The sequence below is a fragment of the Gymnodraco acuticeps genome, unplaced genomic scaffold (assembly GCF_902827175.1).
Source record: "Gymnodraco acuticeps unplaced genomic scaffold, fGymAcu1.1, whole genome shotgun sequence".
Lineage (NCBI taxonomy): Eukaryota > Metazoa > Chordata > Actinopteri > Perciformes > Bathydraconidae > Gymnodraco > Gymnodraco acuticeps.
The window spans coordinates 220,484-364,662 of NW_022991400.1; the positions used below are offsets into that span (position 1 = coordinate 220,484).

General features: G+C 42.2%; 1 protein-coding gene and 1 pseudogene across 1 annotated transcript; one reads left to right on the plus strand and one right to left on the minus strand.

Moving 5' to 3' along the window:
* The first annotated feature begins 5,274 nt into the window (after positions 1-5,274).
* On the plus strand, positions 5,275-109,586 carry tnfrsf21 (tumor necrosis factor receptor superfamily, member 21). Its single transcript, XM_034195681.1, has 6 exons — positions 5,275-5,643; positions 23,104-23,791; positions 31,758-32,315; positions 51,284-51,549; positions 84,791-85,091; positions 108,077-109,586. Exons 1-6 carry the CDS (start codon positions 5,617-5,619, stop codon positions 108,304-108,306), a joined length of 2,070 nt encoding a protein of 689 aa, XP_034051572.1. The 5' UTR covers positions 5,275-5,616; the 3' UTR covers positions 108,307-109,586.
* On the minus strand, positions 10,044-14,558 carry LOC117532370 (annotated as a pseudogene).
* Positions 109,587-144,179: the final 34,593 nt, after the last annotated feature.

Consider the following 144,179-nt stretch of genomic DNA (forward strand, 5'->3'; position numbering starts at 1 on the left):
CCACGCAAAGCCAGCTCAAACGTTCCACAAAACTTCACACAATCGATTATTTTTGCATAGAATATGCCTGTTTTAGTCCACCTCCTCTGTGTTTCTTCACCGCAATCCTGTGGCCCTCGTCCAGCTGCTTAGCAATGTTCACTCTGCCGAGCGTGGCTAGCTTCATAGCATTGTCCATGTGTGCCCTGGTGTTCTCATGCTTCCTCACTTTCTCAGACAGGTGCTTCATATCCCTCACTCCAGTTGTTGTCCATGCTGCATCTGTCCCCGTTGTTTTAAAAACCAAGCAAGGAAAGCAAAATAAGGAGCCAGGCCTTTCTGGTGTACCAGCTACGAGAGAAGCCTCGCATATACGGCTTCCCTTTCTCACTATCCTGCTGTTTGATGACAATATCAGGTTGATCTGGGCCCAGCTCTTTCACCTGAAGTTTGTCCGCCAAACTTCTTCTCTCAAACGGCTCTTGAATGAGAGATTTTACCGAGTTAGGGTTGAGTCTTGGGGCAGTGTTCACGCTCGTCATTTTATTTGTTGTTAAAATGGCGCCTGCAGAGACTGTTCCTGGTTTTATCAGTTGCTTAGTTGGGGCGATACAAGAATCGCCCCTCCGGAAGAAGTTTTGAGGACGCTTCGGAAAATGAAGAGTGGAACAGGCGAGCAAGTGTGCAGGTGTGCGTCATATGAGAGGCCCCGCCTTACATTTTCCGCCACAGATTTGGGGAAATTGGTCCGTGCGCAAAGCATTGTGGGGATTTTAAGACCGCGGAGTCTACACCTGTGCAGCCTCCACATTTCTCGCTACGAAGTACGCCGGGCTCTGTAGAATTCCAAGTATGCTGGACATTGGAACAGTCCTTCGGTGGCACTCAATGATGTATGCTTGAAATAGTGGCTCTGGAGCAGCTTTGCTCGACATTGAGAAACACCCAGTGTATAGGAAAAGCATTTCCTTGTGTGTGTGGTTTAGGGTGGGCGGCGCCCTATTGCCCTCTATTGGCCAGCCGCCACTGGCTAATATTATGTTTTGTGTACGTGAATTTAAGGAGAAATTACACGTGGTGTTGTACACGTCTTTAACCCTCACTTATTGACGCTGCAATACTATTATTAGGGAATGTTTAAATGACCAAGAGATATTAGAATATTGTAAAACTAACATCAGAAAACAACAGGACGTGCCTTGGAACGGCCCCCGTCAACGTTAAGCCAATAGGAGAAGACTACAGTTGATGACATGAGAAGCCAGCTGGAAGCCGGTCTCTTCCCCAGCTGCACCATCAAGGATAGCCAACGGAAGGTCCATCCATCGGGGAGAGCCACCATCTTTGCAATTTCACTGTATCATCGTATCATTGTTTAATTAAACGCTGTTAACTTGTAAATACGCTTCCTGGACTCTTTTCAGCTAATCCTGAGCTCAGAGCTAAAATACCCTACAAAATATAGCCTATCTACCAATTGGATCAAATATAAAATTCAGCCGAATTAGTATTGATACTGCAAGAAGAGAAAATATATTGAAGATGTTGTTTAATTGCTGATATATTTATGATCCACGTCATGTATTCAGTTTCGGTGGCAGTTCTTCCAGATTGTCTAGAAGTCTTCTCATCAGGGCTCTATAAATAAAGAGCTACGGCAGATGTGTAATATTTAATGCAGTCGAAACGTGTATTACAATACCGTTATGTGATGACTTTCAAAGAGAAAAGCAAGCACACGCAGAATAAAGTAATTTTTTTTTTTAATGTTTTCGGATTTCATATCGCATATATCCTAGACCCTCCAGAAAAACGCGGGCTAAAATCCTTAATTATGCGATCAAACATGCAGGGTTTTATGTGATTTTATGCGGTGAAATTGCGGTAAATTGCGAAATATACAGAAAGTTGCAAAATATGCGGAACAAATTTAATATTGGGCTGTCTTATTTATTTATTCTCTCTCACACACAACCTGCCACTAACGTTAAACCCCTTTACTATTCAATTAAACACATTCAATGTTTATTTATTGTAAAAGCAATTGGGCTATTTTAATCTCTCACACACACACACACACACACACACACACACCACACACACACACACACACACACACACACACACACACACACACACACACACACACACACACACACACACACACACACACACACACACACACACACACACACACTTCTCCGCCTCATTCTGTTTTAATTTACTTGTTCGTTATCTGACCAGCTTCGATCTTGTAGGCTTCTCACCTCGTTTCTTGTAGCCCTCGAAAGGGTTTTGGAGGTTGATGCCTCGGTGAACGTGAGTTGTTTGGCTTTCTTGTCCGCAGCAGCAGAAAGCATTTTTGAATCTTTGAATGAATCAAAGTGGGTCGTCACCGTCGATGTTCTCTTATGCTCCAACACACAGTTACACGGGGTGCAGAATAGTTGCCCCCCACTTTCATGCAAGACATCGGGGTACTGCTTTGCCCGGTCTTTAGCAGAAATGTTCGTCGGTAAATGAGATGGATTCGATTTTTTCATCTTGGTGAAGAGAAACTCTCGTGTGAGCTCCACACGTTCACTCTACGCTGTTGTTTACTTTCTTTGATGCGCGAGCTGATGACGTCGCGCATCGTCAAAACGAGTTAACTTTTTTTCCCCTCAACTTTGTGTGGAAAAATGCGGGGATTATGCGGCCTTTTGATAAATATGCGGCTTTTTAAAAATCTGCGCCATTTTGCTGATTATGCGGTAAATTCTGCGATCGCAGAATCGCGTTTTTCTGGAGGGTCTAACCCAACGTGCATTGCGGCTAAAACATCCAATCACCGAGCTTCAACCATAGCTGAGGATTATGGGTAATCAACTCAGTGGGTGTATCACAATGACGCTCAACATTTCATATACGTCTGTTTCCGGTATTGTTTATGACGGATGTATTTTGTTATACACACATTCCTTCACATTTAAATTTAAATTTACATTAAAGTATTTTGTGAGGCCTAATTGATTTTTAAATATATCTAGGGTTCTAGTTGAAGAGTTTGTAAATTAACATGAACCCAAGCTGTTGCCTGGCAACGCAAATCTGTTGATAATTATGATAAGGCTTATTACTTATTGGCTTATTATTACTGTTTAGATATTTTAAACCCCAAACCGATGGAAAAACCCAACAGCAACATAAGACGGTCATAACATGACCCGGCGCTCTAGTTAATAGACAACATAATTTCATACATAATATTATTAATGACTTTATTTTGAAATTTCGTTTTCAGTGTCCTGATACGCTCCGAATAAGCCCGACATTATAGAATTAAGCAAATAAATAAAACAAGGATAATTGTGTGTTATTGTTGAGTAAATAACAGTGTGTTATTTAGAAAAGAGTAACAAATTAGAAGGAAAAAAAATACAGATTTCAGTATTCTGAGCCCCATTTATTTTCCTCACGGACGGCAAAAGTACGAAATTTGTTGTATGAACCAGACAGCTTCCGGTCTTCCAATATGTCATCATTGCACCACTCTATTGGCTGTGTTTTACCTACTTATAGTGTTTTGCTCTCTTTTTCCTGTTTCCCCAACAATATCCAGTTTTTACATGTGTTCCAAAAACTACAACTTCCCCCAATAACTGAGGAAACGTGCGGCCCTGCAGTTTTTTGGCCCAGTGAACGTCAGCTCTGCAGCATGAGTGAGCAGCAGTGTTCGTCAGGTCATATATATATCTCCAATGCTCCAATGACCGTAACTCACACTTTCTCGTGGATTGTCCCTTCCTATGATGTCATCTGCCTGAGTCACTGACCCACTTATACACACTTTTCCCTCATCAGCAAAAACAAAGTAGCACATTTCCCTTTATCTCTCCCCGCTCTGTGTCCACTCTCTTCCCCACCACGTGCAGGACAGATGGTGCTCCACTCTTTTATCGGCTGTGGCTATTTGCAGTAACATCGTCTGAGGCTATGAGAACGCCAGCTTGTGCGTGTGCAGACTGTTTACTAACGGCCGAGCTGACGCGTTGTGTCTGGATATGTGGACAGCAGGGCGGGAATTGGAAGGATGACAGGATGACTGTGTTGTGTAGCTGGCTCAGGACGCATGTTTGATCCACTGACACATGGGAGAGGTCACCCAGTTCATACTTGATATCAGGTAGATAGAAAAGTCCAGAAAAGTCTAGTTCGAAGTCTTAATATTTACATGCAAAATATGGACCATTTAACTGTTCGGTAAAACTGAAATGTTTGGTCAGAAAACTGTTCCAGCGAATTTATATGAAAAGGGATAGTAGTATTACAAAAACACACTGAAGAGCCAGGCCATTTGTAAACCTGAACTGTAGACCAAAGGATCACACACTTATTATCTTAATCATGACTTTGAAGTTTCTAACAACATAAGTCCACAAAGAATTGCCTAATGCTGTTGTCTGGGGAAGCTGAATGAAAGTGATCCCTAATGGAACAGCTTAGAAAGCAGGCTGATGACTCGAGTCGTCACATTCTGACTCCTGACTTGTCAAAAAACAGCAGCTTGGTCTATGGTGTCATGTCTGATTTTCCTCTAAGGCTATGGTTCCTCTGTTCCATTTTCAGTTATTTCTTTTTTTTTTTTTTGGGGACTAAGGTTGATATACAAATGTGCTTCAAGTAAATGTTCTGCATTCAAAATCTTACTTAAGTAAAGTATGAAAGTATTGGCATGAAATATACTAAAAGTACCAACATCAAAAGTGTTCTTTTTGCATATTGGTCCATTATAAATTCAGTAAATTAATATTTCACATCCTAAATTACTGCATTATGCTTTTTGATGCAGCATAACTGTGATCATCAGTTGGTAATTACTTAGCTTACTGCTATTTTAACGTGTAATTACATCATTATTGAAATTATAGTTTATTTATAACAATCATTTTACCAAAATGTAGTGGAGTAGAAAGAAGAAGAAGCATTATACAATTAAAATACTCAGGTAAAGTACAATTACTTCCAAATTGTAGTCTGTAACGTAATTGTACTTTAATACATTCCACCAGTGAGTGTAAGAGGTTCGGGTCTGGAGGGTGTACGGCTCGGTTTGGACCACTGTCTAACGGTACAACAAGGGTAGTTCTGTCTCTCGAACCGGGCTCACCTGCATGAGAAACCCCCCATCCCCCGCCGCTCCCTCCCTGTACTGGCTTCAAACACACGTGCAACCTTTCTAAAGAGCTGCGATTGGCTGCGACGCCTCTCTAAATCCCGCCCCTGCCTGCCTACGTCAGCGCGGCAGTGAGAGGCGCTCTGCAGCGGTGAAGCAGAGCCGCACTGCACACTGAACCGGCCTTGACGGGGCGAGGCGGCGATCACACTGTGGCCCTCATCCATCATCGCTATGGGAATTACCACAGCGTTCTTCCTGAACCAAGCCCTGATCCCGTACTACCTGAAACCGGTCCACCTGGAGACCCGGACTATAAAACACTGCAGTTGAGAGCAGCACAGAGCCCGGCTCAGTCTCTCCTCCGGTCCACTGAGGGAGGGGATCATGATGATGACAAATATCTAGAGATGAGCAGTGGTTTCTCTCAGCAGACAACTTGACATAGGAAGTTTGCTCATCTGTATTTTGTATATCACACGATGTCTGCCCTGTGTGTGTCCGCAGTGGTGAGTAGCATTCCGTTTCACTCACTGCTTGTTTTTATTCTTTATTCTAAGGACTCCTCCAGCAGGTTCTCCATTTAAAGGGACAGTACCTGTTTTTTCCGTCCCACTCAGAACTTTAAGTCAAGTTATTTCCAACTTTGACTGTCAATTCATATTTTTCTATTTGTGTTAAATACCCCAGCAGTGTGTCACTCATTCCCACAGTGGAATGATGGAGAACGAAAAGGCACTCAGCAGTCTATTGTTTCCCCTGTAACACCCTGTGTCGCACAAACAACTGGGACACAGTGTCAGTCAATTGACTTTAATTCGGAAACGTAACAAAGACATGCTTTGATTTCATGTCAACAACAAAGGAAATCAAGTGATTACAATTACATGGGATGATTGGGACATTTAAATTAAATTGTCATTAAAAAAACCGTCATGATGCAGACAGGATTCCCCTTGTTCACATGGTGGAGGTGTCCCTTGGTTATGCCAGTGATGTGCTGAATGTAGTTGGATCGGCAGCTGCTGTTTGTGCAAGGGCTCCTCATCCTCAGTGAGTCAGATGAAGCACCAGCACAAAGACTTTGCCTTTGTCTCCACTCAGAGCTGTTATGATCATTACATTCAGGGGTGCATTTGGAGGATGTTGCTAGGATGGTGGAACAGATTTGATATTATTACTAGATGTTCAAGGGAAGAAATGTGAATTCAGTTTAAAGCAGCAACAAAGCTTACGTCTGCCAAGGTTTAGCTTTTTTGGCAATTAATTTGACATTTAATCAATCTAATGACTTGGGCTAAATGTATAGTTTGTTAAGAGCTTTGTGTTCTCTTTTACCAACTTAAGGACGTTTTAAAAAGCCTAAAAGAAAATACAAAATAAGAAAATTAGAGTAAGCTAATGTACACTGTGTGAACATGTCTGCTTATGCAAACATCCATTGTATTACAAACAAAACAGATTTTTGGACTTTATTCAAAATGGAGAGTTCTTCTTTTGTTGTTGTTTTTTTGTTGAGATTTTAAGAAATGGTTACAGAGCATATTTAAATAAATGAATTACAGTTTAAACTAAATACATACAACAACAATCCAGTTCCTGATAAAATATATTAAAACGTTTGAACAATTAGAGGTATTCTACTAACAGAGTCGCTCAGGTGTTGCCTGTGTTGTTGCATTAAGCTATGGCTATGCACTGGTTTGTATCTTTATGTATGGTTTTCTTTTGTTTTTATACTTTCTCTCTCTGACAACGCTACATTTCCATATGTATCATGTGTCGTTATTATAAAGAATGTTAATATGGGCTATATATCAGGAGGCCAATGTTTGTTACTGACAGAACCCTGGCCAATGAAGATTTGTTTTAAAGCTAACTAGTGTATTTGTGGTAGGACAAGAAAACAGATGGTGATGCGTTATTAAGATGCGGACACAACATCAGAAGCACTTGGAATGGATGGAACTGGATTAAAATAGAAAAAGTGCTCTTCAAGCACTGCATCATGAAGAACCTCATAACGTTACTGGCATTAATTGGTTCTTATATACCTCACATATACATTTGAATTGAAGTTAAACCACCTGTATTGCCACTGAACACTGATTCTAAATGAGTTGCATTATTGTTTCCAATCATGCTAACTATTCAAGAGTGACTTTTGTTTACAGGTTATAGATTGGTGCAGGAATGAGTTCTAAAACCCGGAAATGAGTTAGCATTTTACCACTTCTTGTTCTCTAGTCTCAAATGCAACGTGTTTTGGTTAGATGCCATGTGTTTAACACAAACTGAAGAGATATTCACGTTTTATTCTGGAATACGTCACTAAACAGCCCACACATGAATGTCCTAAACTTATATGTGTCACAAAAACACTGGTTGACTAAAAAACATTACTAAACCTCTTCACGTCAAACATTAGCTGGCGTTAGCTTAGCGGTGGTAAAACGCAGACCGGGATGTCATTTGTTTATAGCCTAACGTTAACATTTAGATTCTGTTAATTGGAATTGTGCTTAAACAATCACAATACTGGACAAATGATCAGCTCAGTTGTTGCAGTGCTCCCTGCTTCAGTCATCTGCAGTAAACTGAAATATCAACACAAAAATAATCATCGCCGGCTTTTGTCAGTGATAAATTCAGCTCGACTGAATCCAAACAGAGCCTCTTTCTCTGGGCCGGAATGAGCGTGACTGTAGAGCTGGTGGACACGGGGACACACAGCAACAGGTGCCGCTGTGGGGGGGAACATGTGTGTGATCGTGCCTGTTGGTTGGGGAGGGCAGTGAGTAATATTGAATGAATGAGTGCGGTAGCTCGTGTGTGTGTGTCTGTGTGTGTTCATGGTGGGCCTTACTTAAATTGGTTAGTAATTACAGCTTAATGTCTTATGCCACACACAAACACAAACATACCACCCACACCCACATATTTGTTCACACGCATATTATTCTGTAACAATTGTGGTCCAACACACACCACACACACACACACACACACACACACACACACACACACACACACACACACACACACACACACACACACGCGCACACACACACACACACACATACACACACACACACACACACACAAAGCTCAGTCTCTAGGGGGCTTAGCTTGACCGCTTCAAATTCCAGAATGGACAAAGTAAGGACAGTGGACTGGTACTTTTAGAGGTGCCAGCTTGCCTTCTGGGAACTGCTGAGGCGCTCTTGAGCAAGACACTACACAGCCTGCCAGTCGCTTTATAATAGCTACCCACTCCCTTCTAAGTACTAGGAGGGGTGAAATGCAGAGTATACATTTCACTGTGTATGGTGTTGTGTACATGTACTGTGATCAAAGAGGAATTCATTAAAAAACCCTCCATTTAATATATTCTGCACAGCTTATTTGTTTTCTGCATTGACCCAGTTAATAAAGTAATTCCTGAAAACGTGCACACATTTCTTAAAGATGACAATGTTGAGCATGCTGAAACTCCACAGAGTTGGTCTACTTCCTGCTCTGTGGTTTAGTTTGTTGCTGCTCAGCGTAAATCCCTGTCACAGTCTGAGTTCAGTGTGTGCTGCAGACAGCTCTTCCTCATTCTTTACAGACCGTAGAAGTCTGAAGAATGAATAGACAGATTCTATAGGGTAAGGGTTATAGTACATTATCCGATTAAACACACTTGGTATCCTCCTTAGAAAGGTTAAATACAACATTCTCGGTGTTGGACAAAATATGTTGTAGGAACATTTGGTTTAATTTTATTAACAGCCCAACCCAAAACACCTGGCTAAATGCAACAAAAAAAAAAAAAATCACCATAGGGACACGTTGTATTTCACTTTCACAAAGAGGGGGAACTTGCAAGACACAGATAAAGAAATTTAAAAAAACGTTTTCAAAATGAAAGTGACAGTAGAGTTTTAGGATTTAAAGTCCTTTATATGGATCACGCTACATTGTATACTACATTGTATACTACATTGTGTTGGTGTCTTTTTGTCGGAGGGGCACAGATTACACATTCTCCACCCCCAGCTTTCTGTTCAATTTAGAGAATTAGAGAGCATTAGAGAAGCTAAAATACTAGAAATAAACAATCCAAAATGTAAACATATCAAATTGAATTAAAATAGCATTAAAAAAGTAGAAAATATACATAGATAGTGTGAACAGCTATCTTACCTGTTAACATATACATGTTAGGCTAACGTTGCCTTGGTTACAGAGCCTGTTGCTGTTGTTTATTGCTTTGAATTCTTTAAAACAAATATTATCTTCTTAAACCTGTATGGTAGTCAGGAGCATCACATCCTAATGTGTATTGATATATTTAGAGGGAGGGGATGAAGGTTTCAAAATTCTGATTAGATTAATTTCTACAATTTCTTTAATTCATGGTGGTTTCAGTAATCCCATGGTAATTGAGGACATAAGTAATCTAAATGACTAATGTCATCTTTATGACTTTCAGAAAGGAGAGGAGACCCACAGGTGCCTATCAATGATTGTCAACTGACAGCACAATGAGTCAAAGCACTAGCAGCAGCAGCATGATGATGATGATGTTAAATGTGTTGTTTTAGGAACATCCATTGTAAATAAATGGAATTCAATAAACATTGAATAGCATATCATGCAGTTTGTCTGTGCCTTTTCCTCCGTGTTGTCCTGGCATATAGTTTCCTCCATGGTTTGCTGTGCTGCCTGGGGATGCTCCAATCGCTCAGAGAAAGGAGTATGAATGTAAGGTTTCCCCACTGACACAGAGAGGAGGAAAAAATGGCTGGCTCAAGTCAGCAGGAGCAATTTAACTATCACAAAAGACAACAACGGCAACAACATAATGTGAGGTAATCATATTTTTCACAAAACGAAGACCACACCATGGGGAAGCTTAATGTCTGTTTAATAAAAAGACTTGAGACTCAAATGCAGGGTGAGGGTCTCATTGCAGGTCTTCAGGCTCCATTGAATCCCCCTGGGGTTCTTGTGCTGAGAGAGGGAGACACAGACAGGAGAAAGGGTTAGATACATCTAGCAACCTATAGGATGGGAAATTGCTGACCTCTTTTAACCTTCGTAATGTCCTCCCGATTACTATGCACCTTGTGCCCTCTGGGGTCAAAAATGACCCCATCTGACTTGTCTGATATTTAACGCATAAAGTATAAAATGTGAATACATTTTGTGTTACACCTTTAGTTCTACTTCAGTACAACCCATTACCACACATGTTTCCCTCAGTTTTGGAATTTAGGGCCGATAGACCCTAATTTATAATAATAATTAATAATAATAATAATTCCTTACATTTATTATAGCGCTTTTTCAATGACTCAAAGCGCTTTTACATATACACACATTACACATATATCATACATGCAATGGTCAGATACTGTGGACAATACCCACAGGAGCAAGTTCAGGTGAAGTGTCTTGCCCAAGGACACACCGGCTTTACAGACGCAGCAGCGGCGGGTTTCACCCCTTGATCTGATGATCATTGCACAGCGCACTGCGCCACACCGTCCATCTTCACGCCTCGAGGTCATCGAGGCGCTTTTACAAGTACACATTGGTATTATACATGTACTGTGGACAATACCCACAGGAGCAAATCCGGGTGAAGTGTCTTGCCCAAGGACACAACGGCCTGACGCAGTGGCGGAAGGAGCGGGTTTCGAACTGGAGTTCCCCAGCACTCCCCCTTGATCTGATGATCGGATGCACAGACCACTGCGCCACCCGTCCTAATTTATATGAAATTATACCATTTTCTGATAAAAAAAAAAAGTTAAACAATGAATTAATTTGACCATATTGTATTGTGACTATTTGTCTTATCTGAGACTGGTATATGTCAAAGTTTAGTAAGGATTCCCTTTTTGAAGAATTTATATTTTTTTAATGACAACACATAATCACACCTTGTGCCCTCTGGGGTCATTTTTGACCCCGTCTTGCTTGACTGTTATTTCAAGCATAAAGTATGAAATGTCAATCAATTTTGTGTTACACCTTTAGTTCTACTTCAGTACAACCCATTACCACACATTTTTCCCTCAGTTTTGGAATTTAGGGCCGATAGATCCTAATTTATATGAAATTTTACCGTTTTCTGAGTTAAAAAATTAATGAAACTATTTGATAATTTGAACATATCGTATTGTGACTATTTGTCTTATCACAGACTGGTATATGTCAAAGTTTAGTAAGGATGCCCTTTTTGAATAATTTATATTTTTTTAATGACAACACATAATCACACCTTGTGCCCTCTGGGGTCATTTTTGACCCAGTCTTGCTCGACTGTTATTTCAAGAATTTAAAGTGGAAACCTCACGCATTTCTGTGTTACACATTTAATGTGCCCTCAGTTGCATGCATGGCAGGTAACAATGGTGTGATCTTTGCAGATGTATGCATTGCATCTTTGGCAAATTTTCTTGGTTTTGACATCAATCTGGCGAGGGCAGAATTTGCACCTGCTCCTTTTGGGTGATGGGTCAGGAGGGGGAGCTTGGCGAGCGGGAGCTAGGCGAGTGGGAGCTTGACGAGCGGTAGCTGGGCGAGTGGGAGCTGGGCGAGCGGGAGCTGGGCGAGTGGGAGCTGGGTGACGGGTAGCTGCTGCAGAGGTAGAGCTGGAGCAGAACTGCTGGACCTCCATAACCAAACTGGCAGCGGCTGGCGTGCGGGGAAGAACCTGTCAAGTCAAGTCAAACTTTATTATAATAAATCACAGTGCAAATACAAAAAGTTCAAATTGTGAGGACACTACAGAAGGAAGAGCAACAGAAATGAAGCTTAATGCTGACCTTGCGTTGCTGGATGTGAGGTATCACAAGTTGTCGTCCAAGCTCCTCCATGAACAGCCTCCTCTTGTTGCACTTCCCCTGATTCCAGGCTGGGTTGATCTCAGACCACAGGACAAAGGAATTGTATGTAGACACGTCGAGAATGTTGTTGAAGACAACTAGGGGCCAACGGGCTGTCATTCTTTTGCACGTGTACACACTGGTAACCTTGAAACAAAATAAACAAACCAAAACATATTCAGGAATGTATGTTTATTTCCTACACACAAATTCAATGCATTATCCTTCCCATACATAATAGTATTAACATTATGAATAATAAATGTGAAATACCTTGTCAAGGTTATCGACACCCCCTTTGTTGTGATTGTAATCTTCGATGATTTGGGGCTTTTTGTCATCCCTGTCGCTCACAGCTGCATCCCGATGCAGAGTGCTCATCAGAAGAACATTTCTCTGTTTCTTGGGGAGATAGGACACCAGAGCATGGGTCTCGGTGAAAGCAAACTTTGATGAGAAACGAGCCCTGTCCGCTTTTGACACCAGTGCAGGGGGAAGCTCAGGTTTATTTCTCCTTACTGTTCCCACCATGAACAGCTTTCTTTTCAGCAGCGCCAGGCCAAGGGCATGTGAAGTAAAGAAGTTGTCACAGGTTATCGTTTTTCCCTGGAGGCCTTCTGTCATATCAAGGACAACTCGCATGCCCTGATTCTTTTCTGACGTCCCACCAGCAGGTTTGCCAGTGTATATCTGCATATTCCATGCGTAGCTTGACCTGGCATCGCATGCTGCCCATATTTTTATCCCATATTTCCCTGGTTTGCTTGGGATATACTGTTTGAATGGACAGCGACCTCTGAATGGGACCAGGCGCTCATCGACAGTCACATTAGTGCCTGGATTGTACATCATTGGCAAGAGAGACACCCACGTGTCCCACACGTCTCGAATTGGAGCAAGTTTGTCTCGTGCCCGGCGATCTTTTCTTGTGTCTTTGTCATCAAATCTTATGACTCTGGAGATTTTATGAAACATTTTAAGTGTCATGGTAGCACGGAAAATTGCCCTACCAGACTCTGCATTCCATAGACTTGCTGTAGCCTCTTTGCTGGATCGGTACACTCCAGCTAGAACCAACAAACCCACGTATGCCTGCAGGTCCATTTTGATCCATCTTTCTCCATTGTTTCCCATAAACACGCTGCCCCTCCTTGTTAGTCATGTTCAGCACTGACTCTTCGATGGCCTTGGGCAGAAACAGATAAAAAGCGGACTTTATGTCCTCGATACGAGACCTTGCATACAGGGTTGGACCCTGGCGGCTTGTCTCTCTCTCTGCTTTCTCTACTGTTACCATGCGACGTCCGTCACAGGGAGGGATGGAAGACCAGATCATTTTTTCATCCATAGATTGGAAATATTCTTCCATCTCAGCTGGGTCCTCTTCCTCAGATTCTTCCTCATCAGTGGATTCTTCCACTTCCTCAAAATAAGTGCGGTCCTCCACTTCTGACACTTCTTCCATTTCTGATTCTACCTCTTCATATTCATTTTCCTCCATTTCAAAACCTTCTTCCATTTCAGAAGCGGGCGATGTGGGGGCTTCTTCAGAGGAAGAATTTGGGCTGTAACTTACATCGATCACCTCTTCATGAGTTTCCTCCTCTTCTGACCCTGAATCCTCCTCATCGGTTGATTTGTCCTCCATAACACGGTTAAACGTACCTTGTGTTTTCACTATCCCTTTGCCATCAATCCAACATCAGCTGAGCTGCAACATAATAGAGAGGTAATAATTAACAGAATCACAAGGACAATATGGCTCTGCTAAAAACACTCACCCATAGGTTACGTTTTTGTTTACTGTTTAGAAGTCTTAAATATCCACTCTAAATCCATATCAATAGCGATGTATCACAAACATAGCTCTCTTCCTTATTATTGTGTAACGTTAACTATATTATACTAGCTTGAACTCCACGATGGATATCCTCATTTCACCACCTCCACCCACTACAATCACACGCCCCAATGTTATATTTAACTAATATGTAACTCCCTCCACCCCGGATAAAAGCACGTTAAGAAGCCCCTTTTCTCTAATTCCACAACGTTGGACGAAATGACATCAAGAGAACGGAATTTACAATTAAGAGGCTGATCATGGTTAACGTGTGTTGCTAACTTTATCCGGTATCCTAGCCTAATCTGTTATCGTTCCCTAAATCTACTAATTTAGAGGGGGATAATCCACTAACATGCTTTAATTCACATGTTAATTTGATTCAGATGTGCTGATAATATCCGCAATATAAGTCTTTAAACGTCTTACCTTTAAAAGTCCATCACAAACGGTCTATTATGCTGCAACTCTACTGCGCTGCTAGCTTTGCCGCTAACTTCCGGGAAGTATTGAGAGGCTCCACGATCCGCCATTGCTGTAAATAAATGTTCAATTGGAGTGAACGGAGATGTCGCAACTCTTCTATTATAGGGCTCTGGGTAGAACTATTCTTTATACATCCATGGGTACAACTTCAGATAAAAATGAACACACAATGAAATATGACCCCCGGTTTGACGATTGACAGGTCACAGAACAATGGGAGCTATCTCCCCTTACCCACAATTTAAAGTAATTCACACAGACTATCTCCTCTTTACTCTTCTCTCTGTGTGGAGCAGCAAGTGAAAAACAAACAAAGGCATATAATATTAATAATATGTTGGGTAGTAATAGATTTATTAATGGTAATAGTATTAAGGTACCGTGATACCCTGCCGTTAAAAACGTTACGATTCCTCCGTTTCATTAGTATCGGTACTTTAAGAATGACGGGGGAAAAGTACTCCGGTGAGAAAGCGCCGTTTTAATAAGAGCCGTGTGTGTTCAGCGCTCTGCTTCCACTCCCTGCACTGCTGCAGCCGTGCCTGCAGTCCCTCCCCTCTCTCGTGCACGCGCTAGCTGCCAGAGCATGTGAGAAAGCGAGAAGCATGGCTGCAAGTGGGAGTGCAACTGCCGCTGCACCTCGGCTTGTTGACAAAAAAGACGCCAGAAGCGAAAAACAAAAAAGTTGTTTATAGATGATGCTTAATTGTATTTAATACAAATTCTAGTCATTTATTTTATTTATTGTTCTCATTGTTTAAAAGTGTGTGTTATGGTTATGGATCTGGTGTGAAATAAAGTACAATAATTACATTTAAGACTGTTTCCCTCTTTTTAAGAAAAGTATCGAAAAAGAGTCGGAATCGCAATTCTTGACTTGGTATCGGTATCGAAACCAAAATGTTGGTATCGTGACAACACTAGTGCAGACATGACCAATCACATGCCAAACATGTGCAGACTGCTCACACACAAGAACATGGAAGTGAAAAGAGGTTCAGGTTGAACTACCTCTCACCTAAAAAAAGATTTACCCTCTCACTTTTGCTTCTGCTCCACTGCCTTCCGGGCCAATTGGGTCCTGGGCGTGTCTCTGATTGGCCGGCTGCTCCTGGGGGTAGAGTTACAGGCTGTTCTGCTCAGACAGTCAGCCAGTGGGCAGGGAGTCACACAGTTGGCTGGTTGAGGTGTTTGTTTCATTTGTGTGTGTGTGTGTTGTATTATGGAATTGTGTGTTTCACAGGAACCTGCTCTGCAGTGCAGTGGTGCCACAATGTTGCCTCTGATGTAAACAAGAGCTGCCTGAGGACTCCACCCTCTGTGTTCTGCTTCACTCTGTCAGTGCGTCACAGAGGCATCAGCTGAGAGGTCCACTAATGGATCAAACCTCAGCATACAGCATAGTCAAAGTCCTTTCAATTGAGTTGCACCAGCTCTTCATTAATAGATCCTAACTCATTTAGAAAAAATGACAATTACCGCTAGTTACAAAATCATACACCATATACTGTTTGAGGGAGCAAAGCAACAATGAAATCACCCATCTATTTGTGGACTACCATTTTGAAGCCACAAGTTTGGCATTTCGTTTTTAGCCATCATTATCTTGGTTTGCTTTATTTATCAGAAGTAACACCAGGTGTTTAGTACAAAACGCTGAATAGGGCACACCAATTTTTTAATTAACTTTAATAAAAAACAATTGGCGAAAACACGGATGATGCAAAAGCCTTGCAACGACCTGGTAGCTACCTGTCAATCACAAGGTAGCCACACCCTAAAGCACACCAGCTTTATTGTGTATTTGACTTAACATGGGACCATTATACACCATGAACATGCTGTAATGAATAAAACGTGGAACTATCAATTAATACACACAGTAATGAATCAAGTTCATTTAGTCAAAGGCCTCTATACAATAACACTTATTTCGCAACCATTTGAGTCACGTCCTTTTTGCTTTAGGCTTTTTGAAAGAAAGAAGGTATAGGGCAAGTTCCAATTGGCTTTGCTGTTCAGACCCCTTGCTCCACACCAAGGACACTTCTGATGAAATGACTCCGATATCAACAGAGTTCCTTTCTCAGACTTTATAAAGCTTCTCCAGAATCACAGAACATCTTTACAGGCTGATAACTATTTGTAAAGTTAGTTGAATAACTGTACATTGAGAACAGGGCAAGAAGATGTTAAGAAAAGTATTGGCCGTGCCTTCCGCAAACATATTGTAGTGTCTACTGGGTGGAAGGTCATCAGCATTGTTAGCAGATACAAGGACATCTGTGAAATCTTCAGTTTGTAGAAATCTTTCTGTGATTCTGGTGAAGCTTTGCAAAGTCTGAGAAAATAACTGGTGATGTCATTAGGGTTACATTTGTTGTGAAGCCAGGGGTCAAAGAGGTGAAGCCAAAAGTCCCTTAAACCTGTTTTCTTTCCAACATCCAGGAAGGGGTTCTATTTCCATAAAAGTCTATGAGAAAATGAACCTACTGCTCACTTGATTTGATACCTCAGTAAACATTGAACGTTCAAATGTTTGGTCTTAATTGGTAGTTTCAAGTCTTCTCCAATCCAGGTTGATGGTCATGGTGTAAACCGTCCTATCACTTGCACTATTTTCTTTATTTGTTCCTTTTATGTCTCAAGTATAATTGGGCCTGGGACTAAAGATTTTCACAGCCAATATTTACTCTGTAGCTGTTATGCGTATGACAATAAATCCTCTGAATTTTGAATATTTTAAAGACTGCAGTGCATAAGGAACTGGACAAACTTATGTGGGAGTAAAAAGGGATAACAAGAGCCCAGATCTCCTCATCTCCCTGTGTCTGGCGTCTGATTGGCTGTCCGGCCTATGCACCAGGTGATGTAGTTTATAGGCAGTGCGGCAAGCTGTAGAGACAAAGTTGGCATAATAAGAGGAAGGCTGGCAGCACTCTGACTGAAATTGATTCATGCTTTGCTGAACTGCAGAGGTGGCTGTGTAGAGAGCCTGTCTGCTATCTGTGTGTGTGCATGTGTGAAGTGTGTGTTAGCAGGGATGTACTGACAAAGTGCCAGCACTGCACTTTGTCTCCTCTTCTGCTTTTTGTGTCTTTGTTGTCATTTTATTTTCTTAGTGCCAGTAAGTTGGGTGACAAAAGAGTGTTTGCTTGTGTCTGATAGTAGGGAGTGGTAGTTATAGAGAGTACAGAAAGACGCACACACTGACCAAATGTAAGCATCTCATTTGCTCATTAGTCATTAGCTTACTGTACTTTCCCTGTCATGTTAAATAGCAGTTATTGCAGTTATTATCCTCATTGGCTGATTTACTTTAAGTGCTCACAGAACCCCTTCATCTGGGTCAGTCAAGAGCATATGACCAGTCTTTCATTGACTTCAATACATTTGATTGTATGATATAGTTGAGAGCATATGCATGTAAAACTCGCTATATTTACTTTACATTAATGCAGAGTGACATAAATCACCATGGTAGTATATAAACACGTTGCAAAGTAAATAGGTGTGACAAGGTACTGCAAATATTTCTCAACTCTATATCAAATGTTTATGGTTAATAATTAACACCTACAGTATGTTTAGTGTTTCATATGTGGTTTCTGTAGCTCACTTGCAAATATTAAAATACATGTCAAGTGGTCGATATCTGCAATAAATTTGGCATTTTGCCATTCAATACAAAATACATTTAAATGTTTTTATGAAGAGATAAAAATGAGATAACGTATTGGGTAAAATGAAATTGGGAACTTACAACCCACTTAAAACCAACTTAACTTTGAAGCAGACTGTAGTGGTTAAACACAAAACTAAATTCTTAGAAAAACAAATTAAACCTGTTATTACGTACGTTTTAGAGGTGCTGATGGGCAAAACTTTTAAACCTTTGACCGTAGCTAGGCTAGCTCTGCTGTGAGTCTGAATGCTACGCTAATTTCCCGCTTCATTTTTAGCAGACAGAATCTTTGCAAAAAAGCAAACACTTGTATTTCCCAAACTTTTACTTTAACTAACTTCAGCCTGATGTTTGGCCTTGCACTTTTTGAGTGTAACGTTTTTCAACATTTTTAACTCAAGACATTTGACGTATCACAGCAAGAAAAGCACAGGTGTAAATACAAATATGTAATGAAAAACTATTTTCATGCTAGCTGTTTCAGTTTCAATGATACCGAAATACAGTACAAAATAAGCAATAGAAAGATATTGCAATTATCTCATTGATAATTGATAACATTTTTTTATCAAGCTCCTTTTCTTGATTCTCAGGAGTTGCCTGGTATTTCTTAATGAGCCTGCTTTCCCCAGACAAAAACAAAATCTGCATCACAGTTTCTGGCATGAAAACTATGAGCATCCTTTACTAAGCCAACACACAGTTCTTGTTTTTTTACGAGCATGCCCTCAGTTATGGTATTGTTCAGGGCATGCAGAAAGAGCCACGGGTGGGCCGTGTCTCGTAACAAACAACATTTTCTCTTCCTGCGTCTTACATTGATGTGAATGAATGCATTGATGTTCTACTGACGGAACAGAGTTATGAGCAGCACGTCGGGAACACGCTCTGATGTTTATGGATGAGGTTCTGGGAATGAAAACACAGAGCAGAATGGGTGGTGCGGTTAAAAGGGCAATGGAGCGCTGAAAGAATGGACTGCTTTATATTAGCACTAATCACAAAATGAGTTTGTCTTCCTTGACATTTTGATTGAGAGACGTTTGTGGGAAATGACTTTTTGTAGGCAAGGCAAGTTTATTTATATAGCACCTTTCAACACAAGGCAATTCAAGGTGCTTTACAAAAATGAAAGACATTCAGACAAAGGCATTTACAAACAGTCATTAAAAAGAAAAGATAAAAGAAACATTCAAATAAAAAAGACATGAATAAAAGGTTACAGTGCAGTTTAAGATATGAATAGTTCACACAGAAGTTCCATTTTACTGATGCCTTTCTTTAAGGTTTCTCCGAACATGAGCTGTGTACGCTTGTATGGCACATACGTCCCGAGCAGCATACACAGAGAAAACCAGCCAGGACAAAGTCCCCAGACACTGATTCCCTGGGGTTACTAGCCCCAAATGTTCATTAACCAAAAACTAAACACAACCGCTCAGTTTCAATTAAAAGCAACGGCAAAAAGAAAAGTCTTCAGCCTGGATTTAAAAGTAGTCAGAGTTGCAGCGGACCTGCAGGTTTCTGGGAGTTTGTTCCAGATATTTGGAGCATAATAACTGAACGCTGCTTCTCCATGTTTAGTTCTGACTCTGGGGACAGAAAGCTGACCAGTCCCTGAAGACCTGAGAGATCTGGATGTTTCATAATTTAGCAGGAGGTCAGAAATGTATTTTGGGCCTAAACCATTCAGTGCTTTATAAACCAGCAGCAATATTTAGAAATCTATTCTTTGACACACAGGAAGCCAGTGTAAAGACTTCAGAACAGGAGTGATGTGATCCACTTTCTTAGTGTTAGTGAGGACTCGAGCAGCAGCGTTCTGAATCAGCTGCAGCTTTCTAATAGATTTTTTAGTGAGACCTGTGAAGACACCATTGCAGTAGTCGAGTCTACTGAAGATAAAAGCATGGGAACGTTTTTCCAAATCCTGCTGTGACATTAGTCTTTTAATCCTAGATATATTCTTTAGGTGATAGTAGGCTGATTTAGTAACTGTTTTAATGTGACTGTTGAAACTCAGGTCAGAGTCCATGACTACACCTAGATTTCTGGCTTTATCTGTTGTTTTGAACATTGCAGACTGAAGCTCAGCGCTAACTTTTATACGTTCTGCCTTGGCTCCAAAAACCATTACCTCAGTTTTGTCTTTGTTTAATTGGAGAAAGTTCTGACACATCCAGTCATTGATTTGTTCAATGCACTTACTCAGTGTTTTCATTGGAGAATAGTCTCCTGGTGAAATGGTTATGTACATTTGTGTGTCATCCGCATAGCTATGGTAACTTATGTTGTTGTTGTTTTTCATTATCTGAGCTAGTGGTAGCATGTGAATGTTAAAGAGGAGAGGCCCCAAGATGGAGCCTTGAGGAACCCCACATGTCATATTTGTCAACTCAGTAGCCCTCATTCCTTCTTGATGTCTTAAAATAAACCCTAATTGATTTTTTTCAAATTTTCTCAACAGTAGATTCAATTTAAGATGTCCAAATACTTTAAACAACATTTATGAATTGTATGGATTAAGTTCATTGGCCTCTAACCTCTTCACTTTTAAGGGAACCTTAAGGCAATGATACTACACTGAAGAACCTGAAACATTGGCCTTAATTAAATGAATTTGGTCAACATATTTCACATAACTATATTAGGTTAGTTGAAAGCAATAATATTAATTTTAAATAAAAAATATTACGTTGAACTTAATATTATTGCTTTCAACTAACCAAATGCAGTTATGTGAAATCTAATATCATTTAAAAAAGAAAAGAAAAATGCTTTGAAAAATATCTTGCACAAGATTACCAACAAATGAGACACAGTAATATCACAATAAGAAAACATAACATGCAAGTTGAATAAAATAGATTTGAATGAGCTTTGAATTATTTTAAAGAAATCCAATATCTTACATAATGAAAAATAGACCAAAATGCATTCAACTTAAAACATTATTGACATTGATTCTTGTTTTTTCCCAATCTTGGAAATAATCCAATCCAACCTCAATCTGCCCCCTCCCCCAAATGCATAGTGCAACATTATAAATCTTCTGACCCCCTATGACCCCACCACTTTTCAACCCAAAGTGACACCCTTGGGTATGACCCTAAACAATGTGTCTGTTCAGTCCTAACAGATGACCAACAGTAATGTAAGACAAGATGGACCTTTGTTTATCCCTGTGGAGAAATTCAGGAGTTAAAGCAGCAACAGAGTGAGAGTGAAGAACAGGACAGTTCAGATTCACACAAGGTAATGTGCGTCATCAGCAGAATTCTCCCCTCACTGCATCACTTCTATCCCACCAGAACTGTTTGTTCTGCATGCACACACAAGGGTTGCTAATCGTTGTCTGAAAACACACTCTCAGCAGGGAAGAACACACTGACACACACACTGTCACTGTGTATCATCCTGTTTGGCTTCTGTGTCAGATCAGAGTCATAATTCTTGCCGGGACTGGGCTGCCAGACAGGGTGCAGAATGTGGGAGACTTAGAAGTGCATTGGTGATTGAGAGGATGGTGCCAAGGTCAAGACATTTTGTCTCTCTCAATTGAGTAGAAAGAGGGTTCAAATATGATGATTGAAAAATACAATACAAGCACAAGTTAAATGCAACATGAGTTGAACTACAATTACAATACATTTATAAATAACTTTCACTAAGACTGTTTAATTTGTCCACAAAGGAAACAAGAGACAATACAACACTGTCAGCCCTCGAGCATTATGTAATGGAGGCTGCCTGATGGTATTCCTCCAACATGACTCAGTCCTTTAGACATGTGTGGGTTATTCCCCTAAACCCAGTGAGCTGTCAGCTTCCCTGCAGAGGTGAGAGTGCATGGCAACTGAACAAAAGCAAAACAAGTAAAGCTAGAGTCATATTGCATGTCTTCAAACCCCCCCCTCCCCTGCACTGCCGGGCACTTCATTTAAGAGGGACAGAATGAGTCAAGGGACTGAGAACATACTATGACGCTGCATTAAATGGGTTTTCAAAGAGATGTTTCCCTACTAATCTCATCAAAGAAACACCATCCATTGGGAAGCTAAATGGTAGCTCCGGAAATTGGACTTTCCTGAGTCCATGTAACCCTAAACACATTCATGCCTGCTGCCTGTGATGTTTCCAACCAAATATTGTAATGATACATCTTTGCATGGCTTACTCACTGTTTGTCAGGAGACTATTTTGGATTGGGCAACAACATGCTTTAGTTGTGTGGGTCTTATTCAATGTGTTCAAACCAATATAAAAAATGCATCTTATTGGAAAAGGAGTCTCAATTATGTTGCAATGAGCGCTTTGGGTTCTTTTGTCCTTTTTCTGAGTCAGTGAGCTGTCCATCTGTCGGTCCATTTATCTGTTAAATCCCTTTAATCCGGAACAAGAAAGATAAACCTGTGATCACTAATAAATATGTGGTTATTCATGGTCTGTGGATGACAATCTTTTTTGGCAAATTAATAACACTAATTTGTGTGTGGGGGGTTTGAAGAAGGAGACAAAGAGAGAACGGAAAGAAACAGAAATTAATTAAGAAGCACTGAATTATTATAAATGTATTATTAGCATCAGTATTTCATTTTAAAATATCACGTTTATTGCCTATGTCGGTTTATTGTAAGAACCCTGTTTAGTGCCACAAGCTTTGCCATCTTTCTTTCAAAATCTTAACATTTACAAAGGAAAACTGACAACCATGTTGTAATGTTCCCATTAGGTATAAACCTTTGTGAGTATGGTTGTATTTTAGCCTTTTGGCATCTTATCACAGCTAAAAGCACTCATATCTTGTGACTTGTACTTGTTTATCGTTCTATATGACTGCTGTAGCCTATCTGTAAATAGGCAACATGTCAAATTTAAAGGTCATGATACGTCAATGTTGTCTTCAGAACTTGTTTTTGCTGTCGCCAGCTGGCCAAATTAACAAGTTATTTCCGAAATGTTACTCTAAGTAGTGTGGGATGTAATAAACATGTGGCTTTAATCTTGTTGCATAAAATACAATTTTATTGATTTCTCCTAAACTTCCCCTCTTTCTTCTCTTCCTTCTCCTTAGCTCTTTTGTTCCGTGGTGGTTGGCATCTCGGCCCGGGTTTTAAACACTACCAGCCCCACCGACCCAGCCCTCCTCTCCCCCCGACAGTATCAGCACACGGACCCCGACTCGGGCACCCAGCTGGACTGTGACAAGTGCCCGGCAGGAACCCACGTGTCGCTCCACTGCTCCCTCACAGCTGTGAGGGAGTGCAGCCGCTGCCCTGAAGGCACCTTCACACGGGGGGAGAATGGGCTGCAGAAATGCCATCCCTGCCGGGGTCCGTGTCCGGGGGGTTTCGTTGAGAAAGCAACCTGCAAGCCCACCCAGGACCGAGTCTGTACATGTCCCACCAACAGCTTCCTGTCTGGGGCTGGGGGCACAGAGTGTAAGCCCCACTCGCTGTGCCCACCAGGGACCAGGGTTAGGAGGCGGGGCAGTGAAACAGACGATGTGGTGTGTAAGCCGTGCACCAAGGGAACTTTCTCAGACTCCAGTTCGCTGAAGTGCCGAACCCACACGATCTGCCATGCTCAGGGGCTGCTCACATCGGGGACTAGAGAGACAGATAATGTATGTCGACCCCTTTCTACCTCTTCAGCCAAGCCTTTCACCACAACCCCGTTACCGGGACCTGCAAAAGCTGTGCTTCTGCAGGAACCTTCATCAACAACGCCTCCATCAGCACTGAGTGGACCTGTACATGAAGGTCAGAGACCCTCCTCATAAGCATTTCCAATTCCTGTATCCGAGTGACTGTGAATATAAGTCCTTTTACTCAACTCAATTAATAGAATTACAGTAAGCAGCATCAAATAGTGGCCTTATGATAAATATGCCTTCTTTAGATATAGGCTAGCCCCTGAAATTCAATGTTGGCTAATAGAAGCTTACTAATATATACACTTTCACCATAGCCTGGTTCTTGGCTGAAGAAATAAACGTATTAACAGTTTAAGCTCAAACTACTTCTTGAAGAAGAACAGCAAATCCATTTAGCGGGTTCTTCTGCATCATATCTAGGTTGCTAGCCCAAGGTTTGGAAAATAGTTGCAACACATAACTCCCTAAAACCACAAACTATCATTTTTTAAATTACTGTTTGGATATAAGGATTGAATGAAGACTTTAACATTTAGGGATATTAAGAAGTCTTATCTTTTTACGGTTATTACCTCTGTGTTTAGTCGTCAATTAAGCTAGGCTAATTGCCTTTCTGCTCCACTCTATATGACATAGATTTATACTTTCTTCCCTTTAAAAACAGTTTGATAAAACATTATTTCACCTCCTATCCTGCAAAATGGTGCCTTAAACTAAAATAGATTGAATGTATAGAGTTAATGAAAATGTCTTTACATTAACTAGAGTAAACTGTTACTTTGTAATGAGACTCCATTGGACTCATATTCTGTGTCTCAATGTGGACACTTCCCTTAGTTCACTGCATATCTTACACTGTGAGCACTTAAAGGTGGGGTAGGTAATTTTGGAGAAACCAGCTCGAGTGCGCTAGAATTTGAAAATACACAACCGGAAAGAATCTGCCACTTCCTTACAGAGCCCCTCCTCCAACACACACGAACGCGCACATGACCAATGAGGGCACGAGATAAGTTTGTGCACAGATGGAAGGCTGACAGGCAGGTAGGCCATCCAGTTATTTTAGCCTGGCCGGCTAAGATGATTGGTCGTGCTTTTTACATCGCCACGGCTTCCACAGATGATATTTTTTTATGGATTTTTTGTGAAAGCACTTAAGATATTCATTGCTATCGGGATGTTAAGAGCATTCCATGGAATATAACAAAAAGTGTATCTCGAGCCGGTTTCTTAAACTTACCCCACCTTTAAACACTGTGTAAAAATCAACCATGTGGTGTTGTTTTAAATTGCAAACTTTTGCCTTGCCCTCGGCTGAAATGACCATTACTGCTGTTATCTAATTAGCTAGCTAATCATTCACTGTCGCAAATCATTACAGATTGCTCAATCAACCCAATTAATTTAACATTAGCTTCTTTTCAACACCAGTGGCTGGTACATTTATTAAAGAGTAAAATAAATACACTGCATACTACCATATTTTGGTATTGGGACAGACGTATTCACTCAAAATAGCACATGTAAGTACAGAAGTACACACATTTAGACACAGTCATTAGTATCTAAATATGTTTTATATAATGTTCTGATGTTTGTGTAGAGAGTATTATCACACAGTATTGCTCAAGTTGCCTGTTGCAGCATCATTTCATCAATAATTATGTTGGAATTCCTAAAGAGGACATTCGTAGGCATGGAAACAAATAGGTGGCATCTCAGGAATGTTAGAGTTGAGGAGGAGTTATTGGTATTTCAGTCTTCCTCAACTGCCATCCTTTCTTCCTGCTCCTTTCCTCCTATTAGAGGGGAGAATGTGAAACATCCTTCTCTTTGTCTTTATATGTTGCTCTCCTCTCCCCTTCTTATTCCTTGTTACTGTTGTTACATCATTCTTGTCTCGATGAGAGGGTCATTACTCAAAATGTACCACCCATAGCCAGTATACCCCGACCCACACAAAGCCCCCCACACCTTTAATATTGTCACTTCTCTTAGTGTTGGAATGTGATCGATGGCCTCTCAGTCTACAGTAGCGATAAATATTTCACTTTGTATAATTCACTCAATGTAAATAAGGGTTGAAGTTACATCACAAATATCCTAATGTTGTGATATTAGGGTCATGCAGAGTGAGATGAGATCGCTGTCTCTTTAAGAGAGAGAGAGAGGGGTGTGGCGCGTGCATGTGTGTGTGTGTGTGTGTGGATGGTAGAGCGAGCGTGTGTATGTTTTCTGGAAGTGAAACGAGGCAGCAGAAAAACAGAGGTCTGTGATGTATTTTGTGAAACAGAAGAACAACTAAATAAATGCAACGGCCTCCCAAGAAGAGCTCGCCTCTCTCCAGTCATTTAAGCTAAAGTGGGTTATTGAACCTGAAGCTTGTTGCTTCTGCCCTGGGAGACGACAGAGAGTCATCCCCCCTGTTTCCTCGACTACGGTCTGGGAGCCGACAGGAAAGTTCAACACTAGCAACCACAGATGTCCAGCAGAAAATGTTCTGTCAATATATATGAACGGGGGTCCAAGAAAAGAGATTATTTTACATGAAAAAACAGCCCCATGTCAGTAAATGAGCTTCATAACAGAAGGTGAGGGAAGAAGTTAGTCGTATTGAAGCTGTAAAGGAGACGGGGTCTCCAGGAAATTGGCTTAGAGATGGCACGGTGTGGATGAGTGTGTCCCAGTAAAAGAACACGGAGAACAGACGTTCCCAGTTTAGTGGTCGTTAATGATACTTGTTCTTGCTGTTAGCCATGTGTGTGTGGTCTGTACTAATAGTACAAACAAGGAATGGCATTAATAATAATCACAATATAAACAATTATATAATCAATACAAATGAATTAAACAATTGAGTGAAATACACAAATACAAAGAAGTTAGCAACTAAGCTACCACTAGCATCCAGCACCGCTAACAAACTAGAGACATTACTCCCTCCTAAAATATATACTAATATCACTATTTACTACATAGGCCTATAAACACTGACAAGTTTACATTGCACAAATAGACACTCACCTTTATACATTTATGCACAACACTTAACAGCATAAAGGCAAAGACAATGTTGAGGAAAAACGGGAGGAAAAGGCACTGTCGTCTCATACACGACGAAACTGAAAGTAAACATCACCGGCATACAGGCACGGCAGCTCCGATGCAACAGCTCAACACACCGGGGGGGTATACTACGAAGCAGACGTCGATGTGTCCCATTATCATTCATATCACATCATATCACATGCATCATAATGTATCATATATTTCCTTATCTGAGTCAGCCGAGCCGTATCTGGCCGTGCAACACTCACAGTGTCACATACTGTATGCAGAAGTATTATTTTAAGCAACACATTAAGTTGACGAAACACTCGAGTCAAATGTAGCCTAATTAAAGTCAGATCGTGTTTTAGACGGGGCAGTGATATCATAAACCTGTTAATGTACGCATTCAAACACTTGTTCTTTTACCAGCTGTATCACCTTGCAGGTGCAGCTATGTGGCTTTTACCCTGGATAAACTGTTTAAGTCATGGATGTTTAAAGTTTAACTTCTTCATAATTTACTAATATTATAGTTGACTTTTCATTCAGGAAGTATGACGCTGCGCTGTCAGTACGCTTCTCCATGTTTGTGATTGGTCGAATGCTCCAGATACCACCCCTTTCATGTGAACGCGCACCTAACTAGATAGGACACGGCTGGCTTGAGCGAACGAGTTGATAGCCAGCGTTGTAGGACAGTTTAGCGAGAGCGGCTTTGTTTTGGATTAAGTCAACCGGATAACTAAAACATATCCAGGATAGGTTGAACTAGATTCGTAGTATAGGCCCCTGGTCGGGACCAGGGGCCTATACTACTGTGAGATACGGCTCGGCTGACTCAGATAAGGAAATATATGATACATTATGAAGTGATATGCCGCGGACTGTAGGCCTACTTAATGTTACTCTGATCCGGTTACTTATGTTGTGGCATATAGGCTATTTAAGTAAGCTTTCTTAACGCTAATGTTATAATAGTCAGATTGCTCTGAAGATGGAGGTGATATTCTATTAATGTTCATGTTCACACAGTCGGTGATTTTTGCCGGCCGTCTTTCCTGCAACGGCAGCTTTTCTGTATTTCCTTTCTCCTGTAATATGACTTGATCGCTTTAAACTCCGCACATTGAGCTCTGATTGGTCAGCAGGCAGTGCTTTCACTGAGTTGAGCTCTTAGCCTGCAACCTAACCTGGTCCCGACCAGGTTAGCCGCTAAGCATAAGTTACCATGGAGATCTAGCCTGCTAAAAAGAGAACCAGCTTCGTAGGACCGGAAAGCCGGAGTTTTCCCTGAATTTAGCCGGCTAAGCGAAAATCCTGCTTCGTAGTATACCCCCCAGGTTAGGTTGCAGGCTAAGAGCTCAACTCAGTGAAAGCACTGCCTGCTGACCAATCAGAGCTCAGTGTGCGGAGTTTAAAGCGATCAAGTCATATTACAGGAGAAAGGAAATACAGAAAAGCTGCCGTTGCAGGAAAGACGGCCGGCAAAAATCACCGACTGTGAACGTGAACATTAATAGAATATCACCTCCCATCTTCAGAGCAATCTGACTATTATAACATTAGAGTTAAGAAAGCTTACTTAAATATCTGCCACAACATAAGTAAGTAACCGGATCAGAGTAACATTAAGTAGGCTACAGTCCGCGGCATATCACTTAATGTATCATATATTTTCTTATCTGAGTCAGCTGAGCCGTATAAGGCCGTGCAACACTCAGTGTCACATACTGTATGCAGAAGTATTATTTTAAGCAACACATTAAGTTGGCGAAACACTCGAGACAAATGTAATTAAAGTCAGATCGTGTCTTAGACGGGGCAGTGATATCATAAACCTGTTAATGTACCTATTCAAACACTTGTTCTTTTACCAGCTGTATTCACCTTGCAGGTGCAGCTATGTGGCTTTTATCCTGGATAAAGTGTTTAAGTCATGGATGTTTAAAGTTTAACTTCTTCATATGTCTAATATTATAGTTGACTTTTCATTCAGGAAGTATGACGCTGCGCTGTCAGTAGGCTTCTCCATGTTTGTGATTGGTCGAATGCTCCAGATACCACCCCTTTCATGTGAACGCGCACCTAACTAGATAGGACACGGCTGGCTTGAGCGATCCACTTGATAACCCGCGTCGTAGTACCGTTTAGCGAGAGCGCGTATGTTTTGGATTAGGCCAACCGGCTAACTCAAACATATCCAGGTTAGGTTGAACCAGCTTCGTAGTACAGGCCCCCGGGAGCACCAAAGGAAAGACACCCACAACATAACATCAACAAACAAACCCACCATATAAATGTGTGGGCTTTCTTTCAGTAGCATTAAAAGAAAAATATTTCATCTTCTAAAAACATTTATACTCTGAAGCTGCCTTCCCATGACATGTGGTGAAATGGCTCTGCGTTGACATTGCTGTTTCACTGGAGAACGTTTGAAATTGTCACTGAGCACAGCGCTCAAAGTTCAAATAATTTAAACGTTTACCTCATTTACCACTAACCTTTCGAAGTGCAAACCAATCAGATATCAGATGTGTGTAGGGACACAAGTTAGCAGGGGAGGTAACCATAGAAACACAACTTAACAACTTGTTTCCGCACAACCACTCGCTGAGCAATGAGCGTAACATGTGAAAGCAGCAGCCTAAATTATAAAAATGCACATTTAAAAGTTTCTACACAGTTGAAAACTTAAATATGAGCGAATAGTCAACATATTAAAAGATAAAGATTTTGGAGTATATACCAGATGATGCACCCTCCAATTGGCCTTAAGACAATAAATAATAATTGTAGGGAACATTTTATTAGTTTGAGTCATAAGTCATTTTAAGACCAGTATATTTTGCATATAAGATTCCACATATCCCCTATACTGTTCTAAAACTCCTACCCTACAGTATTCTGTATTTAAAAATAAAATAATAAAGGTTGACATGTTGAAGAATCAGCCTAACCTTTGGATTGGACCTGCACCTGTGTACCTGTTTTAGAGGGACAATCCTAAAAACATTCAGCAGCCTATCTATGATATAATGTCATGTAACACCCATCCCACTGGCAGCAGCACACAGGCACAGATGGCGGCCACATCGATAATCAATAAAGGTTAATGACGCACTTAGAAAGACTGACCATTACAGTTTGTTACCATGTTTCAAACACTGCCCCTGTGTTTGTCTAACAGAACAGTTGTTACTTTTACATTTCAACAGATTACAGAGGTTTGCTCTGGTGTCAATTGTAAGCCCATCCCAATCCTCTCTTTTTTTGTTGTTACTTTTCAATATGTCCTGCAATTGAATGCTAAATCTCAGAAGATTTGCCAACAGTTAAGCTTTGAAGGGACAGCCTGTGGGGTGAGCAATTTACAGCTCGTCTGCTGAGAGATTAGGAGGTGGAGCACAGCTGGGCCTCTGCGTGGTGGAAGGAATACAGGATTGTGCATAGGGTATTCAACAAGATTTCCCCTCATAACTCTGACGATCAAATAGATGAAACAAACAAAAACATATCTCTTTGTGCCATTTTTTTTGCAATTCACCCTATTGCATCCATTTAGACCCAATAAGCACCACTAGTTGTTTATGCCAAATAACTGACTCATAATATTCACATAACAGATGTTGATATAAACTGTAATTAATTAATTTAGCCAGATTTGGGAAATTATGTTATTATATTTGGAGGGAAACCTATTGATGACAAAGTAAGATGGATGGATTGTACTTTATTTATCCCAAATTAGGAAATTATTTTGATGCAGCAGCAGTCTACAGTATGTACATATCTAAAGTATAAAGGCCATAAACCACTAGAATGCTCAATATAACATGTTCTAGATAATTTAGACCATGCTCCACAATATATTACAGTATAGCAGAACACATACATATGGTACTGTAGTATATCAATTACAGTTATGTAAGTAGCAGTTGTTCATGGTTGTTCATGGTACTGGAGGGGAGAAACCAAACTATGTAGCAGTGAGTTCTCTGCCAGCCAGAGGAATACAGAGTTATGGCTGTTGGCAGGAATGACTTCCTGTATCTGTCCCTGTGACAGCGGAGCTGGAGCAGTCTGTTGGAGAAGGAGCTCCACTGTCTGTCCAGCTGCAGGTGGACAGGTTGGGTGGGGTTATCCATCATGGACAAGTAACTTTTCATTGAGCATGTGGCATCAGGCATCTGTTCTGAAATTATAAATATCAAGTCTTACTTGAATGAGTATGCTCTTTGGCAGTGCTGCCAGCATGCAAGGTAGTGCAAACCTCTGCATGTGGTTCAAAAATATTTAGGATATACTTTTTGTATATACTGCTTGTATAAATAATGATACCACCTTCAGTTGTATTCATGTTTTCCTTAGCCATGATCAAGCAATGTATTCATTCTGTCTTTAAAACAGCTTGAAGCCCTACTTCTTTTATATGTAAGATTCCCTTATATCCTCTTTGACTTTATCTCAAAAAGCACACATTCTTGTTCCCCATCCATTTGTAATAATTGATTCAGGTGTAATTCCAAAATTTAGCTATTTGGGACTTGCCACTAACCCTAACCATATTCATTATAAACATGAAAGTCAAATGTCCTAAACCAAACATAGACCATAATGTGAATTGTGTAATGTTAGATCCAAAAAAGGCTGATTAAAAACATTCCTGGGAAATACTTATTAAGACCTCAAAACTCAAATATCAGTTGCAATATACAGTAGTATGCAGTGGGTGGGTACCCAAGGATGGATGAAGTAATCAATCCAGGAAGCAGATGACTGGGAGCAGAGGGGGAGGTTATTCCTCCTTCTGTGTGTTTGCTACATTGCTTGCATGGATTAAAGTATTTACATTGTCTGGGTTAAGCAAGTTAGTGAATTGAATTTCCTCTTTCATTCCGTGTGTTGTCTCCCATCTCTTACTTCTGTACTATCTTGTCTCGTTGCGCTCTTTGTTGTCCCTCATCTTTCTACTTCTTACTTGTTCTAACTCCATACATCAATCCCTCTGTCTCTTTTCCCAGGCACCTACAGCCAATCAGCAGCCATTCAACTAAGGGGAGTCCCGAGTGGGGAAGACCACCATGCAGAGGGGCCACTCCTCAACCAGCTTAGCGCTTCTACCCCAACAAATCGCCCACGGACTCACGGGCAACTCATGGAACTGGAGCACCAACGAGGGCAACCCAATTCTGACCCTGTGACGGACCCAAACAAGAAAGGGGTTGAGGGTCCGGAAGGTGCTGATGTAATCAGGGTTTGGCCGGGTATCAGCAAGGTAGCAGGACAGGGCGGTGGGAGTGGGGTCCAAAGCTACTACAGGCCAACTCGAAGGGGTTCCCCAAGACCGAGCACCCACGATCACTTCGACATCAACGAGCACCTCCCTTGGATGATAGTGCTGCTGCTCCTGCTGGTGCTGGTGGTGATCGTGATCTGCAGTGTGAAGCGGAGCTCTCGTGTGCTGAAGAAGGGGCCGGTGCAGGACCCCAGCAGCATCATCGAGAAGGCAATCCAGAAGAAACCATCAGCGCCTCAATCGCAGGTCAAAGAGAAGTGGATCTACTACTCCAACGGACAGGGTAAGTCTTTGATTCCAACAAGAGTGGTTCTGATGGAAGATTGTTGGAGGCTACTTTGGAATATAAATAGGAGACAAGTTAAAGAAAAATACAAAATGAAGTGTCTTGGACCTCCACTAGCATCCAGAACAGCTTCAGTGCTTCTTTACAAAGATTCTCGAAGTCTTTATACTTCTGTCTGTTCCTTCAGATTCACCCATGAGAACGTTTTATTTCCTAATAGAGTGACGTGTTAAACCATGCTCATCCACTGTAGATGATTCTACGCTTTCCCATTCACACATACAGTATAAGTATTCTTAGGAGACAGTGGGTAAGATAAAGATAATCCAAAACTTTATTTTATAGATGCTTTAACAACTTTTTTGATATGATAGTTTCTTAAATGTGTAGTGATAAAAGCTACATTTTACATGTCTGAATGACAACCATGGTTATCACACCTCTAGAAACATCTTGACAATCAGAATCAGAAATCATTTTTCCGTCTCATGGGGAGGAAATCTAACAGACAGTGTGGTGAAAGACCAAAAATAAAATATGTTAACTAACATAATGAAAAGAAGAAGCAAAATGTAATGACATGGCCATGCCTTCAATATACATTTGAGTTGCTTGCATTATTTTCTAAATGACATTACATGTTAGACGCTTTTATCCAAAGCGACTTACATACTCAATACTGTGGACAATCCCCACAGGAGCAATTTGGGGTGAGGTGTCTCAGGGACACAACGACATGCTGATTGCAGTGGGGTTTGAACCTGTGACCCCCTGATCCCAACACCAAGGCTCCCTAAATGACTTCAAAACTCCAGTAAAGATTCCAAGTTTGTGACAACGGCAATTTGTGTGTGACGTCCTATACTGCACTACGCCCTCAGAGAAAATGTCTTATCAAAGCTCTGCCATGGTGTTTTTGTAATCTAACGACATGTGTTTCTACATGATATGCAGCCAGCATTGGGGGGTCATGAACTTGCGTACTGGATGTCCCAGTCTGGTGTGATGGCATAAAGTCAGCTCCTGAACCGTGTAGAACCATGTGATGATGTGATCTAATCAATTCTGCCCTGCAGCACATGGTGTGGAGGGCAGTGGTTATACAAGCAAGACCCTGACCCTACCCTCCTGCTGTCACTGTCCACCCCCAACACACACTCAGGTTGCATTCTCCTATTGGTGTCTCCTTCCCGTCTCATCTATCTTGTTTTTCCTTTTTGTTCTCAGGTGCATAGCTTTTGATTTCGTCACTTCTATCCATCTTTCTTTGGCTGATTTTCTGTCAGTTTTTTCATTCTTTCTCTAGCTTTCCTATCTCCTGTGAAGACATCATCCTTTATTTGCCTTTATTTGGCTTTATAGTATCTCCAGTTTCCTCTTCCCCCTTTCCCACATGGTTCCCATGCTTGCATAAAATCCTTTAAAACACCACATTACAATTCAAGTGTTTTTGAAATGTGCTTGGATTTTGAATAAAGTGTGCTTCAAAACTGGGGACATATTTAAAAACATGATACATTGTTTTGTGTTTCTTTAATTTCCCACAGTATGGGTGGAATTGTCAGAAACCATCATTTGGGTCCTTTATAGCCCATTCATATCTAATATTACAAGTTATATATTGAGTACTTGTATATATACAAATATGTAATTTGCTGTAAAAGCTTGAAAATCCTCCTTGAAATGCTTGGAAAGTATTTGAATTTCACTTTTGAAAAGGTGGGGGCACCTTGTTTCTAGTGCTCTCCTCATTTCATTTCCTTAGTCTTGTTTAAATGTGAGATTTCACTGTGTGTGTGTGTGTGTGTGTGTGTGTGTGTGTGTGTGTGTGTGTGTGTGTGTGTGTGTGTGTGTGTGTGTGTGTGTGTGTGTGCTGTGATAAAGCCGAGCCACCCGCCACCCTCTCTCTGCTCCCTCAGTGCCTTACCACAGAGAACTGGAGTAATCTGGTTTCAGCTGCATCAGCATTGTTGTTTGGCTGGCAAGGAACATTAGTGGGTCAATCTGGTCTCTTACAGGAGGGCGACAAAGAGTTGTATAGGCAGAAGGAAATGGGGAGAGTGATGGTGCAGCAGTGGTGTGTGTGTGTGTGTGTGTGTGTGTGTGTGTGTGTGTGTGTGTGTGTGTGTGTGTGTGTGTGTGTCGTGTGTGTGTGTGTCGTGTGTGTGTGTGTGTGTGTGTGTGTGTGTGTGTGTGTGTGTGTGTGTGTGTGTGTGTGTGTGTGTGTGTGTGTGTGTGTGTGTGTGTACATGTAAATGTAAATGTTATATCTGACCGTTGTTGGCTAACCACCCTGGGGTTTCCCTGCCGTTACCTAGCAGCCCTTGTTAGAACAGATAATGTAGATCATGGGTCTTTAACATAAGGTCCTTGCCTTTTGGGGGTCTTCAGAGTTACTGCAGAGGGGCCAGCAAAGTATTGCTTTTTTTGTTAAATATGTTTTAAAATACAATCAATCCAACATATTAGCAATGATAAATCAACTTTTCGTAAAACCAACCCATTTATTTTCCACAGTGATGACAGTCTTACGTTACCCATGAAACCTATGCTAAATCGCCATAACGGCTAACTAATTAGCTATGACATAGTTTTATTATTTAAATAGCTTATTATTGTATGCAATAAGGTATTAATAAATGGAACTAGCCACCCCCACAAAGTTGTCGACCCAGTATCAAGTTTATTTATTTGAGGGTCCACGACGTTCCCTTCTTTAGCAAGGGGTCCTCAGCCTGAAAATGTTGGCGACCACTGCTTTAGTTGCCTGACAGAGTAAGGCATGGATTTAAAAATAGAAAAGTAACTTTCAAGGAACTTATTTGATCATAAAAGATACATCAGAATCAGAACTGGTTTGTTGCTTGGTAAGTTTACACATACAATGATTTTACTTTTTTACTGTTTTATAATGAAAGAATAAACAGTCAGAGAAATTAAAATTGAAAGCTAGAGGATGGTGAATATAATGCAAAGTGCAGGTTAATTCATAGAGCATTTCTAATTGGCTAACTTTACACCTATGGTTTGGTTATGCTTTGGCTACTGAAATGGATTAAAACATATATTGGTCATGATTAAAACAAATCCAACACTGCCTGCTGGTAGGAGATAGAACACAAATAGCAGTTTTGTGCAGACGGTACATATTTCTCTTACAATTTAAGCAATTTGTTGCCCTAATGATGCTTGGGCTTATTACGTATTGGCCATAGTACTACTGCCATTGCTAGAAATGACTTTCACAAAAGATATTTCCTGGAAAATAATTCAAGATATTTGGTCCTTATGGTCACTATTGGTGACCTATCTCTGTGACTATCTGTGGTGAAGCCTTTAATGAATTCAAAGACAGATTAAAACAAGTGTATGTGTGTGTTTTGTGTGCATATGTTTTCTCTAGATTGGATGAGCAATTATGTGCACATATGAATGTATTTACAGTACATGGAGATGTATGTATGCACATCAAACCCAAATAGCCCTTTACACCACTGTTTACCGTCTACAACATAAAACAAAACAGCTTCTTAATCCTTCCAAGGTGCGTGGCTGGCTCCCCTTCAAGGTTGTAATGCCCTTTACTAGAGCAGTTAAAACATTCAGGCAATCAAGGAAACAAATAAGGGAAACGTCAAAGCACAGATCACACACATACAGTACTTGGCATTTGCTCAAAGCCGGTCAGGAAGTAGTGAAAACTGCTACTCCTCCACAGCAGGCCTGCGTGGAGCTTTCCAGGGCCACGGGCCAGATTTTTATTGCACAGGATCTGAATAACCTATTTGTTTATCTGAAACATGGGTGCAGCAGTCAAATTAGGTAAAAGGGAATCACAAACATTTTGTATAGGGTTAGCTTAAGGCTACAGTAAACTGAGCTTGCAGTTATACCATATTGCCCTGAACAGAGGCGCGGGAAGGTATTTTGAGTGGGGGTGCTGAGGTGCTGGACTCCAGTGAACACTATTACGGGCACTATAGAGCACGCACAAAAGCGCGAGCACCAGGGGCGTTCCAGTGTAATGTTCTACTGCAACACTCCCCACACGCAAACACACAGTACACCCGCGACTGTTACAATGAAGGCTCGATAATCAGCTCACGGCATATAGGCAGGGGTAAAGTGCTATTTTTTACGAGTGGGGAGCGGACCTCACCTCCTCTAGGGGGGTCCGGGGGGATGCTCCACCGGCAAGATTTTTTTTTAAATATTGAAGTTAAAAGCATCAATCTGGTGCACTTTGAGAGCAACATTAAGAGATCTATGGATACATCTCTCAACACCCAGATGAAACACAACTGTAATCAGATTTCTTTTTCTTTATGGATATTTTACAAATCACTCCCCTTTCAAACTGTATTCTTGTTTTACTGCCATATAGTATTTCATAACTGTTTTTCCTTTATTCTCTTGTTTTTTTTATAACGATAATGATAATATGAAAGTGTGCCGCGGAAATAATCTTTTGACCTAACCGTTTGAGAACCCACTGAGATAACTTAGACTATCTAAACCCTCAGAGTCCTTTAGCTCACTGAGAGAGAGCTCTCCTCCAGCTTGTTGTGGAACCAACAGCTCCTTATGTCCGTTAGTGCAGATAGCTAACCAGATGCTAACAACACGGTCCCTGCTGCTGGCACCGGTCTCTCTCTCTCTCTCTCTCTCTCTCTCTCTCTCTCTCTCCTTTCTCTCTTCCTCTCTCTTCTCTCTCTTCTCTCCTCTCTCTCTCTCTCTCTCTCTCTCTCTCTCTCTCTCTCTCTCTCTCTCACACACACACACCACACGAGCTTGAATGACACAAGCACACTTTTATTTCCGTGCAACTCTCTGATTGGTCTGGTGTCTTGCCTCTGTTGCATTCACTGAACACGGGAAATTACAGTCCTTCCGTCCTCTCTAGTGTCATGATGAGGTTGACGTAAAGCACGGTTAATGTATTATATTATTGAGGTACAATTGTCCGGGGCTACAGAAAGAACATTCGGGGCAGGCCAAAATATTATTTTACCAACAATGTGGAATGTATTGTCTACATATTACACAGATTATGCACAGCGGGAGCAGCAATAACCGTCAAATAATAATTCAGACAGGGGAGCTGCGCACCCCCTGCCTGCTGCTAGGGGGTGCTGCAGCGCCCTCAGCACCCCCCTTCCCGCGCCCATGCTTGCCTCTGTTGCATTCACTGAACACGGGAAATTACAGTCCTGCCGTCCTCTCTAGTGTCATGATGAGGTTCATGTAAAGCACGGTTAATGTATTATATTATTGAGGTAGAATTGTCCGGGGCTACAGAAAACAACATTCGGGGCAGGCCAAAATAATATTTTACCAACAATGTGGAATTTATTGGCTACATATTACACAGATTATGCACAGCGGGAGCAGCAATAACCGTCAAATAATAATTCAGACAGGGGAGCTGCGCACCCCCTGCCTGCTGCTAGGGGGTGCTGCAGCGCCTCAGCACCCCCCTTCCCGCGCCCACGGCCCTGAATGTTTGCCCTCTATACAAACAAAGGCTTTTTTTTTATCTTCAGTGTATATTATGTGGCTGTTTCCTGATACAATAGACAACCCTGCAATTGTGCCTAGTTGCATTGCCAGGTGTGCAAAGGTGAGAAGGTAGGCATGATATGACCTGTGCACAAGCAATTGTGTTTTCTAATCCCCATTTATTCATTGTGTCTGGACTACAAAAACACACAAAAACTTGCTGAGAGATTGAAGAGGCAACAGAGTTGTGCGATGATGACGTAATTTGTAGGCTGACCCGGAATTTTGTCATCGCAAGGGCTCCCAGGACAAAGAGAGTTGGGATTTTCCCATTGGATTTTGGTAATTTGCAGAAAATAAGCTTTGTTTTAACATGTTTCTCATTTTTTAAGCTTTAATGCGATCGCAAGCTACTGACATATTTTATGTTGAAGAACAAAATGTGAAAATCTGTTTCTTACCTTTGTGTTGAACACAGATATTATATCAGGCCTCCAACTATAAACGAGTTAAAAAACCATTCACTTCATGACGAGGAAAGCGGAAGTAGCTAAATGCTAACTAATTTCTGGGTTTTACTCACTCATTGCTACTCCACTCTTTAAGATGCACCGATTGGAGGTTACCACCACAAGGTTTTCCCACTTCCTCTGAAGTGGCTACTCAGAACAGATTTGCTCACCTGTATTGAAGTCTTTGTGGGCCATGTTGGTGGTTTTACATGTTTCAGTCTCAGGTCAAAACCCATCAGTGAACTTTAAATTGCCAAACATTTTCTGTCAAATATATTTTTGTAGGTTGGCAATACAGGCAAGCAGGAACTGACCCGTAATGGTGTGTTCAGGAGCCATTGGAAATGTGATATTTTAAAATGAACTTCCAATTGGTATTGAATTGACTAAGTAAAGGCTACTAAGTAAAGGTAGACATGGTTCAAATATTTCCAATTTTCAAAAAGCAGCTTGTTGGCAGCTCAATTAAATAATAGATATCAGAATATCAGATCACCTTTGAATTCGGTCTTAATGAAACAAGGTTAGCAAACTGCAATTAAATAAATGATATCCTTTATAAAGTTTTAAAATGTCTCCAAGTCAGTCAGTCTTGAAGTTAGAAAATAAATCCCAAAAAATCAGTATAGTGTAGGCAGCGTACTGAACATTGTAATGGTCCTTTAAGAGAACATCAAATAGAGGCAGATTGCTTGGTGTGCAGGTCACCAGGCATATTATTTACAAAATATATTTCCAAAGTCGGACGCAGATTGTAAAGGAAAACATGAAGGAAAACAACATTCTACCTGCCCACCATCCTCCCTCGTTAAACATCTACACTGTTAATAATGCCAAGTCCCACATCCAAGCCCAGCGGGGAGCCATGTGTTAGAACGGACTGCGCTGTGCAGTACCAGGGTGGGCCGAGGTAGTTCTCACTTGATTGTGAAGAGCAGAGTTTTGGGGGGCTGTTGCCTGTTTGGAAGTATACTGCGCTTGCTGTGCTCCCACACATTTCATCAATTTAATGTTGTGTGTTCAGAATTTGGAATGAACGGCTATGTGATGTGATAAACGGAATGGTGTTTGTTAAGATGCTGATGCACACAGCACCCTGCTTGGTATCATATTGCACATAATAACAGTGTGCTGATGTTGCACCATTTGTTGGAAACATATGTTTCAGATCAGCAGTGTGTCAGACATGTAAGATTATGATATAGTCATCAGCAATTCATGTTTCATCTCTGTTCCCACCATTTTCATTTATTTCTTCACATTTCTATTCATATAATGTATTGGACAGTTATGCTACATCACCCATAATCCACAGCTGTAGCTATAAAGAAAAGATCAACCCAGAGCTGTGAAATCAGATGCCATGCATGATCTCCCATAATGAATTTGCTTCGAATCTGCTGTCACCTGGATACACCGTGGCAAATGTGTTTCTATGCAACAAAAGTCAAGTACGGGAAACAAACCAAAGCTCCACTTGTGTAATGTTGGCGTCCATTGTATCCTAGATCGGCTGTAGCCGTTAAGAAAGAGACTAAGTTTGGGTAATAACCAAAACAAGAGTAGTCAAATGTCTGCTACTTCCTAAAATGGAGCCACTCTAGGTGGTGTCTGCTTTAGGATGCCTTCTGGGCAGCACCTTTCGAAGATTTTTCTTGCACGTCCAACAAGTAAAGCCGAACAACAACATGCTGGATGGATTACATATATAATCTGTCCTGGGAACACATTATTCATAAAGTTATGGAAGCTGTGGCTAGGGTTAGGGTTAGGGTTCTAGGAAGAAGGATGGCTAGGTAACCTAACTTAGCCTTCTGCTAACGAATACTAGACTTCGATAAGCAGAGGTAGGCAGATCAGGTCATTCCTACAGAGATGTGAAGAAACAACAACCACAGGCTATGCTGCATGTCTGGACCTGTCTAAGAACTGGGACCCTGCTCATGGTACAACATTATAGGAAGTTGCCGGGATAAGCAGCCCTCATCCGCAACACACCAGACCCTTCTTTAAACATGAAACCCTTCTTCTTTATGGCATGGCTTTAGGGCTGGTTGGTAAAGTTGGTTGGTCCACTACTCTTTCTCAAACTGAAATATCTTCAAATATCTATTTGACAGATTGGCAAAACGTTTGGTACCTTTTTCACCAGTTCTACTATGGTATTTCAAATTGTTTTTGTCAGGCACTGGTCAGGTGAGTGAACGTTTAGCACTCTTACATCAAAGGACCAGAAACTTTTGATAGTTACTTTGCAACAGAAATAACGAAAAACACTGCTTCCCTCTCTTTAGTTTTACTGGGCTGAAGGACAAGTAATTAGTGAAACAACAGGAGTCATTATCACCTACACTGCCAAATAAGATGAGTCATTCCACCTCTCTAGAAAAGGAGATGACACTTTAGTCTTAATTTCTAAAGCAACACATTTTTGACAAAAACAGTGTCTCATTTGTGCTGTAATATCTTCAATAATGACACGGGTGAAGTGATGCATCATTGGGATAACTTGTTAGCGCTTTTACAGGTGCTCAAAGACGCTTTACATATATAGTGAAGAGAAAATAAAATAAAATAATAAAGGAACAACAAATAAATATATAGTTAAAGTTAAAGTTAAAGTCAAATAATACAAAAACAATCACACATTAAAAGCCAGATTGAAGAGGTGAGTTTTTGTAAGTTTTTTGAAGGTGGTGAGGTCAGTGCAGTCTCTGATGGGTTGTGGGAGTGAGTTCCAGAGGGAGGGGGCAGCGACGGAGAAGGCTCTGTCCCCCCAGGTCTGGTGATTGATGTGGGTGGGGATTGATAGGAGGTTGGCTTCTGATGAACGGAGGCAGCGGGAAGGGGTGTGGTGGTGCAGCAGATCTGTGAGGTAGGGGGGGGGCCTGATTGTTGAGGGCTTTGTGAGTAATCAGGAGGACTTTGAAGTCGATTCTTTGACGGACGGGGAGCCAGTGAAGGTTCTGGAGGACGGGAGTGATGTGGTCTCGGGAGCGGGTGTGGGTGAGGAGGCGGGCAGCAGAGTTCTGGATATGTTGGAGTTTATTGAGGAGGTTGGATGGTATGCCGTAGAGGATGCTATTGCAGTAATCGAGTCGTGAAGTGATGAATGCATGAATCAGGGTTTCAGCAGCAGAGGAGGAGAGTGATGGGCGGAGACGGGCAATGTTTTTGAGGTGGAAAAAGGCGGTCCTGGTGATGTGATTGATGTGGTGGTTGAATTTGAGCTGACTGTCGAAGATGACTCCGAGGTTGCGGATGTGTAGGGGGGGGAGATAGAGTGTGGCTGTCAATGGTGAAGTTGAAATTCTGGATGTCTTTGATACGGGATGGGGGGCCGATGATGATGATGTCTGATTTGGCACTGTTCAGTTGGACATAGTTTGTTTGCATCCATGCTTTTATTTCTGAGAGACAGTTGGTGAGAGTGGAGTGTGTTGTGGGGGTGATGGTTTTTGTTGAGATATAAAGTTGGATGTCATCGGCGTAGCAGTGAAATTGAAGGTTGTGGCGACAAATTATTTTGCCAAGGGGGAGCATGTAGAGGATGAAGAAGAGGGGGCCAAGCACCGAACCCTGGGGGACGCCTTGGGACAGAGGAGCAGTGGAGGAGGTGCAGTTGTTGATGTTGATAAACTGATGTCTGTCGGTGAGGTAGGATTTCAGCCAGGAGAGTGCAGTGTCAGTGATGTTGAGTGATGATTCGAGGAGGGACAGCAGGATGGTGTGGTTGATGGTGTCGAATGCTGCGGTGAGGTCGAGGAGGATGAGGATGTTCAGGTTGCCGGAGTCAGAGGAGAGGAGGAGGTCGTTTGTGATTTTCAGAAGAGCTGTTTCGGTGCTGTGTTTTGATCGGAAACCGGATTGAAATGGCTCAAAGAGATCATTGGAGCTGAGGTGGGATTTAAGTTGTGAGGCAACGACACGTTCAAGTATTTTTGACAGAAAGGGGAGATTTGAGATGGGCCGGAAGCTGGACATGATGTCAGGTGTGAGTCCAGGTCTTTTGAGAATGGGTGTGACAGCAGCCAGTTTGAGAGAGGGGGGAACTGATCCAGATCTGAGGGAGGAGTTAATGATGGTGGCGATGAGTTGGGAGATGGCAGGGAGGCTCTCTTTAACAAATTTGGAGGGCATTGGGTCAAGTGTGTAGGTGGAGTTAATTCCAGTCATGAAGTCGGACAGTTGCATGGGGGTCACAGGGGAGAAGTGGGACAGGGGCTGTGAGGTGAAAGGGGGGGAGCCAGGAGGGGAGGTGCTGATGAGGGTGTCAGATTGCTGTAAATGTTGCTGATTTTGGTTTGGAAAAACGAGAGGAAAGAGTTGCACTGTTCTGTGGTGAAGGACGAGGTGGCGTTGTCACAGGGTTTGAGAAGTTTGCTGATGGTGGAGAACAGACGCTTGGGGTTGCTGGAGCCAGACTGAATGAGTTGTGAGTAGTAATTAGACTGGGCTGCTTTGAGTGCATTACTGTACTGCTGGAGATAGTCTTTGTAGATTTGAAGATGGACTGAGGACTGTTAGTGTGGTTTTCTTGTGTTGGCGTTCAAGTTGACGTTTCCTTGATTTCATTTGGCGGAGTTCGGGGGTATACCAGGGGGCGGAGTGTATGAAAGAGACATTTTTTGTTTTTGTGGGGGCCAGTTCATTGAGACAGAAGGAGAGGGTGCTGTTATAATAGTCCACAAGTTCAGATGGGTTTTCAGAAAGTGGGGGGGGGGGAGACAGACATCTTGCAGGTAATGGAGGCAGTGATTGCTGAAGGTGAGATGGATTTGAGATTTCTGTAGGTTATTGTGCTTATAAAGACAGTTTGACAAAACATGTCAGTTTGGATAAATTCGAGCAACTAGCGGCAAGTAGCTGCTGTTGGACATTTCAGTACACACACTCTAATAATACACTCAATGCAAACACATCTGCAGGCTGACATACTGAGTCATCACTGGACTGATATAGGTAATTTAAGGCTCCGTTTACATGGAGATGAAACGGAGAACGAACCAAATTCGATATCAAAAAAGTATTCCGTCCACACGGTATCGGCTCAAGAAACGTGTCCGTCCACACGAGACTGCTCGACCCGCTGGAGACGCTGTAGTACATATGCCGGGCCTGTAAGTGGCGCTGTACTTCTGCCACAAAACACACCAAAAGCAGGGAAGAAGGCCCCCCGAGCATGGTTGCCATGGTTGCCTGGTTACCCTTCTGTTTATTCTCCGCGGTGGATTTAGCAACATGTAGTTCATGTAGTTCTCCATGTCCACTTGTTGCTGATGGTTGTGGTAGAGGAGCTGTAGATTTTGCACTAACATCTGTAGCACGGTCAGTAGACGTAGCTACTGACCATGCTACAACAGTGAGCAGCAGAGCCGGGGAGAGACTTTTTAAGCCAAGTTAGGACACTTTTAGGTAGTTTTCAAAGGGTCGGTTTAGGATTTGGGCTTCTGTTTTGGGTTATTTAGTTCTAGGGTGAATGGTAAGGTTAGTTAAGCTTGGGTTGAGGGCAGGGCCGTTTCTAGCTTTTTGGGGGCCCTATGCAAGATGCTGTTTGGGGGCCCTAGTTTTCACAGTTTTTTTTAACTACAATGGGGGGGATTCCGAAGCCTTTAAAGGTCCCATGTCATGGCCATTTCCACTGATCATAATTCCATTGTTGAGGTCTACTAGAATAGATTTATATTGTGCAATTTTCCAAAATCACTTTGGTTTCTCATACAGCATCTCTGTAAACTACGTGTATTCACTGAATTTCACTCTCTGCCTTTAACGGCTCGTTGTAGCTCCAATAGCTCCAGCCTCCACCCTCCCTGTGAGCACAGTGTGCTCTGATTGGTTGGGACGTTGTGAATCGAGCTGAGCTCCGAGGAGGTGTGGTTTCCTTGTTTAGCGATACACAGCGAAACACAGCCAAACTCACCCTGAGCACACACAAAGTCACAGCCGAAGTAAAAACAATAAGTGGGGCTTGAAGAAAAAGGTTGATAAACGCTGTGAGAATGGGTCTGCAGAGAGAATTTCGCCGCGATCCCAACTGTCTGTTATCAGCCTGCAGCCAGGGAGGAGAGATCAGCAGAGCTGCATGCACTGAGTGTGTGTGTGAGGAAGTCTGTGGATTGGTCAATTTGGACCAATCAGCAGGGGCTTAACGTAACGGCTCCGCGGACGTAACGTAACGGCTCCACGGATTGGTCCATTTGGTTCCGGGTAACGCATGACATCATGAGTTACCCGGAAGAATCAATGGACAGTGACGTATATCCAACGAGGCGTTTTGGGGAGGTATTTTCTGTGTTAGAGTTTTACTCGCTACAGGGTGTACTTTGAGGGTTTTGACTCTGCAGACCGTTTACATGCATAAAAACCTTCATAACACACAAGGGAACGGGTAATAACCGGAAAAGCATGACATGGGACCTTTAAGATGATCTGTGGAGATGCATCAATCTGTTACACTTTAATAGGAAAACAGGCTAATTTCACGAAAACCAAGCAATTGAAAATGACAACAAATGATATTAAAAAGGTAAACAATAAGGCTCCTCTATGTCAATAAATGCAAGAGATGCAGCATTTTCTCAGCTGTCAGCCCAACGATGATTTGGACTTTATTACCCCAAAAACCCAAGCCACAGCTTTGCTATCATTGCAGTTTAGTCGTGTTTATATCCTACATTGGATTTGTAAGCAAATAATGCTTCACCGAACACTCACAGGAGGGGGCTTGGCTGTCTGCAAATAAAGACGGCTCATTTTAATTCTCCCCAAATATATTGAGGCTGAACCTGAACTTTGAATTCTCTGCTCCCATCATAATCTTGGCGATCTTGTTAAAATTGTGAATAAAAAATTAAAATTAGTATGTAACTGGTTTGCAGTTAATAAATTATCCCTTAATGTGGCCAAAACAAATGACATGTTATTCAATACAAAGTCTGAGAGTAGAAATGACTGCATTATACGGATTTGCAATACAGCGATAGAAAAAGTTGGTGCATGTACATTTTTAGGACTGCTTGTTGAAGAAAAACTCAATCGGAAGCACTATATAAATTATGTACAGACTAAACTGTCAAAAACAATAGGTATTTTGCATCATACTAAGAACATTCTTGAAGAAAATATACTATTTATAACAGTCTATTTCTCCCTTACCTTTAATACTGCTCCGAAATATGGGGAAACACGTACTCAACAAATCTACAAAAAATAATAACGTTGGTAAATATGAACACACAACTCCCATATTTTAAAAAACTCAATCTATTAAAATGTGTTGAGATAGTACAGCTTAAAACAGTACTGATTATGCACAACATTTTCCATAAGAAAACGCCTAATAACATTCAAAAGCAGTTCTAAACCACAGCATGAACATATGAATGTAAAAAAAGTCACTTGAAAATAAGTGTTCACAATGTTTATATGCAATTATGCATATATAATTATTATTATTCATTTGCCAAGTGCATGTGTACCTATGTATATATTTATACATAGTATTTTAATTTCCAAAAAAAGATAGTTGAAACTGCTATTGACATGTGCAGAAAATGACCCTATATCTAGTTTTCGTATATATATATATATATATATATATATATTAGGGCTGTCAGTCGATTAAAATATTTAATCGCGATTAATCGCATGATTGTCCATAGTTAATCGCGATTAATCGCAAATTAATCGCACATTTTTTATCTGTTCCAAATGTACCTTAGAGGGATATTTTTCAAGTTTTTAATAGTCTTATCATCATATGAGTGGACAAATATGCTTTATGCAAATGTTTGTTTCATTTGAACAATGACAAATATTCTCATGAATATACTCAACACAACAACCTCTGAACATTACAAATATCCGCCTCAATTCAACCTGGAACCTCTCTCATACAATGTGTGTGTGTGTGTGTGTGTGTGTGTGTGTGTGTGTGTGTGTGTGTGTCCGTACAATGTCCCACTGTCTGGCTGCCTGCATAAAGTCAAGTGCTCGGCGCAGTTGTCGGCGAAATGCCGCTCCTCTGTTTTCATTGAAACAGCTCCTTATATCCGTTAGCGCAGCTAGCTAGCACCAGATGCTAACAACAACAACAATACACGTAAGGTGTGCGCGTTCTCGCTCGCGCCGCACATACACCTCCCGGTCCTCCCGATGGCCAGTCAGGGCCTGCCGGTGAGCGTGGAAGTGTGGTCTGCCACAAGCGGCAGGAGCGGGGCTGTCAGCATCAGCTTGTAGATGGTATTTTAAACTCGATGCGTTCTGAAACTACGGGGCGGCCGAGGACAAAAAATACACATGCGTTAATCGCGTTAAAATAATTAGTGGCGTTAATTATTTTTTGCGTTAACGCGTTATTAACGCCCTAATATATATGCATTTATTGTTTTCCTGCCCTAACTTTTATTTAATTTTTTCTCCTGTTTTCTTAATTTGTTAATTTGTTTCTATACGTTTTTGACGCAATAATGCCGCTGTATTAGGATGATGCACGGGAGGGCTACTTTCCACAAGCTATGCTTCAGCCCTCCCGCTTCTACTAATTTTGTTCATCTTTGTGTGTATGAATTAAACTTTTTTTGTTTTTCAGATGAATAAAAAAAAAAAAAAAAAAAATTACTTTCAGCTTGGGGGCCCCCTAGTGGCCGCGGGGGCCCTATGACCCCGCATAGTCCGCATATAGGAAGAAACGGCCCTGGGGTTAAAATTAGGTTGGTAAAGGAGAATTTAAAAGGAAGTGTGGCATGTCAGGGTGTCTGTGTAAGCATGTCGGTAGGCTTCACATATCTATTTATACTTGTCTCCCGACTTGTATGTGCTTGCAATTCTCTGTGTGTATGTACAGTATGTATGTTCATGTGAATATATATGTGTCGAATGACTACCACTGGCTTTCATCCATTTATTTTATCTGAATCATCCTGGATTTAAACATTCAGTATGTTTACTACAGACAACATTAATAATGGATATACCTATACTTCTGAAAAGTTATGACATTCATTCGGTGATGATGACTTTGAAGTGTTTGTAGAACATGTAGAACATAAACCTTCAATGTTTAAAATATGGTTTACTGCATTGGTCTTCAACAGGGGATTTGTGAAGTTTACATAATCACAACAATTAAGATTCAGCTAATTAATCCAACAAACAAATGCTAACGGGTAAGGGTTGGAATGCATTGGACAGTATTAAAAGGCACAGTTTTCCCTTTTTAAAGTTATACAAAAAATTGTATGTAGTGTCACATAGAAAGGCTGTTGCAATAAACTGCATTCCACTAGATTGGGTTTTCTTTTTACATCTGGCTTTTTTATTCGGATAGTCTTCCATTCCTCTGCAGAGTTTCAAATTGTAAAAATAGGTGGGGGCCAGATTCACAGTGACATAGCATGGAATATCCGTGCATGAGCATCCTTTATCAAGTATAATAAATACTGTTTAGTCCTTTATTGGGCGGCGGTAACTCAAACTGTGGGGACTTTAAGTCGGTTTAAGTGCTGTTTGGACCGAAAAAAATATGGAGTGTGGACTGGTAGCTGGAGAGGTGTCAGCTCTCACTACCGAGGTGCCGTTGAGCAAGGAACCGAACCTTCAACAAGGGAAGAACTGAATTTTCCCTCGGGGATTTATAAAGGTGATCGTAATCTTATCTCCAAAATGTATAACAAGCCTATAATCATTACAGCAGTTCCACGTGGATACATGGAGACTCGATGTGTGTATCCTGTTAAACCTGTTTACATGCAAGGTTAGGGTTGGGCTCAATAATAGCTCTGCTAATGCATACACATGCATATTGACATTGCCTTTGCTTCACAGAACAGCTGAGGTACTTTATTTTTGCTTGACCAACAGATGAGTCAGCATTTATATTTCCAGCCAAGTTATTGTCAAGTCACGTAACAGTCAGTGAGGAAGTGGAGCAGAGAGTGTCTGAACAGGCAGCGTCTGAGGGGAGAGATGCTCACCAAATATCAGCATTCTGTTCATGTCTAAAGATAAACGCCAATGGTGATGTGTGTGTGTCACGAGAGGGATTATGAATGTGAAGTGTGAAGGTAATTGAGATGCACACATGTACTGGGGCACAATGAGAGGAGGGATAATAGAACAATAATTTCTGGCCATTCTGTACAATGTGCACAGCTGTGACTAGGTTGACAAAACCAATCTAGCGTCTCTAAAAAACACAGCTGTTCCTAACTTTAGATAACACCAGTTTCTGTTATCAATTTCCTGGATAAACACAACACTATCGGATGCATGTTTTTCTCTAATATATTAGACTTCTTAGTTAAGAAATGTGGTTCTGAGTAACCTAAAAATATGCATGAAGTAAGTACCACTAAGGGTAGGGATTCTACTGTAAAATGTTATATAGGTTTATGTGCATGTCAATGGTCTGCAAAGGCTAAAATTCCTGTGTTCCCTCCAAAGGGAGTTTGTCTCCCACACACTCCCCCCCCCCCCCCTGCCTGAAACGCCTCCATTGTACTCCTTTGTTTACTTCTGTAACATAGTGACATCACTATGTAACACTCGCGCTTCAACTGGCTAGCACTCCAACACATTGTACTTGATAGGCTAAGGGGCGGGACATCTCTAAGCTGTTGACCAATCACAACAGAGCCGGCCAGCTAACCGATCAGAGCAGACTGGGCTCTGGTTTCAGACAGAGGGTGAAAAGAGGTGCTGCAGCACAGGCAGTATGAGAAAAATAAAGAGCTTTTTGAACATTAAAGCATGGAGACATGTCACAGTAGAGGCAGAACATACAAATATGAACCTGAAAAGGACTACAATAGAATTAATTAGAAAACTCAACAAGCTGGAACGTCTTTCGGACAACCTAGATTTCACTTTAATTATGTTTTGTTAAATATGAGAATAAACCCAGCCAGGACGCAAATAACAGCAGAAAGACCTTTAAAGGTCATACAGTATGCAGTTGTAACAATTGTTCAATGTAGACGTATGAGCATGACTAGATAGATATCCAATGTCCTCAGATTTCTATCCGTCATGAAACAATTATTAAAGAGTCATTTGAACTCTCCCCGGTGTTTGTATTTCTTCACTTCAGAAGTATGAGCACCAGATAAATAACAAGTGTTGACAGGTCCAATATGTATTTTAACCGCTCATGTACTGCAACTTCTGTACACAACACAACACTTCTGAGTCCATGTCACCTCTGTTTACAGGACCTGGTTTTCCTTTAAAGACAGTGGTGTGAACATAAGATAACCAAATATAAAATGTTGTAAAACTTGCTTGCGTGCTTGATTGATCCATGCTTACGTGCTTTCTAACAGAAGCAGCATCAGCTCAGCACATACTTGTCTTCTTTGGAACATTAACGAGAGCAGTTACAGTTGTGTGTCTACACTATAAAAGGAGATTGCCCCCACTGATCCAGGGAGATTCAACATTAATGACATGTTGCTTATAGTGGTTGTTGAGGGGGATCTGTTTTCCTATGTAGAATCTTTGAGCTGAGTTCCACTGGCCTTAGATCAACAACAGACGAGGCAAGCAATATGTAGTCATTTCTATCAAGGATGGACTTCTGCATGGACTTCTCCAGCGGTTGACATGTTCCTCCTGAATTTCCACTGCATGGTAAGGCTCAACTAATGTAATGCAGTGGTACCATTATCTTTTTTAGTTCAACATTAGAAGTAAGATTTTCTAATAAGCAGTACATGCATGCAAAGAACAACTGAGTCCGATGAAAATTCGATGTTCAGTTCATCCTGAGGGGATCGTGAATGTCTGAATTTAATTGAATGGTCAATCCATCCTATAATTTTGAAAACATTTCACATACTCTGAATCTCTTTAGTAGTACTCTCAAACTTGTAAAAGCTCCTTTACATTATATAACTGTGTTCACAAGCAAGTACTTCTTCACCTGGAAACTTGACCTTGACATTGATAGCAAGCAATGATCTTTTGTGTGGGGCAAAGCACGAGGTCTCCGTTATTGAGATAAAAAGGAATTGTTTTCGACTGGATCTTAACCGGCAGCCTAACTTCTGGTCTACACTCTTTAATTGACAGGAAGTCCAGCATCATCTGTCTTGTTTTCTTTGCTTTTTTGTTAAAAAATTACAGAGGTGGGAAGTAGTGGAGTACAAATACTTCGTTACTGTACTTAAGTAAATTTTTCTGGTATCAGTACTTTACTCCACTACTTGTTTTTCTGACAACTTTTTACTTTCTACTTCTTACGTGTTGAACTCAAATACCTGTACTTTCTACTTCTCACATTTTCCAAACAGGCTGGTTACTTTAGTTTGAATGTGTGTTTGATGCGTGATCATTATTCTTTAGAGTCATTGCGTGCCTATTGATTTGAACACAATCCGTGTATCCATCATTTCCTGGTCTTCTCTAAAGAAGAGGGACCAATGGAAACGTTGTCATGTTGCCGTTGTTCAGCATGGAAACATTCATTAGCTAACAATGACATTATTGTTCTATTCAGTTCAGGTACTCTTTAAAACAGCTGCTAGTTATGGGTACGTTTTACTGAAGTATTTCAAAGCCCATACTTCTTTACTTTTACTTGAGTAAAGAAGTTTAATCAAATCAAATCAAGTTTTATTTATATAGCACATTTTTAAAACTATTTTTGGTCGAGCCAAAGTGCTCTACATACAATACAAATACTTTACAATAAAAACACTTTACAACAAATACAACAGCACAAATAAAAAAATAATTAATCCTTAATTTCAGTTTACTGACTAAAGAGGTTTAGTCAGTACTTCTACTTTGACCAGAGTATTTTTAAACACGAGTATCTGTACTTCTACTTGAGTAAAGGGTGTGTGTACTTTTGGCATCTCTGAACAATTGTTAAAAAAAATGTATCACAAGTCTTCTTTATTGAATTTTTGTCTTGAGTTCTCAAACTTTTCTTTCTTCTTTTCTGCTCAGGGGTGGATATCCTAAAGCTGGTGGCGGCCCACGTTGGCACCCAGTGGATCGACATCTATCAGTCGCTGGCGAACGCAACAGAGAGGGAAGTAGCTGCCTTCTCCAATGGATACTCGTCAGACCACGAGCGGGCGTACGCAGCGCTGCAGCACTGGACCATCCGGGACAGCGACGCCAACCTGGCCAAGCTGATCAACGCCTTGCACCGACAGCGGCGCATCGACGTGGTGGAGAAGATCCGCTGTGTCATGGAGGACAACCCACAGGTAGGCTGCATGGAAGACTTCAACACTTGAGTTCCTCTGTTCATTCAGAAGCGTAGGAAATACTCTTTGGTTCTGGGGTTATCACTGGCACATGCTGTAGTATACACTGTTCTTTGAGTCTCTCTCACTGAAATGTAATCTGTGAGGAAAGCTGTCTGGTGTTTCCTATTGGAGCCAGTCCCTGTGGTTATGCTGCATTCCTCACATTAAAGCAACAGTTCACTGATGTGCTGCAGAACATATTCCTGTCCTCTGTTAGAAGCTGGAGGTGACGGATAAAGATGATTGAGAATTCACAGTCCGTCACAAACTAATTATTAACATACTGTATTTGCGTTTGTAGCTAAAGGGGGAAAAGGGGCATCATAAGTACATGTGATAAGATGTAGAAAATTGGCTAGAAAGTATATATATATATATTATATATATTATTATATATTTGATATCAAATTATGAAATTCAAATTCTCCCAAATACTAGCCTGATCATCATCATCATCATCATCATCAATGTCAGCAAGTGATGTTGCTGGGTAGTCATTGCAATTTTAGTCAAGTTAATAATTTAGACATGGATTACATTTAGTTTGCACTTTTTTTTAATATTGCTTTCTCGTATAGAAAAGGGAAATGTTGAATTGTTTTCATTTTTTGGAAGGCAGAGTAAAGTAATAATGAGTGTTAGGGTGTCCAAACTGAAATGAAGGGTTCATTCTTTTTAGTTGAATAGTGGTTGAACACAAACCACTATTCTTTATTTCTGTTCAATTCAACATATATATATATATATATACATATACACACTTGCTCCTCTGTTAATGGTGCAATGTGTTGTTTTGAGCCACCTGCTCCAAACTATTTGAGGGGTTAGTCAGTTAACAGCTTATTTTAGTGGCTTTAATGTTCAAAAAGCTCTTTCTTTTTCTCATACTGCCTGTGCTGCAGCACCTCTTTTCACCCTCTGGGTGTTTGTCAATGTCGAGGACGCTTCCTTGATAGGACATGTCTTCCGAGTCAGGTCCTTCAGAAACGAGGCAAGAATCCTTCCTAGCCTCGGAAAACGAAGAATGGTCGGAACAGGCTAACAGGCTAACAGGCGTGCAGGTGTGCGTGATATGCAAGGCCCTGCCTTAAATGGAGACTCATAACTGATTTGTGAAGATGGAAGATGTACTTGAGTAACTGTATTTGGTAAAATGATCATCTCTCCAGGACAGAACCACTAAACTAACATAAAACGTTCTCCTTCTGTTTGCAGCCTTAAAAAAGTCCTGGAGGATAAGCAGCCATAAGGAAATAGTACAAATAACCATCACCAATCAATAATACAATGTGTATTTCATTTTTCATTTTCATCTTTCTTTCGAACAGAGGTAAAAAACAAATAACAAATGTGAAAAACAGAATACCGTATTGTTAGAATACAGTATTTATCAATATTCATAATAATAATATTTATATATTCAACAAAAATATTCATAATAATAATAAATCATGTGTCCGGAAGGGAGCAGGAGGAAGCAAATTATAATTCCCACCCCTTACTTACTGCTGATCAATGATTATCCTTTAAATCATTTCTGCAAGTTATTCCTACTTACATACTTACATTTATACAGACATTACAATCATTTCTCATCTTCAATCACCTTTCTTCATTCTCATAGTTTTCCAAAAAAGTGTTTCTGTACATCCTTTCCATTCATATATCATACTTGATGTCTGCAAACCTTTTTTACACATATTGGTGCACATTGTAGCATAAACCACGAATATCAACACAAGAGGCAAAGTCAAAACAAGGTTCATTTTAATTATTTATTTAGGTGCAAAACGCTCTTAGGTCTCATTCAAACCTAATAGTCTGCTTCTCTGGTGCGCACCAGCCGACAGTTTGTCAGAAGGTTCGGTTTGCGTTCACACGGGCAAAACTCAAACGGACTATACACTTTAAACACAAGTCATGTGCACATTTACTACGCCACTGAACATACTTACATTTAAATGTGTACTGCCTGGATTCAGCCATTTTCTGCCAGAGATTTTGGAAATTGGTCCGTGGCAAAGCATTGTGGGGATTTTCAGACCACAGAGGATACACATGTGCAGCCTCGAAATTTCCCGCAACGAAGGACGCCGGCCTCGTTAGAATTCCAAGGATCCTGGACATTGGAACAATCCTTCGACGGGACTCGATGACGTAGCATCCTTGAAATAGTGGCTCTGGAGGAGCCTTCCTCGACATTGAGAAACACCCTCTGTCTGAAACCAGAGCCCAGTCTGCTCTGATTGGTTAGCTGGCTGGCTCTGTTGGGAATGGTCAACCTCTTAGAGATGTCCCACCCCTTAGCTAATCACGTAAAATGTTTTGGAGCGCTAGCCATTAGAAGCACAAGTATAACATAGATATGTCACTTTGTTATAGAAGTAAGCAAAGGAGTACAATGGAGGCGTTTCAGGCAATCTCTCCGTGATTTTAGCACTATAGGAAAAGAAAACCCCAGAAACATAATAGGGCCACTTTAAAGTTTGATTTTCTGGTAGATCTTACACATTGTACCTTTTATTGCCATATTTGTAGATGAGAAATCTCAGAGAAATAAACCTGATCTTCCTGCACACATGTTTTGAACTGATGCAACTGCAACTGGTGCATGCATTCACCAGGATGACTGATATTAAACAACTCACATGTCCCACCTTACTCAGGGGACTTCTGGTATGAGCCCCATACTGTAATCTCAAACACAAATCAACAGAAAGCCGTAAACACAGAGGAACACAGAATCCTTCATCACTGTTCACTTTCCTGCCTCATACTCTCTCTTCACTTCACAGTGAATTGTACGAGTGCCCTTGACTGCACTCTCCAATGTCAGCGCTGTACAGTTAAAGCCTTGTTCTTGTGTTAAAGACACATTGGTCGTCTCAGTGTCTCAGCTCTCTAGTCGTCTGTTGTTATTAGGCCTTTCATTAAAGATGAATAATGACCAGGAATCTTTTTTCGGATATATTACCGGATTGATCGTGGATAAGATATCAAATAATGAAATAGTTTGGTGAGCGGATGGCAAGGTCATTTTGGAAAGTTTGGAAAAGGACCACAAGATGTTGGAGCTTTTCTGTTGAAACAACTTGATTATCCTTATTTACATGTTAGAATGACACACTACATGGCCAAACTTATTTGGACAACCCTTAGGAAACCATGTTGTGTGCTTATGGTTTGAGGGTAGCTTAAATGGTTTATGGTTGTCATGTTTGAACAATGCCCACATGCACAAAGCTATAAAGGAAGTGTTAATGACATAATTATGGAGTAACTACTGTCCTGATTTTCATGAAAATTGGTGAAAGTAGTGTTAGGCAAGGAAAAACCTACAATTTAAAGTGGATCTCAATCATGGGAAGGATGTACGATTTTTTTTTTGAATATGACAGATTTAGGCTCAGATGCAGACTCGTCACAAAAGTACAAAAGGTATGAAGTCTTGGTTACATTCTAACTACAACAAAGTCAAACGTGACACACCTCTTTTTATTGCATTTTAATACTTTAAATATTTTATATTATTAATTTGATGGAAAAATTAGCTTATTTCTTCAATACCTTCCAGGTCATGTGACCTAATCACTCAAAATCAATGCTGAGTCAAAGAACTACACTGGCTGAATAGGACACACCTCTTTTTATCGCATTTGAACATTCTAAATATTTTATATTAATATTTTGATGGAAAAATGAGCTTATTTCTTCAATACCTTCCAGGTCATGTGACCGATTCACTCAAAATTAATGTTGGGTTAAAGAACTACACTGGCTGCATAGGACACACCTCTTTTTATTGCATTTTAATACTTTAAATATTTTATATTATTAATTTGATGGAAAAATGAGCTTATTTCTTCAATACCTTCCAGGTCATGTGTCCGATTCACTCAAAATCAATGCTGGGTCAAAGAACTACCCTGGCTGCATAGGACACACCTCTTTTTATTGCATTTTAATTAGGGCTCTCAACGTTATTAACGCGTTAACGCATGTGTATTTTTTTTCCTTGGCCGCCCCGTAGTTTCAGAGCGCATCGAGTTTAAAATACCATCTACAAGCTGATGCTGACAGCCCCGCTCCTGCCGCCCGCTTGTGGCAGACCACACTTCCACGCTCACCGGCAGGCACCGACTGGCTATTGGGAGGACCGGGAGGGTGTGTGTATGTGTGGCCCGAGCGAGCGAGAGAGAGACCTTACGTGCATTGTTGTTGTTAGCATCTGGTGCTAGCTAGCTGCGCTAACGGATATAAGGAGCTGTTTAAATGAAAACAGAGGAGCGACGTTTCGCCGACAACTGCGCCGAGCACTTGACTTTAGGCAGGAAGCCAGACAGTGGGACATTGTACGAGAAGTCAGCACACTCAGCACGGATAGTGCGCGCAACATGATCACAGCGTCCAGGCAGCTCCCGTTCGAGCATATGCCTTGACTTGCACATAGCTCCAACGATCCATCTCTCTCACACACACACACACACACACACACACACACACACACACACACACACACACACACACACACACACACACACACACACACACACACACACACACACACACACACACACACACCATTTGTATTGTATGAGAGGTTCCAGGTTGAATTGAGTCGAATATTTGTAATGTTCAGAGGTTGTTGTGTTTAATATTCATGAGAATATTTGTCATTGTTCAAATGATAATAAACATTAGCATAAGCATATTTGTCCACTCATATGTTGATAAGAATTAAAAACTTGAAAAATATTCCTCTAAGGTACATTTAGAACAGATCAAAAATGTGCGATTAATTTGCGATTAATCGCGATTAACTATTTTAATCGACTGACAGCCCTAATTTTAATACTTTAAATATTTTATATTATTAATTTGATTATTAATTTTGATTGATATTTTGATGGAAAAATGAGCTTATTTCTTCAATGCCTTCCAGGTCATGTGACCGATTCACTCAAAATCAATGTTGGGTCAAATAACTAAACTGGCTGCATAGGACACACCTCTTTTTATTGCATTTTAACACTCAGTCAGTAACCTCAGTCCCTTTTAGAGTTTTCACTAAATGACATTAAACAGGCTGCTCAGGAACAGAAACTGTAATTGCAGTTTAAAGTCTGATTTGGAAATATAGTTTCTGTTATAAGTTTGTAAGCTGTATTTACATTTTTCATCTTCATATTCTCCCCCTACAACATGCACCTAATCATCTTGGGTTATAATACTTCATGTTCTTTGTCCTCACTCTTTACCAATTTAGTCCATGCTTTACTTTCTGACAATATTTACTTATTCCATTGTTACAATTAAAATGCTGGAGAACAATTTACACACTTTGAACATAGTAAGTCTTAGAGAAACTCACATTTCCCTGTGCGTCTTTTTCCTGTTGGTCCACTTTTCTTTTCTTCACCTTTGTGGCAGGTGGGCTCTTGGGGTTGGGTAGTGTTTTTGGTGGATTGAAGTACTTGGACTTGTGTGACCAGCAGAACTTTCCCGCTTGTTCCACTGTTCCTCGTGGTCATCATCTGGCCTGCTAGGATGTCCAACGTTTTTTCTCCAGAATATGCATTGGCAGATTGTGTTGCTCAATGTGCTCTACGTATCTTCCTTGTATTGAGGCATACATTTTGGAGACAAACTCAGCTGGTCTCAGGTACTTTTTTTTAAAAAGGATGGAGTGTTTGACCAACCCAAACCAGAGCTCAACATGGCAGTTGGTATCCCTGGTTTTATGACTTCCATCTTTTTTAGAGGTACCTTTTCTATGTCGCGACAGACCCCAAAGCAACAAACCACTCCACAATGGGAAGATCCCCATGTAGTTTTTGAACAGTGCATCAATGACACCAGGACAGAGGTAGTGGTTTTTTACATGAACAGCATCGTCAGAGAGAATGTCACACTCTGCTTGGTCCCGCCTGACTTGAAAAGCTTGTGTAAAAGGGGACTTTCCAATAATGCTATGAGCATTTGTTTCCATTTTGCTTTCCTCCTCTCCCATTACATGTCCACTTTCCTCCAGTTTCAAGTCCCGAGTTTGCAAAATGCACTCGTCGAGGTACATTTAGCTCTGTTTCACCGAATGAGTGTACTCCTCTGCATCAAAAAGCACACACATATGATAAAAAACATCAAGGGCTTCCTGCATACTTGTGCAGTTCAGGATGTACGCAAAACAGAATGTTGCATATTCCTGTGTGCCTCTGTCTACAGTTTGTTTCCCAAATGCTTGTGACACAGCCTTCATGATATGAGCAGAGCACAGATGCAGCACAGTGAAGTTATCAGTTCAGTTTGTCCAGACACTATCTCAAATGCTCTGTCAAGGTACACTGACATATTTTCCCTGTTAAAAGACAGAAGCACACTGTTTATCAGAGCCCAACTATAATCTGTCTCAACCTGTGCTATCTTTCTTTTTGTTGTGTAAGACAACTTTCTTTTCAATTCCATGAGCCAATGGGAAATAGATGGAATGGAATGGCTGTTGGTGATCAGTTCTGTGACAGGCAAGGGAGGCTTATCCTTACCCATTCCGGGCAAAACCAAAGCATAATTCAAGTCCCGCTTATTTTGATCATGAATTTTCTGTATCACGCTGCCTGTGGCATCAAGGTAGAGAGTCGTAGGTGTTGGCTTTTTCAAGTGCTCAGTCAATATCTTTATTCAAGCATCTGTGTATAAATGTACAGCAAACTGATACATTTGTAGGTGCTGAAGATAGCCTTTTGATGATGCATGACTGCTGCTCTCTTTGATTATGTTTTGAGTCAACATGAGTTCAAGCATCATGTCATCGTGGAGCCTTGCACTTTTCTTCACTTCAGAGGATATTTTCTTTAACACGTCTTTGGTGAGGCTTCTGCTTATGTTACCAGCCATTATTTCCTCTACTGGTGTCTGTCTTAACATAGTGTAATAATAATTGCTGACACCACTGGTTAAGGCTTTGGAAATTGTTCCTCTTCTTGTGTATTTTCCTAACCCTAACCCTAACCCAACATTGATTTAGAGTGAATCGGTCACATGACCTGGAAGGTATTGAAGAAATAAGCTAATTTTTCCATCAAAATATTAATATAAAAATATTTAAAGTATTAAAATGCAATAAAAAGAGGTGTATCCTATTCAGCCAGTGTAGTTATTTGACTCAGCATTGATTTTGAGTGATTAGGTCACATGACCTGGAAGGTATTGAAGAAATAAGCTCATTTTTCCATCAAATTAATAATATACAAATATTTAAAGTATTAAAATGCAATAAAAAGAGGTGTGTCCTATGCAGCCAGTGTAGTTCTTTGACCCAACATTGATTTTGAGTGAATCGGTCACATGACCTGGAAGGTATTGAAGAAATAAGCTCATTTTTCCATCAAAATATTAATATAAAAATATTTAAAGTATTAAAATGCAATACAAAGAGGTGTGTCCTATGCAGCCAGTGTAGTTCTTTGACCCAACATTGATTTTGAGTGAATCGGTCACATGACCTGGAAGGTATTGAAGAAATAAGCAAATGTTTCCATCAAAAATAATAATAAAACGTATTTAAAGTATTAAAATGCAATAAAAAGAGGTGTGTTCAACAAATGCATGCTCTAGCGTGGATTTGCTTCACATTCACTCGATCGGGAAGCTGTCGATTTATTAAAAAGAAAAATGTTCTTGTGTAATTGAAAAGTCATTTGTTGATGGTCCCTAAGTGAAAGCCTCGTTTCGCGGAGAAGATCTCCCTGTCGTAATACAGCCAGCAGCAGGGGAAACTGACGCTGCTGGCGGGTCCGCGAATGTCCATCGAATATCCAACCTAAAACTAAATTCACCGCGGTCTAAACGACGACATGCAGAGCTACGTGAAGAGCAGGTAGACCAACTGGAAAAGTACAACCATTCAAAAGTTTTCTGATGCGGGTCTTGAAACAAAGCAGATAAATTATGGCCGTTAGTGGCCATTCTTTCACACACAGTGACGTCACAGCTACCCACAATGCAACGCGCGCCATATATTTTTTTATAAAGACGCCATTTTTCTGGAGGTGCAAAAATCCTGGGAATGCTAATATAAACAGCTAGCTTATGTTGCCAGGCAGAGCGCACTAGGTTTTTTTTCTGAATTAACGACCGAAGAAATCGCTGCATGTCTTCGGATTACATCTCTGGACTTGAGGGGTGTGCTTTAGGTCGTTACCAGCGTAAACTAGAGCTGTGTGGGTTGTTGGATGTACAATGTATGGAATTACGACCCTCAAAAGTGGCCTTCGGTCGATTTTGGCTGCATCTACGTCTATCTTCTGGAAACACCAGGTGAATACCCCACTTGTCACAATAATATTATCATGCCATTGCATATATGTGGTATTTTAGAGTTGACTATATTGATTAAGGCAATAGACTATGATATTCTGCTTGCACCTCGTGTGAAATGGTTGATACCGGAAGTACGGTGTCGCCCTCGGCCCAAAACCCGTATGTGTGTGTGAAAGAATAGGTCTGAAAGCTCTCTCCAGAGCTGCTGGAAGCCGAATCTCGGGGACCGGAGAAAGTGGATCAATATTCTCACCACGCCAAGCAACAGCCTAGAACAACCTCAACCGATACAAGTAACCTCGTAAGCCATGCTACTGATGCTGGACAGGTTTTCAGTGGGTGCACAATAAACGGCAACATACAAATGAATGTAAATAAATAGCCAAATAATGGATTAACGCTCTCTGTCTAATATGTTCGCTAGCTGTTAGTGTTGTTGCATAGCAACCACCTCGCACTATGTTTCGTGCAGAAGGCAACGGAGGGACTATTTTATTTTGAACATCATTATTTACTAATAAAAACTATTTAAATTAGAGTGTGTATTTTTCTTTCATATTGCCACACTTGGTAACCGTTTTATAAAAGCAATAGCTCACGATAGGCCGTGGTATATGCTCATTATATCACAGCTAAGGGGCGTGGTTCGGCCCGACGCGAACCACGCCCCTTAGCTGTGATATAATGAGCATATAACACGGCCTGTCGTGAGCTATTGCTTAAGTATATTTTGTTTGTGTGGGGCGCTTAATGCCGTAGTGATTTTTTAAATCAGAAATAAAGGGTCCCCACCACTTTTTCTAACAAAGTGATGCCCATGCTCAAAAGGGTCAAGAAACAATAGACCAGCCCAAAAACATCACATTGTGTCTTTGCTTATTGGTCAATGCTTCCTCTCAGCCAGCTGCTTATTTTACAAGACTATATAAAGACAGATACACAACAACTTGACCAATACCACCTTAAACTCAATTTTTATTTTCATCAAACATCCGTAAAGTTTAGTGACTTCATTTGACATTGTAAAAACCCTATTTCAATCCAGAAATAATTCCACAGACAGATCCTGTTTGCGTGTTTCAGTAAGCAGGTATTTATCACACTTTGACTTTGAATCTGTTGAAGTCTGACATTTAAATCTCCTCTGGCAATTTTTTGGGGAAACGCTCTAGCAACACTAGAGTTGATTTGGATCAATATCGAAAATCTGTTAAGGTCCAAAGGCTGAGTGATGCTTGAAGAGAAACCCAGCTCATAATCCAACTTTTTGATGCCTTTTTTGAAGAACTGGAGAATAGTTTTCAATGGTTAGATTACACACAGACACAGTCATAAACCTTGTTCTCTAATCTGCGTTCTAAGTGTTCCCTGCAAAGGTAATGCACAAAGAACTACCCCACACAGTAGTCATTATCCCTTCCTGCCACAATGATGCACAATCAAGTGTAATTTCTTCCATAATTGGGTGTTTATGACTCAGGTCCTATTAGAGGCCTTTCAGCCCCTTCCAAAAAGAGCCCCACAAGATGATAAAATGAAACCACAAAAAAGAGAAAACAAAGATTTCCCAGAAACTGCATTGATTTAAGTAAAAGGTAATTCTGAGGGATTATCTGCATGGGTTTGTTTGACATTAAGTATGCCTTAATGCAGTCTGTCATAGATGTATTAGTGGTAAAGTCTGAACGTTCCTTGTAGTTAGGAGTTCCTTAATATTTGTGCCAAGTTCCTATTTCTGCTGCGTCTTAGTTAATGGCTCATCTCTTTAGGGTAATTACAATTTTTTTTGCTGTATCCTTTTTATCTAATGAATCAAAGTATCCCTAGTGTCTGTTTCTGTCCCCTGTGCCTTTTATACAGTCTACCAACTCTGGCTATCTGTGTATATGTGTCACGCTGGAGAGCAGAGCACTGAGGACCCAAGAGCAGGACACCAAGTAACTTTAAAGAAATGTCCTTTATTGAAAGTTGTCCAAGAATAAACAGTTTAGCAAAAGCAAGGCCAAAAACTCAAGAACAATACACGTAAAGGATTCAACAACAACTAAAAGAAAACCAGAACTTAAGTACATGCAAGACTAATCATAAGGACAAGACACAGCTGGGGAGGGAATGGAGGGAGTAAATACAGTGGCAAGCTTTGGGACAAACTCCCCTCTCTGGCAGAAACAGGAAATGCCGTAACTGTATCAACGGTTTCAAATCAGCATCTCTTGGACAAAATATTAAAATGAATAACTCAAATAAAACTCCAATCATCTTTAATTGTGTTGTGTCGCAATTCATCAGCGGATGTTTGCAGGAACTACTTGTAAACAGCGTTTTACCTGACGGACACACACAGCGTTGAGTCCGGTCAGCACGTGAAGTCAGCACCGATGCAGACTCGCTGTTTGAGGGCTTGATAACCCACTCCCCCTCCACACTTGTTGGTTTGGAACAGCACTTAATGTGGCAGACCCTCCGCGTGAACGCGCGAACGGAGGGGTAATGTGTAGGGGTAGGGTGTAGGGGGTGGATTGGAATTGGGCCAATGTCTCAGTTGCCTTGATATCAACTCAGCTTGATTCCTTATTCTTGCTCACACACAGATTAGGCGTTGCTGTTACCAGCATTGTAGTAACTGCGATGACGAACAGTGCTGCTGATCCAGTTCGTCCCTAAGTAGCACTGTGGCTTGAGAGGCTCTCAGAGTGGTAGACACACGCAAAGTACCATACCTGGGTTAAGCTGCATTGACATGATAGGCGATTTGCTCTTTGCTCACCACTACTAGAGCGCAGTGCCTTGCGGTGAATAAAGCTAGTTTAGTCTTAAATCTATGGCTACCTCTCCTGCTAGCTTGCGGTACTGCTGTGGCACAGTCAGTACGAGACAAATAAAATACCTTTTGAACATTAAAGCATGGAGACATGTCACAGTAGAGACACAACATACACATATGAACCTGAAAATGAGCATAATAGGGCCCTTCATGAACATATTTTCATATAGTTGCACCTGCCATTTATTTATTATCAATATAATGGACTAAACCAACAAAGTACATTCAATAAATTAAATACATTTCTTAAGAACCTCATACATTTTAATCTGTGTCACACGGTAGAATATCAGGTTATATAAATTGCCAATGATTTGTGTGACTTCCTGTCCCCTGAGGCTGCTAAATGTGTCATCCCCCATTGTTGTCTGTGTTTTCCCTCTGTATCTTCATTTAAAAAATATTTGTTCTAGTTAAAGTACTGCTTTGTGGAAGTCAGCGTGACTTCGTCATGGTGTGTGTGTTTGCTTCTGCTCATGTATGCATGCCTTTGTGAGCGAGACAGAGCGTGTTTGTTCCATCAGAATCACATACGTTGTGTCACGCTGCAGCCCAGCGACCCAGACATTATGGAATAGATAAAGAATCACAATAGAAAGAAAACATTGCTGCTGTTCACTGTCACTTATATCAGGGAACATAAATCCATCACAAAGGATTACATCAACCACTGCATGAACATTGATTTTCATTCAAAGAAAATAACATTTATTTTGCAGTATGTTTGCTGGTTGTCTGGTTGGCCCACATCTCCATTTTCCATTTCCAGTGTGTGCTCAGCTTATGACCTCTGATGCTGCAACCTTTAGGCCGATTGGGCTGTGAAAAACAAGATGTGCTAGCATGATCTCATCCCCAAACCAGTCACTACTGGTTCAAACCACAGGTTCATTACCACACCAAAGAGAGGCAGGGGTGAGAGGAGGGGGTTGCAAGGATAGAGGAAGGACAGAAGGAAACAGTGAAGCAAACGAAACGAGATGAGACAGGGAAAGAGGAGGAAGAGGGAACAGAAGGAGGAGAAAAGATGAGGCAGAAAATATAAAGAGGTGAACACACACGAAACAATTATAGGGAAAGAAAAGATGAATTTAAAGAGAGAAATTATGAATGGGTGAGAAAAGGTTAAACTGGAAAGAGTGAAATAGAAGCAAAGATGAGGCAGCTTAATATATACAGAAAGGAACAAAAGTGAAAATAGAAAATATGTTTTTTTAAAAGGCATGAAGAGGAGATGTCCAGTTGCGTTTTAGAACCATTATAAGTTAAAAAGAAAATCGTAAGTTACGTAAGTGCGGCAAAAATAGTTATAACGTTGAATGGGTAAGGAAAGGTTAAAGGGAAACACATTAATTTAAAGCATGAAGAAGAAATGATGTCCGATAGCCTATTAGGTTAAATAAATAATATAAATATAATAATAATAATGATAATAATTACAATAATAATTACAGTTAGAGGGGGGAGGAAATATTCAGAGACATCACTGAGATTCTGAGATTAGAGTGGAAACATTATGAGACAAAAAAACGTGCTTCACTTTAAAAGTTCCCCCCTCATCACACCACAGATGCCACAGCCTGCCGGGTGTTGTGCCTGCAGTAGATGAGATAATCCAACTGTACTTTGAAATTGAATCAGCAGCAGGGAATTTCGTCATTTTAGGGGCAAGGCTATTTGGCCTTTGGTGTCACACATTTTTTTTAGGGCACAAAGGCCATTGAGGGACAAATTAGGATTTGGAGCCAGTGGCGGCGCCAGGGTATGGCTGGGGTAGGCTACAGCCATACCAAGAAATGGCTTAGCCCCACCTTAGCCCCACCATGAAAAATGATGTTAAAGTAAGCTAAATAAAGTCCGCCAACTCGCGGGGAGTAAATTACACAGACAGCAGTTAGTAAGATTGATTTCAGTAGCCACTTGTCTGGAAATACCGAAGACTAGAAACGGTTTTGAAAACTTTTGTCACGTAGTGATCGTCTTCTCAATAGAATATCTTTGATAATGTCTTCTGGCCAATCAGAATCACGATAACGGCGTGGTGTTGTTGCAGGAAGTCCCGACGGAGAATACTTTTAGTGTAGTACATCTCTATAGAGTGGCGAAGTCACGCCCATCTACTTCCGGTCCATGGGACCTTATTTCGGAAAAATTATGTATTGAAGTGAATGAAGAGAGAAAGCTTATCCTTCGATCCCATTTGAATTGTGCCATGAATTACACATATGATGTTTGTCAATTAAAAAAATAATTTCCATGTCAAAAAAGTCAGTTTGTCGTAAAACTGTTGAAATATAAGACTATGAAAAATACGCAACTAGAAAGACTACAACTCCCAGAGTCGCGTAACTGATGTCACAATTGTTTTCCTCCGCTAAATATAAGAGATAGCTAAGATAAGATAACTTTAACAAGATGCCTGTGTGCTTAGTACCAGGCTGTAATCATACCAGCAATGGGTCTTGCTCGTTCTTTCGCTTCCCGTCTGATGAAAGGACCAGGAGTGGCTGGATCAAGTTAGCTACCTAGTTAGTAGTGTGACGATATAGTTCACAACATGTTATGTTTATTGTTGAAGCAGGTTTAGTTGGTGCATGTAGTCATAGATATATATATAAACACTAGATGACTCACCCGCACTGCTGGCCAATGGAGACCGACGTTGCCACTTGGCCGCCATCTTGCTACAGGCAGTTCTCTCATTCATAACATTATGGTTTACTATTTAAATAACCATAGCTTGCTCAATTTTCAACCAATTTTCAAACGGTTTGGTTTTTTATAAACATCAAAGATGTAGTTATGATACTGCATACTTCTAGTCATGGACTTTCATATGAAAATAACATTAATCAGATAAAGCAATAGCTATACACACACACACAAGGTATTTATATTAAATATTTGCCGGTGTATATATTTCCATTTATTTTATTATATTGTTAATATTTAAAATAAATTATAAAATTAAAATACATTTATATTTTATATATACAAATCGGTCTTATGTTACCACTCTGTAAGCCAAGAGTTGTTAATTTAGTAATGCCTTAGCTTGAAGAATAGAGACACAACTAATGACAATAGCATATGTTGGTATATTATTTAGATATTCACACCTTTATCAGAAGAACCAAACCAACATAAAATGTGCTCACAGACAGGCCAGTTCTGTCTCATTTATCACAATTATTTTTGACATGAGATCTTCATATTACTATACTAGTTTTGTATTTAGTTTCTAGATTTGTAAACAAATCCAGAACCTTTGAAATATGTTATTGAAAAAAGACCAAGAATAATATAAACTGTACCATGTGTCCTTCTGTAGTCCATTTGTGGTTTGTCTCACCCCGGCTGATATATCACAAAATCCACTGTTTAAATTGTTCCCTATATTGCCCCTATGCCCCTGTAAGGTGTCCTTGGGTCCTTGGGAAAGGCGGCCTCCCAAAATAAATGTATTATTATTATTATTAAGAAGAACAACTTGGTGTGGTGTGGAGGGGATGTAGGAAGCAGGAGCAGGTGGGGAGAGATGGGGCTTCAAGGTTATTTGTTTGAAATGTGTCTTGGAGATAAGGACCAGCTGCACACAATAAAATACAGTATAACACAAAACCAATAAGACACACGGTGATACATGGCACACCAACAATCAATCATCGTCCAGCCTCCGCTTTGGTATTCTTTCACAACCATGTTATGGGTTTATTAGACTGAGCAAACATAAACATATGTGGGGAACATAGTGCTGCGTCTCATGGAACATGAAGATTTAATAAATACATAGTAGGTGGCGATATATGCTCCTAGTGGTAGCGATTCACCATTAAACAAAGAAGAAGAAGAAACATCAGGGGGAAAGAGAGGGAGACACACAAGCACCCACTACGGCACGTAACACATGTTGTTACGTTCCCTCTTGGCGAGGGGTACAAAGGGAAACGACACGACCAGAGTAGAATTGGTATGTGTTACCAGCGGTTTATTTGTAACTGCAAGTAAGTAAAATGATATGCACAAAACAGCTTGGCCCAACAACGGGTCAAACTGTTAATGTCCTGTCACAGGAAACAAAACCGTCCCTTCTTAGGGCGAGTTCCCACTGCCTCCTCCTCTCTTCGGTTTTAGGAAACCTTAAAAACATGAGAAAGGTAGCCAGATATATAAATTATTGTCAACATTTTCCTCCCTTCTTTCCTTTAACATTAAGGGTAAGGACAAAGATACACACCGAAATTATCATATTTTTGGTATGTATGCATGTATGTATAGCCTACTTTAAGAATAAGACAACCACACTAAGAGTAATAAAAAAGGTGTCCAAAAGAAACATTAAATAATTGTGTAAAGAAATGGTAGCAACATATTCTAAAGAGGCTGGGTCAACAACAATCTTGGAATACTATTATCTCACATAGCCCCACTGATCCTGTGTAGCAGGACTTGTAATGTACATACATCCACTAAGTAATTAACGATTATCCTAATTTTAGTCATAATATTGTCATATCTTACACGTGAAAGGTGATCCCACGGGTTCTTGTTTGCAGACTGCGGTGATTAGAGCATCCGTAGGCTGCACAAAAGTCCGGCATAGTCAGGTACTTCTGTAAACACAAAGCCAGCAAATTCCTGTATCATAATGCAAGATGTTTTTAACAAGCCAAACCACTTGGAAGAAATCATGTGTAACTTAAGTTATGTTGAAAAGAAAGAGCAGTTCTGCCTCTCCCACTGGTGTAAAGTTGCTGGGTCAACTTTGTAATACTAGGTCTCACTCACAGCCTCTTGTTATTAGCCAGCTAATAAATACAACCACATACACAAAGAAAAGCTGCAATTTCAACATGTCCAAGCATCCTGTATCATAGCCATGCTAATAATGTTTATAATAAACCAAACCGTTTGTAAATCAGTCAAGATTTCAGCGAGTTAAGAGTATTTTTGTGCAGATCACTCACCTTACAACAGCTACCATAACGCGAATCAGAGTAGCTGTTGACTGTAGCAAGATGGCGGCCGGTCAGCTACGCTGGAAAATCTCCCATGAGCCATCTAGTGTTTATATATATCTATGCATGTAGTTGCCTGTTTTCGCCACAAGGCTCCGCCTGAGGGCGTGAAGGTGAGGAAGAGCGTTTCTTCCTCGGTGGTGGAGAAAACTGTGACGGAGTTTTTGGAAATGTCATAATAAAGTTGCCACGAGTGAAAAAAGACAAGTGATGTCCGCCTGAGTCCTTAAGTGCAACATATATTGGCGAGCTAGCCAGGATAATAGCTCTAAACGGATTAAAAGAGGGCTTTTATCCTGAGACGAACCAGGAAAAGAAAGATAACACTGTACCGTGAGGAAAATATGGATTTGGAGATTCTCCTAGATCGCGCCACCATTGCTATGAGTCAGCAAAACCGGGACCGGATGGTGGAGGTCTGTACATATCTGCATTGTATAGAAGATGATGAAGAAGATACTTTTGCTGATAAAAACAGACGAACATTATTTAAAATAGCAGAAAACTAAATTGACGAAATTGAAGAAGAAACAGATGCAGAGGAAGCATGTAAAGTAATCCAAGAGCTGCTAGTTTTCATGTAGGGCCTGACAGAAGACGGGGACAGAAAAGTGTGCAGCAGTCCCGAAAGAGTTTGGAAGACGAAATAAAAATGCTGGGTGAAAAACTAAACATATCAGATTGCGTCAAAGATCATATTAAAGGGGCATTACAACGAAGATGACACTCAATCAAAGAACTAGATTCCTATACCGGATCTCCTCTATGGTAAACAAAAACACCCTGAAAACTCTGGCAGGAGCACTCATTCAAGGGTACTATGACTATGCTTGCACGTCATGGTACCATAGCACCTCCAAGGCGCTAAAAATAAAACTTCAAACATCGCAAAATAAACTGGTCAGACTACTGCTTGACCTTTCATCTAGAACCCACCTCACCTCTGCCCACTTTGACAACCTAGGATGGCTTAGAGTAGACGACAGAGTACAGCTACTTGCAATGGGCCTGGTCTACAAGATCCACTACACCTCTATGGTACCCATGTACATGTCAAAATTCTTCCCAAAGGTCAAGGAATACCATGATCATAACACCAGAGGGAGCTCCACAAATCATGTGAAACCCAGATTTGGCACAAAAAAGGGGGAATACACGTTTCGCAATTATGCCACATCAAGGTGGAACGCTCTTCCCACAACTGTAAAGGAAAGTAAAACTATACTTACCTTCAAAACCTCTCTTAAAGAGCACCTTCGGGGGAGAGCATTGCAAAACTGGCCCCGGTAATGGTACAAATCTCAACCTGTCGTTCAATGGACAGCTTCCCCCCCCCCATCTATGTATATACTCGCATTTTAGACTCTGTTACTAACTGTATATCTGTAGACTTGGTATGTCTTAAATGTCCGGTTAGGATGTATTAGAACGAAATCTAAAATGAAAATTGTAAATAAGCAATTTGTATGTAAAAAAACCACCTGTATGTAAATTGTAAATAAGCCATCTGTATGTCAAATATGTCTTATATGTCTTAAATGATATGATGAATTGGAAATGGGGGACCCTGATGTAAACAAGACGAAAGTCTTTCTCTGGTCTGCATCCCCTTAACAATTGTATGTTTTGAGCTGTACTGTACTGTACCCAATATACAAGCTGTTAATAAACTTTTCAATCAATCACACTTCAGATCTGTACCAAAAATGTATCAGCATGTCACAGGAGCCGAAAGAATCAGCACAAGAGTTTTTGTTCAGAGCTATTGAACTAAAAGATAGACTGCTGTTTACATCCAAGGACAGAGACTCGGAGGAGCACTACAGTGCAGACCTGGTCAAGAAGAAGTTTCTACGGTCAGTTGTTACAGGGTTGCTCAGTGACAACATCAAATACCAGATTAAGCCATACCTTGATGACATGGAGGTGACCGATGAAACTCTGATTGAAAGAGTAAATGAAGCAGGAAACCTTGAGGCAGAAAGAATAAATAAGCTCAATCGTAACACCAAAACACCCAGAATGGCTGAACTACAGACAACTAACAATAAGTTGGACAAGTCACCTGACCCCTCCATGCAGAAAACACTGCAGGAGGATGCTAAAGGCACCCACAAGGAGAAGACAAAGACAGCTCAACCTCCACAAGAGCTTGTGATGCACACTCTGGTAAGAGAGCTTCAAACTGAGGTTGCTGAAATGAAATGTATGGTGTTAGCTTCCATGAGCACTGGCAGGCCACAGAACTACAGGCAAGCTACAGGGAACAACAGCATCCGGAGAAGAGCGTGCAGGGACTGCCTGGACAAAGGAGAGGAAGTCAACTGTAGCCACTGCTTCAAGTGTGGACAGCTGGGACACATATCCAGAGGATGCAGATCTCCACGCCAGGTGCAGGGAAACTTCGGAGGGTTGCTGCAGGGGGACCAGCAGTAATCCAGCAACAGCCGTCAGGGTCCCACCGCTGCAACAACTGTCTACAGGAGGAGGATGCAACCAGGAGACTTGTGACATGTGCAGGTTGTTCAAGTACAGCTTATTGCTCCAGGTCCTGTCAGAAGCATCATTGGCCAGAACACAAACCTCTGTGTAAAGCAGTAAGTTTAGTTGCAGAACACTTGGCAGAAACCAAGAGACATAATAACAACTTTCCAGACATATGCAAAGTTAATTACCTCTCAGCTAAAGAAGATAAAAGACTTATTAAGCTTATTGGCAAACGGAAAATGGTAAAATGTACTTTTGATAACGTACTGGTGACAGCATTGTGGGATACGGGTGCTCAGGCAACAGTAATACATGAACAATGGCGAGCTGAACACCTTCCACACAGCACTATCAGACCTATAGCTGAACTCTTAGGGCCAGAACCACTAAATGGACTTGCTGCAAATAGAACAGAAATCCCATTTATGGGATGGATACCAGTAGAGTTCCAACTGAGCGGGTTAGAGACTTCTAGTGCAAGTCTGCTAGTGCCAGTTCTAGTTTCCAGTGATCAAAATGTGGCAGAAGACCCTATAGTTGGCTTTAATGTAATAGAGGAAGTGTTCAATGAACAATTAAAGCAACAGAAGGGCACAGCAGGAAGTGACAGCACTACAGCAGTTGTGAGCGGTGCTTTTGAAATTGACTCTTATGCTGCACACACTTTTATCCAGCTAATACACACTCATCAAGCTACTTCTGAGGAGACCATAGTAAAAACAGGCAAGGATACAATTGTGTTACTCCCAGGTGAAGTTACCAGAGTGAAATGTCGCACACACATGCAGACTGAAGAGGACACTGTCATGTTGTTCAGCCCAATTATGAACACCAGTTTACCTGAGGGATTGCACATCCAAGAAGTACACTATGAGAAGAGGTAACTCTGCCACTGTCCCTGTTTCAGTTATTAACACTACAGCACACAGTGTCACACTAGGCCCCCGAGTTAGCCTGGGACACATTGAGAGTGTGAAGGCTGTGTACCCAGCAGCTACAGAACCAGCGGCACAAGGACAGACACAACCAGGTCCCGACAAAAATGCACAGCAAAACACAGACTGCTCAGGTACAAGCTGCCCCACTACTGACTGTGATGAAACCTGGGATTCCCCAGTGACTTTAGATCATTTGACTAGTGATCAGCAAACCTTAGCAAGAGAAGTGTTAAGGGAGGAGTGTAAAGCATTTGATAGGGATGAAAATGATGTAGGCTCCATACCCTCTCTGCGTATGCACATCACCCTAAATGACCTGACACCTGTCCAGAAGACTTATATCAGTGTTCCAAAGCCATTACATCAGGAGGTAAAGGAATATTTACAGGACTTGATTAATAAGGGCTGGATCACTAAATCAAGGTCACCCTATTCGTCACCTATAGTGTGTGTAAGAAAAAAATCAGGGGAACTGAGACTGTGTGTAGACTACCGTGAGCTAAATAGGAAGTCGGTGCCAGATAGACATCCCATTCCTCGAATACAAGATATGTTGGAGAGTCTTACTGGGAGTTCATGGTTTTCTGTACTTGACGGCGTACCACCAAGGCTTTGTAGACGAAGAAAGTCAGCCTCTCACTGCCTTCATCACACCATGGGGCCTGTATCAGTGGGTGAGGATCCCCTTTGGCCTGAGTTCAGCTCCAGCTGAATTTCAAAGAAGTATGGAGGAGTGTTTGCGGGGTTTGCGTGATGATATTTGCCTGCCTTACCTTGATGACAATTTAGTCCACAGCAAGTCCTTCATTGACCACGTTGAGCATGTAAGAACAGTCCTTCGCCGATACCAGCAACATGGAGTGAAGCTCACACCAAAAAAATGTGAACTGTTTAAATCCAAAGTTAGGTTCTTGGGCAGGATAGTGTCAAAAGAGGGGCATAGCATGGACCCGGCAGAGGTGGCTCCAGTGCAGGCCCTGAAGGAAAGACGCCCTAACACAGTGGGAGAAGTGAGACAGATTGTAGGCTTCCTGTCCTACTACAGGACATACATACAACACTTTTCTGTCATAGCAAAGCCCCTGTATGAACTGTTGGCAGCCCAATCCCCTGTTCCTGCCTCACCACAAAACCACAATGTGGCTAAAAAGGGAAAAGTAAAGAAAACAAAACACGGGCAGTTGACCTCATCATCACCAGTCACATGGACTGAAAAGCATCATCAGGTTCTGAGCCACCTAGCGGACAAACTCTCTAACCCTCCAATCCTAGGCTTCCCAGACCTGAATGAACCGTTTGTTTTGCACACTGATGCTTCACAGGCAGGACTTGGTGCAGTGCTGTACCAACGCAGTCATGGCAAGCTGAAGGTGATCGCTTATGGATCCAGAACGCTCACCCCCCCAGAGAGAAACTACAACCTGCACTCTGGTAAGCTGGAGTTTCTCGCACTGAAGTGGGCCATCTGCGAGCGTTTCAGAGACTATCTTTTTCATGCTCCCTCTTTTGTGGTACACTGATAATAATCCACTGACATACATACTGACAACAGCAAAGTGAAATGCCGTGGGACAAAGATGTGTAGCAGAGTTGGCAGATTTTAATTTCAAAATCAAGTACAGACCAGGCAAAGCAAATGCAGACGCAGACGGCTTATCCAGAATGCCACTTGATTTTGAAAGTTACAGTATGTGAACCAATGCACACAGGTTGTTTGCTAGGAAGAAGTAAGTGCAACAGGGCAGGGCATTTTGGTGCATCAGGAAGAAAACAGCCCATTCCTACACTCAGTCTCTTGTAATGCTCTACAGACACAGATAGACATAGAGAATACGTTCAGTGCCATACAGCCATTCTCCAGGGAAGAAATAAAGACAGCACAGCAACAAGATCAGGTGATGGGCAAAATGTATGGACACAAAGAGAAAAACAAGCGACCCACTGTACAACAACTGAAACACGAGGGCCCAGAATGTAAAGCTCTAGTCAGAGAGTGGAGTAGGCTTGAAATCAGAGAAGATGGAACTATGCACCGCAAAACTCACACAAAAAGTCAGCTTTTGCTCCCAGATGTTTATCGTCCACTTGTTCTGAAGGAGCTCCACAACGAAATGGGACACTTGGGAACAGAAAGGACAGTAAACTTGATAAGAGAACGTTTCTTTTGGCCAAAAATGCAAAGAGACATCGAACATTTTGTGACAAACGTGTGTGAGTGTCTAAAGAAGAGAAAACCTAACAGACACGCACTCGCATCTATGATGAGTATCAAAACCACTCACCCATTCCAGCTGGTCTCTGTTGATTTTCTACATTTGGAAGAATGTAGGGGGGGTTATGAATATGTACTTGTCATAATGGACCATTACACTCGGTTCACACAAGCATATGCAACTACCAACAAATCAGCCAAGACTGTTGCAGACAAACTGTTTAATGATTTCTGTCTCAAGTTTGGTTTCCCAGAAAGACTGCATCATGATTTGGGGAGGGAATTTGAGAACAAGCTGCTTCACCACCTGAAAACACTGTCAGGCATTCGGGGGTCTCACACTACTCCTTATCATCCCCAAGGAAATGGACAGACAGAGAGATTTAACAGGACGTTGCTGTCAATGCTGAGAACACTTACTGAAGAACAGACTGGAAAAATCACCTCACTAAAGTCGTACATGCCTACAACTGCACAGCTAATGAAGCCACCGGCTATTCTCCATTCTTTCTCCTGTTTGGTAGGCCACCCCGACTGCCTGTTGATCTGTTGTTTGGAATTGAAAATCAGGACTGCACAGGCTCCTACCAGGACTATGTGGAGAAGTGGCGAAAGAGGATGACTGAGGCTTATGACATTGCCTCCAGAAATGCTTCCCAGTCAGCTGATAGGGGAAAAAAACAGTATGACAAGAAAGTGTATGGCCCCACACTGTAGGTTAGCAGTCGTGTCCTGGTGAGAAATGTGGGGGAGAGAGGAGGACCAGGTAAAATCCGCTCTTACTGGGAAGACAACATTTATGTTGTCAAAAGTCAGAAAGGTGACATCAGTCTAGTGTTTGAGGTAGTGCCTGAAAGTGGTGGAGGCAGGACAAGGATCCTCCACAGGAATCTACTTTTACCATGTGACTTCCTCCCAGCCACAGATGACAGATATCAGGCTACCATCCCAACTCGAATAAAGAAAAGAAACAATTACACAAACAGACACACATCTGTGACCAAGTACACACAACAAACAAATGTTGATGAGGAATCAGATGATGACTTTAATGATGTAACATTCACCTGGCCTTCAGCGGAACACCAAAGGATGCCTGCGCTTAACCCCTGCTCAGAAGTTCCATCCTCAAGAGGGAAAGATGATGAGGAGCCACTGCAAAGCAGGGAGGAGGAACAAGAGGAGCAGGTTCACACAGTGACATCTGACGAAGGTGAGGAGGATGTTGTGACAACAACTACAGAGAGCTCAGAGGAGGAAACAGTGAGGGCGTGAAGGTGAGGAAGAGCGTTTCTTCCTCGGTGGTGGAGAAAACTGTGACGTAGTTTTTGGAAATTTCATAATAAAGTTGCCACGAGTGAGAAAAGACAAGTGATGTGCGCCAGAGTCCTTGAGTGCAACAGTAGCAAGCACGTTAGTTAGCATTACAGTCTTAGCCTTGTCATTTTTATTAGCCTTAACATGAAGTAACATCAAGTAACCCAAAATGTTAAACAGTAAGAGTAGTAGTCATATTTCGTGAACCCTTTGAAGAGTACTGTCACACCGGTGTGATCATTCTATAATACACCATTTAAGCCCGGGGGAGAAATGCTAACGCTACATTAGCATCGGCAATCTTTTCTACTTCATGCTATCTGCACAAATGGTTGACATTAAACATTAAAAATATCAGGCAGTTCAGAGAGAATCAAAGGAAGGCAGGCAGCTTTGCATGACATTATTCTGGACGTGTTGATAGTGATCGTCAATCCCTTTAAGACAGTAGTGACGGCCATCTTGGTGACGTGTGTTGTTTTGCGAGTCTGCGAGATCAGAGATGTAGTTAATTTAGTGTTTCACACAAAGAAATATGTTACTTCACAGTTTTACGACACATTTTTATCTTTTTGACTTGCAAAATTATCTTTTAAATTGACAAACATCATATGTGTAATTCGTGGCACAATTGAAACGGGATCGAAAGATAATCTTTCTCTCTCCATTGACTTCAATACATATTTTTTCCGAAATAAGGTCCCATGGAGCTCCCCTGGAAGGGGAGTAACTTCGCCACTCTATATACATCGATACAACATTACGTGTTGATAGAAATCAACACATAATGAAATAAGACCCCACGGTTTGATGATTGATAGGTGTGTGGGCTGTCTTTCATTTTGACACAGAGAACAATGGGGGCTATCCACCCTTATCCACAATGTAAAGTAATTCACACAGCCTCTTCCCTCTACTCTCTGTGAGGAGCAGCAGGTTCAGCTTTCAGAACAAAGTAACAAATGTAAATGGCATTCATTTTTTTAAATATGTCGTGTCGTAATATATTTATTTATTGTTCTTCTCAAGAGAGTAACAGAATGTGTATTTTATGTTAGTATTTCAAAAAATCTCCTGGTGGAGAATCCCCCAGACCCCCCGGCAGGGGTGGGGCTTTCAGCATGTCAACTCTTTCACCTGTGGGGAAGTTGCAGGATTGGCTCCAGGTCGCCCTTTTTATTTACTTCAAGACAAATGTGCCTTTTTATTTCATACAGTTCAATTGGGATTGAGACAGGGAAATAATCTAAACCTCACGCGTGGCGTTTCACTGTCAAGAGGGGCGTGTATGTAATTACATTGCAAATACTGACTTGAGCCCCACCACTGTATGGGTTAGCCCCTACCATAGATTACTTAACAAAAATACTATGGAGCCGCTACTGTTTGGAGCTTACAAATAAATAAGTTCCCTTTATGATAAGAAAAACACACAAATGACATGGAAAACACATCACTTTTTTTATATCAATAATGTCAAACATTATATCATCAAATAGGCCTATGCCTCCTTAGTATTACAGTATATACAATGAAATACTCTACTTTTAATAATTAGTGTTTGGTATGTTTGGTAAAATCCGAAATCAAATCATAAAAAATCTCAAAATCTATTAATACGTAACAAATATATTCAATTTCAGAACAGAAGTAACAGCCTTCAAAGATCAAACTCTGCACATACATACTTCAGAAGTGTACAGTGAAGCTCAAATATTCAACTGTACGAATAAGCAATACTTTGGAATGCAAACGTCTGTGTGTGTGCGTGCGTGTGCGTGTGTGTGTGTGTGTGTGTGTGTGTGTGTGTGTGTGTGTGTGTGTGTGTGTGTGTGTGTGTGTGTGTGTGTGTGTGTGTGTGTGTGTACGAGAGTCTCTTTAATACATGTTTTCAACTCAAGGGTCAAATTCGCGTGACGCGTTCTCGTGGTAGCCAATCAGCGGTGAGGATCTCAGCCTGCTGTCACTGACGTAGAATCAGAAAACATCAGCCGTTAGCTGTCAGCACACAGAGCTCACAGCTCATGTGTCATGGCAAATACAGTCGCTGTGTCTGTATCATGTTGTTTTGAGTTTGGACGGAGCAGCTACAACGTTAGTTTATCCTGATCGATCTCCATTAAAAAAACAAGCATTTAAAAAGGTTTTTCGCCTGCCTGCCGTCTTTTCTGCAGACTTGTCAAAGCATTAATTCATGGTTTTTACTAACCGTTATCAGTATGTTTACTTCGGCGTCATTTTGAAACGTGTATTACAATTAAATCACGGTAAAATATGTTCATTTTGTTGGTTTTTACCACAGCATTTACATGGAGATAAGCCCCGCCCCCTCTCCAGCGTGTCCTGTTTGAATGACAAGAGTAAACACAGCTGACAGCCGCGGTGAGACTAGGTCCGGTGTGAACGCAGCATAATGTAGTTCAGCAACCCAGTCTCATGGCATTTCGTGTTCACCAACACGACTTTTAATCTATTGATTCGTGTTCACCAACATGATTTTCCCCTTTTTTTCGTGTTGCACAGAATGATTTTAAAAGCAATGTATTTCTACTGGTAATGTGTTTCGTGCCTGCAGCACGTATTTTTCTCCTGTCGGGTCGTGGAAGACCGAAAGCTGTGTGGTTCATAAAAACATGTTCTTACTCAATATCAAGCCACAATTATTGCTTTTATTTTAAATCGTATAATTTTGGACTTTTGTTGCCGTCTGTGAGGAAAATAAATGAATAAATCTTTTTTTCCTTCTAATTTGTTATTCTTTTCAAAATAACACACTGTTATTTACTCACCAATAACACACAATTATCCTTGCTTTTATTTATTGGTTTGATTCCATAATCTCTGGCTTTTTTGGCGTCCGTCAGGAACTGAATTTCAAAATAAAAATAACCAGAAACAGACGTAGGCCTCTAGGAGTTTAGGATGGCCGAAGACACTACACTACCCATAATCCCCAGCTATCGTTTAGGACTACAGTCCCCGTGATTAATCTTCAAGCTCTGGGATTGGATGTTGGAGTGGCAGTGCGCCAAGGTTACGCCGAGCGTCAAACAGCTGTTTGAAATGGAACGAAACCACACCAGACTATCCAAAACTGGAATCGAACGCCCCCCCAGAACTACACATGCTGTCTATTGTGTTTCTCAAAAGGTTCCATGGGACGTCTCCACTAAACGTTTTCGTGTTTCCCACAATTAGAAGTTGCCAGTATTAAATACATTGGTGTTATCAAATGTAAAACATATAATTAATAAATGGGTGAAAATCGCTTGTGTCCATAATGTGCAGCATTAATATACCCACATGACAGCTCATTGTTACTTTGTAATTCTACTCCACTACAATTCAGAGGTTAACCTGGTATTTTTACTCCACTACATTTATTTGAGTTACTTTGCAGATTCTGATTAATGATGTGAAATATAAACAACCCTTAAATCAGATTTAGTTACACCTGAGTAAAATTCAGGTAAGGTGATTGTCAAGTGTCAACAATCAGGAGAGATACTTGATAGTTGGCGAGTCGAAAGGAGCCAGTTGAGGTGGTTCGGGCACCTAGTTAGGATGCCACCTGGGCGCCTCCCTAGGGAGGTGTTCCAGGCACGTCCAGCTGGGAAGAGACCAAGGGGTAGACCTAGGACCAGGTGGAGAGATTATATCTCTTCGCTGGCCTGGGAGCACCTTGGGATCCCCCAGTCAGAGCTGGTTGATGTGTCCAGGGAAAATAAAGTTTGGGGCTCTCTGCTGGAACTGCTACCCCCGCGACCCGACCACGGATAAGCGGGAGAAGATGGATGGATGGATGGATGCTTGAGAAGACTAAACATTTATCTGCAATTGACATGAATGGAAACGAGTAATAAAGTATATTCATTACTCGTTATTCTCTACTAATAGTTCATTAAAGACTGTATATTATGGCTATTTTTCACATCCCTTTCAAGATTTCAAGATTTTCAAAGGTTTATTGACATATCATATACACAACTACGGTGTATACAATGAATGAAAATCTTGGGTCACAGGTTCCTCAACAGCGCATTACAAGATATCTATCAATATGTGTGTACCTCCACCATTAAACTGTCAAATTCTGCACATTTCTTATTCTATCTACATACATAAGAGTATAATTCATATGTATACTATCAGTTCAAATAAGTGCTTCAACATAGTTAACATTGCAGGAAAGCAATATATTAGACGTTAAGTACTTTGTCAGGCTTAATATTTATCTGTAGATAGATACCCCCAAAGTTTTTTTCTTATTTAAAAGAAGACCTTAATCTGTTATTTAATGTTTAAATAAAGGTTAATTCGTGTTTCTGTTTTGCACCTCCTCCTATTAATATCTTTCTACATCCTGCACTAAACTGTTTTATTGTAGAGATCACTTATAGTATCTTCTTGATTTTTTATATTCTATATTTCTATCACAGACCTTCTACTTTCCCCCTATGAAAGTATGTACTCATAATATTTTTGTAATCAAATATAACACATAAAAACAATAATTCAATAACGTGCTTTAACCACTAGGCGGTGCACACAAGGTACACACAGACATAATAACTTTGTATTATTAGTGTAGGACACTTATGTATGTACAACATCTGAAGATGTGTAGTTTTATTCATGCTTTCACATAATTTTACAGCATATTGCTATATTATTTCAGACTCAGTATTTACATTATTATATTCAAAGAAAATCAGTAATATCTTTAAAAACTACAAGTCCTTTTATATCAGCTGTGCACCGTTATGGTGTAAATATAACCTATCTATGAATTAGATCAAATGTAAAAGTCAGCCGAATTAGTGTTGATACTGCAAGGAGACGTATTGTGTGAAGAGAAATTGAAGATGTTGTTTAATTGTTGATATATTTATGATCCACGTCAAGTATTCAGTTTCGGCGGCATTTCTTCCAGTTTGTCCAAAGGTCTTCTCATCAGGGCTCTAACTACGGCAGATCTGTAATATGTAATGCAGCCGAATCGTGTATTACAATGCCGTTATGTGATGACTTTCAAAGAGAAAAGCAAGAACACTCTGAATTAAGTATTATTTTATTCTTTTAAAATGTTTTCCGGATTTCATATCATATAAACACCAAATCCCAGCATGCATTGCGGCTAAAACATCCAATCAGCAAGCTTAAACCATAGCTGAGGATCTTGGGTAATCGCTCGAAATGCCTACGTCTGTTTCCGGTTATTTTTATTTTGAAATTCAGTTCCTGACGGACGCCAAAACAGCCCGAGATTATGGAATTAAACCAATAAATAAAAGCAAGGATAATTGTGTGTTATTGGTGAGTAAATAACAGTGTGTTATTTTGAAAAGAATAACAAATTAGAAGGAAAAAAAGATTTAAAAAATACAGTTTTCAGTATTCTGAGGCTCTGAGCCCCATTTATTTTCCTCACAGACGGAAACAAAAGTCCGAAATTATACGATTTAAAATAAAAGCAATAATTGTGGCTTGATATTGAGTAAGAACATATTTTTATGAACCACACAGCTTCCGGTCTGCCATGACCCGACCGGAGAAAAAGACGTGCTGCAGGCACGAAACACATTACCAGTAGAAATACATTGCTTTTAAAATCGTGGTGTGCAACACGAATCAATAGATTAAAAATCGTGTTGGTGAACACTAGTGCTGGGGGGAAACGATTATTTTGAAAACGATTAATCGGGCGATTATTTGATCGATTAGTCGACTAATCTAATGATTATTTTTCTGTTGTTCAATTCATAAAAAACGTAATGTAAAAAAAACGTAATGTAAAAACAATTTTTTTCACGATGCTGTGTCTCAGGGGATCTTAATATTTAAGAACCTATTAATGTGTTATACCAGATTAACGGAAATAATCTCAGCTAACTGACGATACAAACCATGTTTACCAAAACAAAACACAAGTCTCATAAGAAGCATCTAAATGACCCCTGAGCGAAAAATGCTAACGGACATTGGCACAGAACTCAAGATAAAAGTACCCTTATTACTTATCGTAGCTGCACATACAATATATCCGATTAAAGCTGAGACTCCACAGATGATGTAGGTATATAGTATCATCACTGAGTGATCCGGACTCGCGACAGGGGAAGCAAATACAGTCATCACAACACGTACCTTCACAGAGCTTCTCGGGAGATCGTCTCACCACCGTAATCTGATCAAAAGACGTGTTCAATGGCAATAAAATGAGAAAAAACACGGCTGAATCGGTTAATCCATAGGTTTTTAACGTCTATGTATAAAAAAATGATTGCATTTATAATCCATAATTCCATTGTATGTAAAAATCGGAGAGCAAATGCTAGCTGCTAATGGTAGCCACCACAGCTAGCTGCTGCTTCTGCTAGGCTATGCAGCAGTCTCAGTGAGATATAAATATATAAATATCTTTGCGTTTTGGACTAACTTTAAAATATTCCCATGCTTTTGAAGACCTAGGGCGAGATGTTTTCGTTTGGGAGCTTCGTGCGCAATCCTGTGAGGAGGAGGTGGTAGCCGTTTCAGTCTCCATTGTGTTTGAAGTGCGATTGCGAACTGCTTGTTGCTTTGGGTGACCCACGTGTGTGTAGCGACGTGTCGACGCGGAAATATGTCGTCGACGATATTTTGAAGTCGACGCGTCGACATCGTCGACGCGTCGCTACAGCACTAGTGAACACGAAATGCCATGAGACTGGGTTGAGTTCAGAGACCAGACCAGTACTCTGACGCTTTTAAAATTAACTTCAAGATTTTAACAGTGTGAGGGGCACAAAGGCCATGGTGGCCGTAGGACGTACAATTATTTTCGGGGCTTAACGGCCAGACCGAGGGGCTACGATGGCCATGGCCGTCATGGCCGCCGTGAAAATCCTACCCTGGTCAGCAGGGTGAAAATACTTGTGACTTGATCCCATAATCACCAAATTATCATAAGCATCCAGATATTGAAGAGACCTATTCAGAAAGAAAGCAACATGCTGATTTGAATGAGGTGTGAGCTTTTGTCAGGATCTATAATAGACAGATACACAAAAACTCCTTATCCTGTGTTTGGCATGCCCTGTTTACCGAAGTTGATCCAGTCCTGCAAAATAAAGCAATGTGGTTCCTTCACAACAATAAAAAACACAAATTCTTCAAGATTTTACCTCTCAAATCTTTAACCATCAGAGAATATTCAAGTTGTTGTATATACCAACAATGGATATACCTACACTCTGTCATAAGTTTAGAAGTTATAATGCAAAATACTCATTTAAAAAAGCTCAATATTGAAGGGATTTATTATTAGGAGGAACACAAAGGTATGGGCGTTAGCTTTTAAGAATTGTCTGTTTGCTGTTCTTCCTCTGGCACATTTAAAGCTTTTTATTTAACACAATAATCTCTAAAACAATATTCAAGAACAGCAGTGATTGGAACCCATTTCCATCGGCCTCTTCATACCATCCAATCCATCGCAAATCTTTTCAGTGTTATTACAGCCCCGTTTTGGAAGGTCACTGTTTTTGAAGGTTTCTAAGAAAAATGTCATCGGAGGAGAAGAGAGACTTAAGCCCTTTCTCATTTCATCAAATCCCCCTCCTCGACTCCTCGGTCCTCCGGTACGGTAGTGACCCGGAAATGGATTTCAGCGCGCCATGTTGAAGGACATCTCATTTCTCTAAATGCACTTCGAGGACCGAGGACCGAGCATCGAGCATCGAGCATCGAGCATCGAGGAGGCTCTCTGGAGGAGCTCTAACCGAGGAGACACTGATGGGTCCTCCACGGCTCCTTCGCTGATGCATTTCCGGGAACAGAGATGTTTCAAAGAGTCGTGACGCACGGCCGGACTTATCTCAGCCAATTACAGCTCTGCATGCATCCCCTGGATATTATTTTATTAACTGCTCTCATCGCGACGCGATATTTACAGAGAGAACAGCTGTCCGTGCAGAAAGCAGAGCAGTGTGTATAATATATATCACTCAGTATAACAGGCCTACTCTCTTTATTTGCTTTAGTTTAGTAGATATCTACAAACAAAGAGTCGATATTTTTCTAAAACCATTTAGTGCTTCACATAATAGAATACACAACGGCTGTAGCCTGATTATGTGTAGGTGTGTGTGGTACAGTGTGTGCGTAGATGCAGCGGATAGACAGGTCTCAGTTGGTTTGGTGTCCTCTGCTTATGGAGGACGGAACATGACTTAAGTATAAATAAATAAATGTATGAAGAAATACAGGAATAAATAAATTACGTACATAAATACAGGAATAAATAAATAAATACGTAAATAAATAAATAAATACAGGAATAAATAAATGACGAAATAAATACAGAAATAAATAAATGTTGAAATGAATACACAAATAAATAAATAAAAGAATAAATGCATAAATAAATATGGAAATAAATACATCAATGTATAAATAAATAAATGTCGAAAATAAAACAGAACACACGTTATTATTATATATCTTTCATTTATTTCTACATTTACGCGACATACATTTATTTATTTATGTATTTATGTGTCCGTATGCTAATGAGGTGGGCGGTCCTAACCTCAGTCTGAAGCAGGATTCGCCAATTGTTGGAGCCAGGCAGAAGCAATAGATTTGTGGCAAGTCACATCATGTCGAGCTGAGCCAAGTCCTCTATACATCGTTCCACACGAAACTGGACATAATCTTTTGGTTCTCCGTTCTCTAAATGGTCCGCTAATGATCGTAAATGATCTCCAATGGCTCTTAAATCAATATCCATAAATAAACCTTACAACTGTGGATAAACCATGGATGTATAAAGATAAGGGCTAAACAGTAAAGCTCCTGCATTCGAATCAGCGCGGTTATCCAGGCGTTAGTAGTAGAGCCCTCTGCCAGAAATGATCACACACTCCTGTAACCAATCCTGCTTCAGACTGAGGTTAGGACCGCCCACCTCATTAGCATACGGACACATAAATACATAAATAAATAAATGTATGTTGCGTAAATGTAGAAATAAATGAAAGATATATAATAACGTGTGTTCTGTTTTATTTTCGACTTTTATTTATTTATTTATACATTGATGTATTTATTTCCATATTTATTTATGCATTTATGTATGCATTTATTCTTTTATTTATTTATTTGTGTATTCATTTCAACATTTATTTATTTCTGTATTTATTTCGTCATTTATTTATTCCTGTATTTATTTATTCCTGTATTTATTTATTAATTTACGTATTTATTTATTTATTCCTGTATTTCTTCATACATTTATTTATTTATACTTAAGTCATGTTCCGTCCTCCATATCTGCTTACTTTTAATACTTGTAAATAAAAGTTTTGGCCCGTAATTTATTTTCCTCATTGTAGCGACCAGAGAGGGGGGAGATATATCCAGCCTCTGATAGTGTTACGTTATTATGAGAGTGCTCTGTTTGATTCTGAAATTGTATATATATGTATATAAATATATACATATATATATGTGTGTGTGTGTGTCCGCATCTGTAGCCTGTTATTGTCTCATTATACCGCACTGTGAATGAATTAAAAGTAAATATACAAGTCATCATGAACACATCTGTCCATCAGACAGAGTGCTGCTGTGCCTCCTGTCATCATTAATGGACGTCTCTTTAAAATGACCGCTCAGAGGAGAGGAGTTCTCATTTCTCTAACCGCCTGCTGCTTCCCCTCCTCTCTCCTCGGTTCCCCTCCTCAGTCCACCGCTCGCATCTCCTTTGGGCGGGACCAAGTCTCGAGGATAGGAGTCGAGGAGGGGAGTCGAGGAGGGGAGTTAGAGAAATGAGAAAGGGCCATGGTGTAGTTTGCTGTGGTTATTTTAGGGTTGTGATTATGTTCATTTCAGGTTCTATATACTGTCCAATAATATATGTAAACTTACTATTTGAAAAATAAGGCAATCAACGAGACATTTAACAAACGCAACGATGCGTCCTTGCTGATAGACCACTGTATGATTTCTGCTTTTGAGCATTGGTTTTCGTCACTCATGTTTTTATTTTCTTCTTGCTCCTCCTTGTTACCCTCCTCCTCCCCTTTCCTCACTCTCCACTCTACAGTTTGACATCAACCAGCTGCTGACCTCAGTGAATGTAAGCCAAAACCTCAGTCCCATCCACAAGCCGCTCGACTCTCCCAGCAGCAATGCCAGCGATCGCAACAGCAACGGCGGTGCTAGCGTGGGCGGATCCAGTGTGGGCGGGGCCAGTGTGTGCGGGGCCAGCGGCGTGGGCATGGAGCAGTCGCCGGTGGACCGCGCCAAGTGCTTTTTTCCTGACGAGTCTGAGCCCCTGCTTCGCTGTGACTCCACCTCCAGCAAAGACTCCGCCCTCAGCAGGAACGGCTCCTTCATTACCAAAGGTTAGCTGCACCATTAGCATGCTGGAAGGAGTTTAAAGTGAACACTATTTGACCTGGTCAACACGTACATGTGTTTTTATTAGGACTGTCAGTCGATTACAATATTTAATCGCGATTAATCGCATGATTGTCCATAGTTAATCGCGATTAATCGCACATTTTGTATCTGTTCTAAATGTTCCTTAGAGGGATATTTTTCAAGTTTGTAATACTCTTATCAACATATGAGTGGACAAATATGCTTTATGCAAATGTTTGTTTATTATCATTTCAACAATGACAAATATTCTCATGAATATTAAACACAACAACCTCTGAACATTACAAATATTCACCTCAATTCAACCTGGAACCTCTCTCATACAATACAATAATATAATACAAAGTGTGTGTGTGTGTCGGCGCAGTTGTCGGCGAAATGCCGCTCCTCTGTTTTCATAACTGTCAAAGCATGAGACTGAAGTTCCCACTGTGGGTCAAAAGAATGCGCTGTGACCCCGAGGTAACTGTCATTACTGAGTGAAGTCCAGTCTCCGGTGAGCGCAACAGTGGAAGTCTTTTTTAAATCCGCCTCTACTTTTGCTTTTTGGACTTCATACAAGTTGTGTATTTTCGACACAGTGGTGGCTCTGGAAGGCAATTCATAAGTGTAGTGGTTGGATGCGACCCAAATTATATCATGCAGCCCCTCGTCCTCCACAATGTTAATTGGCCTGCAAGCTGTAACCACCCATTTAGCGATCTTTGTTGAAAGTTTGCTGCTCGTAGACGTGTCCAGGCGTCTCCCCCGCACACTTTCAAGTGTGGTCTGCCGCAAGCAGGCGGCAGGAGTGGGGCTGTCGGCATCAGCAGTGTGCTTGGATTTTATAGATGATATTTTAAACTCGATGAGCTCTGAAACTACGGGGCGGCCGAGGACAAAAAATGCACATGCCTTAATCGCGTTAAAATAATTTGTGGCGGTCCTTTTTTGTTTGCGTTAACGCGTTATTAACGCATTAACGCCAATTTAACTGCCAGAGCCAATTTATAAATGGAGGAAATCAATGTTAGTCTGTTAACCAAAGTGCAGCCATCTAATAATGTACTATCTGTTATTAAAGATCAGAGGAAAATAACAGAATGAGAGGGGTAAATCCGGAATACAAATAAAGAAGCAAAGATATTGTAGAGCAGTGAGAAAGAAAAAAGCTTGGTGTGTCAATTCATTACATTGCCAGTATTTTTCGTTTTTGTGAAAAAAAAAAAATCTTCCCCTCGGATTTTTTAACAGCCCCCTCAGTAATTTCATCCTGGAGCCTGTTAGAAATTAAAATCAATGTTTTGATGGCATAAAGCAGCTTAAACATACCGTCAGTTTAAATGCTATTTTATTCTGGAAAAAACCGGAAGTTCTCAATAACAAGCTTTTATTCTGAAAATCCTTCATGACGACATCCGGGACTACCGTCCATTAGTATCATTAAAGTGGCTATTGACGCAGTTAACATGTATTGCATATAAAGTTATGAAAGAGATAAGGAGGAGAAAAGGCATGTGGAAGTAAGCAATGAATGTAAAATGTCGAAATCCTCCGTTTAACGCAATATCGGACACAGAAGACCGAGGGGGAAGTCTCCTACGTCACCACAGCCCCCAGAGAGGAGGAGCAAACAGCCAGCAAGCGGGAAGGACGAATGCTTGTGGGTTCTCTTCTGCTCGGCCGCGACTGCGAGAGGAGGCTGCAGCCTTTCTCTCCTCACTACATTATGCTTTTAACATTACTGCGCCTTTTATTAATTAAAGTACCCATTTGAACCTTCTCAGAGATTCCATTCGTCTCCCTTTTTAAAGCTTCTCTCCTGGACGCGAGAATAACAAACTGAGGATAACAAGCCGGGCCTGAATAGCACTATCTTTTTTTGGAAAGGAAAATACTATATATAAATATATTCATATGTACTTGGCAAATTAATAATAATAATAATAATAATAATAATAATATATGCATATAATAATATATGCATAATTGCATATAAACATTGTGAACTTTTTTTACATTCATATGTTCACGCTGTGGTTTGGAACTGCTTTTGAATGTTATTAGGCATTTTGTTATGGAAAATGTTGTGCATAATCAGTACTGTTTTAAGCTGTACTATGTCAACACATTTTAATAGATTGAGTTTTTTTAAATATGGGAGTTGTATTTACCAACACCACAGACTATTCGTAATACTTGTTTTTGGGATGTTATAATTGTTTGTAGATTTGTTGAGTACGTGTTTCCCCATATTTCGGAGCAGTATTAAAGGTAAGGGAGAAATAGACTGTTATAAAGAGCATTTTTTCTTCAAGAATGTTCTTAGTATGATACGAAATACATATTGTTTTTGACAGTTTAGTCTGTACATAATTTATATGGTGCTTCCAATTGAGTTTTTCGTCAACAAGCAGTCCTAAAAATGTACATGCACAAACTTTTTCTATCTCGGTATTGCAAATCCGTATAATACAGTCATTTCTACTCTCAGACTTTGTATTGAATAACATGTAATTTGTTTTGGCCACATTAAGGGATAATTTATTAACTGCAAACCAGTTACATAGTATTTCTAATTCTGCATTCACAATTTTAATAAGATTGCCAAGATTATGATGGGAGCAGAGAATTCAAAGTTCAGGTTCAGCCTCAATATATTTGGGGAGAATTAAAATGAGCCGTCTTTATTTTTAGACAGCCAAGCCCCCTCCTGTGTTCGGTGAAGCATGATATGCTTAAAAATCCAATGTAGGATATAAACACGACTAAACTGCAATGATAGCAAAGCTGCGGCTTGTGTTTTTTGGTAATAAAGTCCAAATCATCGTTGGGCTGTCAGCCAATGAGTGACGTCTGAGGAAGATGAAAAATGTTAATTAAACATTGTTGAGAAAATGCTACATCTCTTGCATTTATTGACATACAGTAGAGGAGCCTTATTGTTTACCTTTTTAATATCATTTTTTGTAATTTTCAATTGCTTGGTTTTCGTGAAATTAGTAAATTAGTTTTCCTATTAAAGTGTAACAGATTGATGCATCTCCACAGATCATCTTAAAGGCTTCGGAATCCCCCCCATTATAGTTAAAAAACTGTAAAAACTAGGGCCCCCAAAAAACAGCATCTTGCATAGGGCCCCAAAAATCTAGAAACGGCCCTGGATGTTGCGAAGCTAGTTAGTGATTGGCCAGGGACTATCTTTAAAAGAGGTTACTCTAAAGATCTTTGGGTACCACTTTACAATAATGCCTTAGCCACACGGAGACGAAACGTGTCGTATCCGCTACAGTTCTCTATCATATAGACGGTTCGGCCACACAAGGCCGACAGGGAAACACAGATAACGATAATGATAACGATAATGGGTCCCAAGGAGGGTAGATCTGCAGACACAACGGCTCTGTGATTACGCCCTATACGATCATTTCCTGATAACGAAAATACTGACGGGCTGTCAGGAGAGGGGGAGGAAAAGAGAGACTCTGTGTATTGTTATTAATTTGTTTTAAAGCTCAATAAATAACAAAGAAGACCTTTGACCCGCACTTTTATAATTTTGTCCGGAAGATTTCAACTCGAACGGACATGTTGACCAGCAAAAGAAAATTATAACGGAAACTGTGCTGCACGGTCCCCTCGTCCCTTGGAAGAAGCGGGTGGGTGTTTTTCAACTGCTTGTGGACTAACCAGAGAGAATTACAGCAGGAGGACACGTTTGCCTCTGGGAGGGAGAAAAATAACCAGAGCCCTGCCTCTCCCCACCTCTGCTGCTAAATCCAACGCGGAGAATAAACAGAAGGGCAACCATGCATACACGGGAAGTCTTCTTCGCTGCTTTTGGTGTATTTTCTGGCAGCGCCACTTACAGGCCCGGCATATGTATTACAGCGACTCCAGCGGGTCGAGCGGTCTCATGTGGACGGACACGTTTCTGGTGCCGATTGCGTGTGGACGGAAGACTTTTTTGATATCGAATTCGGTTAATTTTCGTTACCGTCTCCGTGTGGCTAGGGCCTTAGGACTACCCTTATAAAGGGTTTACGAATAGTTTGTAATTAATTTATTAATTAGATTGTGAACACTTTATAAATCATGAATAAGCTTTTATAAGACATGAGATTTGTCCAAACATTTAGCAAAAGTGCACCACATTCAGACAGAGAACTGCACCGTTTTCGACTGTCTTTCTTGTAGCGTCGCGTATGTTATGTATGCTAGCAGCAACACACAGTTAACTCATTATTCAAACATGGGTTAATGATTATTGGTAACTGAGTTATTTATTTTGTTAAAGTTTCAGCTATTCTATTTACAGTTCTGTCATCACATTCTTTAATACGATTTGTTAAAACATTGTTGTTTCTTTTGATGTGAAATATTATGTATTTAATTTAAATAAAAAGCAATGTTAGTTTTTTTCACAATTTGTTTTGTTAGTTTACCTTATTTTTTCTCTCCAAAAGAACCGAAAGATAAGCGGTATCAATAAAAGTAGTACAGATGTAGCACCTAATTTCGGACAGTTTGAAACGCGAGGGCCGTGATTGGTACGTGATCTGCCCTCGCTCAAGGGAAAACCTCCAGCTTGACTTGAGACCGCCCCCGTGATAAATAAATGTAATTATAATGAAGCCAGCTGCAATGGATTATTGATCCACCAGGGGGTGCAGTGGGGTTCCACACTGGAGCTCATGTGAAATAAAGTCAGATACCGTACACTGGATGTACAGCGGAACTTTGTTAAGATCCATATGTCACGGATATCATACTCTGTGCTAAATAAGAGACATGTAATCATTTACAAAACATCACCATGTTGTTATTTAACAAAATAATGTTGCTTAGTCGAAAAAAATGAACGGGAGGAAATGCAGCCCGGCTCTCGATTTTTAATCCTAATTTAATCATCATCTTCACCACGATCATTTATGTTTATGTTCGCCAAATTGACATGAAATCACTGACACATATGAATATACTGTATTAAACTTCATTAAAACGTTATTAACGTGCCTAAACTCAGTAATTCACTAAAAATATTTATATTTCAATGGAGCCTAGTCGGCAGTTCTATATCGTATAAGGCTTCGCCCTCTAAGGCTATCGCTATTGGGTAATCCCACTGCACGTGTGCAGCACTGACAGACTTATTCCACGCCCACCTATGACGTGGGCCCCATCTCCGGGCTCACTTCCGTATAAATAGGAAGTAGGCCCTACAATCCACTCCTACTTTTCTTCAGCACTCCGTTGCAGAAGCATTGACAGGCAAAACAAGTTCTTTTAAGAGCTACTTTTCTAAAAGAGCAAACATTCCTGGTTCCCCTGGGCCCATCCTCCCTCTCCTCCGGACGGGGGAAACAGGGTGGGGGCCCAGTGTCAACCCGACATATGAGTTACGACCGGAGCTCACGGTGTGGGATTAGAGCACGCAAACGCGGCTCTCACTCCCCAGGTGTCGTGCACTCATTGTGTGGAGGCCCCCTCGCAGCCTTTTCGGACCGGGCCCCTCTTGGGTTGCTTCACGGGCAACGGCGGCGAGGGCTCTGACGTAGCTCGTCACCATGACAACCACAGCACATCCAGAGCAGGTCGTGTGCTCTCAGAGTATTACTCAGAGTGGCGACGCGCGTGTTCGATGGACAGATGGATAATAATAAGCAGCAAGGCTCACCGGTTAAGCCGGCTGCCCCTGACCTGTCGGTTATAGGCAGCATGGCTCACTGCATAAACCGGCTGTCTTTAAAAACCTATTGGTTTTTAAGCAGCTCGGACAGCTCTCCTCCGGCGCGTCACACCCTGTGACAGCCCTCTCCGTGATGCAGCTGTTAGGTATGATATCAGCTGGTCACGTGGTGATTCCCCTGGGTCTCCTTCACAATGAGGAGACTCCAGAGGTGGTTTATTTGCCTGCGTATCGACCCCGTGCGTCAGAGGAGACGCATGGTGTACATTCCTCCTTCCGTGGGTTTGGATTGAACCCCCTGGAAAAATCTCCACGTCAGTGGGGGTGCCCCTGAGCAGAGTGACGTCACACACCACAGTGTTCACAGACGCATCTCTCGCAGGCTGAGGAACGTGCATGTGGCAGGCAGTGGGGGGACAGTGGCTGGCTCACATGTCTCTCCATATAAACGTGCTGGAATTACTATATGGAAAGTAATCCAGCACTTCACCCTGTTGCTGTACAATCAACATGTGTTGATTCGAACAGACAACAAAGCAGCGGCGGCCTACATAAATCGCCAGGGAGGTGTCCGATCAGCGCAGCTGCTGAACACACATCCTACACAGCCAAATGGACAATGTTCCGTTTGGTGTGTAGGGAAAATCCTGGACCCCGTTGGGCCCCCTGCCTCGTGCTGTCGTTCCTCTAGCTTTTGCTGGACAGGAATTGGCTTATAGCACGGTCGAAACATATGCTGCTGCCATTTCATCTTGCCACGTAGATTGGTGTCAGCACGGTGTGTAGTCACCCTCTGACAAAACGTTTTCTACAGGGAGCACAGAGACTCAGACCTGTGTCACGCGCTTTGGCGCCTCAATGGGTTTCGGCTATAGTGTTACGCGCACTGAGTAAAGCTCCATTTGAACCTTTAGATCAGGTTCCCCTGAAGTTTTTGTCAGCCAAAGTAGCTCTGCTCTTGGCTCTGACATCAGCTAAAAGGGTGAGTGATTGGTCTGCTCTCTCTGTGGCTCCGTCATGTCTCCGGATCCAAGGAGATGGCAGCTTAGCTGGTTATCACAAGCTCGTTTTAGATCGAGAGTGATCACTTTGGATGGCTTCTTTCCTCCTCCTCACCTCCTTTACGGTGTTGCACGGAGGAATGACAGTGAAAGACATTTGCACTGCTGCATCTTGGTCTTCCCCCTGTTCTTTTATTCGTTTGTATTTGAGGGATTTCTCCCATTCCTCTCTGACACATTCAGTACTGAATAGCCTGCCAGAATGAGTAATGTCGGGGTTTTTCAATTGCATGCCCTCTCTCCTGCCCGTCGGCACTTAGAGAGCTGCCTTTTTTTCCCCTCTCTTGATCGTTTTTAACAAGTGAGACTCGATCTCTACTTTTTATAAACGACAGGTAGCCCGAGTAAGCCTACCTTCATTCCCTGATGGAGAATATTCATTTTTTAATGCTATATTCCCTGGGAATGTGATGCTCCCTTTACGCATGGCGAAATGGACATGGGTTATTAACTGAGTAGGTGTGTTTTGTGCTTATGGTAACGGACGGAACCAGTGGGGCGTAGACTACATCCTGCTTCGCCCTTAACCCAATAGCGATAGCCTTAGAGGGCGAAGCCTTATACGATATACAACTGGGGCTACGTAATGTAACCCAGCTTCTATGAGTATAGGCGTAGCACTCTAAGGTTTGGGCCCCACTGGTTCCGCTAATAGCTGAAGAAAAGCTGTTGGAGTGGATTGTAGGGCCTACTTCCTATTTATACGGAAGTGAGCCTGGAGGTGGGGCCCACGTCATAGGTGGGCGTGGAATAAGTCTGTCAGTGCTGCACACGTGCAGCGGGATTACCCAATAGCGATAGCCTTAGAGGGCTACGCCTATACTCATACAGTAGAAGCTGGGTTACATTACGTAACCCCAGATCATGATCCCGACGCGTAGCGGATCAGCATGAATGGTGTTATTTTCCCCATAAGGATCAAGTCGCTGCAAATTATCCCGCTTATTACATGGCCACATTCTCAACAAAGTAACGACATGACTCCCAATATTAAGTGAAATGCTTTTATGGATTTAGAAAATGTTTTTATTGATTTAAAAAATAGTTGTATGTATTGATTTAAATTGACATGCATCCGCTAAGAAAAATAGTCCGTTGTTACCGTGTTTTAAACAGTCTGAATGAAACGGCAGCTCTCAGCTGTGTATTTACACAACTAATGGCCAGCTAATGGCCCATCAACCACAGCTCTCTCCCCCCCCCCCCCCCCCTGATATTTCTTCTCCAGCAGCTAAATTAACTGTAGGTTTAAATGCAGACTTTTGTTCCTCCATGTTTCGTTGTTATTGTTTCACTGAGCGGACCCGCACATTTTTTTCACACGCTCCCTTTTTTGGTCCATCTGCGGTGGTAATAGGTTTTGTGCGCTGTGATGATTCGGCTGTTCCTTTAGTAATGAATATTAAATGTTGTGAGGAAATCTTTCCACCAATAATTCCAATAAGTAATCCAAAATGTATTCACTTCAGGTTTACGAAAGTAACTGTAAGAGACTTTAATATTTTATTGAAAAAAAGTTACATTGCACACACACAACACACCACACAAATTGACCCGATTGGCGGTTCTAGTGTAAAATAAACTCACTAATTAATTAAACCAGTTCAATACGCATTATTCTTATTCTTATCATTCTTTATGAGCGCAGAAATAGTCTTAAAATCAGACCTGTTTTTTAAATGAAATCTGACGGCAGGCAGTTAGCTCTGATCACCTAATGATAAATGTACCACACCTAATCGCCGGCCAATCAGCCACAGAGCTCCCTCTATACAAATCAAACTGTAGACGGTGGGAAAGCACATATTGTTTTAAATAATGGTCGGAATGTGACCTGTGAGCCTTCTGAATTACCGTGGGACAGCACATTCTAAACTAAAATGTTCAATCAATAAAGTAACATCTTATCTTATCTTAATAATATCTTCATATTAATAATAATAATAAATCATGCAGTATGTGTCCGAAAGGGAGCAGGGGCCTGTACTACGAAGCTGGTTCAACCTAACCTGGATATGTTTGAGTTAGCCGGTTGGCCTAATCCAAAACATACGCGCTCTCGCTAAGCGGTCTTACGACGCGGGTTATCAAGTAGATCGCTCAAGCCAGCCGTGTCCTATCTAGTTAGGTGCACGTTCACATGAAAGGGGTGGTATTTGGAGCATTCAACCAATCACAAACATGGAGAAGCATACTGACAGCGCAGCGTCATACTTCCTGAATGCAAAGGCAACTATAATATTAGACATATGAAGAAGTTAAACTTTAAACATCCATGACTTAAACACTTTATTCAGGATCAAAGCCACATAGCTGCACCTGCAAGGTGAATACAGCTGGTAAAAGAACAAGTGTTTGAATGCGTACATTAACAGGTTTATGATATCACTGCCCCGTCTAAGACACGATCTGACTTTCATTACATTTGTCTCGAGTGTTTCGTCAACTTAATGTGTTGCTTAAAATAATACTTCTGCATACAGTATGTGACACTGTGAGTGTTGCATGGCCAGATACGGCTCAGCTGACTCAGATCAGGAGATATATGATACATTATGAAGTGATATGCCCCGGACTGTACTTAATGTTACTCTGATCCGGTTACTTATGTTGTGGCAGATATTTAAGTAAGCTTTCTTAACTCTAATGTTATAATAGTCAGATTGCTCTGAAGATAGGAGGTGATATTCTATTAATGTTCACGTTCACACAGTCGGTGATTTTTGCCGGCCGTCTTTCCTGCAACGGCAACTTTTCTGTATTTCCTTTTTCCTGTAATATGACTTGATCGCTTTAAACTCCGCACACTGAGCTCTGATTGGTCAGCAGGCGGTGCTTTCACTGAGTTGAGCTCTTAGCCTGCAACCTAACCTGGTCCCGACCAGGGGGGTATACTACGAATCTAGTTCAACCTATCCTGGATATGTTTTAGTTATCCGGTTGACTTAATCCAAAACAAAGCCGCTCTCGCTAAACTGTCCTACAACGCTGGCTATCAACTCGTTCGCTCAAGCCAGCCGTGTCCTATCTAGTTAGGTGCGCGTTCACATAAAAGGGGTGGTATCTGGAGCATTCGACCAATCACAAACATAGAGAAGCGTACTGACAGCGCAGCGTCATACTTCCTGAATGAAAAGTCAACTAGCCTATAATATTAGTCAAATATGAAGAAGTTAAACTTTAAACATCCATGACTCAAACACTTTATCCAGGATAAAAGCCACATAGCCACCCACAAGGTGAATACAGCTGGTAAAAGAAAAAGTGTTTGAATGCGTACATTAACAGGTTTATGATATCACTGACAGGACAGGAGTGGATCTGACTTTAAATACATTTGACTCGAGTGTTTCGTCAACTTAATGTGTTGCTTAAAATAATACTTCTGCATACAGTATGTGACACTGTAAGCGTTGCACGGCCAAATACGGCTCAATAAGCTGACTCAGATAAGGAAATATATGATACATTATGATGTGATATGAATGATAATGGGATACATTGACGTCTGCACTCACAGTGCCGCGGACTGTAGGTAATGTTACTTTGATCCGGTTACTTATGTTGTGGCAGATATTTAAGTAAGCTTTCTTAACGCTAATGTTATAATAGTCAGATTGCTCTGAAGATGGGAGGTGATATTCTATTCATTTTCACGTTCACACAGTCGGTGATTTTGGCCGGCCGTCTTTCCTGTATTTCCTCCACACACTGAGCTCTGATTGGTCAGCAGGCGTGGTGCTTTCGCTGAGTTGATCTCTTATCCTGGAACCTATCCTGCTTCGGAGCACAGACTAGGTTCCAGGATAAATCACCATGGAGATCTATCCCGCTAAAAAGTGAACCAGCTTCGTAGTACCGGAAATCCCAGAAGTTATCTTGCTAAACGAAAATCCTGCTTCGTAGTATACCCCCCTGGTTAGCCGCTAAGCATAAGTTACCATGGAGATCTAGCGTGCTATAAAGAGAACCAGCTTGGTAGGACCGGAAAGCCGGAGTTTTCCCTGAATTTAGCCGGATAAGCGAAAATCCTGCTTCGTAGTATGGGGTATACTACGAAGCAGGATTTTCGCAAACACAAAAATATACAAAAAATATACTGCATATTAAAGCAAACGATTGTAAAGGTAAAAGTATGAGCATAACAAATAAAGAAGTGTAATGTAAACATTTACATTATTATTATGATTATTTAATATATAAAGACTATATATTATTGAATTACAAGATTAGATATACTTTATTTGATCTAAAATATGTGTTCAAATGCTCTTCAAAACACAACTGAAAGTGCTGAAAGTTGTCTTTCTGTATTTGTGAATGAAGCGCCATCTCCTGGTTAAAACCTGAAATTGAAAATCTGGCAACGCCCTCTTGGAAAATAGTGGGAGGGCTTAACATTCCTCGATACTGGTCTTCGGCAGGTCGTAGGCAGGAAGCTGTAAGCTGAAGTCTGAAATGAGGTGCTACATCTGTAGTACCGTTAAAACCTTAACGATACCCATCCCTGAAAAGTCTTTCGACTCCACTTCGAGCAATACAATTACTAACAAAGCACTTATATACTAATAAAGGACTGGCTTATCTAAAGCCAGTTGAGTAGCACTTAAAATGTTTTGGCTCTATGAAACCTGATGTAGCCTACTTATATGATTCTGTTTTCTTCAAGTTTGTATCTTCTTGGTCGAATGCACTTATTGTAAGTCGCTTTGGATAAAAGTGTCAGCTAAATGCAATGTAATGTAATGTAAATGGTCATAAAGAGATGCCAAGAAACATCAAGATGGAAGGGGGGAATCAACTCAGTGAACAACAGATACCAAGGATGTTGGCTGATGAAGAAGACGAAGTAAGCTAGGTAGCTAATATAAGGCTTAGTCATCTTGCCAAATAGTAGTTGATGTATGCAAACTACGTTAGAACTGGTTTATAAATGTTTCTTAATGATTAATAAAGTGTTTACAACCTAATTCATGAATTAATTACAAACTATTCGTAAACCTTTTATAAGGGTAGTCTTATTGTAAAGTGGTACCGACCTTTGTGTACAAATGTTGACGGTTGAAACAGTAAATTATGGTTATAGAATATTTAAGTTACATATCCTCTCAACATTCTTACTCTACTCCCTTTACCCAATCCTTGACTAACTCACAGCTGTCATAAAAAAAACATGTATAGTATGAAACAACCAATTAAAACCTAACTCTTCCAAAAAGTATACACTTAAAGGGGACCTATCATGCAAAATGCACTTTTTGATGTCTTTTACACAAAAATATGTGTCCCCGGTGTGTCAGGGAACTCACAAAGTGTAAGAAAATAAAACCCTCTCTCTTTTCCTCGGAGCTGATCCAGATTTGCCATCCGATATGACGTAAATTACGTCATATTGGATGGTGGATCAGAAACGTCGCTGTATCAGAAACAATTCCCGATGTGTTTTGGACGTAATAGTCTTTGTTTACATTAGCAAGCATCGCTAACACTCAGAGCTAAGCTGTTCTGGAGAGAGCGTGTGCGAAGAAGCAGGATATAAAAAGAAACTCACCTTGTGGTAAACCCACAAGAGAGAAAGCCTTTGAGCTCCATACTGTTTCAGAAATAATCCTTGATCTAATAATCCTTGATCTAATAATCCTTGCGTTTCATCACCGCAGCATTTAAGACAGTATCTGCCAGGTCCCACATGAGCAAGCATAAGCTCCGCCCCCTCTTATTTAATTTTTTTTTCAGTAAAAAAAAAAAGAAGCTTTATACCCAGAATCAGCACTTTTGTAACAGGAAGAGAAATAGAGGGATATGAGGCATGGTTAAAATGGGTGATCTTTTTTTTTTACCAAAACACTTCATAGACATGTTTTTTATATATTTTTATATATCTGAGACCAACAATTTTGAACCGCAGTGGGGCCGTGACACGTCGTCTGCCCTCGCTGAAAGGAAAACCCCCCACATGACTTGATATGCTCCCTTCATAAATTATAATTAAACCAGCTGCAATGGATCATGGATCCACCAGGGGGAGCAGTGATTAAAAAGCTGTCACACTGGAACAAAGCCCCCAGGAAGTGCGCCGGACTGATGAGAATATTCGTAGTGGCCAAACGGCGGTACTACACTTCCGTTGCTGGGCCCGGAAACACTTTTTCCCATTGACTTACATTGAGAAAGTACGGAGCCCCCTAGGTGACATGGAGAAGAAAAAAAACATTATTTGAAGAAGTTATTGTTCCACGAAATTCGAATCTGTCAATAACTCAGCTCAGAGGGACGTGCATGTCCCCTCGCTCTGAGTGTTCTCTTGAGGTGTCTTCACTTATGTGAAACCCTTTATATATACAGTCAATGTGTACCTATTGCCAAGCACTGATGTTATATCTTTATATTTAAGGCCAAGTTCAAAGTAAAATCGATGAACCGCTCCATTGTTGTGGTTTCTGTGTTGCCGTAGCAGCCGAACTGACCAGGAAGTACATTGAGCTAAATGAAAAGTGTTGTGAGATCTCGCAAAGGGGTTTTGCGAGATCTCGCTAAGGTTTTGCGATATCTCGCAAAACATTTTTTTTTTTTTATAATTTTTTTTTTCTTCTCCATGTCCCCTAGGGGGCTCCGTAGGAAAGAGTGATCTGTAAATCGTTGAATAATTTTTTTTAATCCAAATAAACTACCCAATATGAACATTTGTATAGCCCTTATTAAAAATATTCGGTCCTCAAGTTGTAAAATGTGCTAATAACGTTATTCTGAGAGTTATTTCCCTCGGCATTATGAACGTGCATCTAACCCACGAGACCGCGCCACCCGGCACGTTCATGTTACGTTTTCAGTACTACATGCGTTTTACCTTTACCCATGGATGCACAATAAGAACGGACCCATATCACCTTACTGCTAGCCCACGGAGCTGTAATAATGGATATATTGCACATGTTTGCTGTAATTCATCATTTGTAAAATAGTATACATGGGCTGTCTGATTAAATCTTGTACCGTAAATGTTGTATTAAATAAAGTTAATATTACCGACGTAGATTAACGTCCCTGTAGCTTCTTATTGCACTGTGTATATATATATGTATATGTATGTATATATGTGTGTGTATGTATGTATGTATATATATATATGTATATGTATGTATATATGTATGTATGTATATATAAATATATATGTCTACTCTATATATATAACAAGTACTTTACTGTTTTAATGGCTTATCAAGCACAACTCAAACACGACATCTTGGTGTTATTCTGGACAGCTCCCTCATTTGCGCCCCACATAAAAAACATCTGCCGGACTGCATTCTTTGTACTGTCTTAAACATTTCCTTAGAATATTTTATGAATCATAAAGGTGCTTTGAAAGGCGCCTCTCAATAGAATGAATTATCATTATTATTTATTACGATTATCTGAAACTATGTAATAACTTTTTTTACTTTTTCCAGTCACTTGCCCCATGCATTCAGCAGCAGCAGGCCATTCACTTTGATGTTATCCCGTTATGAAATGTCATAATTTTGACAATAAAGAAATGCTACATAAACGTTATCTTGCACATTTTATCGAACCATCTCCGTTTCTTACTTTCAATATATTTTATAAGATCTCGCTCTCTCTCTCCATTCCGGTATCATCATTGTCACATTGTTAAAAAGTATAATCTGTTCAGCTGGGAAAATCTCATAGTTTACAAGATCACTCGTGGGTTGGCTCCTCCTCCTCTGGCTGGCTTCATCAGCCTAAAGTCCACCTCAACCAGGGTTACTAGAGGTGCGGCTAGGGGAGACCGCATCATCCCATTTAGGAAAAGTTCATTCAGCCAGGCTGTCTTTTCATTCCACGCATCCCATCAATGGAATTCAATACCACAACCAATAAGAGAATCCTCATCCTACTACACATTCAAGCACAGTATTAAAAAGTGGCTCATTGAAAACCAACAGTGTCAGCACTGATGTGTGGGTGTAGGTGTGTGTAGGTGTGTGTATGAGTGCGTATTGTAAATGTTTTATTTACTATCATGACTTGCTCTTATCTGTATTCAGTGATGTCATATATTGTAAATATGTACAATGGTATAACAATGTCGTGGTATTTTCATTATTGCTTTTAGGATATCTATCACCATCTGGCAAAGGGACTATCGATGAAAACTAGCCTTTTGGCTAATTTGAGTACTTTTACATGTTTTTAATATGTTGATTAATGTACACTGTCCCTCGTTTTAAATAAATTCTCTCTCTCTCTCTGTGCACACAGATCTTCCGGTAATGAATATTATATTTTGTGAGGAAACTTTTCCACCAAGAATTCCAATAAATATTCCAAAATGTATTCACTTCAGGTTTACGAAAGTAACTATAATCAGATTACTCGTTTTTCAAATGTAACGCGAGCTGAATACAGTTACTTGATTTTTGTATTCTGATTACGTAACGCCGTTACATGTATTCCGTTACAACCCAACCCTGCTGGTAGATATATCCGATATAGCGGATCTTTGTTAAGATCCATATGTCACGGATAGGATCATATTCTGTGCTAAATAAGAGACATGTAATCATTTTCAAAATATCCCCATGTTTTTTAATCCACGTTGGCGTACTACAAAAACAATCGGTTTGTTTTTTCATGAGGAAATGCAGCCCGGCACAAACGATTTTTAATCATCCTCACGATCATTTAATGTATCATATGTCCGCCAAATTGACATTAAAGCACTAATAAATATGAATTTGCTGTAGTCAACTTCATTAACGTGCCTAAACTCAGTAATTCACTAAAAATAGGTTTATATTTAATGGAGCCTCGTCATCTCACCCCGGGAAAATAATAATATTTACAGTGTTAATAATTTACTATATTATTAGTGTTTAATATTAATCCTATAACAATCACACATTGAGTTTATTGTTGTGCAATGATAAAATCAGACCGTTTTTTTTTTTTTTTTTTAAAATAGTCCGAATGAAACTCGGCAGGTGAGTGTGACTCTTTGTTTACACACCTAATGGCCCATCAGCCACAGCTCTCTCTCCCCCCTGTGATCTCTCTCTTCTACAGCAGTAAAGTTTAACTGTGTTAGGATTTTGTTTTAAACAGGACCCAGGCGCAGGCAATGACTTAAGATGTTTAAATGGTTTGTTGTTCGGAGACTCAGGCAGGTTTGGAGACTATGGAGGTCCGGAGTGGAGGTAGGCAGTTCAGGCTGGACTGAGAACAAGGCAGGCAAGTATGGTGAAGGAAGAAGCAGGCAGGTTGGCTGGAAACTCTGGTGGTTGATGGCTGAGGGATCGCACTGGAAGCACAAGGAGAAACTAGTTACAAAAAGTACAGAATAATACTCAGACAAGACAACTGAATTGAGCAGCCAGGAGGATGCAATACCACTGGTGTAGAAAACAATCTTGCGGTGAGTTGCTGGGAGACTGGAGTAGATATGCTGTGTCATGATTGGATTGATGAGGGACAGCTGAGTCGGTCGGCCAGGTGAGTGCAATCAGGCTGCTGCCTGCAAGGGAAACCACACCCCCTCCACACACACAGGGGAACAAACAGAACACAGTTTGGGCCGTGACAGTACCCCCCCCCCCCTCAACGGGAGCCTCCAGGTCGAACCACCAGGCTTGTCTGGGTGGTCTCTGTGAAAGTCCCGAATGAGAGAGGGACCTAGAATGAGCTTGCGGGACACCCAGCTCCTCTCCTTAGGACCATAACCCTCCCAATCGACCAGATACTGGTACCCACGGCGGCGAATGTCCAACAGCCGTCGGACCGTGTAGGCCGGGTGGTCATCAATAACAAGGGTGGGTGGAGGGGAGATGGCTGGAGGGCACAAAGGGCTGGAAAACACTGGTTTCAACTGGGACACATGAAAGGTGGGGTGAATTCTCATGGAGGGAGGCAGCTTGAGTCTAACAGCAGATGGATTGATTATGCGCTCGATGACATAGGGACCAATGAAGCGTGGTTTCAACTTCTTAGACTCAGCTTGTTAAGAAATATTTTTAGAAGAAAGACAAACTTTTTGACCTGGTTGGAACTGGGGAGCTACGGTCCGGTAGCGGTTTGCAACATGCCGATTGCGTTCAGCGGAGCGGAGAAGGGCAGAGCGGGCAATCTTCCAGATCCTCCGACAACAACGGAGATGGGCTTTGACAGAGGGATCTGCGATCTCGTCCTCTTGGGCTGGGAACAAAGGCGGTTGATATCCAAGAGAACATTCGAATGGGGACATACCGGTGGCAGCACTAGACAGTGAGTAATGAGCGTATTCAATCCAGGAAAGATGTAAGCTCCAGGAGGTGGGATTCTGGGAGGTGACACAGCGAAGTGCAGCTCCAAGGTCCTGATTGGCTCTTTCGGCCTGCCCGTTAGTCAGAGGATGATAGCCTGAGGAGAGACTGACAGATGCTCCAAGTGCTCGACAGAATGCTTTCTATACCTGAGATATGAACTGTGGCCCTCGGTCGGAAACAATGTCTGTTGGAATACCATGAAGCCAGACCACATGATTGACTAGGAGGTCAGCAGTTCCAGAGGCTGTGGGGAGTTTAGGAAGAGGCACAAAATGAACAGCGATCGACAATAGTGAGAATGGTTGAGTTACCCTGTGAAGCCGGGAGGCCGGTAACAAAGTCTAGGCCGATGTGACTCCAGGACAACTAGGGACTGGGAGAGGCTGGAGTAGACCGATAGGAGCTTGGTGTGAAGACTTGCTACGGGCGCAGCCAGTGCAGGCCAGCACAAAGGCTCGAGAGTCCACTTCCATTGAAGGCCACCAGAAGTGTCGTCTCAGGAGAGATAGGGTCCGATTCACACCCGGGTGTCAGGCAACGCAGGAAGCATGGGCCCATAGGAGAACCTGTGAGCGGACAGAGTCAGGTACAATTAAACGGTTATCTGGTCCATTTCCTGGATCTGGCTGGTCTCTGTGCATTCCTATGGGAACTATGGGGTCCTGATCCACTGCAAACTGCCGGGGCAATGTGTCAGGTTTAAGGTTTCTTGAACCAGGTCGGTAGGTAAGGGTGAAGCTGAACCTGCCAAAAAACAATGCCCAGCGTGCCTGACGGGAGTTTAGTTGTTTGGCAGTTTGTATGTAGACCAGGTTCCTGTGGTCTGTCCACACAATGAATGGATGTTCAGAGCCTTCCAGCCAGTGCCTCCATTCTTCCAGCGCAAGCTTTACAGCAAGCAGCTCCCTGTTGCCAACATCATAGTTGCGCTCAGAGGTTGTCAGTCGTCGGGGAAAAAAAGCACAAGGGTGAAGCTTTTGATCGGAGACTGAGCGTTGTGATAGAATGCATCAACCTCAACAATAAACTGAAGAGATGGGTCAGGATTTGTAAGAATAGGGGCCGAGGTGAAACGTCTCTTCAGCTCAGAGAAGGCAGCCTCAGCCTGAGTAGTCCACGAACAGGGGATTGCTGGGGAGGTGAGTTGGTTGAGAGGACCGGCAACACGACTGTAGTCTCTGATGAACCGGCGATATAAATGTTCAAAGCCCAAAAAACGTTGGAGCTGCTTCCTGGTGGAAGGTTTGGGCCATTGTGCCACTGCTTGGACCTTCTCTGGGTCTGTTCTCACCTAACCTTACTCAATGATGTAGCCAAGGAAGTCCACTGAATCCACGTGAAATGTGCATTTCTCTACTTTGACAAACAGCTTGTTCTCGAGGAGCCTTTGTAGAACCTTGCTGCACATGTTGGGTGTGTTCCTCCATGGTCTGTGAGAATATGAGAATATCATCCAGATACACAAATACTGAACGGTTCAAGAAGTCACGGAGGACATCGTTCACAAGAGCCTGGAAGACAGCTGGGGCATTGGTGAGTCCAAAGGGCATCACTAGATACTCGAAATGGCCTAGTGGGGTGTTGAACGCTGTCTTCCACTCGTCTCCTTGACGTATGCAGACCAGGTGGTAAGCATTCCTGAGGTCGAGTTTCGAGAAAATGGTGGCCTTCTGTAGGGGTTCGAAGGCTGAATTGATGAGGGGCAGTGGATACTTTTTCTTGATGGTGATGTTGTTAAGGCCCCGGTAGTCAATGCAGGGGCGCAGGGAACGGTCTTTCTTGGATACAAAGAAGAAGCCTGCTCCGACGGGGGAAGAAGAGGGTCTTATGATGCCAGCAGCCAGTGAGTCTTTGATGTATGTCTCCATGGCCTCACGCTCAGTTCGGGACAAGTTAAACAGGCGACTGGATGGGAGAGATGCCCCAGGAAGAAGATCTATTGTGCAGTCGTAAGGGCGATGAGGGGACAGAAAAAGGGCTCGCTGCTTGCTGAAAACCTCTCCCAGGCTATGATAAACCGGAGGGACAGCGGACAAGTTGAGTGGCTCCTGCTGAACTGGGGGAATACCGACCTCTGCTGGGGGAATTGCAGACCGCAGGCATGAAGAGTGACAAAAGGAACTCCAACTCCTTACTTGATTCTCCGACCAGTCCATGTGGGGGTTGTGCAGTCTTAACCATGGCTGGCCCAGAACTAGGGGTGTGTGAGGGGAGGACATGACGTGGAACTGAATAATTTCATGGTGATTACCGGACAGGACGAGATGTAGGGGTTCGGTGATATGGGTAACGTGTGCCAGGAGCTTCCCATTCAGACCTTGAGCATTGAGAGGAGCTGTCAGAGGTTGAGTTGAGATGCCGGCTGAGGCAACCAGTTGGGCATCCAAAAAGCTCTCATCCGCCCCAGAGTCCACTAGGGCAGGCAGAGAGAGAGACTGTTGGTTTAACAACAGTGTGGCTTCAAGTGGCTTGCGGGTCTGGGGGGGTTGAGGAAGAAACAGCCTTGCTCACCAGTATCCCCACCTTTACTGGCGAGCACCCTCTTTTGGGCGCTGGGGGCATGTGTCCACGAAATGACCGGAATGAGCACAGTAGACACAGTCCTTCTCTTATTCTCCGGAGACGTTCTTGGGGAGTGAGACGGGCTCTGCCTAGCTGCATCGGTTCCTCTGAAGATAGGAGAGGAGAAAATACTCCTGACGGGGCACTGGGACTTGGGAAAGTTTCCGACCTGAATCTTGTGAGAGGAGACGAGACAGGGCGAGAGGGGAGTGACCCAGGAGATCGGCTGGCTCTTTCCCTACGGCACTCCCTAAGGTGGTTATCCAGTCTTATGGCTAGGTAGACCAACTCATCCAAGTTAGCTGATTCGTCCCTCACTGCTAACTCATCCTTAACAGAATCAGTTAGCCCTGTTTGAAAAAACCCTTGAAGCGCTGTGTCATTCCACCCCGCCTCTGCAGCTAAGGTCCTAAATTCCACTGAGTATTCGGCTACACTACGGGAGCCCTGTCGCAGTGCGAGGAGGCGTTTAGTAGCATCCCTACCGCTGACGGGGTGGTGGAATACTTTCTTAATTTCCTCTGCAAACTCTGGATAAGAATTACAAAGGTTGGACTGACTCTCCCATACAGCTGATGCCCAGGCTAGGGCGCTACCTGTAAGTAAACCTATCATATAAAAAATCTTAGCTCTGTCGTTAGCATAAGTAGACGGCTGCTGCTCAAATACAAGAGAACACTGCATTATAAGACTTACATGTCCCTAAGGCACCTGCGTACCGCCCTGGAGTGGGAATATTTGGCTCACGTGAAGGGAGAGCAGGCTGGGCTGGAACCGATGCTAACTCTTGTGGGGGAACTGGATCCTCAGGAGCAGGTGGAGCAGGATTAGTTGAAACCAGGTTGAGGTGATGTCCCATCTGTGCTACGTTGGCGGCTAGTGATGCGAGATTATCCATAACCTCTCTGAGCATCTGGTCATGCCGGCCCACGAGGTTGGTTGGAGAGAGCCTCACAAATTAGGTCCGAGCCTGCTGGGTGGCCAGATTGTTCTGTTAGGATTTTTGTTTTAAACAGGACCCAGGCGCAGGCAGTGACTTAAGATGTTTAAATGGTTTATTGTTCGGAGACTCAGGCAGGTTTGGAGACTATGGAGGTCCGGAGTGGAGGTAGGCAGTTCAGGCTGGACTGAGAACAAGGCAGGCAGGTATAGTGAAGGAAGAAGCAGGCAGGTTGGCTGGCTGGAAGCTCTGGTGGTCGATGGCTGAGGGATCGCACTGGAAGCACAAGGAGAAACTAGTTACAAAAAGTACAGAATAACACTCAGACAAGACAACTGAATTGATCAGCCAGGAGGATGCAATACCACTGGTGTAGAAAACAATCTTGCGGTCAGTTGCTGGGAGACTGGAGTAGATATGCTGTGTCATGATTGGATTGATGAGGGACAGCTGAGTCGGTCTGCCAGGTGAGTGCAATCAGGCTGCTGCCTGCAAGGGAAACCACACCCCCTCCACACACACAGGGGAACAAACAGAGACACACATGAACACAGTTTGGGCCGTGACAAACTGTAGGTTTGGGTTTGCATATTTATGTAGACAGTGAGCTGTCTCTTCCTCTCTGCCGCAGACAGCTGAGTGCTGTCAGACCGGACCATGGCTGTAAAGGAAGAGGCGTGTCTAGTTCCCCCTCGACACATAGACTGATCCTTTTTTTTGTCCATATCTGATTGGCTTAGAGCTTTCGCAAACATTTTTAAACAAACAATCATTGACCATACCGTTCACCAGCCCCAACAAGCTGAGAAGTCAACCACTACTGTCAGGGAACATACTGTGTGAACCAAGGCCTAAACAAAGAGCAAAGGTTACCCAGTTAGCTGTCTTTTTGTATCGCAACCAGCTGCAGTGGATCATGAAATAAACAGCTGATTCCTGACACACACAGTAGCCTGTTGTTTCTATGCACACAATTGTGAGAAACATGCCTCTGATTATATAACTTATTTTCTCCATAAAAGCTGGTGGGTTGAAAGCAATACGGGAGGTGTAAATAACTATATTGTATACAGAAGAATTGTGATGCCGTGGCTTTATCGTGGCTGCCCCTCCCTACCTCAAGGAACTCCTCACCCCCCATACCTCCTTGCGGACCACCCGCTCCAGCAACTCCAACTTCCTCAAACCCCCCAGGACTAAGCTCCGTACTATGGGAGACCGGGCCTTCTGCTCGACTGCTCCCAGTCTGTGGAATGCTCTCCCCGACCAAATGAGAGCACCACAGACCGTGGAGGCCTTTAAAAAAGGCCTCAAAACCCATCTCTTCAAAAGAGCCTTTGCCGAGACCTTTTTATCACCCTTTTATTTTTTTTATTGCTTTTTATTAATTCTACCGTGTTGTGTAATGTTTATTTATACTGTTCATGCTCACTACTTGTAGCACTTCGGGATTTGAAATCAAATATGAAGTGCTTTATAAATGGAACCCATTATTATTATTATTATTTATCTGAAAACTGACAGCATAATTACATTTATGGCCCGGGACACACATATTTATTTAGATATGTTTTAAACAAGTTTAAATAAAAGGCTGGAGCGTTTCTTGCTCTGCCAGCTACAACAAGTGGGATTTATCTTTTATTACTATCGTTTTTTTATTCCCACTGTCACGGATATAATCATATTCTGCATTGAATAAGATACATTTAATCATTTAAAAAAAATCATATTTCGTTTTTATTTAACAAAATAAATGTGTTCATCCATTCAATGTGGCAGGCATCTGCTATAATGGGGTTAATGTATGATATTACTTATACAACACAATATAACTTTTTTATTAAAGGTCCACTTGTGAATTGTATACAAGGTCACTGGTCCGGATCAATGCCAGTAAAGTCCCCCCCCCCCTTGAGGGGATTTCCCGTCATGTTGTTGCAGTAAATTAAAGGGTGTATCATGTTGTCGTTGCTGTGGATCTTCTTAATCTACCTTCTTTAGGGGCCCCCTTCTGGTCCAAGCACTTGCCTGCCTTGCCGGTCGGCAAACGGCGCCCCTGTATACACACACACATTCAATACAGTATGGTGGCTTGAACTATGGGAGAAATGGCACTGTTTGTCTGTAGCCAATGCCTTGAACCTCGGCAAAAAAGGCATTAGAAGCATTAGAAAGTCAAGGTAAACTTGCGGTTAACTTGCGGTCTGCAATGCGTGTCACGCTCGCGCACACCAGGGAGTGTATTAGATGCTGCAGGTTCACTATAGGAGCTGTCATGTCGTCCATCTTAATACAGTCTATGGTTCCATGCCACAAGCAACCCCCTTTCACATATCTGTTGTTAATATATAAATATTGATTGGAGAAGCTGTATATTAATTACTTCCCTTCTCCATTTCGCCTCCAGAGAAGAAAGACACAGTTCTGCGGCAGGTGCGTCTCGACCCCTGCGACCTGCAGCCCATCTTCGACGACATGCTGCACATTCTGAACCCAGAAGAGCTGCACATCATCGAGGAGATCCCAGCCGCAGAGGACAAGCTGGACCAGCTGTTTGAGATTGCGGGGGTCAAGAGTCAAGAGGCCAGCCAGACGCTTCTGGATTCGGTCTACAGCCACCTCCCTGACCTGTTATAAAGCAGGAAGGGACACAGATTGACAGAGAATTGGAATAGAAATGAAAAAAAGCTGGCTCAGTGGGAAGGATGACTCAGATCTGGCACTGTTCTGATTAAGCATGGGATGATATAAGATCTCAGTATTGTATTGCAGCATCTGAGTATGATGTGTTATGTCACATTGTCACAAGATTTGAGCTAGGCGTAGTTGTAATCTACTCCCTAAAAATACTCTTTCCAAACTTCACTGATAGTTTAATGCTCTTACCCTCCAATGTGCTTCAGTGGTCTTGTGTGTCTACCATGATATAGGGTCAACGCTCAATGTTCTTCTGTCACACCAGGGAGCACTTTTTCATTTTTCTAAAGTATGTTTAGCCTTGTTAAAGGTGGCCTTTGAGTGTTGTGACCTTAGAAATGAGGCTAAAGAGTCTCCAAGCTGGTTTGAAGAAAAAACAGCACTTTTTTTTCATAACTAGCCAACGCCTTCACTTTTAAAGGGTAATTCCGCAGTTTTGCGTAGGTTCTACCAATCTTCCAGGCTTTCCCTTTGCCTTTAACAAGATGTCAGTGTTAATTTAACATGGTGGTTATTGCTTACTGATTGACAACAAGATAAACTACATAAGCTATAACTCTAAATGACACTGGTATTATTGTTAGAGTTTCTCTGAAACCACATTCATATATATTTTGGCCAGGTATGAATTGACCTGTAAGTTGTGTGCCTGAGCTTTTCTCAGCCCTTCTTTTCTTTTTTCCAGTCGCTCCAGTTGCCTGTACCTGGAACAGATCATTGTTTGGTTTTAGCATAATAGCTTGTAAGCACTGCGCCAGCCAGCAGGGGGCAGTGAGATAAGAGGGCTGATCTGCTCCAGAACCAAAGCCATATATAAAAAAATACTGGATTAAACATAATAAACAAGCAAATATTACAATATTGGATTACCATTCACCCAAAATCTAATCTAATATTATGATATATGGCTTTGTCTTTGAAAAGTTGTTGGAAAAAGGGTTCAAAACTAAAAATGAACTGAACAGGAAGTGTGCAGTGTTTACTGACTCTGCCTGCTTCTATTGAACCAAAGCAATATTTCTGAAATGTTTTGGATATGTTGCTTTGCTCTAGTACAGTTGGACTCATGGACAGTAGGGTAACCACGTCTACTAGTACGCACACTCAAATCTCTAGTAGTTAACCTTGTTTGCCTCAACAAATGTAGCGTTGATAAAGTGATACATTTCGGAGCTTCACAGTGTCACAGTGTTATACTACAATTAAAATAATACAAGTGATGTTTTTCATGCAGTGGTATGTTGCTACATGATCTATGAAGTTGATAGAAATGTAATAATGATGCACTAATTATATTTTCTATAGAGTGGCGAAGTCACGCCCATCTACTTCCGGTCCATTAAAATTATGTATTGAAGTCAGTAGGCTTGTTTGAGACACATTGCGGCTCGCCTCGAAAGTAGACGAGAGTAGCCGATCGCAGCCGGGGGAGGTGTCAAAAAGCTCGTCTTAAGTCGGACAGCTCGGAGTCGGAGTCGGCTTGACTGGCTGGGTTTGCAATGGCGGAAATTGCGTTGGCGTTTTTCGTTGCAGATGAAGTGGATGCAATAGAAATCCCACAATATCACTACAAATGAATGACTCAAGTGTCAGTTCATTTTGAAACAAATCAGTACAAGGGGGGTTGAATACATGTAAAAGACAGAACCACTTATTACTTTTCAAAACTACTTCCGTCAGTGGTCTTGACAAGTTTGCATTTATAAAGAATGCACAAATGTGTATATTCGTTAATGTCAGATATGTACTAAGTAAATGCATTTGTTCCTGCTCAAGATTAGATTCAACTTTATTGTTATTGCACATATTACAGGTACTGAGACAACGAAATGCAGTTTAGCTTCTAACCAGGTGCAACAAGCAGTGAAGTGAAAAGTAATGTACACAACCTACAGAATAAAAATGAATTGAATGATGAATAAACAGTGAGGGGTATGAATACACTAGATATCAGCCTGTGAGCAGCATGAACAGTGTGTATGAATATGCTAAGATATATAAAGTATGAAAACGGTAAGCAGTATAGTATACAATATATAGATATTAATTTCATGATGATAAACATTGTGGAACAATGATGAAAAATGGGAATGGATGTGGCGACGTAAAACTGACACAAAACAACAACAAACTTTTGCCAGCCAATTGGAGAGTTTCATCAGCAGCACGTGGTAAAAATCACCAATGAGCGCTCAGCTCGAGATACCAGCGAGACGTTTCCCATCAAGCATTTCGCTTCTGCAGCCCGTGGAGAGCAACTGCGCCAACTCACCTCGCCTCGCTCTCAAGGCTGCGGGCGTCTTTGTCCCGCGAAATTTCAAAGTCTCATGTGGGCGGGCCTCCAGAGCAAGTCGGACAAAATGACTAACCATCATGCAACGCACTAGCAAGACGTTGATCGCAACTGCGCAGGTCTGCGCAGGTCTTGCTTGTCTCAAACAAGCCTAATGAAGAGAGAAAACGTATCTTTCGATCCCGTTTGAATTGTGCCATGAATTACACATGTGATGTTCATTCTATAATACACCATTTAAGCCCGGGGGAGAAATGCTAATGCTACATTAGCATCGGCGATCTTTTCTACTTCATGCTATCTGCACAAATGGTTGACATTAAACATTAAAAAGATCAGGCAGATCAGAGAGAATCAAAGGAAGGCAGGCAGGCAGCTTTGCATGACATTCTTCTGGACGTGTTTCATTGTGGTGATAGTGAGGTAGTCAATCCCTTTTTGGCAAGACAGTAGTGATGGCCATCTTGGTGACGTGTGCTGTTGTGCGGGACCAGAGATGGAGTTAATTGAGCGTTCCACACAAAAAAAATTGTTACTTCGCAGTTTTACGACACATTTTTATTTTTTTGACTTGCAAAATTATCTTTTAAATTGACAAACATCATATGTGTAATTCGTGGCACAATTCAAACGGGATCGAAAGATAATCTTTCTCTCTCCATTGACTTCAATACATAATTTTTCCGAAATAAGGTCCCATGGAGGTCCACCGGAAGGGGAGGGACTTCGCCACTCTATTGGAGAGGTAGACATGTATTTTCATTCTCCTGCATTTAATTTAATTTAAAAATGCTGTTCACTAACATTTGTTTTGGTCCTAATGTTTTCTACATTTAGTTTGAATGATTATGTTTCTGTAGCATCTCATATTGACTTCTTTGTATCTCATATTGTCATCGGCATTCAGATGTATTCCCCCCCGACTGCTTGGCGTGACAAAAAGACCTGGCTGGGATGTAAGATATGCATACTCCATACTCTACTTGAAGTCTACTTATTTGAATTGAGGAAGAAATAATGTACTCTTTCAGTTACTTCCAAGTTCTTAAAATAAGGAAAAACCGGAAAAGACCCACCAAAAACTCATCAACGTTGGGAATTATAAGGCACCATGAGAGCAACAACTGATGGACTCTGTTTTTTTGGTGCTAGATGTGAACTCTCACCGGTTGGCCTGACACTGGGCTCCTTCAGCCCCGACTTATGACTATTTCAAGTATTCCAGACTAAATGAAGAAGATAATGGGTTGTGCTGTTGCGAAATGTGGGATGTTGTCGGTGATGATGAGGATGAGAATGTGTGAAGCTTTGGTGTGAGTTTTTCTAAGGAAGTTTGACAGGATGAAGGTGAGATGTAAAACGCACATGTGGCTCGAGTGGATGATTTCAACAAACTTCATGTGTGTAACCAGTATGTTTACTACTCTGTAACCTCTTAAAATCAACCAATAAAGCTTGAAGCATTTCTTATACTTTGTGTGAAGTTGTCATTAATTCAACATTTGTGTATGTGGCATACAGAGCCATCAGTGGGTTGATATACCTACATTATTAGTAATTACATAGTTAACATCATTTGAATTTAGTACAGCTCATGTTCAGAGTGTGGTGAGAATTGTCTGTGTGTTTTCTGATAAGGAATGGTTGGTTTATTGTTTGAAAAATGTAGTGTTATCTAGCAGTATGTAGTGTCTAACTCCGACCAGCAGAGGGCGCGTTCGCTACACTGTGTTGGGGACAAAGAGAAGTCTCGCGTGAATACGTTCAGAGAACGTAAACACACACTTGAGTGAAGTCACGAGAGGCTTCTCAATTCTTAAATGTCCCCTCCTCGACTCCCCTCCTCGAGACTTAGTCCCACCCACAGGAGATGCGAGCGGAGGACCGAGGAGGGGAACCGAGGAGAGACGAGGGGAAGCCGCAGACGTTTAAAGAAATGAGAACTCCTCTCCTCTGAGCGGTCATATTAAAGCGACGTCCGTTCATTATTACGTGGCAACAGCTGCATCAGCTGTCGAGTGTTTTGTCATAGCGCTGTATTTTATAATCTCTGTTACATCAGCTGAACATTGTTCCCCCACATATTTACTTTGAATTAATTGAGAGTGCGGTATAATGAGACAATAACAGGCTACAGATGCGGACACACACACATATATTTATATAAATATATACAATTTAAAGTATGAGAGCACTCTCATCCAGTAGCGTAGGCAGAAATGTACTTTAGGGTGGGCCTGTAAAAAATAGGGTGGGCCAGATTTTTCTTCTGCGCATCAGAAGCTAACAACAATCCCCGCCGGTACCGGTGGCAGATTACTTTTAGAATACTTTCTTTTTCCATAACAGATGGGTATGTTTTGGTGAACAGGAGACACGCATTTTACTGTTTTAATGGCTTATCAAGAGCACAAACACAACATCTTGGTGTCATTCTGGACAGCTCCCTCTCATCTGCACCCCACATAAAAAACATCACCCGGACTGCATTCTTTGTACTGTCTTAAAACCTTTCCTTAGAATATGTTATGAATTGTAAGGTGTCCTTGGGTGCTTTGAAAGGTGCCCCTAAATAGAATGAATTATCATTATTATTATTATTATCTGAAACGATGTAATAACTTTTAAAACTGTTTCCAGTCACTTGCCCCAGGCATTCAGCAGCAGCAGGCCATTCACTTTGACTTTATCTCGTTATAAATGTCATCATTTCGACAATAAAGAAATGCTACATAAACGTTATCTTGCACATTTTTATCTAACCATCTCCGTTTCTAACTTTCATTATATTTGAAAAGAGATCTCTCTTTCTCATCTGCGTGCGGGGGCGGGGCCTCACAGACACCTCACAGTAAAATGCTGCATCTCTCTCTCGCTCACAGACATGCTGCAGCGCTGTGCAGTGTGCACACAGTTCTGCCCGGGCCCGGCGCCACAAGGGGGCATTGCCCCCTCAGTTGTATTCTTTGCCCCCTCACTTTGAGCATCATTCATCCATCGAAAAGTAAAATAAATGTCACAATTATTAAATAACTTTAAATAATGATTTCCCCCAACACACGTTACTATGTTTAGATCAGATATGTGGGCAGGCAGCATGGGCGGCACCAGGATTTTTTTGCTGCAGTAGCTTAGCAGTTGCTATATGACAGCACGGCGTTGCTAGTTAATTTTCAAAATAAATAAACGAACAATACCAGTGGGCCAAGCACGAGCCTGTTCATATTGTAGCTATTCAAAATCACAGATCACGAGCCTTCAATGTCGAAAATGTTCTCTTTATTTTCTGGTAGGCCTATTGACGGCCACAGCCACACCTTACAGAACCAATCAATAACACTCATTATGACTTTTCCCCACACTCGAACACAACTCCTACCGTCTCGTACTCCCTCCACACACACCGGAAAACGCACAGACACACCTGGGGGGTATACTACGAAGCAGGATTTTCGCTTAGCCGGCTAAATTCAGGGAAAACTCCGGCTTTTCGGTCCTACGAAGCTGGTTCTCTTTTTAGCAGGCTAGATCTCTATGGTAATTTATGCTTAGCGGCTAACCTGGTCGGGACCAGGTTAGGTTGCAGGCTAAGAGCTCAACTCAGTGAAAGCACTGCCTGCTGACCAATCAGAGCTCAGTGTGCAGAGTTTAAGGCGATCAAGTCATATTACAGGAGAAAGGAAATACAGAAAAACTGCCGTTGCAGGAAAGACGGCCGGCAAAAATCACCGACTGTGTGAACGTGAACATTAATAGAATATCACCTCCCATCTTCAGAGCAATCTGACTATTATAACATTAGCGTTAAGAAAGCTTACTTAAATATCTGTGTTACGTTCCCTTCTAAATCTAGGGGGTACAAAGGGAAGTAACAACACACAAGGATGACCAAGCACGACAAAAAGGAGAGAAAACCGATCTCTGAGTAACGAACAAGTCGTTTAATGAACACGACAGGAATACGGGCTCACCAGCCAACTTGCACAGAATAATACAGCATCACTATATCACGGAGCTCCCCTCCTATCAATCGGCAAGACACAGGTCTGCACACATGCAGCCAGAGGAGGAAAAAAGGAGACCCCACTGCAGTCTTCCTCCGGTCCTATATGGAGGCCCTGATTTGGAATTAGGAGCACCTGGGGAGAGGCTGCACCTGGGGACAATCAGGCTGCACCTGGGGAGTCAGAGGGAGAGAGAGAAAAACACACACACGACCACACAAACACTACGGCACGTAACAATCTGCCACAACATAAGTAACCGGATCAGAGTAACATCAAGTAGGCCTACAGTCCGCGGCATATCACATCATAATGTATCATATATCTCCTTATCTGAGTCAGCTGAGCCGTATAAGGCCGTGCAACACTCAGTGTCACATACTGTATGCAGAAGTATTATTTTAAGAAACACATTAAGTTGACAAAACACTCGAGACAAATGTAATTAAAGTCAGATCCACTCATGTTTTAGACGGGGCAGTGATATCATAAACCTGTTAATGTACGCATTCAAACATTTTTTTCTTTTACCAGCTGTATTCACCTTGCAGGTGCAGCTATGTGGCTTTTATCCTGGATAAAGTGTTTAAGTCATGGATGTTTAAAGTTTAACTTCTTCATATGTCTAATATTATAGTTGACTTTTCATTCAGAAGTGACGCGCTGCGCTGTCAGTATGCTTCTCCATGTTTGTGATTGGTCGAATGCTCCAAATACCACCCCTTTCATGTGAACGCGCACCTAACGATAGTTACGGCTGTAACTACGGTTCTATGAGTCCCGGATGACCGCCAGAGGCGGTGCTTTAAGCACTGGATATGTCCATCGCGCGCATGCGCAGCTCGAGTACCAATAACAACAAAGTCACCTGTGACCCACGTGACACCGGCTATATCAGCCGGTGTCGTCAGAGGATCTGTTCCCAGAATCTTCTCGCGAGCACACAATAATTCTGAGTGACAGGGAACTCTGGCGGTCATCCGGGACTCATAGAACCGTAGTTACAGCCGTAACTATCGTTCTATTTCGTCCCTACTGACCGCCAGAGGCGGTGCTTTAAGCACTGGATGACTTATACCAACAATGTCATGAAGAATCCAAGCCCTTGCTCACCACTGGAAACAGCGGAGCTCGGCAAAAGGACCACGCCCAAAGAATGGGGAGTGGCGACATTGACCTGATGACAACTGGAGAATGTGCCAGAAGACGCACACGACGCCGCGGCGCAGATGGTCTCCAGGGGCACCACCCTCAGGGCAGCCCAAGATGTTGAGATGCTCCTTGTAGAGTGGCATCTCAGCCTGATGGCAGGGGGCGGCCACTGGCCCCGTAAGCCTGTGAGATGGTATCGACAACCCAGTGGGGCAGCCACTGGTTAGAGGGCATAACCTCCTTTAGTGCCGCAAGGGCAAAATCAAGAGTTGCTCCTACTGCCGTATACAGGCAGTAGCCTTGATATACGCCCTTTGGGCACCCCCATGGCACAGCAACTTCGACGTGCCGTACTCCTGAATGTCAAAGCGTGCCAGCTGGGCAGGCTGATTGAAGTGGGTTTGTGGAAGCACCCCGGGCAGGAATGTCACATTTGCCCAAAGGGCAACGCCTGAGAGTCCCACCTCGGGCATGTATTGTTTATGGAGAGGACATGCAACTCCCCGACTCGCTTCCCTGAGGCTATGGCAAGCAGAAATGCTGCCTTCGTGGGCAGCCACCTAAGCCCCACCTGGGCCAGGGGCTCGAAGGGAGGAGATGATCGGGCATCCGGCAGCAGGGGCCGGTCCCAAGCCGGAGCCCTCGGGGTGCTAGGGGGACGCTGCCGTAAAGCCCCTCTCATAAAGAGGGACACCGACCTGTGGCACCCCGCCGTGGCGCCGTCGACCCGAACATGTCGGGCAGAAATCACAGCCACATAAATTCAGAGTGGAGTGAGAACGTCCACTATCTAGAAGGGACTGTTGTCTAAGCAACAACGTACATGCTGTCCCCAAGGAACACGCACATTCTTGCCCCCCAGTTGGGGTAGAATGTGCGTGAGTGCAAGCTGCACAGCCCGAAGCTCTAGCACGTTGACCTGGCGCGCACTCTCCTGGGCAGACCGCTGACCCTGAACGGTCCTGCCCTGCCGCACTGCACCCCACCCTGAGAGACATGCACCTATGGTGTTGGACTCCTGGCGGGATGGGATGGCGCCCATGGGCACGCCCACTAGGAGATAGGCCCTGCCCCTCCAGCGTGACAGAGAGTGGAGGCAATACTGCAACACCCTGACTTCCCTGTGCCTGTGCCACTTGGCGTCCAAGTGAAGGCTGTTCAGCCACATCTGCATAGGGCGCAACGACAGCGGGCCTAAGGGCCCAGCGGACGAGGCAGCTGCCAGTCTGCCCAAGGGCCGGAGGAACTGAATATAAGGCACCATCTTGCCCGGCCCACGTGGAAGTAGGCATCCCTCAAGTCCACGTTTGAGAACCACTCCACCTGTGCATATGCAGTGGTCAGCATATAGAATGGCAGCACCTTCGGGAATCTGTTGATTCCTCTGAGGTCCAAGATCGGGCGAAATCCGCCGACTTTCTTGCTCACGAGAAAGTACGCTGAGTAGAACCCCCTGGGCTAAGCAGAGGGTCTTACTGGCTTGATTGCGTCCTTGGACAGAAGGACGGCCAACTCTTGGGCCAGAGCTAGGGCCCCTGCCGGATCGCTGACGACTGTCAATTAGACTCAGCCGAAGGCTAGGGGCCGGAGCTGCGGTCCGTACCCCTGGGTTAAGGTGAAAACCACCCAAGGGACGGAAGTACAGACCGCCCAGTAACTGAGCTGCTGCTGGGAAAGCAGCCGACGACCGCCCCCGGGATTTCAGGGCCCAGCCCCCCGGCCCCTGAAGCCTCTTGGGGGGCGCCGGTAAGGCTCTGGGGCACGAGGCCGCCTGGAAGGCGGGCGACCTGGGGCACGAAAGTCATTGGGTCGCGCCGCTAAGACCTCTGCAGACCACCCCTGTAATCCGGCGGCTGAGTGCGGCTGCTAGAGCGGCCCCTGGGCCTGCTGGGAGTGGGCACAGGTCTGCGAAGACCCGAGAGCTGCTGCCTGGTCTGCCTAGCTTGGGCAGCACGCTCCAGTTCCTCCAGGGCAGCTGACCTAAACAGCTCCCCTGGCTCGACTGGTACGCTACGGAGGACTCTCCTACATGCCTCTGTTAGTGGTGACTGGGCCAGCGAAACCTGGCGACGAGTCTGTACCAGCGACAAGGCGTCCTCATACAGAGGTGCGTCAACCGAAGGAGGTGCGTCAGCCGAAGGAGGTGCGCCAACCGAAGGAGGTGCGCCAACCGAAGGAGGGGCGTCAACCGAAGGGGGGGGGGGGGACAGGCGGCCCGCTAGCAGCCCCTACACCGGGCCCAGGCTGAAGGGCCAAGAGGCGACTTCATCATGCCCCTACCGATCCACTTTAGAGGACAGCCTGTTTCTAGTCCTATTGGGGGGAGCACACATAGCCATCGCTCCCTCAAGTCGCCGGGAACGGCCGAATTGATCTGGAGGAGGATGTGACAAGGAGAGGTGTCTGTTGGCTGCTGCCAGACGTTCCACCTCAGTGATTCTAGCCACTCTGAGCGCCCGAGGCATGCAGCTACAGCTCATGCAGGCGTTTACCGTGAGAACCTCCCTCAGATGCTCACATTTCGTCCCCACTGACCGCCAGAGGCGGCCGAGGCAGGAGGGGCAGCGGTCGTGGCCGTCCTCGGGCTCAAAAGAAGCCACACAGTTGCTACATGAATGAGCCATTCTGTAGGTAGCCAGATGCAGCGTAGCCGGGAGCGGGTGCGGGAACAAAGCCTTCACCAGCTACCTGCTTAATGGAAAGAGTAGAGCGTTGCTGCTACTCGCCGAAAGGAACAGATCCTCTGACGACACCGGCTGATATAGCCGGTGTCACGTGGGTCACAGGTGACTTTGTTGTTATTGGTACTCGAGCTGCGCATGCGCGCGATGGACATATCCAGTGCTTAAAGCACCGCCTCTGGCGGTCAGTAGGGACGAAATAGAACTAGATAGGGCACGGCTGGTTTGAGCGATCCACTTGATAACCCGCGTCGTAGTACAGTTTAGCGAGAGTGCGTATGTTTTGGATTAGGCCAACCGGCTAACTCAAACATATCCAGGTTAGGTTGAACCAGCTTCGTAGTACAGGCCCCTGGAAGGGGCGGTCTCTCACTAACTCCCACAAACAACATTGCCTAAATAACTTTACAAATGTACTAAACTGTGCACATCTGATAACTGACATAACTATTAACTTGGACACGCTACAATAATATCATTAATATTTACATTAAAACATTCCTTTGACACTTATAACATTACTTTGCAAGGTAAGCACAACCAACTTAAGTTGGTAAAAGCAACATTTGAACACTGTTTCTGTGCTCCTACAATATTTTTGTATAATAGGCGTGTGGTGCAGTGGGTTGACTGTTGGTGTTCGGATCAAGGGGTCACAGGTTCAAACCCCACTGCAGTCAGCATGTCGTTGTGTCCCTCGGCAAAACACTTCACCCCAAATTGCTCCTGTGGGGATTTCCCACAGTATTGAGTATGTAAGTCGCTTTGGATAAAAGTGTTTAACAAGTGACATGTAATGTAATACCATTACACCCTAAGCATACAAGTACACAATAACGTTCGTTCACTGTTTCAACTGGCATGCTGTGGCATTTAACCACACCGCAAACAGACAGACACACCCACACACGGATGTCCGGCTCCGTTGGAGATCGCGGTCGTTTACGCCTGACTTGTGAGAAATCTTTCCATTTTCGATCTGTGTTCACATACTGAGAATTATAACAACATTAGCCAACAGTTCACGCTTTAACTTACGACGACCCCTGATAGATCTAGCGAGAATGTGTATAAATATATATAGATGCGTTTTCATAACAAAACAATGGGGTTGCTAAGCCGTTGCTAGGCCAATTGTTGGAGTTGCTATAGCAATTACATTTCCATTCAACTCTCTGGTTGGTCTGGTGGTGTCTTGCCTTTGAATTCACTGAACACGGGAAATTACAATCCTGCCGTCAGTCCTGCCGTCCTCTCTAGTGTCATGATGAGGTTCAGGTAAAGCACGGTTAATGTATTATATATGATTGACTCAATAATATAATACATGACTTTGAGAGTAGGCAATCTAGACATATTAACACAATTAATTAAACACACTTATCACGGCGACGGTGTACTGAGATTATTATTTTTTTTTCATTTTTTTGCTAGGGGGGCCTTAGTGGCGGTGGGGCCCTAAGCGGCCGCTTATGTCGCTTAATGGGTCGGGCCGGCTCTGACCGTATCGGGACAATGAGCGACATCTAGTGACGGATTTTGGAACATTGATCTGATTTTTCTCATGGCAGTTAGAGGCAAACCAGGGGACTGTCCATTTGGTGTAGTATTTGATCTAATATTACATTTGGTTTATATATTAGTCACTTTGTTATGAAATGCCAGGTTTTAGGCCTTGATTTGAACATTCAATCCTGGAAATAAAAAATCCCCAGATTATTTGTTTTTTAATCCTGATATAGAGTAGATAGTAAATCTGATAGGAAGACGAGTTAAGGGATAGAGGAGAAACGGTTATGGTATAATTACAGAGCCTGTCAATTTATACATTGATGAAATCAATGTTAGTCTGTTAACCAAAGTGCAGCCATCTGATAATGTACTATCTATCGTTAAAGATCAGAGGAAAATAACAGAATGAGAGGGGTCAATCCAGAATAGCAGTGAGAAGGAAAAACGCTTGGTGTGTCAATTCATTACATTGCCAGGATTTTTCGTTGTTGTGAAAAAAAAATCGCCCCCTCGTATTTTTTATCAGCCCCCTCAGTCATTTCGTCCTGGAGCCGGGCCTGGTTCTGCCGGCAATGAATATTACATTTTCTGAGGAAACTTTTCCACCAATAATTCCAATAAGTATTCCAAAATGTATTCACTTCAGGTTTACGAAAGTGTAATCAGATTACTCGTTTTTCAAATGTAACGCCAGCTGAATACACTTGATTTTTGATTTATGTATTCCGTTACAACCCAACCCTGTGTATATCTCTCCGGACTGTCCACCAGCAAATGAAAAACACCCACCTCTCCGCCTTTTCCAAGGGACGAGGGAACCGTGCAGCAGAGTTTCCGTTAACATTGTTTTTCTTCTGACAGCCCAGCAGCAGGAGAGGTGGGGAGAGGAAGACGTGGGGAGAGGGAGGCGGGGCTATTTCATCGTTATCAGAAAATGATCGTATAGATCGCTGCTAGATGAGGGCAGTGGGGGCTCTTCTTGGAGTCTGGCTTTTTAAAAAAAAAACAAAGTTCATTAGTGAACTTTGAGCCATCATTTATTTTTCAGGCAGCTCTCTGCCTCTCTCACGTTATTATGGCGCGCGCCGGAACCAACAATCAGTTTTACTGTAAATGAGTTTGGTTCAGAGGATAAAACACATACAACATTAATTAAACTCGATATTTGTTCACTTGAATTTCACTTTGAATTCTTGGATATTCTCAATGGGTGAATCATTTTTTTTATAATAATAATAATAAAATAATTGAAAAAAATAAAAAAAATAAAAATTTTAAATGACACCGAAGCTTTCTCAGGGTGGGCCAATGAGTAAACTGGGTGGGCCTGGGCCCACCCTGGCCCTATGGTGGCTACGCCACTGCTCTCATCTCCCCTAGAAGCTACGTAAAGGTATGTGTTGTGATGTCTGTGTTTGCTTCCCCTGTCCGAGTTCGGATCACTCAGTGATGATACTATATACCTAAATAATCTGTGGAACCTCATCTTTAATCGGATATCTTGTATGTGCAGCTACGATAAGTAATAAGGGTACTTTTATCTTGAGTTCTGTGCCAAAGTGCGTTAGCATTTTTCGCTCAGGGGTCATTTAGATGCTTCTTATGAAACTTGTGTTTTGTTTTGGTAAAAATGGTTTGTATCGTCAGTTAGCTGAGATTATTTCCGTTAATCTGGTATAACACATTAATAGGTTCTTAAATATTAAGATCCCCTGAGACACAGTGTCGTGAAAAAAAAAAGTAAAGTACCCGCCGGGACTTTGGGGCTTAACAGGTTAAAAAAAACGCAATATATACCGCAGGGGGGGGGGGGAAATCGCGATGTCAGTTTTTTTCAATATCGTGCAGCCCTAGTGTGTGGCGAACTGTGATAATAAGATACATATTTTTGCTCTTTGCAGGTAAGATAATAACGGAGAGTTGGAATTGTGTAATTGATGAGTGAATATGTTATATGTGAGTTTTTGATCCCGGTTGGATTTTATGTAGTAGTGTTTATGAATGTTACTTGTTCAGCAAACGTAACGTATTGAAAATGGCTAGCCAGTAGTTAGCACTGGTGGCCTAGTTAACTTGAGCGAGCGTGAGGCGGGAGAGTAGAACTATGAGCCGGTCTAAAGAGCCCGGACTGCTCGTGTATAGTTAATAGATAAATAAATAAGTTAAAAGAGATACATAATGGATTTGGTTAATGTGACAATATTTGGTAGACATGATTATTGTTTGGATGTTGATGCAGATGTTCATTATGTTTCTGTGTTAGGATAGTGAATACGTTCAGAGAACGTAAACACACACTTGAGTGAAGTCACGGTGTGTGTGTGTGTGTGTGTGTGTGGCGAACTGTGATAATAAGATACATATTTTTACTCTTTGCAGAACAAAATAAAATACTTTCAAATTAAATGTGTAGTGGAGGGCTACTTCACTCTGTACCACGCTACATATTTTGGTAGCAGAGGATGGTTAGATTCAGCCCCACGCCCAGCCACATAGAAGCATAGACGGACGAGCAGAGGAGGACCATGGAGGAAGCAAGGGACAAAGTAAGCAGGATACTGCTGACGCTGTAGGAAAGGGAGCTCATTTTGCTGTGTGAGCATCTAAAGTGTAACACACCTGTTGGGGGGTTTGCCAGCAAAACAAGATGCACCCTCAACAGGTTGGTGGAGACGACGTTAGATGAAATCGAGGAGGATGAAGAGTCCGCAGAGTCGTATCAGCAGTATCTGCAGCATGTGCTGTATACCTGGCCTCTCTGAAGCCGACACCGGGGGGAAACTGAGTCTGATATTGTAATTCAGGAGATAGGTGAGTTAGAGAAGTTGAAAATGCAGTACCAGAAGTTACAGCAGCAGATGGAAGAGGAAATCGGGGCGTTGGAGGAAAAGATCAAGCGGAAGACACAAGCAGCAGGAGGAGACACTGCGCCAATCAGACTGCCCGACGTGACGCTGAGGCGGGAGTTCCGGATAATTGGACAGATTGGTGAAGTGGGGCAAAAGGACAAATTGTCCTACACAAGCCTCATCAACCAGATCGAGTCTGGACAGCGGAAAGGACATGGAGAAGCGGAGATCATTGAAGCAGTCACACGTGCTGTGAGCCCAGGTCTTCATCTGTGGGAGATGTTGGAAATAAAGCGAGAGCTGACACTGCACACCCTCAAGACCATACTCAAGGGTCACTACAAAGTGGACTCTTCCTCCAACATACTGCATCGCCTGATGAACATGACACAAGATCCAAAGGAGTCAGCGCAGAATTTCTTATTCAGAGCAATATAACTGAAAGAGAAGCTAATGAGAAAAGCCAGTGATGATGATGCAGGTGAGGAAGGTGAGCAGTTTAGCCCAGCGCTAATTCAGAAAAAATTCCTCCACTCCATAGAGACTGGTCTTTACAGTGATGCGGTTAAGTTCCAGTTTAAGCCGTATCTCAGTGACCGTACTGTCACAGATGAGCTGTTAATTGAGCGAATCAGTGAGGCTGCAAACTTAGAACAAGAAAGACAAATAAAACTGAGAAAGTCAGTCATAAACAAGCCCCCAAAAGTCAGTGAAGTGCAGGCGGAGGTCTATCCACCGGACGCCTCAGCGGCAGCAGTTGACACTGTTACTCACCGTGAAGCAGGGGGGAACAGTAAGAAAAGTCAGGGACCCAAGACAGACACAGACCCAATAGGAACGCTCAGGGCGGAGGTTCTAGAAATTAAGAAGTTGATGTTACAGACTGTGGAGGCCACACAAGCTAGATCGACAGAGAAAATATTCACACCCATGCCCATGGGTTGTAGGGCATGTCAGGAAGCTCAGATAGGTGACTCCTGCAGACATTGCTTTAAGTGTGGGCAAGAGGGGCATCTCTCCAGAGGATATCGACGGGCCAGAGAGCAGCAGGGAAACGAGACTGGGCTGCCGAGCCGAGACTCTCGGTAGCCCGTGAATCATCCAGTCTCAACATGCAGCAACCTGTCCCCCCTCCCGCACCGCCTCAAATCTCATCAGTCAACTACCTCCCACCACGACGCAAGGAAAAACTCATCAAGTTGATTGCGAAGAGACACATTGTCCACTGCACACTGGATACGGTTCCAGTAGTAGCATTATGGGACTCAGGCGCGCAGGCGACCATCATTAATGAAGAATGGAGAAAGCTGCAGTTACCACACAGCACGGTGCGACCTCTCAGTGAATTGTTAGGCTCAAACATTTTGTTGGGAGTGGCAGCCAACCAGACTGAGATTCCCTTCATGGTCTGGGTGGAGGTAAAGTTTAGACTAGGGAAAGAATCCGCCAGGACAAAGCCACTTCTAGTACCTATTTTAGTGTCAAGTGACCCACACGTAGTAGCTACAACGTGATAGAGGAAATAACAGGAGAGGGTAGTCAGACAACAAAGACAGAGACCATCCATACTGTGTGTCAAGCCTTCCAGATAACAGTCAAGACAGCACAAGCAGTGCTTCAGCTTATCCATGCCCCTATTAGTGAGGAAGATGTAGGAATGGTACACACAGGAAAAAGAACAATCACTCTGGGCGCTGAACAGATCACCACAGTGTATGTTAATGTCAACACTGGGGCTCAGTATCATGGCCAAGACCTGCTTCTAGTCCCAAGTGAAGAGCTGACATTGCCAGAGGGGGTGGTGATAAAGGAGGGTCTAGTCAGGGTCCCCAGAAAAAGGTCAGGTTGAGTCAGTCCCCATCGCCAACACAAACAAATACAGTGTAACCCTGACTCAGCGCACTGTTGTTGGTCACCTGCAAACAGTCAAAACCGCCTATGCGGCCAGATAACCGGAGGAGAGGGATTAAAATCACCAACTAACACCGCATCAGCCCCAGATGACAACTCAAAAAAACATAAACCCGCCTGGTGGGACCCTGCGGTCGAACTTAGTCACTTAAACGAGGAGCAAAACAGGATCACAAAACAGCTGCTGAGAGAGGAGTGTCACACGTTCGCATACGACGATGACGACATCGGCTCAATCCCCTCACTGAAACTCCACATCACGCTGCACGACACTACCCCAGTAAGAAAAACGTACATGGACGTCCCAAATCCACTACACCAGGAGGTGAAAGAGTATATCCAGGATTTATTGAATCGGGGCTGGATTACTCCTTCACGCTCTCCGTACGCCTCACCGGTCGTGTGCGTACGGAAGAAGGATGGGACTTTAAGACTGTGTTGTGACTACAGAGAACTGAACAAAAAGTCAGTCCCTGATCGCCACCCCATACCCAGAATCCAAGACATGCTGGACTCCCTCACTGGCAGCTCCTGGTTCTCTGTACTGGACCAGGGGAAGGCCTATCACCAGGGGTCCCTGGACAAGGAGAGCCAGCCCCTGACAACTTTCATAACCCCCTGGGGTCTGTACCAGTGGGTCCGAATTCCGTTTGGGTTGAGTGCGGCGCCCGCGGAATTCCAGAGGAACATGGAAGATTGTTTGCGTGGCTCGAGAGATGAAATGTGTCAACCGTATCTGAACGACAATCTGGTCCATAGCCCCAGCTTTGAGGACCACATTGAGCACCTGAGAACTGTGTTACAGAGTTATCAGGGGCACAGGGTTAAACTCAGCCCCCGCAAGTGTGAGGTGTTGAAGAGGACAGTGAGATTTCTGGGACGGATGGTGTCTGGACAGGGCTACACTATGGACCCATCTGAGGTGGCTCCAGTTCAAGCCTTAAAGGAGAAAGTGCCTACAACAGTGAGAGAGTTGAGAAGAGTAATGGGATTCCGAACATACTTCCGAACATACATCCCAAACTTCTCCAGAATAGCCCAGCCTCTCTACTAGCTGCTCTCAACAACACCTGATCAAATGAACAGAGAGAAGGTCAGGGCCACTACCAGGAAGAAAGGGAACCTCCCACCTAACACTCCTATAGAATGGACAGATAACCACCAAAGGACATTGAACTCTCTCATAGACAAGCTGGTAGAGCCTCCCCTTCTGGGGTACCCAGAGATGACACAACCATTCGTTCTCCACACAGACGCATCCCAGGAGGGATTGGGAGCAGTACTGTATCAGAGACAGAATGGTAAGATGGTAGTTATAGGCTATGGTTCCAGGACTCTAACACCACCGGAAAATAACTATCACATGCACTTGGGAAAATTAGAGTTTTTAGCACTACAATGGGCAATATGTGAACGGTTTCGGGATTATCTTTATCATGCCCCACACTTTGTAGTATAGACAGATAACAATCCCTTAACCTATATCCTCTCAACAGCTAAGCTTAATGCTACAGGTCATAGGTGGGTGGGGGAGATGTCCGAGTTTGACTTTTCCATTAAGTATAGGCCGGGAAAGAGTAACGCAGATGCGGATGGCCTATCCCGCATGCCATTAGACATTAATGCGTTTATGACACAGTGTACAGAGGTGGGTCAGGAGGTGTTCAGTGCAGCAGTGCAGGGAGTCAGTGTGCAGGGAGACACCCCCTCGGTCTGGGTAGCAACAGTCCCCATAGAGACACTAGACTTAGTGAGAGATGCGATTGCACACCCTCGATTCAAGTCCCTGACACCAGAACAGATACGAGACAGTCAGGAGAGAGATCCTGTCATAGGCCAAGTTCTGCATTATAAGAGGGACAATCAGCACCCATCCAGGAGAGCTCTGAAAGCAGAACCGGCGGACGTCAGAGTATTAATGAGACAAACAGTGGGCAAAGTTGAATGTCAATGAGGAGGGAATTCTCTTTAGGAAAGTAGGAGATAAACAACAGCTTATCCTCCCAAAAGAGCATCGTCAAACAGTATTCCACGAGCTTGATAGAGAAATGGGACACCTCGGGGTCGAGAGAACTTTGAACCTGATCCAAGATCGATTCTATTGGGACCATATGTACTCTGACATAGAACAGTTTGTCACCCAAGAGTGTGAGTATCTCAAGGCAAAGCAACCTCACAAAGCAACCAGGGCTCCCATGACAACCATTGTCACAACACGCCCAGGTGAGCTAGTATGCATTGACTTTTTACACTTAGAGACATGCAAACAGGGGTTTGAGTACATTCTCATTGTGATCGATCATTTCACTGGTTTCGCCCAAGCCTACGCCAAGAAAAACAAATCTGCTAAAACTGTTGTTGACAAGCTATTCAATTAGTTTGCACTCCGCGTCGGATTTTCAGAGATAATTCACCACGACATGGGGAGAGAGTTTGACAACCAGTTGATGGACCAACTACAGAAGAGCTGTGACGTGCGGGGGTCCCACACAACATGTTACCACCCCCAAGGCAACGGGAAGTGTGAACGGTTCAATAGAACTATCTTATCAATGCTCCGCGCCCTCACAAGTGAACAGAAGGCTGATTGGAAGAGCTCATTGACAAAACTGGTGCATGCGTACAACTGCACCCGCAGTGGGGTCACAGGGTTCTCTCCCTACTACTTGCTCTACGGAAGGTCACCTCGTTTGCCAGTAGACTTGCTTTTCAAGCTACAGCCCAGAGAGGCAAAAGAGACTTACACTGAATATGTACAGAACTGGCCAAACCGAATGCGACAAGCCTATGAGATCGCATCCAAAACAGCGGCCCGGGAAGCTCTACGGGGCAAGAAAGGCTATGACAAAAGAGCACATGGAGCCGACCTGCAACCTGGTGGACGGGTGCTCGTGCGTAACCTGTCAGAGAGGGGCAGCCCTGGTAAACTGCGGTCCTACTGGGAAACTAAAGTGCATATGGTGGTGAAGAGAAGGAGCAGTGACAGCCCGGTGTATGAAGTAGCACCAGAGGGAGGAGGTAAGAGTCGTGTATTGCACAGGAACCTCCTACTCCCATGTGACAGTCTGCCCTTGGGGATCCCGGAACCCGCCCCTGCAAAACAAGAAAGGAAAATACAGACACGGACAAGAACAAGACAACACCAAACCGGCGAACCAGAGGAAGATTCAGACAGCGAAAGCAGTGATGAAGTTGAGCTGGTGTGCCGTTTCCCTTACGACCAAGAACTAAGTCAGAGAGCTGCAGAGTTGAATCCAGCTGCAGATTTGAATCCAGAGGCAGAGTCAGTCAATGCTTTCCAAAAGCACGAGCAGTGAACTCCAGGCCCACGTGACTGAACTAAAAATGGAAAGAAACAGACTAAGAAATGACGTAAGCTCCATGATCAAAACTGCCAAAAAGAATTTCATCAATGTCAAAACTGAGGAAAACAAAAATAAACCCCGTGAACTTTGGAAATTACTCAATAACCAGCTTGGCTGCAGTAAAAAACTCAAAACGAGATTTTCTAACTTAAACATAAAGACAGATAACAGGATCATCACAGACAAACTGGATGTGGCCAAGTACTTGAACATTTTTTTCACAAACATAGCCACAACTCTTGTAAATAAATTCCCCTTCCACTCAGGGCTTTTTGGAGTAGATCACATCATGACCTACTACAAAAACCTAGGGGTACGCAAAGATGATTTCAGTCTAGCAAGGGTAACAATAGCAGAGGTACTCATTAAACTGAGCGCCCTCCAACCTAACAAGGCCACTGGCCACGACAATATCCCCTCCAAATTCCTCAGAGACACAGCAACCGCAATCTCACCAGTCATAGCTCACATAATTAACCAGGGAAAAGTAACCAAAGACTTCAAAATTGCAAGAGTAACCCCCCTGCACAAAAAGGGCAGCAAATTGGACCCAGGCAACTGCCGCCCTGTTTCTATACTTACCTCCATCTCGAAAGTCATGGAAAAAATTGTATATGAACAGGTCGAAAAGTACCTTGCGGAAAAGAAACTAATCTATGAATTTCAATCTGGCTTTAGAACATCCCACTCCACTGACACATGCCTTCTTTATTTGAGCGACCACATCAAACAAGAGGTGGACGAGGGCAAATACTGCGGCATGGTGATGCTGGACCTACAAAAGGCTTTCGACACTGTCAATCACCCCATTCTGATTGACAAGCTATAAGCAATTGGTTTTGATAAACTATCGGTGAGCTGGATGCAATCCTACCTGGAGGGGAGAGAACAGATGGTGGAGGTAAACGGTACTCTGTCCCCCCCCCTCCCAGTGAGCTGTGGTGTTCCACAAGGAAGCATATTAGGTCCGTTACTGTTCCTAATTTATGTAAATGACATGTCATCAGCATGTGACTGCAACTTGTTCCTGTTCGCGGATGACTCAGCCCTGCTGGTCTCTGACAGGAGCAGATTGCAGGTTGAAAAAACCCTCAGCTCCGAGCTCGGCAGAATCTGCACCTGGCTCGCCGATAATAAATTGTCATTACACCTGGGAAAAACAGAGTCCATTCTCTTCGGTTCGAAACATAATCTCAGCAAATCCGACGACTTCTCAGTTGCAGTGGGTGACATTATTGTCACAAGTAAGAAGGAAATTACATACCTAGGATCTATTCTTGAGGCAAACCTCTCCTGTGACAAAATGGCATCCAATGTAATAAAAAAAGTCAATCAAAGAACTAGATTCCTATACCGGATCTCCTCTCTGGTAAACAAAAACACCCTGAAAACTCTGGCAGGAGCACTCATTCAAGGGTACTATGACTATGCTTGCACGTCATGGTACCATAGCACCTTTAATACAACTTCAAACATCGCAAAATAAACTAGTCAGACTACTGCTTGACCTTTCATCTAGAACCCACCTCACCTCTGCCCACTTTGACAACCTAGGATGGCTTAGAGTAGACGACAGAGTACAGCTGCTTGCAATGGGCCTGGTCTACAAGATCCACTACACCTCTATGGAACCCATGTACATATCAAAATTCTTCCCAAAGGTCAAGGAATACCATGATCATAACACCAGAGGGAGCTCCACAAATCATGTGAAACCCAGATTTGGCACAAAAAAGGGGGAATACACATTTCGCAATTATGCCACATCAAGGTGGAACGCTCTTCCCACAACTGTAAAGGAAAGTAAAACTATACTTACCTTCAAAACCTCTCTTAAAGAGCACCTTCGGGGGAGAGCATTGCAAAACTGGCCCCGGTAATGGTACAAATCTCAACCTGTCGTTCAATGGACAGCTTCCCCCCCCCCATCTATGTATATACTCGCATTTTAGACTCTGTTACTAACTGTATATCTGTAGACTTGGTATGTCTTAAATGTCCGGTTAGGATGTATTAGAACGAAATCTAAAATGAAAATTGTAAATAAGCAATCTGTATGTAAAAATCCACCTGTATGTAAATTGTAAATAAGCCATCTGTATGTCAAATATGTCTTATATGTCTTAAATGATATGATGAATTGGAAATGGGGGACCCTGATGTAAACAAGACGAAAGTCTTTCTCTGGTCTGCATCCCTTTAACAATTGTATGTTTTGAGCTGTACTGTACTGTACCCAATATACAAGCTGTTAATAAACTTTTCAATCAGAGCCATTTGCACCAGCTCTGACAATGCAAGACGGAGCTCCAGATCTGGAAGATGCAACGGTTGTTCAAGAGGAGACTGACTGACAACAGAGGCATCACAGCTAATGGAGATGGTGAGAACGGCACGGCAGAGCCTGGGGAAAGTCTACAAGAGTCATCAGAGGAAGATGATCCTGACCCTCCGCCAGCGACCAGCTATCCGCAGCGACACAGGCACCGTACCCGAAAGCTGACCTACAACGGTTTGGGTGAGCCGACGTGGGAGGAAGCGGGGGCCGAGAGTCTGCACGTCGTGAGTATGTCACCAGCCTGCAACCCACCGGTCATGTGGCGACCGTGGGCATCACTAGACGTTGAGGTAATGGGTTGAACTCACATTTCATGAACATTACCCTAGTTCGGAGAAAATGGACTCTGAAAAGTAGAATGGTGAAATGATATGGACTGTGAAGAAGAGACAATTCCGGGAAAACATATTGCACTGATACTGTACAAAAGAAGAGACTGGTAACAGACTAAAAGGGCCGATATGGAGAGGCGAAGTCACGCCCATCTACTTCCGGACCATGGGACCCCGGAAGCGAAACATTTACATTGAATTCAATGGAGAGAGAACACGTATCTTTTGATCCCGTTTGAATTGTGCCATGAACTACACATATGATGTTTGTCAATCTTAAACAATCATTTCCATGTCAAAAAAGTCACATTTTGTCGTAAAACTGCTGAAATATAAGACTATGAAAAATACGCTACTACAAAGACTACAAATCCCAAATCCCATTCTGGGTCGCGTAAGTGATGTCACAGGCATGCTCGGTGATTTATAATAAGACTCGTAATTAAAGCGAAGAAGAAGAAGATCTCATAACTGATTTATTCCCTCCAATAAATTATAGATCGCTAAAAATAAATTCACTTTTACAAGATGCCTGTGTGCTTTGTACCAGGTTGTAGTCATAAAAGTGATCATACCACTTGCTCCTTCTATCGATTCCCGTCTGATGAAAGGACCAGGAGTCGCTGGATCAGACATATCAGGTAATATCATAGGTAATATACATGTTGTGCATGTTGATGTGCATAGTCAAGTTAGCTACCTAGCTAGTAGCGACGAGTAGCGAGCACGTTAGTTAGCATTACTTTACTTAGCCTTGTCATTTTTAGTAGCCTTACCATGAAGTTATTATTTTATTACATGAAGTAAACCAACATTTTAAACAGTAAGAGTAGTCATGATGGTAAGTATTTCGTGAAACATTTGAAGCGTAGCCTACTGCGCCCTCCACCGGGTGCTAAGGAAGCAGTCAGGGAGAGTCGCAGGCAGGCAGGCAGGGAGCTTTGCATGACATTCTTCTGGACGTGTTTCATTGTGATGACAGTAAGGGTGAGTCAATCTGTTTGTTGGAAAGACAGTAGTTGTGTGCTTACTGAGAGAAAATTATTAGAAGAGATAATTATTCAAAGTGTTGTTACTTTCAAGTGTTGTTACTGACCTTTTTCTCTTTTATTTTATTTACCTCACCTGTAACTGCTGAGACGTTGAGGAACATGCACACTGGACTGACCTGGCAACCTGATTTCCACTGTACGTATTTGGTTATGGTATATTATTTATAAATATCAAAGGCACATTGCACCCCCCAGAGACACACATGTATTGAGTGTGATATTTTGCATAGGTCAAGTGAAATCATCTTTACATACTAGAAAACTGTAGGAGCGGCAACTTGTTTTGAAAATTGAATTTTTAATATCCGATAATAAAGTTTATCTGTTTTCTTTATTCTTCTCTCTTCCCAGCTCCACCCATCACCGTTCTCTGTTCCTGCAGGTCCTGCTTGCTAATCAATGCGTTATTTTTTTACACAATTACAAATTAAGTCAATGTATTGTATGACATGAAGTTGTGCTTCATTCTGAGTCAATAATAAATTAATTCTGCCTTCAACTGCAAAATGATTGTGGACTGCACCGACATCCATGTAGCTGCCCCCCAGTAAGATGAACCAAGCAAAGTTGACATAGTCAACATACAGCTGTGCTCTTAAATTTACATGAAGAATTTGTGAAATATTGGTAATTATTTGGAAAAAATTACGGACGATGCAGAAAACCTTTTTTATTTAGTAACAGTGGTCAGGTGACGCATTTATCCCTACATATGTGTCACACTTAAAAGGCCAAACACACTGTTTGGCCTTAAGAGCTCTGTCTTACTTAGGGTTAAACTAAAACACATACAAGCTGAATGTTACAAGTGCTTCACAATATAAATACAAGAGTGCAGACTGTTTAAACTATGGGTAGGGGGGCTATTTGGCAGGTTTAAATGATTGTTAGTAATGAATTATATAATTTTCTCATTGTAGACGAGCAGACAGGGAGCCAGATGAGAAAAGCCGAATATGCAGCTGCCATTTTTCTCATGGAAAAGAGAAAGGGCCAACTGTATTTGAGTGGACCAAAGAGAAAGGGAGCTTAGCGGTTAATCAGTCCAGCGACCACAGCTACAGCAAAGGGCCAGTCTGCAGAAACTGACCCCAAATTCTCCAACGTGCAGTCCGCAGACACCGAACCTGGACCCTCCAGTGTGCAGTCCAGTTGTTCCGCAGACCTGGCAGGGGATACTTGGATGCGAATGGCCAAATATTCAGCAGCAGGCTTACCTGATGATGTAATCCGTATGGAAACAGGGCTTCCTGATCAGGCCATGTTTAAAAGGGTGGCGGGGTTGGTGGAGCGCTTTGAGGGCTCCATTGTCTATTTCGCTGGATGGAAAGTGGAGGGCATCCTGCTGGCAGACCAGGTCTTCATGGCCATGATGAAGATCCGGCAGAATTATCCTCACCTGCACCTTGCACAGCTGTTCCACTGCAGTACCGCAACAGTGGGTAATGTGGTGAACACCATGGTCCATCTGCTCCACAGGTTGCTGTTCAAAAAAATGATGTCCACTGTGCCCAGTAGGCAAAAAAAACAAAACAGCATGCCTGCTGCTTTCCAGTCCTCTGCCTTCAACTGCAGAATGATTGTCGACTGCACCGACATCCACGTGGCCGCCCAAAGTCAGATGGACCAAGCCAAGCTGACATACTCCACCTACAGAGGGATGCACTCCTTCAAAGTGCTCATCTCTGTGGCCCCAAATGGAGTCATCAACTTCTGCAGCCAACTCTTCCCGGGCTCTGTGTCTGATAAGGCCATTATGCAGCATTCAGGCATTCTGGAACATTTAGTGGCTGGCAACCTTATCCTGGCAGACAAGGGCTTCTTAATATCTGATATTGTGCCTGCGGGTGTGATTGTGAACATTCCCCCTTTCCTGAACAAGGGTAAGTTCACAGAGAGTGAGGTGAGAGCTACCAGGGAAATAGCCAAGAACAGGGTCCATGTGGAGAGGGCAAATGCCAGAATAAAGGAGTTCAGGATTCTGGACCTGATTCCTTGCCACCTCAGGAACACTGCAGATGTGCTGGTACAGCTTTGCTGTGCCTTGGTGAACCTGCAAAATCCCCTGATAAAGGAAGTAGCCAGCACCCTCACCGTTGACTAAGCCAGGGGTTCCCAAACCTTTCAGCCTGCGATCCCCGGGGGGAACATCCAGCTGGCCCGCTGCATCCGCGGAGAGGGCTTAAACTGCTGAGACCAGCCCAAAGTCACACAACGGCTCTTTTAAGAGCCACCTACACCTTTTCTAAAGAGTTACAATCCTAAGTTATTATAATGATTACACTGGTTCATATTTTACTCAGTTTACTGAACTGTGATGCATGAAACCAGAAGGGGAATTGTTGAGGTTTACTGAAGTTACAAAGATATGAGTATAACAGGTCAGTGTAAAAACAAGCTTCTGTCAGTCATGAATCATTCAAACTATTTATATAACCATGTAATACAGTTATGTAGTAGTTCAGTAAAAGTAATTATTTATTTATATGTCTTAAATATCCTTTATTTTAGAGGGGCCTGAGACTTAACATGTTCATTGCCCAAAACTGCACTGTAGTTATTGTGCATGTGACAATAAGGCCTTAATATTAGGGCTGCACGATATCAGGAACACATAACACTTGCTATATTTGAACAAAAACGTACACATGCAGCATTATTACTTTTCCAACAACATGGGATTTATTGTTTATTAGTTAAATATCATGTGTGTGTGTGTGTGTTTATTTCAACATATCCTCACTCCCAGGTCGGCCTATGTTGACGTTATGTCAAGTCCTGTGTCGGCTTTTTCCAACGCAAGGGGGGGGGCCTTAGCGTCCATTTTCAACGCAAGAGGGGGGCCCTTAGCGTCCATTTTCAGCTTTCCGGGATGTCCATATGCTTCTATGGACGCTCATGGAAGCACGGCATTCGTTTGTGTCGGCTGACCTTAAAGGCAATGTGAGCGTCCATTCTCATTGGATAACGGAGAATTGTACACCCGGAAGTAAGTATTCCCCTTACTGTCGATTGAGTTTACAGTGATATCTGCACTACTCATCGACTAAAAAACACCAGATTATCCTTGTTAATTACACAACATTGATTGGTTTAAATTGTGTGCAATGCTTTTGTATTTTTCCCCTTCGATTCGGAGAAACAAATATTTTTTCGGAGTAAAGGATGGCAGAAGACACTACACTACCCAGAATCCCCAGCTATCGTTTGGACTACACCATGTGCTCTGTTTGACGTCACGTGATCTTCAAATTTCTCCCTGCAGAAAAAAAAACATGGCCGAACTTCGTTTTATTCTCGGTGTAAAATGCCTATTTTAAAGTTAGTTTGGCCATTAAAATGCGTTTTGATGTCATTTGATGCGAGAAATATGAGTTGTTATTTCAGATTATGTGTGCAGTGGATGTACATGATCTTTAGTTTGCTAGTTATTACGAAGATTACTTCAGGAAGTTTTCATTGTTACCAAGGTGGTTGCTAGGGACGCTGCTATCGATATTAATTCTGTTATGTTGTGTAACTGTTTAATGGTGTTATCTTTATTGCTACCCCCTTCCCCGTCAATGTATAGTGTTGGTCCACAGCGCAAACGTATTAGTTTAACAAACTCTGCATCTAAAGATACGTTATTTTCCCCTGTGCAATTCCAGTCTCACATCTCAGAGCACATCGTCATTAACAAATACCGGAAACAGACCGAAAACATTTTTTAAAAAAAAATAATACTTTATTCCGAGTGTGCTTGCTTTTCTCTTTGAAAGTCATAACGGCATTGTAATACATGGTTCGGCTGCATTAAATATTACATATCTGCCGTAGTTCTGTATTTATAGAGCCCTGATGAGAAGACTTCTAGACAAACATGAGGAACTGAAAACGTGACGTGGATCATAAATATATCAGCAGTTTAAACAACATCTTACATTTCTTTTCACACAATACGTCTCGTTGCAGTATCAACACTAATTCGGCTGACTTTTATATTTGATCCAATTGGTAGATATGCTGTATTTACACCATAAAGGTGCACAGCTGATATAAAGGGACACCTAGTGGTTAAAGCATGTTATTGAATTTCATTATTTTTATTGTTAGATATTAATAGGATCCCTATAAAGTATATTCATTACTCGTTATTCTCTACTAATAGTTAATTAAAGACTGTATATAATGACTATTTTGCACATCCCTTTCAAGATTTCAAGATTTTCTAAGGTTTATTGACATATCATATAGGCCTACACAACTATGGTGTAGTTCTGCATTGAATGAAAAACTTGGGTCGCCTGTTCCTCAATAGTGCATTACAAGACATCTATCAATATTTGTGCATACCTCCAGCAATGTTAACTATGTTGAAGCACTTATTTTAACTGATATTATACATAATGTATTATACTCTTATAAGATGTATGTAGATATTTCATCTCCGGCCTTGTCAGGTATTGAACAATCAATAAATAAAGAACACAGAATTGTTGAATATAAAACACAGAATTTGTGTGATTATACTAAATGATTTACAAATGAACACCACTGCATATTTAACTATTACACATGCTGATGTAACGCAAATGTTCCAACTTGGGATCAATAAAGTATATCTTATCTTAAGCTGATCGATGGCTACTGCCATATTTGCAAAATGTGCCTCTGAACCTTGACAAGTGCATGTTTCAGGCTTATCAATTAATGTAATGTAATGTTATCAATTAACAACAGGGGTCACAAACATAAGACCAGCTGTTAAATAAAGCTCTTCTGACCTTAGCTGGCATGTGTGTATATGAATGCTGCCCATTATGGGCACAAGCAATTTTCACCCATTTATTAATTATATGTTTTAAATGTGAGTGTTTCCTATCCCCTAAACCTCCAGGGATGTACACAGTTTAATACTGGCAACTTCTTATTATGGGAAATACGAAAACGTCTTTTAAAACTACAACTCCCAGTAGAGACGTGCCATAGATAGAGAACATGTTGCGAAACAGAATAGCCAGCATGTGTAGTTCTGGGGACGGGGTGGGGGAGGGGGGGGACGCGGTGGTCCCGTTCAAATCCAGTTTTGGACATTCTGCCGTTCGAGGCTCGGCGTAACCCTCGGAGCACACTCTCCAATCACAGAGCTTGAGGACTATCACGGGGTTTGTCAAACAGAGCACATGGTGTAGTCCAAACGATAGCTGGGAATTCTGGGTAGTGTAGTGTCTTCTGCCATCCTTTACTCCGAAAAAATATTTGTTTCTCCGAATCGAAGGGGAAAAATACAAAAGCATTGCACACAATTTGAACCAATCAATGTTGTGTAATTAACAAGGATAATCTGGTGTTTTTTAGTCGATGAGTAGTGCAGATAACACTGTAAAATCAATCGACAGTAAGGGGAATACTTACTTCCGGGTGTACAATTCTCCGTTATCCAATGAGAATGGACGCTCACATTGCCTTTAAGGGCAGCCGACACAAACGAATGCCGTGCTTCCATGAGCGTCTATAGAAGCATATGGACATCCCGGAAAGCTGAAAATGGACGCTAAGGGCCCCCCCCTTGCGTTGAAAATGGACGCTAAGGCCCCCCCCCCTTGCGTTGGAAAAAGCCGACACAGGACTTGACATAACGTCAACATAGGCCGACCTGGGAGTGAGGATGTGTTGGTTTATTTATATGTCCTCCTCTCTACTGGCCAACACAGGGAGCATATGCTGAGTGTAGAAGTTCTCCAGGAGGAGGAGATTTCCATGCCATGCAGGGTCTTTGGGGATGGGGATGATGATCGCCTCCTTCGTGGTCCACACAACAAAATAGCAGATACTCCGGTCTGTGATGTGCAGCTGCCCTTGGACCTGGTGCCAGTATGGGTGATTCTCCTTGAGAACATAAGACCCACCCTCCTCACGGAGACAGAAGGATGGTAACTGGACTGCCTCCGCGATGGTCATGTTCCTCTGGCTGTGTGGACACTTCACCTCCAGCAGGGCAGATGGCTGCACAAGTCCATCGGGTGATGCTCTCAAAACACCCGACTCACTCACAAAGAGACCAGCGTCGATCACTGTCACCCGATAGGCCTGCACAAAAGCCTTCACCCCTTCGGCCTCATTTACAACTCCCCAGTTGACAGCCATGACTCTGTCTAAATTGTAACCCCCAAGCACCCTCTTCATGAGGGACGCGCATGGAGTGGATGAAAGTCCCGACCTCAGCACAGCACCAAAATTGCTGGCTGTCAACCTGCCCTGTCTGTGTAACTGCCACTGGGGATTTGTCCGCTGTCCTACGGTGGCTGTCTGGATGGCAGCTTGCTGGTCTCTTGTCAGTCGCATTGAGGCAAGAATTGCCTCAAGCCCCCGACCCCCATGCTCCTTCACCAGCTCCGGCACGGTGACAATGGCCTGATGTTGAGGCTGCGGCTCTGGCTCAGGTGATAAAAGCCATGCCATGCCACACTGTGTGCCCCTCAGTGCAGACCTGAACCAGTCTACATCCTGAGTGGCGATGTCTCTGGCCAGTGGGTTGTATGTCTCCTCTTGCTGTTGATAGAGTTGAGACACCGGCTGGACTACTTTGGAAGTGCCAGGCTTCCTCCACTGGCACTCAACATCTGTGGAGCTGATCTGCCACATGGCAAATATTGCCAATGCTGCAGCGTGGCTGCATTTGTACATCCCCCGTGCACAATCACAGACAACGCTCTGCATCGCGCCATCGTCTCCCATGCAGATCTGTAAAAATAAAGTAAGTACCATTTGTTAGCATGCTATAATAGATTGAATGAGCAATACAAGGATGGTCAGGATCTGGGGGTGGGAGGGTTTATTTTTCCATATATTTGTCTGATTGTTGTTATTGTTTGATTTGTCTGTATTACCTATGAGGTTGTTGTGTTTAATATTCATGAGAATATTTGTCATTGTTCAAATGATAATAAACATTTGCATAAAGCATATTTGTCCACTCATATGTTGATAAGAGTATTAAAAACGTGACAAATATTCCTCTAAGGTACATTTAGAACAGATACAAAATGTGCGATTAATTTCCGATTAATCGAGATTAAATATGGACAATCATGCGATTAATCGCGATTACATATTTTAATCGACTGACAGCCCTAATTTTTTTAAATGTGTATGAATACATTTTGAAAAACATTTGATCAACAAAAAAAAAGGATTTGATCAGGATCTAGACTCAGTGTGTAGTTTATTAATTAATCAATGCTCTCTACATTAGGAACACACATACCAGTGTACCAGAGGGAGTCACACACAGCTGTGCCTAGATAACCAAACAAATTGACAAGATAACCAAAATCCTTGAATCTACACACAGCAAATAAACTCAAATGACACAAAGGAGATCACACATACAGTATAGTCGATATAAAACTGTCTGCTTCAATCTGAAGAGCAATTAAAACAAAACACGGGAGTGTACCTTGTTCTTGTGAACACTAATGTTATCCACAGCATACACAGAGACCACGAAGTTCTTAAGGAGAAAACTAGTTGCTAAAACAAAACACGTTAGTGTACCTTGTTAGCTAGCTGACATTAACGTTACACATTGCACTCATATTACTCACCGAAACCTTGTAAAGCCGGTCCCGCATGCTGGCTCTTACAGAACCGACTAACTCCGCTTTCATATACAGCTCTCAACGTGCCCAGACTTGTATTGATTTTCACCTCGTAAAATACTTTTATTCTCATTCTGAAAGAATGTGGTGAAATGTGCTAACGTGACGGCCATCTTTATGTTGGTGACGCGTATTGTGCGAGACGAGAGACCTGTAGTTCACTGAGCGGTTTCACACGAAAAAATGGGTAACTTCACAGTTTTACAACACATTTTTATTTTTTTGACTTGCAAAATGTTCTTTTAAATTGACAAACATCATATGTGTCATTCGTGGCACAATTCAAACAGGATCAAAAGATAACCTTTCTCTCTCCATTGACTTCAATGTATAATTTTCCGCTTCCGGGGTCCCATGGAGGCTTTCGGAAGGGGAGGGACTTCGCCTCTCTATGAGTTCTGTTACATTTGAGAGTTGATCTGATTGGGATCCAGAGTACAGTAACTGATGTTTAGTGGTATAGGTCTAAATGGGTCAGATACTTGGATAAATGGGTACTAATTGAATTGAATGTCAAGTGCCACTTTAAAATAAGTAATACCATGTTTTCAGTGTGAAAATTCAATGTGTAAAAAGGTACACTTTGGGTATCTGAAATGTCTGGAGACATTTATTATTGGGGGGTAGAGTGTGGCATACAGAGCCATCAGTGGGTTGATATGCCTACATTATTAGTAATTACATGGTTAACATGATTTGCATTTAGTACAGCTCATGTTCAGAGTGTGGTGAGAATTGTCTGTGTGTTTTCTGATAAGGAATGGTTGGTTTATTGTTTGAAAAATGTAGTGTTATCTAGCAGTATGTAGTGTCTAACTCCGACCAGAAGAGGGCACGTTCGCTACACTGTGTTGGGGACAAAGAGAAGTCTCGCGTGAATACGTTCAGAGAACGTAAACTAGTGATGGGCATTTCGATTCCCTTCGGGGACACGAATCTTTTGATTCAGTTCACTTTAAAGATTCGTTCACTGATTCGTTCACCGGTTCGCGAACGACTTCTGGTGATTTGCACGTTCGCGAACGATTCGTCTTTGTACTAAATTCGTTCAGTGAGTCTTCACTACTGCCGAAGTCTGTACAAGAAGTTTGCTGGCGTAAAATGTATGATATTAAAACACATTTTACACCTCACCTTGTTGCCCCATGAATTATGCTCTGGGAATAGGCTACATATTATTTAAGAAATATAATTGGCCATTGTTAAATCTCATAAATGTGTGCCTGACTATACAATGTATTACAGCAGGCTAGCACGTTATACTTTCAAACCCATGCACGTACTATCTTAAATCCCAAAGCATTAAACTCCATTTGGCCGAGTTCAAAGTGAAAACAAAAAGATATCCTCTACATCGGTGACGATTTATTCATATTTTATGTACTGTACCCATCTATGTTTACCTTTAGCTAGCGGCTAAGCTAGTGGGACGCTACGGAGCTCAGCTATCCGCCCTCTGAAGCTTTTAGGGCCGACAGGGGGAGGAGAATGTCCCGCTAACGCTGTGTGTGTGTGTTTCACATTAGCGGGACGCTATGGAGCTCAGGTATCCGCCCTCTGAAGCTTTTAGGGCCGACAGGTGGAGGAGAATACAATGCTATGTGTATTTATCGCTAAGCTAGCTGGACGCTACGGAGCCCAGCTATCCGCCCTCTGAAGCTTTTAGGGCCGACAGGGGGAGGAGAATGTCCCGCTAACGCTGTGTGTGTGTGTTTCACATTAGCGGGACGCTATGGAGCTCAGGTATCCGCCCTCTGAAGCTTTTAGGGCCGACAGGGGGAGGAGAATACAACGCTGTGTGTATTTATCGCTAAACTAGCGGCTAAGCTAGCTGGACGCTACGGTTCAGGTATCCGTCCTCTGAGGTATTTATGGCGGACAGGTTGAGGAGGATGTCCCGCTCCTGTGTGTGTGTAACGGAGCTCAGATGAGAGGGCTCTGATTACAGTTTTAATCCTCTGTCAAACTGCACGTTTTCTGCTATATTTGATGAGAGATAAAATGATTTTCTGCCACAGGAGTTTGACAGAGAATAACTGAAAAAGTACACAGTAAAATAACTTCATAGTAGCCTACTTGTGGTAGAAGTCCAACTAGTACTGAGTCCAACAGTAAAGTACTTCATTGTATTGTGGTAGTTGTCTAACTGAGTCCAACTCTGTGTAGATGGAACATCCAGTATTTCGGAGGGGCCCTAACGGCACCCTCCTCTTGAAAGAAAGGGATATAAGATAAAATAACTGTAGGAAACAGTTCAGAACTGTTTCCGCCAGTTCTTTAAGTTTGTCGTTCGCGAACAGCTTCTCTTTAGCTTTTGGGGGAAGGCGGCGACTCAAACAAACGAATCGTTTTATGGGAGGAATCAGTTCATCTCGTTCACTTCAAAGATTCGTTCAAAAAGAACGAATCGTTCGCGAACGACCCATAACTAACGTAAACACACACTTGAGTGAAGTCACGGTGTGTGTGTGTGTGTGGCGAACTGTGATAATAAGATACATATTTTTGCTCTTTGCAGGTAAGAACGGAGAGTTGGAATTGTGTAATTGATGAGTGAATATGTGTGAGTTTTTGATCCCGGTTGGATTTGATGTAGTAGTGTTTATGAACGTTACTTGTTCAGCAAACGTAACTAGGGATGCACGATAATTATCGGCCCGATGATTATCGGTCCGATATTAGGAATTATGACGTCATCCCGATAAACCCGATACCAGTATTAATAGCCCCGATAATATACAATATATTTTTTGGGTAAAAAAAAAGAAAAAAATACTGCGGTGTGGGTGGATTGGGATGAGGGGCGCTTTTTTTTCACTCGGCTCCTCCCGTTTTGCCAGTACTGTGGTATTAGTGGTTTAGGAAGAGGGGAGTTCTTCACAAATCCAGCGCTCCCTAACTCATGCCTGGCTGTGACGTAAATGGTGTGCGGCCGTGAAGCCAGGACAGTAAACAAACATTTCGTCGGTGGTATGGGCGTTGGAGCTATGTGCAACTCAAGGCATATGCTGGAACCGGAGCTGCCTGGACGCTGCAAACATGTTGCGCACTATCCGTGCTGAGTGTGCTGACTTTTCGTACAATGTCCCACTGTCTGGCTTCCTGCATAAAGTCAAGTGCTCGGCGCAGTTGGGGCGAAATGTCGCTCCTCTGTTTTCATTTAAACAGCTCCTTATCCGTTAGCGCAGCTAGCTAGCACCAGATGCTAACAACAACAATACACGTAAGGTCTCTCGCTCGCTCGGGCCACACATACACACACCCTCCCGGTCCTCCAGATGGCCAGTCGGTGCCTTTATATATACAGTCTATGGTCGGTGCCTGCTGGTGAGCGTGGAAGTGTGGTCTGCCACAAGTGGGCGGCAGGAGCGGGGCTGTCAGCATCAGCTTGTAGATGGTATTTTAAACTCGATGCCCTCTGAAACTACGGGGCGGCCAAGGAAAAAAAATACACATGCGTTAATCGCGTTAAAATAATTAGTGGCGTAAAACATTTTTTGTTATCGGTATCGGTCTTGAGAAGCAGGAAGTTATCGGTATCGGTTTCAAAAAACCTATATCGTGCATCCCTAAACGTAACGTATTGAAAATGGCTAGCCAGTAGTTAGCACTGGTGGCCTAGTTAGCTTGAGCGAGCGTGAGGCGGGAGAGTAGAACTATAAGAACGTAAACACTAGTGCTGGGGGGAAACAATTATTTTGAAAACGATTAATCGGGCGATTATTTGATCGATTAGTCGACTAATCTAACGATTATTTTTCTGTTGTTCAATTCATAAAAAACGTAATGTAAAAAAAACGTAATGTAAAAAAAAATGTGTTCACGATACTGTGTCTCAGGGGATCTTAATATTTAAGAACCTATTAATGTGTTATACCAGATTAACGGAAATAATCTCAGCTAACTGACGATACAAACCATGTTTACCAAAACAAAACACAAGTCTCATAAGAAGCATCTAAATGCCCCCTGAGCGAAAAATGCTAACGGACATTGGCACAGAACTCAAGATAAAAGTACCCTTATTACTTATCGTAGCTGCACATACAATATATCCGATTAAAGCTGAGACTCCACAGATTATGTAGGTATATAGTATCATCACTGAGTGATCCGGACTCGCGACAGGGGAAGCAAATACAGTCATCACAACACGTACCTTCACAGAGCTTCTCGGGAGATCGTCTCACCACCGTAATCTGATCAAAAGACGTGTTCAATGGCAATAAAATGAGAAAAAATGCGGCTGAATCGGTTAATCCATAGGTTTTTAACGTCTATGTATAAAAAAATGATTGAATTTATAATCCATAATTCCATTTTATGTAAAAATCGGAGAGCAAATGCTAGCTGCTAATGGTAGCCACCACAGCTAGCTGCTGCTTCTGCTAGGCTATGCAGCAGTCTCAGTGAGATATAAATATATAAATATCTTTGCGTTTTGGACTAACTTTAAAATATTCCCATGCTTTTGAAGACCTAGGGCGAGATGTTTTCGTTTGGGGGCTTCGTGCGCAATCCTGTGAGGGGGAGGTGGTAGCCGTTTCAGTCTCCATTGTGTTTGAAGTGCGATTGCGAACTGCTTGTTGCTTTGGGTGACCCACGTGTGTGTAGCGACGCGTCGACGCGGAAATATGTCGTCGACGATATTTTGAAGTCGACGCGTCGACGATGTCGACGC

What these genes read in the sequence shown, in the direction of transcription:
- tnfrsf21 (XM_034195681.1), top strand. Translation starts at nt 5,617, where the DNA reads ATGTCTGCCCTGTGTGTGTCCGCAGTG. An exon ending in GAGTGGACCTGTACATGAAG is followed by an intron (nt 23,792 to 31,757) that starts GTCAGAGACCCT and finishes CTCTTTTCCCAG; the next exon opens with GCACCTACAGCCAATCAGCA. An exon ending in CGGCTCCTTCATTACCAAAG is followed by an intron (nt 85,092 to 108,076) that starts GTTAGCTGCACC and finishes TTTCGCCTCCAG; the next exon opens with AGAAGAAAGACACAGTTCTG.